This window comes from Rhinolophus sinicus, linkage group LG01 (genome assembly GCF_036562045.2).
Source record: "Rhinolophus sinicus isolate RSC01 linkage group LG01, ASM3656204v1, whole genome shotgun sequence".
Taxonomy (NCBI): Eukaryota; Metazoa; Chordata; class Mammalia; order Chiroptera; family Rhinolophidae; genus Rhinolophus; species Rhinolophus sinicus.
Window position 1 is genome coordinate 196,447,177 of NC_133751.1, and position 144,179 is coordinate 196,591,355.

General features: G+C 40.6%; 2 protein-coding genes across 4 annotated transcripts in view; both read left to right on the forward strand.

Moving 5' to 3' along the window:
- The first annotated feature begins 8,755 nt into the window (after positions 1-8,755).
- Positions 8,756-75,940, forward strand: ACSL3 (acyl-CoA synthetase long chain family member 3). Of its 3 annotated transcripts, XM_019753683.2 has the most exons (16): positions 8,780-9,011; positions 23,043-23,100; positions 43,676-44,093; positions 53,027-53,204; positions 54,463-54,572; positions 55,573-55,711; positions 57,683-57,833; positions 59,141-59,264; positions 59,516-59,587; positions 60,822-60,961; positions 62,240-62,412; positions 64,249-64,323; positions 65,917-66,108; positions 67,585-67,699; positions 69,041-69,198; positions 72,975-75,940. In XM_019753683.2, the coding sequence occupies exons 3-16, from the start codon at positions 43,716-43,718 to the stop codon at positions 73,130-73,132; spliced, it is 2,163 nt and encodes a 720-aa protein (XP_019609242.1). In that variant the 5' UTR covers positions 8,780-9,011; positions 23,043-23,100; positions 43,676-43,715; the 3' UTR covers positions 73,133-75,940. The 3 variants fall into 3 exon arrangements, with proteins under 3 accessions (XP_019609243.1, XP_019609242.1, XP_074170126.1); XM_019753684.2 differs by lacking the exon at positions 23,043-23,100 and having other exon boundaries at positions 8,756-9,011; XM_074314025.1 differs by lacking the exons at positions 8,780-9,011; positions 23,043-23,100; positions 43,676-44,093 and adding exons at positions 49,671-49,761; positions 51,871-51,931 and having other exon boundaries at positions 72,975-73,305.
- Positions 75,941-143,948: 68,008 nt separating this feature from the next.
- KCNE4 (potassium voltage-gated channel subfamily E regulatory subunit 4) overlaps positions 143,949-144,179 on the forward strand; it is a 3,498-nt gene continuing 3,267 nt past the window's right edge. The window contains exon 1 of the mRNA XM_019753673.2: positions 143,949-144,179. This exon is cut by the window's right edge and continues 212 nt beyond it. Coding sequence (XP_019609232.2) covers positions 144,016-144,179 — 164 coding nt within the window. The 5' untranslated portion in view covers positions 143,949-144,015.

The window sequence follows — 144,179 nt, forward strand, 5'->3', positions numbered from 1 at the left end:
GCATCAGACATCGACTTCGTGAAACCCTGGGATACAGTGGGGTAGTGAAACAGACATGGTCTGTTGTTTTCATGCATCCTACAGCCCAGAGGTGGGCTGATCAATACAGTAGCCACCAGCCATGTGTGGCTGTTGATCGCTTGAAAGGTGGCTAGTCCAAATTGAGATGACGTAAGTATAAAAGAAACACTAGCTTTAAAAAAGTATCCCAACAAAGTATCTCATTAATAATTTTTATATTGATTACAAGTTGAAATGATAATATTTGAGATATATTGAGTTTACATAAAATATATTACTAAAATATGACTAACTTGGCTTGCTTTCTTTGTACTTTTTTAATGTGGCTACCAGAAAATTAAAAAATACGTGTGGCTCCTGTTATATCGCCAATAGATGGCGCTAGTCTAGAGCAGGGGACCAGGAATTCTCAAATTTTAATGTGTCCATGAATCACCGGCAAAATCGTGTTAAAATGCAGATCTGGTTCAAGTAGTTCTGGGGTGGGGCCTGAGATTCTGCATTTCTTATAAGCTCCCAGGTGGTGCTGAGGCTGCTGTTCCAAGGAACACACTTTGAGTAGACTAGAAGGGTCTAGCAGACTTATGAAATAATAAATGTAGATAGATGTATATGAAAAAAAAAGGAATGAATTCATTGTAGAAATTATGTTATAATAAGATAAACTAAAGGTATCAAAGAAGAAATAACTGAAGTAAGTGTAGTTTGAGGTTTGTCTCTCAGTCAAACTTTTAAGAAACACTTTGATATCATGTGAGAGATTTAAATGCCCTGCAAGTCCCAACATTGGTGTATGCACCCCTCTAAACTTACGCATGCATGTACAGTGCTCAATGGTTGAATTCAACAAATGTGTCTTGAGCTGACTTGGTGCAGGCATTGCATCTACCAGCACATTGGGCAGACCCGAGGGAATAACAAGATGAAGACACGCTGCTTCTTTTCAAACTGCTCATCATGGAGTTAGAAAAGAAGATAACAACAACTGACTCGATACAGCACAGGACGAGCTAAGCACAGAGTGGTGCCATCCGGTGATTCAGTTTCATTTCACCTTTCCACTAATACCACGTTTCGCCAAAAATAAGCCCTAGCCGGACAATCAGCTCTAATGCGTCTTTTGGAACAAAAATTAATATGATACCGTCTTATTTTACTATAAGACTAGGTCTTTGTAATATAATAATAATATAATGTAATGTAATGTAATGTAATGTAATGTAATGTAATGTAATGTAATGTAATAATATAATATAATATAATATAATATAATACCGGATCTTATATTAATTTTTGCTCCAAAAGACTCATTAGAGCTGATTGTCCAGTTAGGTCTTATTTTGGGGGAAACACGGTAAATGCACTCTGATTTCCCTGTGGGAAATCTACACCTGCCTCCCCAACACATTTCCTCAGTGATTTTGGGGTGTGGACTGCTGAACTCTACCCTAGCATCCCAGGGTGGAGCCAGTGAGTCACGTCTGGATAGACAGAACATATGTAGTGTCCTGAGCACACAGATTGGGCAAAGAGAGACACTAAATGCCTCAAGAGAAAATGAGATTTCTGGTGAGACTCTGGGTTTCCATTGGGATTGGAGTCTGCAAGGGCCTCTAGCCATCTTGTTGCGCTGGAGGGAGGGTGGGGGGGTTTCAGGATGAAGCAAATCCTGACATCAAGAAAGCCGACCTATGCAAAGGAGAGTCAAACTGCTCTTTCTGGTCTGATCGAGCCTTTATCAAGCTATCCCTGAAGGCAGACATACTCCCTTTAATTCTGTAAGCCAGTAAATTCTGTTTGCTTAAGCAAGTTGAACTTGCATTTTCTATTCCTTGTAACCTAAAGAGACGTAACTAAAAAACCAATAGCATGAACAAACAGAGAATGGGACAAATAGTTCTTCATGAGAGCTTCTCAGAGCACTTGACATTTGAATGAAATGCCTTAAATGACAATGCGAGATCTAATGGTCCTTTAGATGATAGGACTGTGTTCCTCGTTATATTTATGGATTCTGCAAATTGGGCAGGATTCCTAAAAATGCCAGGTCAAGTCCACGTGATACAAGAATATGTTCCTAGTCTCTGGGAGAGGCTCTCTACAGCTGGAGGAGGATTTTCCTGCAAAAAGTATTAGCCAGTTCCTCATTAGGACTTAGATATCTGTCACCCCTCAGAGTTGTCTTTACTGACCTCCCTTGGCAAAAATTGTCTCTCTTCTTCCTTTCTTCCAATTATCCCATTTACATGCCTGAAAAGCACTTTTGACTCTGTATCTTGTTTACTATATTTATTGATTTATTGATCTCATAATGATCTTGTCTTTGAATATAAGCTCCTTGAGGGTCAGGATCTTTTTTGCCTTGGTAAGTGCAATTTTTGCAGCATCTAGGTAGCACAGTATTTATCATCTGGTGGCACGTAAATATTTGTGGAATTAATGCTCAATTGCTTAGAACATTGAATCCAGGCATGGCTTCCAAAATTTGTAATGATGTACAGAAACTACAAGTCCAGAGAAAAAGAAACAACAAAGATGAGAAAAAGAAACAACAAAGTTCAGTAAGGAACTCTGAAAGGAATTAAAAGATGGTTCTCTAGAAGAGAAGGCTCAGAGATGATTTATTTCACAATTATAATAAGGCTTTTTATCAGGAAAATGTGGAACGGTTGTTGTCTATTTGTCACAAACTTCTAAATCAATGGGATAAACAGACAGAAGCACTTTCATTGGTCCTAAGAACATGGGCATCATTACATTAAAGCCAAGAATTTCAGTGCCCAGTGCATTGTGGGTTCCATCAGCTGCCTCACCTTTATCGAGGGGGCAGAGACTGTTGGTTGTTTACCCAATAACTATTGCCGCCTTCGTGGTTAGTCACAGAACTGTGATTTTAGTTAACCTGGCAATGTGTGCTTCTAGGAAATTTCTGTCCCAACCTACGTCGTAAGTGATGACATTCCAGAGGACGAGATGTAAGGTGAGATGTAATGTGGAAAAAAACATTCCATAATTCTTTTTATTGCCTTAAAGGAATTACTGGGAGTTATATGCCTTATATTTTCTTCCTTCTGGATGCCTGGAATGTGGATGGGATGCACGAAGCTCTATCAGCTATTTTATGACCTTGAGTAAGGAAGTCATCCATGAAGAAGCCACACACCGAGAATGGCAGAGCAGAGAGAAGCATCTTGGGTCCCTGGTGGTTTCGTGGAGTTGCTGTACTATCCCTGAAGTGCCTAGTTCCATACTCATTTTATGTGGAATAAAAACCTTTGTATGTTTCAGCCACTACTATATTGCATTCTCGGTTCCATGCAGCCATATTTAATTCTGACACATTTAGGTTATCTCTTTTTAATGAAATATATCAAATCTCTATTCCAGAATATCTTTAAACAATAATAGAAAGCCAACTATTCTGAAGGGTTTGATATAACTGCCTGAATTCAGAGATCTTTACAGCTATAAGATGGAAAGGAGATTCATATGAATTAATAAATTACAGAGGTTTAATAAAGATAACATAAAAGGCTGTCTATGCTGAGACTCATACATAGACCACCAACCAAACAAGCCTAACAATGGATTTAAAGAGACATTTAGACATATAAGAATATGTCGTTAAAAAATGTTTTCTGACTTAACTGGAAATTATCATTAATCAAAATGAACCAGGAATGAAAAAGTATGTGTTGTTACTTTAAAAAACTAATTAATTTTAGGCTATTTTAATGTAATTCTGGTGGGTAAGGGCTGGGACTAAATTATTTCAATACATTTTATAATTGTCGGGTATTCTGTTTTGTCCTCCAAATGATGAAGAAGGGAGAAGAACAATGAACATGATTAAAGGGATAGAAAACAGGTCATTTGGAAAAGAGTTAAAAAATATATTTTGTAAGAGCATTTGAGATCTTGCTCCCCAGCATATGTCATCAGTTTGGCTCAGATAAACTCTTATAAAAATTCTAAAATATATATATATTGTCTAGCCTGGTAAAAAATAAGTAAAAAGGGACTTTGAAGTATTTCATGAATATGAAGGGTTATTAAAAGGAGGCTGGTAGGTTCTTAACCACTAAAGTGGAACAAAATCAAATTACTTTAAATTGAAGAAGGCACATAGTGATAGTGTTTATGCAATCCAGTGTCATTAGAGAGCTTGAGATCGAGGTTGTCGATCCCTAGAGGTCTTTATAAAGTCTAAAGAGGATGTGAGGGTACCCACTGTGATGCCTCACCCCACGATCTACCATGAGTTTCCTTCCTGAAGATAACACCTGTGTTGCAAAGGACTTTCTGCAAAGACAGGACCACGGGATTTGGCCACACAACCTTTTAAAATTCTCCTGATTCTTTCTTTGAAATTCAGTAACTGGAAAATTCCCTGAAATATACTCCAGTATTTTTTTCTTTAAACAAAAAGCTAAATGGCAGAGACTGTTGATTGCCCACCTGTATCAGATGCTGTTGGTGCCTTGTACATATCCCCTTGGCATTTAGGTGTCTAGTAGATGCTGATGGCACCTGTAAATCTGCATTTCAGGGCTATCTCTCTACCACTGTGCAGGGCAGTGATTTGTCCTTACCGGGGCTGATATGTAACTGGGTATGAGTTTGCCATTTTTGCCCATTGAGCCTTGCCAGCTCCACAATCCCAAGGCTCATAGAGTTGGATTTGCCATCATGGAATCTTGCATAAAACTGGTGTTCCACCAAGGGACCCATTTTATGGCAGAGGAGAAACAATGTGTATGTGACTATGGGATCCATGGGTCCTATCATATACTTCATCACAGATAAGTGCTGCCAGATGGAACTCCTAAAGGTCTCTTTAAAGGCCAGCAAAGGAGCCAGCTTGATGATCACTCTTTTGGGATGGGGTCCTGTCCTTCAAAATGTGGCATATACTTGGAACCAAAGGTGAAATGATGCTATGTTCCCAGTTGCTAGAATACTCAATCCCAGCCCTAGTAGATGATCTATAATTGAGCTAAGTTTATTAGGGTCATTTCCTTTGCTAGTGTTTGGTAGGGGAAGTGAGCTGAGTGCATCTTAGAAAGATGTAGCTCCTCAATAAATACATACTTACATGTAGGAGAAGCCATCTTTTCCTTGTGGCTTTGGATATATTGTGTAAAGATAATGCTTGCAGCAGTTGCAGCCATCTTGTAACCATGAAGGGAGAGAACATGAACACTGAGAATGGCAGAGTGAAGACATAGAAGAATCTGATTCCTTGATAACATCAGTGAGTCTTTGAAGCAACTCTGGAATTGCTTTCCTCTGGACATTTTAAGGGAGATAACAGATGGTTGTATTGTTTAAGCCACTTTTAGTCAGAGATGGGCACTTTTGGATGATATTCATGGCAGACACTGCTGATCAGGCCCTCCCACATTTATTCTTTTCCATGACTGTTTCTGTATTGATGGTGACTACTTTCCATTGGAGAAGCCCAAAATACTGAGCCTTTCTCCCTTGCAGTTAGGATATGAACATGTGGCCCAATTCTGTCCAGTGGGACTTGAGAAGCAGTCTGGTGTGAGCCTTCTGAGAAAAGGTTTCATCCTTAATAAGAAGTGGTGTTTAGGAAATATGCCCCAGTTCTTTGGCCAGATGCTGTTGTGTTTCCATGTGACACTTGAAGCTGTGGCTGCTCTCTGCGACTCTCAATTGCCTGAGGATGAAGACAAAGATGCTAATGTTAGTAGAAGTTAGAAAATGTAGGAGGAGGAGGAGGGGTGGGAAGGGGTCCATGGAGCCTACAGAAAAAGCTCATAAATAGCTTTGATTAACCTCCTCCAGCCACGAACCTGTTTTTACAACAACAGATGACCCAGAGGTGGTCTGGAGCAAGATCATGATCTGAGTCAACAGACCTCCACTCATCTTAGGAGGTCACATCCTCCCGTGGAAGAGCATGCACCCACTTTTCCCATCAAATCAACATGAAACTCCCTCACCCCACACAGCAAACTGTAAGTCCTTGGGTCTCTCTCTCTCTCTCTCTCTCTCTCTCTCTCTCTCACCTGGGCTGGGCCCGGTCTCTTTCCTGAGAATGCATCTCTAATACTGGGAGCCTATGCCTCTCTCTCCTACCGTGTTTCCCCGAAAATAAGACCAGGTCTTATATTAATTTTTGCTCCAAAAGATGCATTAGGGTTTATAGTCAGGGGATGTCATCCTGAAAAATGATGCTAGGGCTTATTTTCTGGTTAGGTCTTATTTTCGGGGAAACCTCCACTAGGTCCATTATTTTCCCTTAGAACGTATCACTAATAAACCCTGCTTGCATATTAATCAGCTTGCTCACCTTTGATTTTTTCAGTGTCAGCAAGAACTGACAGAATGAAAGACGCTAAAAGCTCAGGTCCTCAGTGACATGGCAGAGTCCCTAATCCATCTTGGACTTGCCCTGCTTCTTGTATTATCTTCATGTGAGGTCAATAAATGTCATAGTTTAAGTTGGTTTTTGTTGAAAGTTCTGCTCCTTGCAGCCAGAGCCATCTTAACTCAAACATAGTATCATTTGCCACCTTAGCTCTCTCTGCTTCCAACCCCCAGTCCACCAGAAATGAAAGAACAAAAAAGTTTCTGTTAAACTTTTAAATAACAGCTCCTCCTGGTTGTGTATTATAATGGTTATGGAAAATGCTAGCAGTAATTTGCTATACAGTAACAGACTATTTCTTCGACCCTTAACAGGAAACAGATCATTAGGTATTCATGAGAATTACAAAGGCACTTCGACTCAGTGCTTCTGAAATAACAAAACTATACAAGGAACTACTGGATATTTTCATTTAGTTGGCCATTACAGTTTCTGAATTGAATTTTTCTAAAAAGAAGGAAAATGTAGCCAGATTCCAGAACTCTCGAAAGCTCTAAGTAAAAATAAAAATACACTGAAACCCTTTCTAAAAGAAAAGCAACTATGCATGTGTTATTTTATTTAAAAAACAAAACATCTAGAATCTAAACATACTACATTTCTGTTTAGCCTAAGCAAACAAGATGAGAATTTAGAATTTTAATTCCAAGGAATATTTTCTTTAAAAAATGTCATATATATGTATATGTTTATGTGTATATATGTATTAATATATATACACCCACCATATTTTATACTATAGAAAAAGATAATGAAGAAAAAAGAAAGAAAGAATGAAAGATGATAAGATGTTGCTGGAATTCTACTTGTCTGCTTTATGCTTATTGATGGAAAAATAAGATTCAATAAGATTTTGTCCCTTGGTAATTACTTATTTTTCTAGAGGCTTTTCCTAGTTTTGGAATTACCACTTTTTTTTTTTTTTTTTGGAACTACCACTTTTAAAATATACTTCCCTCTGCAGGTAGAAAGGTAGTAGGCTGTGAAGATAAGAAATTCTGCATTCCATTTATCTTCAGGGTGTATCCTTTGATAGCGTTTAGATTAGCAAGCATCGCATTTTGTTGTGGAAGAACAGGTTGCCTAAGTCGGGTATCCATTCTTTTGCGAAGCTAAATTGGCTTGGGACCCAAGATGAGTGAGCTTGGTTTGCTCTGTGTATCATCACTCCACCTAGTTCAAGTTCAGGCGGCTTCCCTGACTGCGATTCTCCAGGAAAATGAGCCCCTGAAGCCTTAGGCTGGCTCATGACTGTCAACTTTCACCTACTTAACAAAGTTTGCATCTCAGCGAGAATTACTATTCAAGTAACTACTATTTCTAGCTCCTTCATTACGGTACCTACAACCAAAACCGAAACCCTCCAGATTTATTTTATTTCCTGTGGTATCAAACCTGATTTAATGTTATAACTTTATTCATAGGCCAACTAAATATGTTGAATTAAAAAAAAAAAAAAGCCCAATCCTACTACTACTACGATAATGAAGGTCTTTTTTTTCTTACAGTGCACTGTAATTGTCGTTTTAGTCTTTTGTGTTTTGGTTTCTGTTTTTATGCTTGTGGGGAGGCAATCTACCCGTCCTCGGTATCTTTTTTCCTTTCCATAGTGTCTAAAATGAGATCCAATGGCAAACTCTTTAAAATAAAGAAACACTTTTAGATTTATCAGAACGTCCCAAAACAATAATTTGGAGTAAACCTTATCCTTTGAACACAAGTGTCAATCTTGCATAAATAGTGAGTGAATTTGGGGAGGACGGGTTATTTGCTGGGTCAGGTGAAGACAAAAAAGGAGAAATAATAAAGGAATATGCTTTGAATTTTTGAGCCCCTCTCTCTCCTGGAATTTCCACAAATCATTTTGACAAAATGACAGAAATTTGTGCCAGAACGGAATAACGAATGCAGTTAAGAATGAAAATAATACATATTATTTTAGGATCTAGATTAAGACTTATACATTACAGCCATAACTGTGTTTGCAGTTCTTTTTTGGAGGGTTGATCTGTTTCCCCTGGAGAGACGGCCCTTCTTCAGACCCTGCTGGACCTGACTCCTCTGCCCACGAGCTGCCTCAGTGCCCGGCTCCCCTTCTCCTGCGGCCGCGGACCTGTCCCTCCCGGCGGAACCCGTCCCCGCCCCGCGCCGGCTGCGGCTAGGTCCCCTCCGCCGCGGCTGAGGCCGAATGACCCATAGTAACCCCGCTCCGCCCCCGGCCGCCTGCGCCGCGCTCCCCGGCTGGAATTCCATAGGCCCAGCCCCGCACGCGCCACCGCCCGCGGGCCAATGGGCGGCGTCCTCTCTGCATATGCAACGAGCGCCGGCCGGGGGAGCGAGTCCCGGGCGGTTCGGCTCAACAGACGCTGGTGTGCCGGCGCCGGGGAGGTGTGCTGTAGTTGTCGCCGCGGCCGGGGCTGGGACGAGGCGGCGGCGGCGGCGGCAGACGGGGCAGCAGACGGTGGACCCCTCGCACTGCGGCCGCGGCGGCTGCGTCAGAGTCTCCAGGAGGCGGCGCGGGTCGTGAATGCTCTGGGGTGCAGCCAGGCCTGCGTGGGCCCGAGGCCGCAGGAACCGGGGCCCCGGCGTCGCGGTGAGTGCGGCGCCCGTTGTGGGAGCGGCGGGGGCCGGTTGGCGGCGCGGCCTCCGCGTGCTGCCAGCCTGGGCCGGAGATGTGCTCCGGCTTGGGGGAGGGACGCGGCCGTCCTGGGAGCCCCGGGTCCCCGACGTGGCCACCGAGCCCGGCTCCGGGGGTGTGTGCGCAGGCGGCCGCGGGGTTTCGGGCCGGCCCCGCGGCATGGGGAGAACCTGCCAGGCAGGGTGGGAGGCGCCGCGGTGGGGTCCGGGAAGCGGGTGACGTGGGGCCTCGGCCGAACGGCCCACGTGAGCTGGGGGAACCGCAGCGGGAGACGCCGCGCTATCCGGGGGAGGAAGGATGCACGGGGTCTCCTGGCGCTTTGGGGGCGGGGTGGGGGCCTGGCAACTTCGATTAGATCGGCTCTGACACGATCCCTGCGAGGAAACAACCCTGCGATTTCGGAAAACCTTGCTGGAGTGGCCCGCGGGCGTGTCTTGATGCGGAGTTGAAGAAATAGGGTGTGTGAGAGGGGTCGACCTTGGTATTTATTTTAGCCACGACCTGTGGTGGTGGGACTGCGATTAAGGCTGAATTTTGGGGGTTGAGAGTTGAAGGTTCACTTTTCCCCAGGTGCGTTTAAATCATATACCAGTAATAGATTGTGCAGCACGGAGGGCGCGCTTACTGCCCGCAGTCCTGTGGGGTAGGTATTATCAGGCCCGTTTCATAGATGAGGAACCCGAGGGGCGGAGGCATTGAATTGGTTTGTCCAGTCTGGTTTTAAAACATGTGCCCTCAGCTACTAAATATATGGCCCTAAAAAATACAAAGGGTAGAACGACATCTTTAAAATGATATGGAAGCTAGAGAGGGAATAGGCCTCTTGAAAGTGATTACAGATGAATAAAGTGACAAATCGCTGACATTTATTGAGGCTTTAATACATGCCAGGCACTGTACTAAGAGCTTTATACATGGTATCTTTACACTGTTAACAAACCTCTAGGGCGGTGGTGGTTCCCATTTTACAGCTGGAGAAACTGCAGTCTGGAGAAACCTCAGGAAAAGCCTGGAGTCAGAGTGGCCTGTTTAAAAACCCGGAGCTCTCACCTCTAACCACTGTATTATGCTGCCTCTCCTTGGTGGCCGGCTGAATAGTTGCCACAGTGGATTTTTGTTTGGGTGGCCAGGAGAACTGTGGTTTGATGATACCATCTTTCATGATCAGTACAACCGTCTTTGTTTTCCCCAGTTTAGTTCCGAGAGTTGAAGGGTGCTGTTGAGCTGCTCCTGAAAGCATATTAGGTTATAACTGGGAAGAGGTGAGCCATGGGAGTCTGTTGCACAGACTTTATTCTTCTATTTTCTGTCATTTTCCTGTGCACTCCTCACCCTTAGGGATGAGTAAGCCTTCTGTAGTCACTCTGGCATTTTCTCTTTAGACTTTTCCTGGTTTCTCCCTTTTACGAAAAGGGTTGGTTCTGTAGAATGACAGTGTTGTTCAGTGTAGGGCTTGCATATTCCTGTAATGCTTAAATTTTCCCCTCAAAATGAACTGTTGGGAAGCAAAAATCTTTATGTGAGATTTGGACTTGAAGATGGGATTTGGATGTTTTCAGGAAAGCCAGGCCAAAAAAGGTGACAGGTTTTTCTAACTTTAGATAAGCAGCATGGTAATTATCTATAGTATCCAGTGTTGTTTACACTTTACAGAGTGATTTAAGATTTTCACTTCTTAGGAGATGAAAATGATGACATGATTTGGGAAATACAAACTGTTGAATAATAGGTGAATATTTCAGTTGAATATGTATTCAGCTGATACAGGAATTCATTGCAGTACATTTACGGAAGGCCACCTGCATTGAAAGCACTGTACTGGGTCTGCCATGTGGAATAAACAAAAAGATGAACTTGAGAAAGTCCTTACTTTGAAGATTTCAATTTAATGACTATCAGTACTCAGATTTAAGTGTTCCCCCCCCTTTTTTCAAAGTACTATCAATGTTAGCCCATATTATCCTCATAAGAACCTAATATCATGAGCAGAAAAATGGAGATTTAGAGGTACAATTGCCAGATATGGTGATTACTAGTAGATGGGATGGGAGGAGATGTTGAGTGATTACTAGTTTACCATTTTGGATTCCTCAATGTAGAGGTGATGGCTGAAACCATGGGCCTGGGTGAGATTGCTTATGGAGGGACTGGAGTAAGAACTGGAGGAAGCCTGGCATGGAGCAGGGGAGAGGAAGCTGAGCTTGCAAAGGAGATGGGAGGAGTGGCCAGGGAAGTGAGAGGACAACCAGCAGCAGGTGTCCTTGCAGCCAAGGGGGGAAGCGGTCAATACTGTGGAATGCTCCTATGAGAGGAAAATTGAGTACCATCCTTTGGATTTAGCGACTCAGAGGTCATGGGTGACCTTCCCGGAAGATTGATGTGGTGGTAGGGGTCGGGAGGGGAGCAGAAGTGAGCGGAAGGTAAGGAAAAATGGAAACAGAAAGCAAGGAAACTGCTTCCAAAAGTTTTGGTTTTAGCATGTTCAAATGCAGATGGGAAGGTGTGTGTTGAGAGGGAGTGGTTGAATACAGATGAGAGAAGTGTTACTTGTTAGTGCAAAGTTCCTGAGAGGATGGGAGGGAATGGGAGCCAAAGCACAAGCTGGAAGGAGGGACACTTCTTCTGCAGTAACAGAAGACAGCCCTGTAACTGACCTGATACGAATCAGTACCTTATTATTGAGCCCTGAACAATTTCCAAAAAATTGCCAAGAACTGTTAAATTTCTATAAAAATCAGCGCAATTTTATCTCCCTTATGACATAAGTCTTTTTTAGAACAATTCACCACAGAAGCATTTTTTCTCTTTTTCCTTCTTCCCCTCTCCTTTCTTTATCCTTTAATTGATATACAAAAATTGGCACATATTTAATGTATCCAATTTGATGAGTTTGGACATGCGTGCACCTGTGCAATCATCACCACAAGGTAATAGATATGGTCATCACCTCCAAGTTTCCTCGTCCCTCTCTTTTGTTTGTTTTGTTTTTCTCTGAACTTCACCAGTTTTTTTGGTAAGCAGTAACAAGGTATTCTGAATCTGGTGTGTGAGTGAACCCATTGTCTAAATAAAAGCATACATCACTTAAAGGGGACCAGGAAATATTAATTACTTAAGGGCAAAAGTATTCAGGCTGTATGAAGGTCTGCACCAGATGTGGTTAATGTGGAGTGAGCAATGCAGAGGACAGAGAGGCCATGTTTGGCCAGGAAAAGATCAGCTGAGCAAAATGAGACATAAGTTGGATTTGAGGGAAGAGTTGAGTTTGAAGAAGGTATTCAAGTGGGGAAGAGCAGAATTGACAGATAAAATTGAGGCATCGACTTTTTGGGGGCACTAGGGAAGCTGTGAGGATAAATCACATCGGGGGGGGGGGACAAAAGCAGACTTGGAGGACAAGTACAATTAAGACTTGGCATAAACTCATTTATTTATTGATTTCCTTCAACTTGGGAAGTAATTGTTGAATGAATGGAAGGTCCTAGGAATAGGAAGGGAGACTGAGCAGCCAGCAAGTGAAGACAACCACGTGGGCTCTGAGTTGTTATAAGAAGGACATCTGGGGTCTGGCCCAAGTTGTTTCTAATGCTGCTGCTGTGACTGTCAGCACGGCACTGCACACCACAGCCTGGCAGCGTGCCTCCATTTAGCCTTTCTGGAACTTAGTTTCCTTGTCTGTAATCCTTTCTTGCTTAACAAAGTTATGATCTGCTTCTCCATCAGTGCTCTTTTTCTTTTACCTCCCTCTTCACCTTTCTGTTTTACTTGGCTCAGGCTTTTTATTATCTATACCATATTTCTTATGTTTCTTTCAAACTTTATTAGTGACGTTGTGCATTTCCCCCTGGTGTATTTTATGTGTTTACTACTCGGAATTCACTGGGGTACTTGATGGGTGTTATAGATACTAATTACACAACTGCATAGATAGTCAACCTTTTTAATATTAGTTTAGTTCTGAATTGATTTTGTATTTATAACAGTTTGTTTCTCTGCATCGATGTTTCTGGTTTTTAAGATAATCAGTGTCATTTTGGCCAACATTATGAAAAGTTCCTACTTCAACCCCCAGAATTTCTTATTTTTACTTATTTTGCTTTTTTGGGGGTTGCAGTCATTCTCATTCTGGACATTGACTTTGGCTCTTTTACTGTAAGACTAAAACAACCAGAAATTCTTGTCTTCCCCTTCGAGACTGTTGCTCTCTGGACTTGATACCTCCTATTTGGGGGCAGGGTTGGGTAGTTGAGTTCTTTCTAAGATGAAGCAAGGAGTTAATTTAGTTCCATGGAATACCAGAACGAACCAGAATAAATTCATCTTAGAACTGTATTTGACATAATTTTAAGGTAAAGAGAATTGGCATTAATTGAAACTGTACCACGTGGACCATAATACATGGAGTCATTTTTTACGTATTCACAGTTGATATTTCCCTAACTCATTTTCCTTTTGTTTTGTAACTTTCCATATTGCTTATGTGTTAGAGTCTAAGAATTTGTGTTCATCATTTACTCTGGAACTCAGCTTGACTTGTAGACTGATGCCTATTTAGACAGCATAGCGCTCTCCTTAGAAACTAAAAAACGTTTACTTTGTATATCACTTACCGAGGCATAAAAAAGAATACTTGTTCTCTCCAACAGCATCTTGAAGTGGGAGCATTATGGGCCACAGTGGGTGGCTGGGAGTGAGGTGTGAGGCTTGAGGGAGCTTGTGGGACCCCAAGTATGAGGAAGGAGATTAGTGTGGTCTAGAGGAGTGACGAAGGGCTTGAGCTTTGTGACCACACTGTTGCTTGAGTCCCCAAATCTGGTTCTACCTCTTTCTAGTTTTGTGACCACCCACAGCAAATTACTTCACCTCTGAGCTTCAGTTTCTTAAGATAAAGATGATATTTGTCTTGAAGAGTACGTGTGTATGCTATCTCTGGGTGCTGGAAGAAAATGCTAGAAATTTTATTTCTTTTTAAAAGTTTCCATATTTTATGTACGAGTAGTCACAGTATGCTGGACAATATTAAAACTATATACAACGTTAAAGGTACACGTGTTTGGGATGCCAGCAGTTTACCAAAAGGGGCTTGTTGTGATCCTTAAAGTTTTGAGATGGTGAGCTAGTATATACAAGTGAGGCCCATGCTTGGAGACTTACTAGTTTGAGGGCAGCTTTAGAGATGAACTGAGTTTGGAATGGAGTTGAAGAGCTCGGGTTAGTTCGCTCTGGGAAATGAAGGAATTTGGATTTAGGGAGTATGTGTCTGTAAGTTCATCTGAAAAGTAGTGGATGTAGTAAAATGTAGTAATGATTTGAATTACTACTTTGTGAAAGTCTTAAACTGTATATTCTCACACTATATCATGTGTTAGAAGATCGCATGGTAGAAATTTGGGTAGGACATAACCCAGAAACATGAGTCAGTATTAGGGAATTGTTCTTGAAGTCTGGCTAGTTTGCCCCCAGATAACTGAGAGCCAACTGTAGGTATACATAAGTTAATAATGTTTATATTGCATGAGCCAGAGGGCAGGCATGTTAAGTATAGGTGATTAATTACAGTTTTGTGTTTCTTATTGTTAATTTCAAATTGCTGTATGAAATAATAAATGTATTTCTTTTTAGGTAAATCTAAAACATGTTTCTTTTGGGTTCCTTTAGGGAGAATAGTGTTTAATGTATCCCTCCACTGCAAAGGAAGCTCTGTGAGGAGAGCGATATTTGTGTTTCATTTACTGATGGACACTCAGAGCCCAGCATATAGAAGAGACTCATTTTTTGAAGGGATCAATCTTTGCATCTCTGCCATGTAGCACATGGACATGAAATGCTAAGTAAATGTTTGTGAAATTGAGTTGAAAGAGTTGAGCATAATACCAGAAAATTTTTGTAAGGCCAACATCGTGACATCAAAATGACGGTATACACTTTCTAGTGGGAGCTCAGGAAATGTCTTGACAGTAGACTCACTGTTGATAAGATATGCATGTGAGTAGCTAGCTGCTTGAGTAATACATATAGATATAATGTAAAAATTATGCGATCAAGAAGGCAAGAAAGTGTGATGAATTGCCTCAGGCCAGGCCAGCTGCTTGTACTTTAATGTCATACCACTTATCAACGTCTCTGTAGCTTCTGACACTCCTGACAATGTCCTCATTGACTCTCATATCTTTCTTTGGCTTCTAGGACATTGCTTTTGGCTTCTTTACCTTTCTAGCTGGCTTTTATAGTGTCTGTCCTTAATCCTTATATCTTATAAGTGAATATGCAGTCGATTCTTGAACAACTGTATAGGGGTGAAGGATTAGGGTCATTGACCCACCTGTACAGTTGAAAGTCCACGTATGACTTTTGAGTCCCCCAAAACTTAACTACTAATAGCCTACCATTGGTTGGAAGCCTTACTGATAACAAACAATCGATTAACACATATTTTTGTATGTTATATGTATTACACAACTGTATTTTAACAATAAAGTGAGCTAAAGAAAAAAATGCTGTTAAAATCATAAGGAAGAGAAAATACATTTACAATATTGTATGTATTTATTGAAAAAATCCCCATGCAGCTCACACCCTTCTGTTATTTTTGAGGGGTTCCATGCTTTCAACTGTAAGATGGATAGAGTCAGTGTTGACTCTAAAATCTACATCTTCAGCTGTATCTAGAGCCCCAGTCCTGTATTTCTGACAATATCCTGAATATCTCTGCTGGTCATTCCCACAAATCATAGCCAACCCTGTACCCATGCACTCTTAAATGTATCAGCTCTTTGTCCCGTATTGCTCATATCTGTCACAAGTCCCCCGTGTTCTAGAAATGGTAACGTTAATCTTCAGAGATTAATATTCACATTCCCCCTTTCCTACTGGTTTTACCTCAAGAAGTTTCTACAGTCGGTCCACTTCTTTTGTATCTACTGCCATAAACTCTGGACCTCTTCAGTTTTCACTTGGGCTCTTGTAATAACTACATACCTGGAATCCTTTCTGGTTTGTTTTCTGTGTTGATCCAAGTAGTCATTCTGCAAAAACCAATTCCTTGCCTAAAAACCTATCTTATTCTACCTGCAACACGTTTTGATATTCCATTTTCATTTTTTTTCTCCCCCCCCCCCCCCCCCCCAGTTCAAGCCGTTGTTTCTCAGTCTAGTTGTGTAGGACACAGCTCCCTGGCCCATGCTGGTATTATGAGCCTTGCACCCCTTCCCTCTCCGTATTAAGAGCCTTGCACTTCCCCCCTGCCCCAGGTTCTGGAGAGAATATTATTGGACCAATGCGTCTGCATTTCTGATACAGGTCTCACCCGTCAGAGGCTGCTGGGTCCTTGTGGTGCCCATGTTTGCCGTAGTTTGCTTGAGTAGAGATGGGAGCAAAGTGACATCACAGAGTTCAAACACAATCAGTGCTTCTCTCCCCAGCAGTAGTCAGCCAGGCAATGTGGGCTGTGCAGACCACTGTGATAGCCCAGGAGATGGTTTTGTAATCAGAAAAAAAGACTTGGGAACAAATCATTTTTGGGATGTGGAGCTGTGGACGAGAGGTATTGCTGGGCTGGTTGTTTGCTTCAGGGATCTGCTCTCATCTTTCTAGGACTTACATTCAGCCACTGGCTTACTTCTGATTTTTCTTGGATGCTGCTGAATTGATTGAATAATCAGCGTTTTACCCACTCATCTGAAATGCCACCATCGTCACATATAAAAGTCCCCTGACTGTTTCTGATTTTTAAATTCTGTACCAGAACAATTAGTGTTAGTTTTGACATTTAATAGAGCAAGTATGCACTAACTATTCTTGTTTTGAAATTTTATTAGCTAATCTTAAAATATTTTCTTCTAGATAAACTTTGGAATTAATATATCAAATAACCATACAAAACAAACAACAAAGTCCTAGTAGGATTTTGATTAGGATTGCATTTGGTTTGGTTGATTTTGGTGGAATTATATTTATTCTTTCTACCCAGGAACTAGCCTGTCTTTCCATATATACAGGTCTTTTAGTGTCTATCAGTAGCATTTTATACGTACATAAATACATATGTATGTTTAAGGTGCTGTGTACATTAAGTATGTTAAAGTTGCCTTCACTGCTGTGACTAAGATCTTTTCCCTTTGCATGTTCTAACTGGCTATTACTAGTATATAGGAACACTATCAATTTTTATTTACCTAATTTCCAGATATCTTAGTGAATTCTCCGTCTGGTTGAATAGTTTTCAGATGATTTTTTCGTCAGACAGCCAATTATCTGCAAACAGTAGTGATTCTGTGTCTCCTTTTCCAGTATTTCTGCTACCTATTTCTTTTGTCTTCGCGTTGGCTAGACTGCAGTGCTGTTCAGAAGAAATGCTATGAGGCACACATGTAAGCCATATATGTCATTTTAAATTTCTAGTGGGCATCAACAAGAAGTAAATTCTGAGATGTCCTAAATTAAATTGCAACAGGCCAGAGGGTGGAAGGAAGAGACAAGGGGTTAATTACTTAACAACTCCAAGGGAAAACCCAAAAAAGACTACTCACACTCCTGAGTGCATTTTGGAATTTTGGGTTAACTTCCAGGTGGCTATTTGCACAATCGTCTAAAAGGGAGATGGCTCCATGGAAGCACTGGAGGCCCGCTTCTTGTTTACACATGAGCTTTCAGGACTGCTGCCTGCAGTGAACCCAAAAGAGCCAATGCTTCCTCGTGGACTCCGGCGCCTATCCCAGAACTGGCCCCACTTCACTTCCCCATCCCCTTGTCTAGAGCTAATGTAAATTCTTTCAGAAGGGCTTGTATCTTTCTACCGGCTACTTGATGTTTAAAAATACTTGCCGACTCCAGGATGGCAGATGTGCTTGGCTTGTTCACTGAGCCATGTTGCTGGTAGCTTAGACTTCACGCTCCAGGACTTGGTTTTCTTTTTTCTTGCTAGCAATTGGCTTAGCAAACCCTACCTTTTGAAGGGACTTTCCACCGTGGAAGTTAAATTTTTAGTTTAGGAGCCTGTTAAATAAAGTAAAACAAAACAGGTAAGTTTAATATATTTTACTTAATATATCCAGAATATTGTTGCCGGAAAACGGGTTCTTGGAAAACGGGTTCTTGGTATCGTCACAGGAAAGAATTCAAGGATGCCCTGAGTAAGCCAGCCCAGTGGCATTTATTTCAGAAGGACAGTACACTCAAGAAGGGAGAGTGGGCAGGCCTGGAGAAGAGCGACTGCCCCTAAGAAGAAAGAGGTTTAGGAATTGATTCTAAAATGAGGGTGCAAAATATTCAAGACTTATAGGTATTCCTAGGCAGGTGGCTGACCACGCCTTCCCCTTGTGGGGAGGGATTTTTGTCCTTATTTTGCTCTTGTCAGAAGTGTCATGGCGGCTTAGAGGGGTGGAGATTTTTCCTGACCGCAGTACTAATATTAGAATCCATTGTAATTAGCTAAAGTTTACCTTGAGGGACAAGATGGGACCTGGATCTGCTCTCGGCCACCGAAATCTAATTCTGGCCCGTCTGGTTGTTGTACTTTTTCTTAAGGAATCTCATCTCCCTTCTTTGTTTTCCTGCACTTCCGGTCCCCTCTCTGCCCTTGGCCCTGTTCTTTCTGCCTATGGTAACATCATCATTTCAACATACAATCAACATAAAAACTGAGATGTTTTACATTATTTTTTTCGTACTATGTCTGCAATTCCATGTATATTTTTTCATTTAGAGCACATCTCAATTTGGACAAGCTACACTTCAAGTGTTCAGTAGCTACATGTGGCTAGTGGTTATAGGGCTGGAGTTTTCTTAAATAGCGTATACTAATTATGGTCATAACCGGCTTTTTTGTCTTGTTCCTGACTTTAATGGACATTACCTTTGAGTATGATGTTTGCTATTGGCTTCTGAGAAATACATATACTTTTGTTAAGTTAAAGGAGTTTACTTTTGTTAAGTTAAAGGATTTTTCTTTTGTTTCTGAGTAAGAAGTCCCCCCCCCCCTTTTTTTAAATTTTATTGGGGAATGTTGGGGAACTGTGTTTTTCCAGGGCCCAACAGCTTCAGGTCAAGTTGTCCTTCAATCCAGTTGTGAAGGGTGCAGCTCAGCTCCAAGTCCAGTTGCTGTTTTTAAGAATTAGTTGCAGGCGGTGCAGTCCACCGTCCTATGTGGGAATTGAACCGGCAACCTTGTTAAGAGCTCTGCGCTCTAACCAACTGAGCCTTTTAAAGTTCTTTTTAAAGTTAATAATTGATATTTACTTTCTTTAAATACTTTTTTAAAACATATACTGACATGATCACATCACACCTTTCCTTCCCACTTAATCTAGTAAAATATAGAGAATTATAATAATAGAGTCCTATGGTATGATACAAAAACATATTTGGTTACTGTCCCCATTTTTGGAACCGAGCTCCTAAAACCCTGAGTGATAGGAGTGTCTTTTGTTATTTATAAGAGCTCCTCTGGATCACACTGGAGTTTATGCTAATGAAGTGATTTAGGGTGGGGTCCTTGGTTCCTTGGTTAGCCTCAGGATAGGGCTGGTCACCTGAAAGACACTGAGATTAGAGGATTTGAGGAATTTTCAGCACAACCCACCCACCTATCAGGAGTGAGGGAGGCAGAGATTGAGCGATATAAAAACTCTTGAATGGTGAGATTCAGTAAGGTTGGTGAATACATTCAGGTGTGGGAGTGGTGCACCTGGAGGAGTTTGGAAGCTTGGCTTTGTGCCCTCTTCCCCCCATCCCTTGTCCTGTGCATCTCTTCCATTTGATTGTACCTGAGTTATATCCTTTATAGTGTTCCTGAGTTGTGTGAGCCATTCTAGCAAATTACTGAACCCGAGGAGGGGATTGTGGGAATCCCTGGTTTATAGCTGATGGGATTTGTGACCAGCAAATGGAGAACAGTCTTATGAGACTGAACTGGTAACCTGTGGGATCTAGCTCTTGTAAAATAGATTACAAAGCTTAGATCAAGTCTGTCTTTAAAGAAATTGTCTTTAAAACTTATCAAAGGGATACATATATGAGGTGTGATTAAACAGTATGGTGAACGTTTAAATACAAAAAAGTTATTACAGCAGAAGACACATTGCCATTAATCCCCCTAAAAATACGTATTTCCCCTCGCTTCAAACACACTTATCCCATGTTCTTACCACTTTCTGAAGCAGTTCTGGAAGTCCTCTTTCGTGAGTGTCTTTAGTTGCGCTGTCGTGGCTGCCTCAATATCCTGAATCATTTTGACTTAGTGGAAGAGCCAGAAGTTGCATGGTACCAGATCCGGTGAATAAGGCAGATTAGGACACACCGTAATGTTTTTATTTGACAGAAAATGCCATATACCAGAAGCGATGTGTGACATGGAGCATTGTCGTGACTGGGGATGATTTACAGCACACTTGCAAACACACCTTCTCTCAGTTGTAGCTCACACTCGACTGACTGCACCGAACAAGTTGAAACTTGTCACATGCTGTTACTAAGGTTCAACGCGCCACTTTCCATATTGAAGATCCCTGCCTTTCCGTTGGATAGCACTCAGCAGCAGCATTTACTGTATTTTGTGCTCATAATGGAAAGGCTCCGTGTCATACATCACTTCTGGCATAAGGCAATTTCTGTCAAATAAAAACATTACAGTTTGTCCTTATCCACCTTATTCACCAGATCTCGTACCGTGCGACTTCTGTCTCTTCCCCAAAGTCAAAATGACCATGAAAGGTAAATGTTTTGAATCGATTCAGGACATCGAGGCAGCCACGGCACCACAACTAATGACACTCATGAGAGAGGACTTCCAGAACTGCTTCAGAAAGTGGCAAGAACGTTGGGTAAGTGTGTTTGAAGTGAAGGGGCGTATTTTGAGGGGGATTATGGCAATGTGTCTTTTACTGTAACATTTTTTTTATTTAAACATTCATGGTATTGTTTGATCACACTTCGTACTTGTTAACAAGATTCAATGTTTATTGAGGGCCAATTAAGTACTAGAACCTGTCATGTTGGACCATTTAATTAACAAAACAAAACAGGGTGAAGTAAGTACACAGGTATGCCAAAGTTTCTCCAGGGCAGATTTCTCAGAAGGGATTTACTGGGTCATAGGAATTTACATTTTCAGCTTTTACTATTACAGATGTTGCCAAATCACTCTCCGAGGTGGCTGCACTTCCCCAGTAATGCCCAGAACTCACTTGTTTCCTATATCTTTGCCAATACTTGTGATTTTTTTTTCATTAAAAAAGCCTGTTGGGCAAAATGATATTTTAGTTTGCATTTCTTTGATAACTAGTGGGGTTGATCATTTTTTTCATAGTTAATCGACAGTTGGATATTTTGGTGCATATACATAGCCCATTTTTTTCTATTAAGTTATTTCTTTAAAAAATTCCACAAATATGGATATGGATTGTTCATATATGTTCTCATTTGCATAGGAAACTAACAAGTAAATTTATAAGATTTCCCCCCCTCCCAATGGATAGATAGATAGTTGGATGAATAAATGAATGAACTTGTCTAGAGTCACAGCTGCTAAGAAACAGCAGGGATGATTTTGGACCCAGATATATCTGGTTTTAAGGCCTGTCTTTTTTTTTTTTTTTTTAAGTACATCTGGCTGCCTTCCTGCGAATGAGGAAATTAATAATGAGGCAGTGGTGTGCTGAATTTTAATTCAAAATACTTAACTGTTAGTTCTGCTTGCCAGCTCTATGAATTTAGGCTGCTGTTAATATTAAAGTGATGGTGACAGCTAACTAGCTGCATCACAAGTGATTGAGAAAATCATTGAGATAATGTATAAAAGTGTTGTACATACAGTGAAGTAGTGTTTATAAAAGTACTTTTTGGCCCCATAATGAGTGAATAAACAATATACTTTTAAAGAAAGTTTTGGATGTGCCCCCTTTCTAAAAAAATAGACTATGTTTTAGAGCAGTTTCGGGTTTACAGCAAAATTGAGCAGAAGGTAAAGGTAGAGATTTCCCGGGTATCCCCTGCCCGCACATCTGCACAGCCTCTTCCATTATCGGCATCGCACGCCAGATGGTACATTTATTACAGTTGGTGCATCGACAGTGATGTGTCCTTATCACTCAGTGTCCTTAGTTTACGTTAGGGATCGCTCTTGATATTGTGCATTCCGTGGGCTTCACCAAATATGTAATGACATCCATCTACATCATCCTTATCATACGGAGTAGTTCCACTGCTTTAAAAATCCTCTGTGCTCTGCCTGTTCATTCCACCATCCTTCCAAACGCTTGGCAACCTTCTGTTGTCTCAGTATTTTCAATACTGTCTCAGTAGCTTTTTCCAGAATGTCATATAGTTGGAATCACACAGTTTATAGCCTTTTCAGATTGGCTTCTTACACGTAGTACCGTGCATTTAAGTTTCCTCCATGTCTTTTCATGGCTTGATAGCTCATTTCTTTTTAGCGCTGACTAATCTTCCGTCGTCTGAGTGGACCACAGTTTGTACATTCACTTACTGAAGGACATCTTGGTTACTTTTACGTTTTGGCAAATATGAATAAAGCTGCTGTAAATATGTGTGTGTATTTTTTTCCTGTAGACATAAATTTTCAACTCATTTGGGTAAATATCAAGGAGCTCGATTGCTGGATCATATGGTGAGAGTATGTTTAGTTTGTAAGACACCAAATTGTCTTCCAAAGTGGATGCACCTTTTTGCGTTCTCAGCAGCAGCTGCAGTCAGTGCAAATCCTTGTTGCTCTTGTTAGCATTTGGTGATGTTAATGTTTTGGATTTTGGCCACTCTAATAGGTGTGTAACGGTACATAATATGCTTTTTTTGGTGAAAGGTTACGTGATAAAATGTCACTTGCTAGTGTGATAGATGGTGTTTCCAGAAAAACACAACAGAAATTTTCCTGTGAGGTTTGGAAGTAGAAATACTTCCAGGGAAAGGTTGATATTTGCCTCTGGTTAACCATGAGTAGTAATGCCTATCTTTATGTTTTTCTTTTGTCAGGTATTGAAAGAAAGGCGCATATCTTGAAGGCACTAGCACCTCCTACCATTGTCATCTGGTAATATGTTTCATTTTTTGAATTACAGGATATTTCTGTTATTAGGCATAAAATGTATTAAAGTGTGGCTAAATGTCAAAGAAAACAAATGCTTTCCATTTTGTGATTCTAGAATTGTGAGTTACGAGAAGGTAGCTTTCTTACTAATTTTCATTCCATACAAACCCATTGGAACATGAAGCCATGTTATTCAGTATTATTTACCTTCCTTTCCTCAACTTGAATTTCATTAAGCATCTGTGAAAGAGTTTAAACTCAGTAGCCTCTTTATTTTGCGAAGCTTAGCACTAATTAGACTGGTATTGGTGGTTCAAAATGTGCTGGTCATTTTAAATTCGTGTGAGTTATTTTAAATTTCTAACAGAACATTTTAACAGAAGCAGGTTCAAGGACAGGAAAAGAGCAGTGTGCTTTTTGTTAACTTACAGCAAATTCTGCATGTTAATTACAGCTGTCATGGGGTAAAATACTTCATATATCACAGTTTTATTCTTTCCTTACTGTGGTTTCTGAAGTGAATTAGAGCTTGTGAAATTTTGGGGCAAGAATTTAAGGATTTAAGTGACCTGAAAGATTTTAGCGTTCTGAGACATTAAAGTAAAAGTGGGTGGAACTGTTACAAGGAATAATCCATGTTGGTAAAGTGCTTTGAGTCTATAAAAGCAATAAGCTTAATTTTATCTATTAGAATCATGGTTGTTGACATTTATCTTTAGTTTCAGAAAATCATTTCAAAATCTATGCTCACATCAGTTGAATTTATTAATCCTTATATTTTCTACTGATTTTAAGAAGTTATACAAGTAGTATGTTTATTATTAAAAATTGTAAACTGCATCGGAATGTGTAAGTAAAAGGGAACCTTCCCTGTCCCCTGAGTTTCTTCCTAGGGATTACCTCTTACCCACTTGGAGTGGGTCCTTCCAGACCTTTTATGTGCATATTCAAGGTCACCATCTTTTAATGAGATGGGTGTGATGAAAAAAGAAATGTACTTTGCCCATTGGTGTGCCTTCACTTTATTTTAGACATTTCTTTTCAAACTACATCTTCTTGAGTGATATACTTGGCCAAATGAAGATTGTGTTCAAGTGACTAAGTAAATACATTGGAACACAGTACTTTTCCCTCCAAATTTCTTTTACTGATTAGTGGGTATGGAAACCCCAAACTTTCAATTTCTAGCTAAGAATGGATCAACAGAGTTTAGATTTACAGTGAAATTGGTATCACAGGTGTCATTTACTGCACATTAAACAGTAGGTATGGCATTTATACAAATGACTGCAATTAATATTACCTTTATAGAGATAGAGGGTAAGCTAGATTGGGGTAGACAGAGAAGTGGTTTTGGAGTTTAGTACATCTGCCTAAGGGGCAGGGGGTGGGGCATGGGAATAAAGTGCTATGGCAAAGTGACATAGGTAACTTTGTCTCATAATTTTACCGAGACTTGAACAGGTCCCCAAAAAGGGAAAGGAAATCTGTCACTTTATAAAGGTTTACTATATTATGATGTAAAGGGAATTTCATGGACTATTTGGGGAACCCAGTGTCATGAATTCTAAAATTTAGAACCCCTTCTGTTCACATTTGGGAACTACCCATTTTCAGATATCTTACATTATTAAGAAATAATGTAAAAATTGAACTGATTCACACGTGTATGTGTCCATTGTGTAATTGTTAGATTGAAGCATTTTAAACAACTTAAAAAATCTGAATAAGCAGATTTTGATAGTTTTAATGCTGTTACTAGTCCATCAAAAAATGACATGTAGAATTTGAAAGAGAACATTAACAAACAGAATTGTGTATGAGTGAATAAATTTAGACTCATTATAATAGCGATTATATAGTGCCTTAAGTTTATGCTACAGATTCACAGCAAGTTCAATACTTACTTTTTTTCTTAATGTTCAGATGTATTGATAAAGTATATTCTGTTCGTGACTCTAGTAATTCATATTTAAATATTTTCTAAAGTAGACAAGCTTTGATAGCCTCAGGATTTAATCACTCATCTTGATGATCTAGTGTCCATATTCAGTAGCAGAAAGTGCTATCTCTGCATATGGCCATGCAATGGAGAGAAAGTATCCAGGTTATTTTCCTTTGTGTGTGAAAATGATCTAGATTAGAAGTTTGGAAGGAGAGGGGACAACAGCAGGTTTGCTACTCCCTTGGCTTATCAGGAAAGGGTTTCTTCGAGTCAGGCCAAGTATTTCTTATAACTTTGAAGGTGGATTCCTTATTTTTGGTGCCTTCTATTTTTAAAACACACTTTAGTTTTTGAACACTATGGAAAAGCTCCAGAAGCCAGAAAATTGGGCACACGGAGAATGAAGAGAAAAGGGAAGACAACTCTTTATCTTAATAGCTTTGATTTTTGAAACTTGTTTAAGAAAAGCTTTATTAGTGGTAAAATAATTGAGAATTTATGGGAAGAGGAAAATACTTTATGTAAAGAATTAAAAAAGGAAAAATTAACAAGATTATATGAATAAAATATAATAAAGACTATTGACTAAAGGAAGTAATTGCATGTTTAAACCTTATTCTTAACTATTTAACGTTCAGATAGTACAAATAATGAAGTTGATGCAGTGTTAGTTGTGATGCAGGTAATTTATCCTGTAGTTATATATATTTCCAGAATATACTTAAACTTCTAATTATATGTGTACTTACTTTTTCTCAAGTTTGATATGCCAAGATATAAATAAGGATTTTGGGGTGAGTGGCAAATGGAGGAAAAGATAAGAAAACATCTGAGGACTCTTACTAAACAATTTGTAAATCCTTGACATTGAAAGAAAAGCTATAGACTTAGATTGGATAGTCTCAGATAGACTTAGATTGCAAAATTATGCTAAGCTGTTGCAGCTTTTACTCATAGACTATTTTAAAATGATCTTGAAAATCTTAATTAGACACTTTAATCTTTTTATATCCTCAAAGGTTAAATTTACCTGGTTCATCTTTTCTCAAATATGAATACTTTGCTCTCAATATAATCACGTTTACTTTTGCAGACAATATTTTATATGTTTGGAACAATTATATTTAGCCTCTGACCTTTGAATTTTAATTTTATTTTTATTTTACTTTTGGAAAGGAAATAGATAAACTCGAAAGTGAAATTGTTAATCCAACTAAAACAAGCCTCACTTAAAATTACTCCGTCTGCTCCCTCTCCAGGTATAGGTTCATGTAATACTAAATATAGTACTTAGCTAGATTGAGTTGCAGTTATTAAGACTCCCAAGTATCATCTGGCCAGGCTGATACCAGTATGTATGTAATAGTTCATCTTCTGAAATGTTTGTATAGTTGGCTCCCATTGACCATTTTGAAGGTGATAGTTGGAATACATAGGAATAGTGCTAAAGGGGTAAGCAGTCCTATGCAGTATTGTCTTTACAGGCAAGGCGTTCAGCTCTTGGCTCGTTAGTCCACACTGATAAGTATGTCAAATAATTGTACTAAGGAGAGCTCCTGCCCTACCATTAGGATAATGTAGTGATGACTGAACTTGCCATTCCCCCGTCCCCGTCATTGAGTCAGTCTTGACCAAAGTTCTAATATAAAAAGCTCTACTTCTGTATAGAGAACTTCACATCACTTCTTTTGGATATAATAAAGAAAGAGGTGGGTATGTGGCTTGGGAAGGTAAGTAGAAAGCAGAGTAGGATTAGGTTTTCCCCATACGTGAGGAAGTAGAGGTGGAGGCAGTGTGACTCAGAACCCTGAACTGGGTGTGGGGTGTGTGTGTACACTCCGTGACAGTGAGATAGATGAATGGAATACAGAGCCACCTCTGAGGACTCCGCTGTGTGTGGCTGAGGTCTTGGCATGGGGTTGTTAAGGGTGGACCTGAGACTATAAATGCCTTGAGAGTTAGGAAGCATGTTGAAGACCATCTTTTTTAGATGTATGGAGGCTGCGTAAGTTGAAATGGTTAAACAGAGTTGGTTCTGAGTTATAGTCCACATGTATTCTCTACCTTTGGAATTGGAGTGGGATCCAAAAAGTAGGGTTCAACAGTTTCATAAAATTGAAGGACATTTAAAGTTTAGCATGGAATATTGAACACGAGAAAAAATATTCTTAGTGTATGAATTTCCTTAAACAGAAGTAAATTTGTCATTATCTAACTGAAGCTCCTGGAGACAAATCCCCCAAAGTGACTAGTTAACTAGGGATGTTAAATGGATCAGTACCAATTCTAGGTACAGGATGTGTTAAGTATCATTTACTTACTTTATAAGGGACTTCATGGATGGATATGTGTCAGCCTCTTCTAACCTCTGAAATTGTAAATGTATTAAACATGAATAGGAATAGCAGCTGAGATTTGAGTGCTTACTATAAGGCAGGCGTTATATGCTTTACATGTGTTAACTGTTTAATTTTCTTAATAATCTCATGATACAGATATTCTCATCATTTTATAAAGAAAGTGAAGCTTAGAAAGGTAATTTAGCTAAGGTGACATTTGGTAAATGGTAGAGCTAAGTGTCAAACCCAGTCTGTTTGGCTCCAGAGCCTGAGCTCTTAGTAAGAATAGTTGAATTGATTTCAGTGTCTTCAGAATCAGCGGGGTGTAAGAAATAAGACAGAAGAAAAATGTTGTCATATGTAGTTTTGTATAGACAACAAAATTTGAAATGCTATTAAAACATACATTGTATTTTGTAAGTTATTTAGAGTGCTTTCACCTACTTTCCTTATTTGTTCCTTAAAAGGAGTTTTGTGAGTTATTTACTATCATCACCCAGTTTTACAGTGAGCCTGAAGCTCAGGATGTTAAGGGACTTGTCCCATGTTACACAATGAATAAAGGGAGGGGGCGCAACATCAAACCCAGAGCTTACTGCTGTTATTCTGAAAAGAGAAGGTTTATTGAACACTTTTTATATGCGGTCAAACCAGTGTTGCCAGTAACAGTACCTTCATAAAACAATACCTGTCGGCTTTGAAACTGCCTGAAACAGCACTGGGTACCCGTAGCAGCTATACTAGTAACTAGCATTTATAATGCCTTTGCATTTCTCAGAAATCCTTTATGTCTGCTGCATTCCATTTTATCCTCACTGTAAATTTTTTCTATTAGATAAATGATGACATATGGGGAAGTAAGGTACAGGAACGTTATTTCAAAGAAAAAGATCAAACTTAACTAGCGGTAAGGCTCAGGCTATAGTTTGCTAGTTTGTTCTCTTACTCCATAAGATAACTAAGTGTAGGGTGACCAGCTTGGCCTGTTTGCTTGGAACTTTCTTGATTTCAGTACTGAAAGTTCTGTGTCCCTGGAAACCCCTCAGTCCCAGGCAAGCCAGAGGGGTTGGTCATGGTAATTACTTTTGTCACACTTTGTGGTGGACTGGGAATGGGAGTAGGGTCGCCATATAAAATACAAGACACCCAGTTAAATCTGCATTTCAGATAAACATCGAATAATTTTTTTTATTTTAAATTGAAGTTTATTGGGGTGACACAATGGTTAGTAAAGTTACATAGGTTTCAGGTGTACAATTCTGTAATACATCATATATATATCACGTTGTGTGTTCATCACCCAGAGTCAGTTCTCCTTCCATCACCATGTATTTGATCCCATTTACCCTCATCTACCACCATCCTCCCCCCTTACCCTCTGGTAACCACTAAACTATTGTCTGTGTCTATGAGTTTTTGTTTGTTTGTTTGTCTTGTTCCTTTATTGTTTTCAGTTGTATATCCCACATATCAATGGAATCATATGGTTCTCGACTATTTCTGACTTATTTTGCTTAGCATAATAATCTCAGGATCCATCCATGTTGTCAGAAGTGGCACTACTGAATAATTTTTTACGATATATCTCAAATACTACACGGGACATGTATACTTTAAAATGTTGATTGATTATTTGAAATTCAAATTTAAATGGGCATTTTGTATTTTTATTTGTTAAATCTGGCAGCCCTAATTAAGAGTGAAGGGACATTCTGGTGTGGGAAAGTCCACTTAGCTGCTTTTTGGGTGGACCTTACTCTTCACACATTAATCTGCTTAAGGAAGCACCATCTGGCAGTTTCCTTTTCTGAGGTATTTGACTCTTGTTCTTTAGTTGGGTGGACAGAGTTAGATGCAAGAGTCAGGATGAATATATGAAACCAGATTTTGTCTAGTGCATTAAAACGTGTGTGTGTGTTTGTGTGTGGGGGGGTGTATAGCAGTTCTCATTTACTTGTCAGGAAACAGCGCAGACCTGTACCCATTCCATCTTTGTTGGATCAGTTTGTCAGAGACCAGCACATTTTCACAGACTGCCCGTACTGTCTTCAGGCTATATGTTAAAAAGTATTTTTGTTGTTATTAAGATAATACATTGCCATGATTCAAAATGAAAAGGAAGTGAAGGCTTTACCCACCCCTTCTCACACCTATTATTCATTTGCTCATCATGGAGACCATCTGCTCTAATTGGAAAATGTTAGAATTTTTTAAGTGGACCTTAGAAGTCTTCTCAGTGAGTGTTTTTCTTAAACCAGGGGAACTCTTTCCGTACCCCTCCCCTCTGAAAACAGTATCTGTATGGGAAAATATCTTACCGTGTTTTCCCGAAAATAAGACCTAGCCGGACAATCAGCTCTAATGCATCTTTTGGAGCAAAAATTAACACGTTGCGTACGGCGGGGTTTAAATCCCTCGTGAAGATTCTCGTGATCCGTACGCAACGTGTTAATATAAGACCTGGTATTATATTATATGATATGATATGATATGATATTATATTATTATACTATATTATATTATATTATATTATATTATATTATATTATATTATACCTGGTCCTATAGTAAAATAAGACCTGGTATTATATATTATGTTATGTTATATTATATTATATTATTATACCAGGTCTTATATTAAAATAGACTGTGTCTTTTACTGATTTTTGCTCCAAAAGACGCATTAGAGCTGATTGTCTGTCTAGGTCTTGTTTTCAGGGAAACACGGTATACAGAAGACAGAAATGGGTTCTTCAGGTTCTTTGATGATTGTCAGTACTCCTGGATTGACCTGGGAGTCCTAGGCATCAGTAGATTATAGTCTAACCACATCTAGCTGAATTCTGTCATCATTAATGGTGAACCAATCAAGGTGTAGTGACTTGGACAAGGTCTCAGGTTAACTTAATGCCTAGTGTCTGCAAGTGTGTGTCATAATCCTTGTTCTGTATCAAGCTGAAAAAGGTATCAATTCCTTTGCCTAATTTCTCTTTTTCCTATTTGGTTTTATGCCAAGACCAACCATTTTTATTTTGTTTTAAGAATATTTGGTTTGGACTTTATCTAGAAAAGGAAGATAGAATAAAAGTAGATTTAAAAATGTGCCTTGATCAGGATTAGGGGAGCTTATTTGTGGATCAAGGCGAATACTCAAGAGTCCTGTTATTTCAACTATTACAATTAAAATACTAAAAATGTTTTAAAATCACAGTAGATAACTGAAGGTTATGTAAATTTAGTTGTCTGTTCAGCTGCTTCTCAGTTTTTAATTTAAATGTATTTACGGCAAAGACTTGCTAGTTTTCCTCCCTTACTTTCTTTCCCTCCTTTCCTCCCTCCCAACATAGGTCTTTATGGCCAAAATTTCATTTTTTGAGGTTAGAATAAATACATGCCTCGTTGTTTTCTTAAAAAAAAAAAAGAAAAAGAAAAGGCTGAACTATTATTTCCTCATCAAATTTCCTAGTTGTGAATTGAAAGTTCATCTAATCCAGATGGTAGTATGACTCAATCCTTAATGTTTTTAATCGACTTTCTGGCCCAGAATGTCTTGATCTTTTTATTTGTTGTATTAAGGAAGTACTTACATGGATTAATGATGTTGATTTTCAGCTGTACAGTCTAATTTCATTTATAGAGAAGTGACAGCTGTGGGGTCAGAATTGAAATCTTCAAAGTTGTTAAAGATTGTCTTAAGACAGGGTTTTAGAAAGGAAAAAGCCTTTGTCTTAAATAAAGGAGAGTGAGAACCACTATATTATGCAGTACTGAGTTCTTACTGAACTTCGGCAAATAACAGCATTGCCATGAAAATAAGAGTACTCACCGAGAGATTCCAAATTCTGGAGGGCTCAAGTAGGGAGAAAAAGGTAAGTTTCAGTTCTGCTTACAAAGATAATTTACCATATTGCTCTAAGTCATAGGGAGCTTAAGAGAAAAGGTTTCCTTATATCTAGTAAACAAAAGATTAAAGAACCAGTACTCTTTCAAATAAGAAGTCATAAAAATTATAACCATCCTCAAATTCATTCAGTCCCATGTTATTAATCCTTATTGGTCTTAATCTTTTAACAGTTTTATGAATCCAGTTTTTCTTAGAGTTCTGCAAATCCTCACCCAGTTCAAAAGTATGACCTGAAAGTTGATCAGAAACCCGTATTTTTAGAGTGTCAGAGTCATCTTCATGAATCTCTGAAGATGAAACATTTTTACAGAAAAGATGCAGAATACAATGGCTCTCTAAATGACAGACTGAAAATGGCATTGTTAACGATCTTTGATTATATTGCAGTTGTCAAAGTTGCTTTTCTCTGCAACACACATTTTCAGATAACTAGAATTGCAAATGGAAGTATTTTATCAGGACATTGTAGATTCGTAGAAATTTCATATAATTTCTGGAATATTTTAACAATATAGGCATACAAATACAGCATAATTATTTCTTATTTGACAGTGGTTCCCATGTAATTTTAGAATATCAAATATACTCAATTAGTTTTATTTTCGCCTTTTATGTAAGTGAGAGAAGAGAAGAGAGATCCTTTGAAATCTTTCAGGTATCGTTCTGAAAAATCTTAGTTTTTTTCAGGTTAAGAAAAAGACAATTTAATTTTGAATTTTTGGGAAGTTTGTCAAACATTGAAAGTTTTAAAACACTTGGTCAAATAGAATCATAGGTCACTATGAAACAGTGTTTAATTATCTACTTAATCATGGTGACAAACACTTCACAGGCAAATACAGAAAGTTAAATAGTTGTAAGCAAAATATAGCTCTTTAAATATTAAGAAGACTTGGTTTACCTAAGCAATCAAAGACCTAATGATACAAAGCACAGGAAATAATTTTAATAAAACACAAAATCTTTGCTTTGCCTTTACAATCCCTTATTAAGAGTATACCAGTAGTACAGGAAAACTGCCTTTTTAGCAAAAGAACCAAACTCCACAATTTTGCATCAGCTTACTTTTGATATTTAAACTCACTAATTAAATTCATTTTAATCTCATTTAGCTTGACCAGCCATAAATTTCCTTTCTCAAGATTCCTTTTCCACAAACCTTCTGCAACTTTCCTTGTTCCTTTTAGTTTGTCTCGTCTTATTCAGAAGAATTCAGCTATTTTTAGGACAAACTATGTTAATTCCCTCAATGCATTTCCATGCCTTATACCTTCTTTTACTGAAAACACATATCATTCCATATTAATTAGAATTCTTAACCCTTAGAAACCTTAATTTCTAATGACAACTAAGAATTAAGCAATCAGCATTCTTTAGATTGGCAAATTTATGAATACATTTCATAATCTCTAGAAACATAGGTTCTTTTACTGGCAGATATATTTCTTAATTTTTAGAAAATAAATGCTTCCTCAACAAGGCACAAAACATATTCGTTAAAAAGTCTAAATTTATCTTTTAATTTCTGTGTAATAAGAGGTCAAATATAGATAGACTTACTTGACTATTAATGTTTTAGTGTTTTTATCTTACTTGGAAATGATCTAGATATTCAGTGAATTCACTCATCATTTAACTTGGCAAAACTAGAAGTTACCAAAAGATTTTGGGAAACTATTTTTAAGTACATGTAGTATATAATTGCTAAAACTTTTACCTAAGAAAACCTTTTTATCTTACATATTTTTAGTTTATTCTTAATTATCTTTAGATTACCCATGAAAACTGCATGAGATATCAGACAGTGATAATAATTGCCTACTTATTATTCCAAGAATTTTTCCTGCTTGCAGATTTTGTAACAGATAATATGAACTTATTTTTGTAATCCCAGGTAAAATAAAAGTATTATGTTTAATTCTGATAATTCTAAAGACATGCCTTTTTTTTAACCAAACCAAACCCAAACCAGCTTTAATAGCGAGTATTTTCCTAGATCATGAGATCCTGAAAAGCATTTGGATTTTTTCCTATTGTACATATTTTTGAGAATTTTTTTACTACAAACACTTAATTCCTTTAAACCAATTAAACAGAATTCTTTACAATCCCATTTTAATAATGTCCTTGGGAGACAGACATAATACACACATATATAAACAAACACAACTGGAGACCTGATAGTTTTGTTTTAAAATTTCAGCCATAAGACAGGTACCATAAGGCAAAAACCGCACTAATTTATAACAGTTGGAATAAGTTAAGTTTATTCATTCAGATGGCTCAGGCCTTTTCTTACTAATATTTGTGGAGAAGACAATTAAGATTTGTATTTATTTTTGGCAAGGATTCTTGGAGTCAGAGCAGCAGTTTATGCTTTTCAAAAAAACCTTTGTTTCCTTTTTTTTTTTTTCCTTCCCTTTTGTCTGAGGAATTGAGTGTGGTAAAGCTAGTGAGGAATTGAACTGCTTCTACAGTTGGATTTTTGATTTCACAAAGATTTCCAACATGTAAGGACAGTTACTCTCAATTTCCCAGAGAATTAGGTTGTACTCGTCACTTAAGTGACATCATAGGTTGCTCTATGTGTCCAGTTACATCTTCCTAATTCACGACTATCCCTCTGGGAGTATAGTTGTATTTTAGCCTAGAGGAGGGGGCTTAAAAAGAAATTCCTATCAGGCTCTGAAATTTTAGCTTCCGAATTTCCCAAATTTCTGATAAAAAATTATTAAATCTTTTCAAATACCTGATCAGGTTTCAGGTGGGAGAAACAGTAAGAAATCTTAAAGGAGCTGCTCAGATGGCCAAGTTTCTTTTCGGATCCTGTTAGAGCAGTTTTAAAAGTCAGTTTGTCTTTTAGAACCTTCGGCATGTAGTCACAGAATGCATTCTATTGTCTGAGAGGTTTGGGATTCTCTTTAAGGGAGGGCCCGTGATGTCGGCTTAGTTTTTCCCTTAATGGCCATTAGAGTTTTAAATTATTTTGGCTAAGTTGGTCCATTTATTAAAAAGGCACAAAAGGAGGGACCAAATGTTTGTACATATAACCAGCTTGAGTTCCTAAGGAAGGAACTTTTGGGGGGCTTTTAGAAGGTGATGATCTCATGGTAAAGATAAATTCCCCTGAAAGCTGTCATGGTTTGACAAAAAGACAAAAGAGATGTTAAGGTTACTTTGAATCATTTAATTTTTTAGAGGCCTCTAAATACCAATTTAAAAATGTCTGCCATTCAGCTTGTTTAACATTTCTAAGATTCTGTAATTGTGCGTGTAAATATACTAATTTCAGTATCTCCCCAAATCCCCAGAGTAGCCACTGTAATTCCAAATTGTCCTTCTTATCAGAAGTCCATTGAGACAGATACTTAGCAGAATATGGTCCATAAATCCTGCTGGCGGTCTAGAATGGGGTTGTCCTTCCGTAACAGACTTAGAAAGAGGGATTCCTGTTACAAAAATTGGTAGCAGAGTACCCAAGAGTTCGTAGCTCTGAACCTTCACTGAAAGAAGGTTTGGAACTGAGAACTCACACCACTGGAATCCTGGAGCCGTTAAGGAGACACCAAGAGCTCAAAGGGCTCAAGCAGCTACCTTGCTTGAATCCAGTGGTGGCATTGAAGCAGAGTGTTCTTCGAATCTCAGGACACTGACATTATATAGTCAAACAAATTCAAATAGAGTCTGGAGGCTTTGGCTAGAAACAAATGATAAAAATTCAGGGGTCTTAAAGTTTATAAACCAGAAATGCAGCTAGGCAAAACCCAGAAGTGTTCCAAAGAAGAAAGAAAAGAGTTCTTATAGTAAAAGTACATTATTGAAAGTTAATCAGTCTGCAGTCTTAGCCCTCGGATTGGTCAGGATGGTTATCAGTCAGATGTTAGGAGGTCTGGTCACGTCCACTGGTCTGGGTAGTGGGTGTGGCGAATATCAGGTGGTCTGGATATGTGAGTCCTTCAGGCGTTAATCAGAGGGTCAGCTGAGGTCTGGTGTATGTCTAGATGTGTATCCAGACATTAACACAGGTCTGGAAAGTTCAGAAGATCCCAGGCTAGTGTGACCAAGAGTCTTTCCTCATGCTTCAGCCCTCATAATTAATGTTAATAATTTTAGCAGCTTAGTTGAAGTGACTCCATTTTTATATATTCCCTGTCTTCACTCTTTCCTTAAGTGTTTGCTAAATTGTCGTTGTATAAATAGTGATTGGTCATTTTCTTTTAATATTGTTTAACTTGACTTACCTTGTTATTTTAATTAGCAGTTCTCAAAGTAAAGGTGAAAGTTAATATTCTTCATGGTGGAAAATTAATGTGCTTTAAGCCATTACAGCTGCATTTAAATATTTAAAGATAACTACTGAAAATCCTTGACTTGTCCATACCTTTTACTGTAGTCAGACATAAAGCCATGCATACCTATCTACACATTTTTTGTGTGTTTTTAAATAAAGAATTAGTAAGGTTCATGGAAGTCCTCCAGGTGAGTTGCTTGTACGTTTAACTTAAAGGCTGCATAATCATCTATACGTGGGTGTGTAAGTTCTTCAGCCATTCTTTGATCGATTTAGATTGTTTTCTGTTTCAGTTGTTAAAATAAAATTTTCCACAGACAGTTTACTATCTAGTAGGATTTATTCAGTGATTCGTGAATCAGGAACCATCCAGTCTAGCAGATAAAAGGCGCTGCAAAGAGTTGTACAAGGCTAGAGAGTGTTGTGGATGGACGTGAGCAGGACTGAGACGGAGTCACTGGCGTTTGCTGATGTGTTATAGCAGGGTCACTCCTTCAGGGAGCGAGGGAGGTATTGGAGCTGGTTTGGGTAACTTGTGCCGAGCCGGCAAGCGCTTGGCTGATTTAGGCCTTCCTTTTCTGGAAGAGCCAAGCGTAGAAACTGAGTTATGTTTTGGTTTGCTGATGTGGGCTTAGCATGAGCACCTCTCTCTTGGGCCTAATCTGGTTACTTTAACACAGACGTTTTTGCCTCGGAAACAGTACTGCTGTCCTCCAAGGTTTGCCTTCAGACTGTACTGCTCACTCTTCCTTCTTGTTTGAACATCAGGCTTCCTGTGACTCGACTACCATCTTGTCATGATTCTTAGTGGTTTCACTACCTTTGTAGTTCTGTGGCCTTTCGGTTCCTTAACCTCCTGTCCTTAAATGATCTCGTACTCTAGGCTGCCTTTATCCATGAGTATAATCTAGACCACCCCAGGAAAAATCACTATACAGCCTCGCAGCCTCAGTTTCCAGCCCTCTACTCAGTCCATCACCTCCTGTGCTTCCAGTTTGCTCCCCTTTCGTTCCTCAATTCCAACAATCCTGTAACCCAACCCAGGATCAGATTTTATTGATCTCGTCTCCTTTTCACAAACCCCTCCTCCCCTCATGGCTTTCCTCAACTTAAAATTTCCTCACGAGTTATAACCACTCCCTTGGAGATGGTTCCCTGGTCTCTCCCCTCTCCTCACTTGGGAATGCATCTTACCCTCTCCTACCCAAGGATGTGACTCTTATCTGCATAATCCTTTTCTTTCCTCTACTGGGTTACAGGCCTGAGTATGCAGACAAGTTATATTATCTCTTACCTTTGAAACAAAAGAATCTGCTTTGTCCTGTCACCCATTTCCCTGTTTCTCTTTAGCACTTTCATCCAGTCTTTCTTGAACTCTCTCCAGCTGGGCTTGGATCCTCACCACAGCTCTTCTCAAGGTCAGTAGTCAACTTCACATTGTCAAATCCAGTGTCTAATTCTCAGTCTTCATCCTTTTTTTGATGTTTTTATTGCAGTAAGATATACACAACACAGTTCACCGTTGTAACCACCTTTAACAGTTCCGTACATTCACACTGTTGTGCAAGCATCGCCATCGTCCATCTCCAGAACTTGCCCATCATCCCAAACTCCGAACGCATTAAACACAATTCTCCATTTCCTGCCTCCTCTCAGCCCCCGGCAACCACCACTGATGATACTCTCGTGTCTTTGTGAATTTGCCTATTTTTGGGTATCTTATATAAGTGGAATCATACAATACTTGTCCTTTTGTGTCTGCCGTATTTCGCTTAGTATAGTATGTTCTCAAGGTCCGTGCATGTTGTAGCATGTATCAGAACTTCATTCCTTTGTAGGATTGAATAATGTGCCATTGTGTGGCTGCGCCACGTTTTGTTTACCCAGTCGCCTGTCAGTGGACATTTGGGTTGTGTCCACCTTCTGGCCGTTATGAATAATGCTGCTATGAACTTCGGAGTTCAAGTAAATAATCTGTTTGAGTCCCTGCTTTCATTTCTTTTGGAAATATACCCAGAAATGGAATGTTGTAGTAATCTGTGTTTAATTTTTTGAGGCCCCACCATCCTGTTTTCCATAGCAGCTGCGCCATTTTACATTCCCATCAGCTGTGCGTGAGGGTTCCAGTTCCTTCACCTCCACATCCTCATCAATACTTGTTACCATGCTTTTGGTTTTTAATAGGAGCTGCCCTAATGGGTGTGAAGTCTCATCTCATTGGGGCTTCCATTTCCATTGCAGGCCTTTGTCGACCTGTAGATAACAGGTAAAGCTGGTCAGTGCCCCCCTCCTGTGACTTCCACCGCCCTGCTTTTCCCCTGTCAACACTGACCCCATCTCTCAGGTTCCTTTGCTGACCCTCTCGGCCCAGCCCTCTAAAGGTTGACGTGCCCCAGCACCTGCTCTTTGGGCCTCTTCTCACTCCTAGGCTGCCGCAGCCAGTCTCGGCTCTAAACCATCAATATGCTGAGAACTCCCAAAGGAACCTTTCACAAAGCTGAATACTCTTCCCCCAACCTGTTCCTCCTGCGTCTTCCTTTTCTTAGTAAATGATAGCTCAGTTTTGTTTTTCAGTGTCTCAAGCTAAAAACCTTAGTCACTGTTGACTTCTCTTTTTTTCTCACTGTATGTAAGGCCTTCAAAATAAAGTGAGAATTGGTTCATTTCTCATTACTTCCCTCATCCTTATTCTGCTGTAAGTCACTGTCTTGTTACATCCAATCCCAGCAAAGGCTCCCAAATGGTCTCCTTGCTTCCTCAGCAGCCAGTCACCCTCTTTGTGGTAGGTCAGTGTGTGACTTCACTCGTGTCAGCACAGTTCTCCTGGTGGTCTGCCAGGCCCTTCAGGATCTGTCCGCATTCGCACTGTATCCTCTGACGTCATCTCCTTTCACGGTCCCCTTCCTCCCTGGGTTCAGCTGGGCTGCTCATCTTCCGGTTGTCCCTGTGGCTCCCTCTCTCATTGTCTGCTGTAACATCTGAGATGCCTTTGCTTAACCACTTAGAAAGCAAGCACCTCTCTCCTCCCCTGGCATTCATTTCCTCGTAGCCTGCTTTATTAGCTTCTGTTACCTCATGATATTTAGTTATTTGTTCATGGTCTGTTTACCTCGCATGCTTTGTTCCTCACTGTGACTCCACCATCCAGAAGAGGGCTTGTATGAAGTCTGTTCAATAAAAGTTTTGGAAATCAATGAGCAGTTGAATCCTTGTTCATATGTGCTTAATATACACTGACTTTTCCGTAGACCAGAGTTCTGAACGTGGGCTTGCAAAGGGTGTGTGTGTGTGTGTGTGTGTGTGTGTGTGCGCGCGTGTGTTCAGCACTGCCAGATTGCTTGAGTGGACTCTGGATCTTGCAGTCTTTTCCATATTTGTGATACTATTGGATGAAAATTGACACGGCTTCATTTTAAACTTGCTTGCGTGTTAAGGAGAACATACTGCCTATGTGTATTAGCCATTTGCATTTCCCCTGTTTCGGTGTCTCTGCACATAGTCTTTGCCCAGTTTTCCTTTGTGCTGCTTTAAAAAAAAAAATTATAGGAGCTCTATATTTTGTCAGGTGTTTGTTTTTTTCCTGAATCTTGTTTCCTTATTGATTTTTGAATTGTTTCACCACAGATATGTTAAACCTTTAAAATTTATATGGAAGAATAAATCTGTAAGAATTGATAAGAAAATTTTGAAAAATACGGATAGTGAAGGTCTTAGCAGATATTTAAAGCCATAGTTCTGAAGCATTAGTGCACATAAAAATCACATGGATGCTGTTTAAAAATGAGCCTGCCGTGAACACACAATGGGATTTATAGATGATGTAATACAGAATTGTACACCTGAAATCTATGTAATTTTACTAACAATTGTCACCTCAATAAACTGGAAAAAAAAAAAAAATGAGCCTGCCACTAGAGTTTTCAATTTATAGGTATTGGGGAGGTAAGGGAAGGGCAGATATGTCTGAGGAATCATTTTAAGTATTCTCTAAGGTAATTCTTATATGAGTGGTTCTGGGATCATAGTTGAGAAACTCTGCTGCAAATCTGCATTTGGAATAGTGTGGTATTGTCCAAGTGGTAGACAAATAGAGCCGAGAAACAGGTCCACATATGGGAACTTAGTATTGAAGGTGACATTTTGGTTAATTGATGAAAGGGTGGCTTACTTAATAAATGGTTCAAGGCAGTTCATTAGGAAGAAAAAGTTAGCTTTCTCCTTTACACAATATAGAAAAATAAACTACATACTTGATTAAAGATCTAAATGTAAAAATTATGCAAATACTAGAAAAAATACAGCTGACCATTAATTTAGCCCTGGGATGGAGGAAGCCTTCTTAAACTACGTTGGAAACCTAGAAGCTATGAAGGAGAGGATTAACAAATTTAATTGTCCAAGTTTACTTTCTGAAAGGTGATGACTGTTTCTAAGGTGTGGCAACATAATGAAGTACCTGTGACTGGGGTCCTCGTTCTCTAGATTTTTCCATTCCCACTTTAGCAAACAGGATGCAGTTGGCCAAAGGTATATTACTTTACCTAGTTTATCTAAAACATTTTAGAAAAAATAAGTGTCTTAATTGTATGTGCCTGGTGCATCTCGGCTGTATTTGACACTACTGAACCCTTACTCCTTGGCTCTCTCTTCCCTTGACTTGTGACACTGGCCTCTCCAAGGTCTCATGCTTCATTGTCTTGCAGTGGGATTTGTCTCCTTAGTCTTGGCAGTGGTTTCCCTTCAAAGTTTTCTATCTTTGAACTTGATCTTGGAGATTTCCTATGTGTTCTCTTTGGGCAGTCTCATCCTCCATCATTATCACTCCAAAACGTATGCTTCTAGCTCTGACCCCTCTTAGTTTCACAGTTTGTTTAGATGACTCAATGGCATCTTAAACCCTTTATTTTCAAGAGTTGTATTCATCTCCTTTCCACCAACCATCCAACTACTGACCAGCCCTTCTGTCTCAGTTGAAGGCATCAGTATTATTTTCCCTTTTTTCACTGCTGCTGTGTTAATTCATGATTTTGTTCTGTTGAGGATTCAGATACAGAAACCATCCTCACTATGTTAAGGAGAAAGGTTTCGGTTGTTGGGAAGGGCTGGAGTAACAGCTGCCACCGTTGCCCCCGTCTGGGCCACCAGGAGCTGGGACTCCCGGCTGCTTGGCTCAAGTTACACCCCACCCTGCCTCCTGATCTAGGAGGGAAGGATTATTTTAGCTACTTTCTAATCTAATTTCCTTGCCTCCAGTTTCTGCTGCCTTGAGGTTAGTTATCCTCTGCATACAGTTATTTTCTAAAACGGCACCTGTGTACGTTGGAATGCAAACTAAGTTCCTTTCCCGGCATCAGAGACCACAACAGTTTGACCCTTACAGTTTGGGAGTTTGGGACCTTAAACACCTGGCCCTCATCTCCTCATCCCCACCCTGCTCTACCCGAGGGGCTGATTCCTACACACCTCCTGCTTTGGTGCTTTTTCAGACTTGGGGTATCATCTGCTCAGAATCTCTTCCTCTCCTCTTCTTCTCAGCCTTTAAGATCATAATAAGCTGTCATTTGGTCAAGCAGACTTCTCAGAAAATGCCAGAGCCAGCCCCTTCCTTTCACTAGACTCTTCCTGAAGTACTGTTTACACTCAGTGATTAGTACTTAGTTTTATGATTAGTTTTAGCTCTTACACGATCCATTTTGAGTTAATTTTTTTGATAAGAAAGGGCTCTATCTGTTGAAAAGACTGTTCTTTCCCTCTCTTCCCACTTGTTGAAAATCGGTTGTCCATGATATAAGGGTTTGTTTCTGGACCTTCAGTTTTATTTCATTGATCAATGTCTATCCTTTTGCTAGTACCACACTGTCTCAATTACTGTTGCTTTTTAGTAACTTTTGAAATAAAGATGTTTGAACCCTACAACTTTGTTCTTTTTCAAAATTAAATGTTGGCTGTTTGGCTGGTAACTTTGAATTTCCATGTGAATTTTAAAATCAGCTTACAGATTTCTGTATAAAAGCCAGCGGAGATTTTGATAAGGATTGTGTTGAATATATACATTAATTTGGGGAATGTTGCCATTTTAACAATATTTAGTCTTACAATCCATATAGGGGATATTTTTCTATTTATTTAGGTCTTTAATATCTTTAAACAGTGTTTTGTGGTTTTCATAGTACAAATTTGCAGTTTCATAATTCTTCACCTCATTTTCTGATTATTCATTGCTAGTGTACAGAAACCCAGTTGACTTTTGTATATTCATCTAACATCCTGCAACCTTTGATGAACTCTTATTCTACTAGTTTGTTTTTTTTTAGTGGATTACTTATGATATGTACAATCATATCTGTGGATAAAGATAGTTCTTTAAATCACAGTATGATTTTTTAACTCAAAATACAAACATGCAAAATTAAATTTCGGTGAGAGTACTTAGTTAACCTTGTTCTCCTGAGTTATTAAGGTGCATCTATTCTTTACAGCTCAAATGTCCTGTTAGTTTTCGTTGTGCCATTTTCTGCTACAGAAACCTTCAGTGGCCCCCCACCATGCCTTTTATAGCAAAAATACAGAGTCTTCTGGACTCGTTTTCCAGAGCACTGCACAATGCATTGTCACAGAAAACAGCTTGGAGTGGTGGAGAACAGAGCCCGGGGATCAGTTTGGAGACTTGGCTTCTCACCAGCTGTGTGGGGGCAAATTTGGAGGTGTTCCTTGTCTTGTAAAATTGGGGAATTGTACTGTTAATTTTTTAAGCATGGTTTCTTTTAGTTCTTTGAACATATTTATAATAGCTGCTCTGCTGTGTGTTCTGCTCAGTCTGACATTTGGGCCCTCAGAAGGACGATTTCTGTTTCCTGCTTTCCCCCGATGTATTAATATGTATGCGCCATACTTTCCTATTTATTTGCAGGCCTTAATACCTTTCTGTTTTAAACTGGACATTTTGGTTGTTTTATAGCAATTCTGAATTCTGAGTCCCCTCCGCTTTCTCAGGGCTTCTTGTGGTGTCGTGCGCGTGTTCCTTTGTTCAGTGAAGCTTATCTTTTCTGCAGTGTGAGCCCTCTGATGCGGCTGTGCATCTAGCACGACCTCCTCTGTGCAGACGTGCAGTGTGTTTGCCCACCTCGCGTGTGTAGGTTTTATGAGAAAGGGACGTAGACCTTTGTTCAGTTACATTCCCTGTACTTAGAATGGTATCTGAAACATAATAGATTCTCAGTCAATTTGATGAGTGCACAGTATAAAATGATCAAAGTTTACTGCCTTGTTGCTTCACAGTTTAACTTGCCTACATTGAAAAATATCTAGAACCACTATGGGAAGTGAGTTTTATGTTGTTTGCCAACTCCAATTGCTTGCTGCTGCCTGGAGTGAGAGACTTGGGCTCACTGGGCAGGAATGCAGCGATCAGAAGTGGGTGCCTGGGCCCTAGAGAAGGGGCGATGTGCAAAGTTCTTGCCATTCTTAATTTAATGAGCCGCTGAATAACGGGAAGTGGGTGTGTTTGGTCTCCATTCTTTTGTAGGTCTTCTGCTTGCTCCCTTCTTGCCACCAGGAAGTGTTTGGGGATACTACTTGGGGTTAGGTTGGAAAAGCTACCTGTTAACAGATTGATGGTGGAAACTTTCTGTGGTAATTCCATTGTTAATAGATGTGGTACAAATGAGTCTCTTACAAGTATCGGGTGGACAGGACACTGCTGGGGCCAGTTACCACCACGTTTCCCCAAAAATAAGACCTAGCTGGACCATCAGCTTCAATGCATCTTTTGGAGCAAAACTTAATGTAAGACCCGGTATTATATTATACTGGGTATTATATAATATATTATATTATACTGGGTATTATATTACATTATATTATATAATACCCGGTCTTATATTAAAATAAGACCGGGCCTTATATTAATTTTGCTCCAAAAGACGCATTAGAGCTGATGGTCCGGCCAGGTCTTATTTTCAGGGAAACACAGTAGCTGCTGCTTGATGGCGAAAAACAAAAAATATTCATTTGCTTATCTAATGTGTAGAATTTTTCTTCAAAGTTATTTGTTATTTAAAAGTGATTTTGAATTAATATCTTTCTTTCTCTTCCTTGTAGATTCTTACGGAGATCTGTTAATTCTACTTTTTGAGCACTTATGAATAACCACGTATCTTCAAAACCAACAACCATGAAGCTAAAACAGACCATCAACCCCATTCTTTTATATTTCATACACTTTATAATATCACTTTATACTATTTTAACATACATTCCATATTATTTTTTTTCTGAGTCAAGACAAGAAAAATCAAACCAAATGAAAGCAAAGCCTGTGAATTCAAAACCCGAGTCTGCATACAGGTCTGTTAACAGTTTGGATGGCTTGGCCTCGGTATTGTACCCTGGATGTGATACACTAGATAAAGTTTTTATGTATGCGAAAAACAAATTTAAGGACAAAAGACTCTTGGGAACACGCGAAGTTTTAAATGAGGAAGATGAAGTGCAACCAAATGGAAAAATTTTTAAAAAGGTAAGGCGCTTTTTCCTTGCCTTTGAATTTCCTCTGCAGAACATGTACTCTTAGAAATGGTGGCAAGGGGCAAGGGACGTGCACGGGCCTACTTCTGTGGGGCTTTGCCCACAGGGCAGGAGGCACAGGGTAGGAAGGGACTGGTCTGCTCTAATCTCATGCCGCGCCCTCCGGCCCTCACTGGTCCTGAACTTTCACAAAGCCTGAGAAGCCCACGGGTGTGAGGTGCAGGGCGTGGGGCACAGCTGAACCCGAATGGTTTCCAGGGCCTGGAGTAGAATGTCTAGGGCAGTTTGGGGTCGGACACCCACAACTCCTGGTGGTTCCTGAGCACCTGTATGTGCTTGAGGTTGCTCTGGGTTTTGGGGTGGGACCTGCTGTTTTCTGATTCTAATGTCGCTTCCACTGGGCACTTAATGTCTTGGTCCTTTGGTTGTGGCATTTGCATTGTTTTGAAGAATTTCTTTTCACCAGTGGAGAAGAACCTGCCGTTGTTGATTTGAAACAGGCTGTAAGAGCCTGGACTTCAGATCCGGTCTACGGGTTTGAATCTTAGCCTTTCCACTTACTAGCTGTGTGACTTAGTTAAAGTTAGTTAACAGTCTGGCCTCACTTTCTTTATTGATAATATGGAGATATTGATCATTGCTGATATTAGCATTTCTTTGAGCCAGGCTGCTGTAAGAGCTTTACCTATGTCAACTTAAACTTAAGGCTTTTAATAGCCCCATGAGTTAGTGTTATCCTTACTTTACCGATAACAACACAGCGGCACAGGTAGGTTGGGCAACCTACCCACGGACATTGCAGCTAGCTAGTGCTGAAGCCAGAGCTAGAACCCAGGCCCTCTCGCTCCATACCCCTTAAACTAATCCCAGCTCACATGCACACCCAGGCACTATGCGTAGCACACTTTGGCATCTAGTGTACATGCTCTAGCTTCTGTTATTACTGGGATTTCAGTGGGAACAACTACAGTGACTACAGAGACAGATGATGGAATAGTGTGGCACTATGAAGGGTAGTAAATGTCGATGTAAGAATGTTCCAACCTGTAGAGAGTTTTTGTAAGACTTTATTTGAGCCAAACTGACGTCACATGCCGAGGAGCAAGAGCTCAAATGCTCCCGAGAATTACAGTTTTGCAGCTTCTTTTATGCATTTGAGATTGAGGAGGGGGACGTAAGGAAGATTAGAGAAATTGAGGCGGGGATTGGATTACAGGATAGTAACAAAATTATGTGCTCTTTTGAGGGTTAATGCTCCCTTCAGAGGTATTACTCCTGGTACTTCTGGTGGTAACCTAGATGGACAAGGAAAATGGACAGGCTGGCTTAAAACCTCTCACTGAGGAGGTTACGTGCCTGGGGTGTGACGGCCCACCATGACCTGCCCAGTTAGGAATTTATGGTCAGATCACCCTGTAAGGTGACTTTCTGTAAAATCCTCCCACCCCCCTTTTTTTTTAATCCCCACAAAGTTATAGAAATGACATGAAAAGACTGTTTTAGAATTTGGATACATGACTTTGTTAAAGCAGTTCTTGAATCCCCTGTAGGTAAAAACTGGAGATAAAACTTTTTAGAGGCCGTAAGATGGTCTGTAGTTGCTTGATAGCTTTGGCTGGGTTATGGGATTAATACCTGTGTAGGCAACCTTAATTTTCTCTTACCCTTTTTTCCAACTGCGTCCTGACTCCAGCTTCATTTTTCTATCAGTCATGAAGGAACTCTCAGATCTTGGAGGAAAGTCCAAGTAATCACAGTAGGGAATGAAATTCTCAGAGCTCCTCTGCACTGCAGAGCCAGGCCGTGTTGTTTAACCTACTTAATGGTCCTTTCGCTCTGGCGCTTAGCACACAAATTCCATGTTTTTTCTCCTACACATGAAGGAGATGGAAAGCAAGCTAATGTCAGTAAGTCCTAGAAATTACATTTTTTTAACTCTAGACAAGAATCTAAATGTTCCCCACCTTCAGAGAGATCTTTTATCTTGTTTTGCCTGGCACAGCCCTGATTTATATCTGTTGATCTGACCTTAATACGTCCCCCTTAGAGTCTCAGAACTGGTTTGGATGAATGATATGGTCACTGGACTTTTAAGGCATATTCCCTGTTTCTTTGGTTTTTTTCCCCCTACTAAATTAACTTAAGATCTAGCTGGAGGTAATAGCGTATTTCTAGAAATTGAAGTGATACAGTTAAGCATGTTTGATTATTTTGTAGCTTCTAGATTATAATTTACAAAACATTTTTTTCATAATGATGTCTGATTTTCGTTATGTTTTATTGGTACTTTTTATGGTATACCATCTTTGATTCTGTTTTTGAGAGATCTGGTAGTTATAAGAGGTACTGAAAACGCTGCATTTTTTCAGTTGCTAAAGTTTTCCACTCCTCTGCCTTCTTTTCTAGGCTAGTCATATTATTTAAAAAGCGTTTACTTTTATCTTTTGATCTGATGCTATTTGAATTCAAAGGCTGGGTTCTCTTATTCTGAATCTAAGCATATATAACAAGTCCTGTTTTAGCAGGAAGTATAACTCTTCTCCAGTACTTCACACATACTAGAGGCATTTTTATGGGGTAAGTACTATTTTTTAGTCATCATTCAGTACTCACAGCAGCGAATGAGGTCCCAAGTTTTTAAAAATATGGTGACTATGAAATACCTTCTTAATTTAGGTATCAGTATAATTAGGGCAAAGTAAAATCCCAGAACTATCATAGTTTTCCTTAAATGTGACCAGATAACACAGTGGGCATAAGGGCAGTTGTTTTCCGTGTGTGTGTGTACACACACGGCTTTTTCCTCCCTTTCCTGACCATGGTGCCTTTATGGTCATTGTTTATTCAACAAAGAAATATTTGAACTCAGAAAAGTTGGAAGGTGAGGAAAACTACTTTTTGTTAGTGACTTTTTCTGTCTATACTGCATTACCATCAGACGGTCTGTCTATCATAGGAATTTGTGATTCATCATACTTTTTTGGAAGTCTTTACATAAACTCTGGTATAGAAAACATGTTATATTTTTCTTGTGTGAAATTAGGCTCATTAGAAAATAAAATTAATTTTTAGGTTTTGTGTATAACAAATGAAGCGAATATTTTTGTTAGCCTTAAGAAGAAAGTGTGCTGTCCCACTGGTGATCTAAGACGAGTTTCTGTTGGTCTGCGTTGCAGCGGTAGCAGTGGCCTGCAGACTGGACTGTGGGGATCTCAGCTGTGTGTTAAACAAGCTAGGCCTTCTTTTTCCCTGTTGGTTTCTCGGTGTCTCGGTTTCTTTCATCCATTGTATTGCAGCAATAACAGCATCTGCTGTGGTAGGGCAGTGAAAAGGGGACCTTTCACAATTGGCGTGTAGACGTAAGGGTGGGGTTGCTTAGGCCTTGTGGCTTTTGCTCAGTGCTCACTCTCAGTGCAGCGCAGACATGTTCACAAGTGTGTCTTCATTTTATAATTTCTGTATTTGAAGACAGTCTTTAATTGGGAAAGAAAGGTAATGATGTAGCAATATCTAAAAGTTTCCTCCCTGTTTTGAGGCTTTGGGGATTAACCCTAGAATGTATCTGATATAACTGAAGCAAAGATACCCAACACTGGATTTCCAATTAATGAACTGGGAATGGAATGGATTGGAAATGGGATCTTTGTTTCCATCTTATTCTAAAAGTCTGTTTTGAGCTCCCAAGGGAAGAGAAGTGAAAGGGAAAAGGCAGTGGTGCTGATTCTGCATTAATTATGCCAAAGCAGGGTGGCCCTCAGCTTCATCTAGACAGGTCTTCCTGGGGGGCACAAATTGAAAAACAAAAGGCAAAGAAGCAGAGGCTGCGGTATTCTTGAGGCTTGGCAAGCTTCTGCAGCTCCGTTGCCCCTTCATGTAAAGTTTCCTTTCTATGGTTTTATAACACTGGAGCAGAGTTACGCACCTGGAGTGTGTGTCAGTGTCACCTGATTGCCACCTTCCCAGCAGCGTATCTTGTGAAATGAAGAGCAGTGAAATGATTGGTTTTCAGAGCATCTCTAGAATACATGTACCTGAAGTAGAACAGAGAATAAAATAATTTTATAGTGAAACAGAAAAGAACACAATGCTGGTTCAAACATTGTGATCTAACTACCAGAAACACTATTTTCTTTCCTTCTATTTTATGCACATTAGAGAGAAGAAAATAGAAGGAATTCTCTAATCATAGTGTTTACAAAGATAAGATTTCACTATGATGTTCCTTCTAAATTGATCCAAAAAGATAATAGAAATACTTCTGTTCTTGGGAGTCGACTTAGCTTTCTTTTCCTCTTCCTCAGCACCTACTTTTGTGTTCTTGCTGCAGTCACATTTGCATATGTGTATGCTGTTTGTTTTCTGACTTATTAGGACATTTACATCATAACTGAGTCATATAATGGTCAGTCACTTGGCCAGGATTTGTGGTTTGGTTATTGTATCACTCTACTCAACCAGGACTCTTGGTTTGCCTTTTCACACTTGTCCCTCTCCTTATCATCTCTGTTAGAGGCACCACCTGTACCAACAAATGACTCAAGGCAAAAAGACATGAGTGGTTCTTTTTTCCCCCTTCCACCCCCGCTTTTTAAAAACCAGATCTTCTGCTTCCGCTCTTGCCTCTGCTGTAACCCACTCACACCCGGCAGCTGAAACGATCCTTTAAGTTGTTATCAGGCCACCTTACGCACCTGTCCAGTAACAGCCCAGCTCCTTTCTGGAGTGCAATTGGCGATAGTGACTCAGTACTTCGATTCTGGAATGAGTTTGCCTGGTTCATATTCTAGTCCCGTCACTTAATAGCTATGCGATTTTGAGAAAGTTATGCTTTCTCTGTGCCTCAGTATTCTCATATGTAAAATATGAATAATAATGGTAACTGTCCCTTAGAGTTATTGTGAGAGTTTGATAAGCCAATGTTTGCAGCTCACTTAGCGCATACCATGTTTCCCCGAAAATAAGCCCTCGCTGGACCATCAGCTCTAATGCGTCTTTTGGAGCAAAAATTAATATAAGGCCCGGTCTTATATAATATAAAGGACCGGGTCTTATATAATATAAAGGACCAGGTCTTATATAATATAAAGGACTGGGTGTTATATTAGTTTTTGCTCCAAAAGACGCCTTAGAGCTGATGGTCCGGCTGGGGCTTATTTTCGGGGAAACACGGTAGTGCACATGGTAAAGGTTAGCTGCCCTATCATCATCATGATTATTACCAACCATCCAGATTCCTTGAATATTTTCACTTTCTCGGACTCCCTTACAATAATTTGTTTATAATGATCTTCGTTTGCAGAGAGAAAGGTTAAATGAAACCAGGTATACTTTGCTGAAGAAGGCAGGAAAGTGTGTAATTTTGAAATATTTCTATTTTAAATGGTTGAAGTAAGAACAAAACAAAACATGTCCTAGTGCTCACAGAGGATAAACTCGCAGCTACCCAAAAACTTGATCTTTGTTATATTAGACTGTCTCATTCTTCAGGGTCCTGAATGGTTAAGTATTTGTGTGCCTTTATTCTGTCGAATGTTCTATATATTATCTCCATTTTATTTTTATAGTTTTCTTTTGAGATCAGAGACCCTCATCATCAGCATTAGCAGACACCTAATCTCATGTTCTTGAACATGGTAAATGAAGTTCCTGTGTCCCAGGAGGTGAGAGTCTGACAACACTGATAGTTACACTTGTGTATGTCATATGTGTCATGGAATAAGAGTGTACAGCCAGCTAAATGTCAGAGGAAGGGGACGGTAGGGATCCTGGTGCTGCTCCCCTTAAATTTACAAACAAGGAAACCGCTCAGAGACTCCCCAATAACCATTCACACGGCCACACTAGGCATTCATTTTCCTGACTGGCTCGGGAAGATTAAACATTTATGTCTTATATGGCTCATGGGTCAGGACTTTTAGGAGGTGGAAGGCAAAGGACGTTTGCGATTGAATGGTGATCAGAACAAAAGTAGCTATGGGAGTTAAATGATTAGATGGATATGGATTTTTTTTCCCCTCAAAGCAATCATTTTAAAAATGCAGCTGCTGGAGGAGAGAGGTTAGAAAACTCCCTCAAAGCCCGGAGTGAACTGAAGTTTTGTTTGATTACACCACCCATTCCACACATTTGGCAAATAATTGCTGAGTGCCTACTGTGTGCCAGGTACTTCTGTAGGCACCAGGAGGACACTAATGAAGAAAACACAGGTTCTTCTTCTCATGAATCTGACGTTTGTATGGGAGGAAGACAGACAAATAATACGTGACCAGATTTAGTGACTACTGTGAGGAAATACAGCTGACTGGAGATCAGATATCGCCTTGCTGAGTAGGTTATGGCTACGTGGAGGACTGAAGAATGAGGAGGACCCACCTCTGAAGGTCTGGGTAACGAACCTTGTGTGCAGTGGGACAGGAGAGTGCGGTGGCTCTCCAACAGCAGTGAGCCCAGCTGGGCGAGGCACTTAGGGTGCATTCCAAGACCCTGAGGGAGAGCGCCTCCTGAAATGTGCCCCAGGCGTCTTTCCTGCCTCTTCCTAGTTCCTGCCTGGGCCCAACCTGTTTGAAGGACAGAAAGGACAAAGTTGTATTTACAGGAAGTGAGTCAGTGGAGGGGGCTTGAGATGAGCACAGACCCCTGCAACGGCCCTGTCCCTTCCGGCTTTGTAGGCCAGGGTAAGGTGTTGGGCTCCATTAACCCTGCATGGGGGAGACACTACGGAACAGCAAGCAGAGGAGTAAGCTGATTGATGTTTTTTAAAAACCACTCCCTGCTGTCGGGGAATGAGAATGGAAGCAAGTTGGCCAGTCAGCATTGGTGAGTTCAGGAGAGAGATGGAGCACAGAGTGGAGGTGGAAGGAAATGGCTGGATTTGAGGAATGTCTGTTAGACACTGTGGTTGACTAATCAAGTAAAAAGTAAGGGGTGGGGCGGTCAGGACTGGAGATGGAAATTTGGGCAGCTCTTTGAAGCCAAGTCCTTGTGAGTTTTTGGCTTTTGTCGGGGACACTCCAACCATTGTAATACCGCAAGGACTGCAAAGATAGGGGTACAGATTTGTGCAGGTCATTAAACTTGGTGGTAGGAAGATAGGGGAGTTTCTGTTTAATTTCTGATTTCTCAGTGAAGTATGAGACATTATCATCACCTGGAAGTGGAGAAGGGAGACAGAGGTTGGAGGATATTTGAAGGGAGAGAAGGTTTCAAATAGGCATTTCAGAGGGTGAGAAAATGAATATTCCAGGGAAGCATATAGGATTGCTGGGTGGTGAAATCTGTGATTCTGGATTTAGTAAGGTTGGCTGTTCTTCAGCTGTGTTCAATAGTGTAGCAGGGAGTAAGGAAATGAGTTTAATCTCATGTTGGGGTCACCATAAGGACAAAGTTAGGATTGGAAACTTTTTGCAGCACAAGTCAGGTAAAATTATGGGGTTCACTGAATGTAATATTTATAGGAACGATCACTGCTAGAAGATTCAGTGATTTATTAAAGAATTAAATGAAGCTCGGGTTTTGATTATATTTCAGTTAAACTCATGATCTGGTTTCTTTGCCGCATGGTGGCACCATCACATGGCTTTATGTATTTGGGTTGTATACCTAATGCCTTTTCAGAACTCGTGTGTCCTCTGAAACTCTTAAAGCTCATCATTTAGATTCTAGAATCAAGGCGGTAGCTCATGTGATCTTTGGAGTGTAAAATTCTTAACAGTTGTAATCCAGCTCCTGCACGTTCCGCCGAATTCTCATCTGTCTTCTCACCCCCACAGAGCTCCTTTTGAAGTCATTGGAGCTCCTCGTGCTGAGCATTTCGTGGGGGTGCAGAGCAAGGTGAGAGTTTCGGACACTGAAGTTAAATAAGTGTTTTAAGTACAGATAGTTGCCTTATCCATCACTATTATTTCTTAAGTCCTTTATGGAACAGGACACTAGAGGGCAGTATTTATCCTTTTTCCATTTTTATCTTCATCCAACCTCTTAATTTATGGAAGTCTCTTAAATGTTGTGAGCATTTTTGAAAGTGAATACAGTTTTAAGGCGTGTGAGACATATATTGATGACACAGCCCTGTTTGCGAACAGGCTGTATATTTGCAGTGAGAGGAGCTTTTTATCCATTCTGTATATAGTTGGGGATTTATAGTCCGATCTAAGTTGGAGAAAATTCCTAAAGACAACATATGTTAACCATCTTCACAACAAGATTGTTACCCATGTAGACTTGATGTTACCTACTTCTGGTAAGCACAGCTGGAATGTGGAAAGTCCAGCGGTGCTGGGGAGCATTTAAGGCTTCAGCAGAGGGACTTTGAATATACAACTAGTCCCCACCTGGTTGTGGAACTAGAGACTTGTTTACTTCGCTTATCCAGAGTTAGATACAGCAATTGAAATTGATCAGCTATAAATATTTCTATTAGCTTCGTTCTGGCCAATTTGTTTGTGAATCGTGTTTTTACCACCTAATACTGAAATTCAGGAATTCATAAGTAAAGGGAAAGTAAAATTTTGGTACCAGTAGTACTTGATACTAGGCTCAATTTTAAACTAATATCTAAATCATTTAAGTAAATAAAACCTGTAAATGAATTATTAGCATATGACCCTTGGGCCAGAAAGTTGATCTTTAAGATGCTGTCAAACCCTGAATATTTTTGAAAAAGAACCCCCCCTCCAAAAAAAAATTACAGTTGAAGATTTACCATAAAATTTGAATCGTCATAGAAGATACTGCAAAATAGCTAATTTTCAAAATAGATTTTTCACTAGAAACCCACTTTCCAGTTTTTTGTTAAAAACTAGTTTAATTACATGCAAGCATAACTTTCTGGCTTGTCAAAATTTGGAACACATCCTGGCTTTCTAGAAATTAGTATTTTGGTTTTATTGAAAGCTATTTGTATTTTGTTTTTGTTTTTTTCTTCAGGTTATTCTTGGACACTACAATTGGCTCTCCTATGAAGATGTCTTCGTTAGAGCTTTTAATTTTGGAAACGGCTTACAGATGTTGGGTCAGAGACCAAAGACCAACATTGCCATCTTCTGTGAAACCAGGGCCGAATGGATGATTGCTGCACAGGCGTGCTTTATGTATAATTTTCAGCGTATGTAGGTTTCTTATTTTCTGGAAGAGTGGATTTTTGTTACTGTGGGAGAGATGATAGTATTATTACAAGCATTTCACTCTTAAGAGTGTAAAATTCTGATGTTAATTTTTACCTTGTGTCCAGTCAGTGGAGAACTCTTTGTTAAAACTTAGAATTATTGGTCTGCTTTGGAAAGGGAATCAGTTGTAGAACAAATGGTAGGTACAGTTAATGGATGTAGTAAGGGGACTTGAGCCTATTCATAGGGGACTTTCTGGGTCTAGGGAACTGTGCCTGCCCTATGGGCTCTACTGTCACCTCTTTGGAATTCCCCTTTGGAATTGGTGTCATTTTGTTACACCACTTCTGTTAGCAGTAACAGTTGTCTTCTAAAACACTTCCAGTCCTGAAACCCAATGCTAGGTTAAATGATAGGGAATGTTTATATTGTTAACTATTTGAGTGGTAATCCTGATACCTTAGTCTGTGAGGCAGTCCTGGAAGCTTAGTTCTGAGGTCTTGGTGCCAAAATGTGATGTTAAGTATGGCCGTTGTCTTATCCTTAAGATGAAACAGAAAAGATACTTTTACCAGATTTCTCGCTGTAAATGTCTCCACTGTTTTTGTTTTTGTTCTAAACTGGCATACCTTTTTGTTTTCACAGGTTTGGGTTTACAAAATGTTTCTTTGAGACGCTTTAAAACCATTGTTATCTCTTAAAAAGTCACTTTAAGTCTAACTTTTTTGAGTTAGGCAGAAAGCAAATAAAAATCTACATTTAATTTTAATATTTTTAAGAATGGTTTTCTTTATATTTTTCTACTTTAGAATAAGCAGTGCTGATGCTTGTTCATGCTATTTTCTTAACATATAATACCTTAAATCTGACCTTCAACATGTTATTTTGTTGGTATATGTTCTTTTTCATATTTTGGTACCAAGTAGTTCGTTAATAACTAAGATTTAAACATTTTAGAAGTCAGACATAATTCCTTCCAGTATGACAGTCCCAGAGTAACATCTGTAGGTAAAACAAAAAGTAAGAGTTCTTTATTGTAAAATATTGGAAATCTTGGGGGAAATTAGGTAAAGGTGAGTAAGCATAATGTTGATTAGTATAATACAGTAATTTAGTTTGATCATAAACTGTGGCCCCAATGACTGAAGGTTCAGCATATGCTCCATTATGATCCATGTCCGCTTTCAGAGGCTTTGCTTATGTTTAGTGCTCCCATGAAATATTCAAGTATCTGACTTGCCCTTCTTTTCCCTGTAGTTGTTACCTTATATGCGACTCTAGGAGGTCCAGCAATTGTTCATGGATTAAATGAAACCGAGGTGACCAACATCATTACTAGTAAGGAACTCTTACAAACAAAGTTGAAGGTGAGGACTGGAGGTATTTTATAACTACTGTCTGATGCCTTCGAATTGCAGTGTCATGAGCTATAGTGATAGCTCTTTTATGATCATTAAAATCCTTAATGTCATTATAAACTTGTAGGGGTATCATCATTCTATTCCTTTAGAAAAGAAAAAGGACATTTCGTATATAATTATGTATAAGTGGTGTAGAGAGTTAAATTAATTTTTAATATGCCCATATCTAAGATGAAGGGATTACAAATTTATTGTGCTCATGTATTTTCTACTCTGTTTTCAATAAATTTGCAATTTTGGAGGTTTATTTTTAAGCTAGTAATTCATTTATCTTATTTCTGAAGCACTGAATCATGAGTTTTCCGAATTTTTTAATGGGATAAGAGAAACTATGGAACTACAGGAAAAAGGAGTTTCTGTAGTCTCGCAACAATTCCCCATGAAAATAATTTGATTTGTTCTTTTTTTCATATACAGAGGGTGCCAAAAAAATGTATACACATTTTAAGAAAGGAAAAAATGGCATTAAAATTGTAATATTCAATATATACCGATAACCAAAGATGAATACAAGTTACGTGTGTACATTTTTTGGCACTCCCAGTATATATACAAGTTTATAAGTGAATTCCCTCCCCTCCCCCCCTGTATCTTTATTAGCCTCTTTTAAACGTGGGGGGTTTCAGCTACCCTGTAGTTCAGGCAGCTTATATTTACATGCCCATTTTGTGAGGAAGTCACTTTGTTGTTAAGATTTTATCGAAGAACTGGGTACACCCAGTAAATCTAATGCTGTAAAACAGCAATTTAAATTTCAGTCCAATATTTTCCCACCTGAAAAAAGTGCTATTCATACCAATGTACCCTCCTCCTTGGTTTTTTTTTTTTGAGGCAAGAAATTAATAATTCACTGAATGTGGTTAATTACTTTTCTTGTGTCCTGGGCTGTTTGCTAAGCTGTTTCATGATGAATAATGAACGTGACGAGTGCTTGTGTTTTGTCCAGGATATCGTTTCTCTCGTCCCCCGCCTGCGGCACATCATCACCGTGGACGGTAAGCCACCAACGTGGTCTGAGTTCCCCAAGGGCGTCATCGTGCACACCATGGCCGCTGTGCAGGCCCTGGGGGCGAAGGCCAGCACAGGTGAGTCACAGCTCCGGTTCCTCATGTCATTTCTCTGGCCACGGTCCCCAGCGTCGTCCAAGTATGCGATCCCAAAGTTAGATCAAGTGACAAGTCAGTGTTCTAGACTATCGCTTCTAGGTGCACGTCTACCCTATAAAGGAAGGGTTAAGGAAAAATACAATTTATGAGTGTTTTAAAAGTGTATATATTTGAAATCAGTTTAAAACACATTTCGTTGTACATTATAGTTTTTCCGTTTCCTTTTTCTGACAGTTTTGAATGATACAAAGTTAGTTTTATAAATAATGACATTAAACTTGTCCTCTGTGAATTACCTGTAAGTACTAACAAATAGAGTGGCTAAACCAAGATCCCTCCTTTTACTCCCTGCTCCAACTCTACCTTTTGCAGAGGGCGCATCATTTTATCTTCCAGCTAGCGCCCCAAGGCATGGTGACTCGGGAAGTTCCTACCTTGAAATAAGTGTCCAAAAATGTTAGAGAGTGCACTCATGTTTAGGGGTGTCACAAAAAGCTGCGAGGGCGGTGGGGCCGTATTTCCTTTACAGTTGGAAACAGTGATGAATTAGAGGTAGACGTTGGCTCAGCTCCGGAATGGGTTAGGCTCACATTAATAATTTGGGGCATATTGAATTTTAGGTGCTGGGGGACATTCAGAGGTCGATATCTAATGAGCAGTGGCTTATGCAGGTCTAGTACTTGGGAGTTAAGTTTGGAGCTATGGGATTTGGAAGCTGGAAATACTTAGGTTTTAATTATAGCTGTGGAGTAGGTGAGGTCACCCACCGAGAAAGGCGCCTCCAGAGGCCAGCAAGCATTGGTCAGAGAGGAAGAAAGAAAAGTGTGGTTCGTGGGAGACAAGTGAAAGGAAAAGGGCGGTGAGACACAGGAATCGTGAGCAGGACCGAGGTGCAGTGGAGGAGTCGGGTGACACAGGGATTGCGAGAGGACCATCCGACGTAGCAGACGTCCCCTTAGAGAGCTGTGCTGGTGGAGGAGTGTGGTGCCCTGGGATGAAGGAGTGAATGGCAGGCGAGGAAGCAAGGACTGGAGTGGCAACAATGGTCAAGAAATATATCTGGGCAGGTAGGAGAGAAAGGGTTCACCTGGGAACGTGTTTAAGATCCCCCCGCCGCCCTCTCCACACACGGATTTAAGAAGTCCACATTTAGAGTGGTTCCAAGGTTAACTCAGGCAGATCAGCAGCGCCATCCATGACCCACTTCTGTGTACTGTGGGTCATGTGCAAATGGAGCACATTGTCAATCCTCATCCAGCCACCCGAGTTTTTAGTTGAACTGCTGGAGTAGCCTTTTGTCTCTATCTCCTTTCTGAAGTAGACACACAGCAGCCCGAACGGTCCTTACCACAGGTGATGCCAAGCCCCTGTTCAAAACAACAGCGCTCTCCACCCCACAGTGAAATCCAGAGTCCTTAGCGTGGCCTCTGAGGCTCTGCATGCACTGTTCCTGGCTTCCCCTTCATTTCCTGCTGCTTGCCCTCTTGCTCACTCCATGCCCCACCACGCTTCTTACTGGTCTTCACATGTGCCAAGCACATTCTTCCCTCAGGGCCTTTGCTTTTGCTTTTTTTCTGCTTGAAACAGTCTCCCAATTCCAGGGTGAATTTTCCTAGCTCCATTTTTCACTTTATTCAGGTCTTCACTAAAATATCAGCTCTACGGAAAGGTCTTTCCTGTCTCTTCCATCTGTATATTAATGGCTTCTACCTTCATCTCCTCACCTCGTCTTGCTTTGTTTTCTTCATAGCTCTATTATACTGTAGATTTATATGCTTGTCTGTCCCAACAGAATATATGACCCTTATGTGCAGGGACTTGATCTGTTTTGTTGACCTTTGTATGGTTACAATTAATAGATGTTGAATTGAGTTAACAAATGATTATGAAAAAAATTGGTGATGTGGCTAAATTTCTCAGAAATGTGTTGTTGTTTTTTCTCCAATACAGAAAACAAACCTCCTAGCAAACCAGCTCCCTTAGATATTGCAGTAATCATGTACACGAGTGGATCCACTGGGCTGCCCAAGGGGGTCATGATCTCGCACAGTAACATCATCGCTGGGATAACTGGGATGGCAGAGAGGATCCCACGGCTGGGGTAGGTCATGGGAGACAAGTGTGTGTTTGGGGGCTCCATTGTTTGTCTGTTGTGATGTTAAACATTTGTGTCATTTAGTAGGATGTGGTTCAATGAGTCCTTCAAAGTCTGTTCACAGTAGGCATGTCCTTCAAAAAAGGACATTAAAATTAGTTACAAAATAGTTATTGTTGTGAAGTTTAAAATACAGTTATAGGTATTATTGTTAATAATTACTTTTTACTTTAAAACTGCAAATTTTAACTGACTTAAATCCTTAATTTAAATTATTTTAATTGGTGGGTGTTGTTGCTTCTGTAGTCATTTCTATACCAAAGTATATTATAATTCAGGTGAACAAATAATATACCCAGTAAATGTTTATTGAGGGTCCGTGTTCAGTCTCTGATTTTGCTTTTTAAGACAGACTCCAGTAGTAGCAAGGGAGGGTGGGCATGTTGGCGTGGGAATGACGCTGGTGGAGGAGACAAGGTGGGATTTCGAGGGACTGGAAAGGAATCTTCCCAGAGATGGAATCAAAATGCTGATGTCTGACCTGGTCCAGTGGTTGCATATTTTTGATGCCCCTATGCATAGAAATCACACACACACACATAAACACACACACGTGCACACACACACATGCACACACAGGTCACTGTGGAATTGAATTTGGGGATGGAGAGATTTCTCATGTATGCTTAACATTCAGAAAAAAATTAAGAGCAACAGTTTCCTTCTGGGTTTGCCTCAGTTGCCCTTCCTAGTTTGGGAATGGGGACAGTTCTTGAAATATATATACATAGACATTTCCTTATATAAGGTATAATTTGTTATCATTTAATTTGCCTCTCAGAACAGGACTGTCTTCTGTAAGATTCCTGGCAGACAGTTGTGGATTCTATTTGAACTCTGTTTGGTAGCCCACTGGCTTTAAAGACCATTTCCTCCTGAGATGATTTCTACTGTCTTAAAGAACCTTTGTTGTTTTTTGTTTTTTTCCTCCAAACTCCTATTTCCTCTTCCTTAGCACTTTGCTTCCTTAGCACTCACGATTTATTAGTGAGTGCCTTCAAATAGGACTGGAAACAGAGCCACTCACTTAGACTGTCCACCTCCTCAGTTTTAGGTTGAGCTATAGATCTTTTCCCGAGACACCTAAGTGTCTATCTGTGTGTGTGTCTCTGTCTGTCCCTCTCTGCCAGGAGCAGGAAGCCAGACTGATGCCCTGAGGGCCGTTCCATGTGCCCTTTCAAGCTTGCTCCCATCGCGGTCGCTTCAGCAGAGACGCGCCTCACTGTGTTTCTTGTGTCTCCTTTTCCTTTCAGAGAGGAAGATGTTTACATTGGATATTTGCCTCTGGCCCATGTTTTAGAATTAAGTGCTGAGCTCGTTTGTCTTTCTCATGGGTGTCGCATTGGCTACTCTTCACCACAGACTTTAGCAGATCAGGTAAGTTAAATGTCTGGGACTTGAGATCCTAAAAAATCATAATTATTTTTAACTCATTTTCCCCCATCAGTTTGACAATGTATTGTAAAGATGACAGTTAATCATTTTAAAATAAGCACTTGCCTTTTAAGTGCTTTTCAAAAATATAAGTAATTAAAATGATGCATTTATAATATGCTTCTTGATCTAAGAATTCCATTGAATTTTTAAAATAAGGATCGCTTTATACAGACCACTTTTTCTCTCTGTAGTCTTCAAAAATAAAAAAAGGAAGCAAAGGGGATACGTCCATGTTGAAACCAACACTGATGGCAGCGGTTCCGGTAAGAACTGACCATTAATTTATTATTATCTGCTGCAGAGCATAAATGCTAGTGGAAATGATACTGTTGTCAAGGTAGTTTGTATAGGATTTATTTTTTATTATCTATATTGCTTTAAGCTCTACAGGATTTAGTCAGTCTTGTTTTAGCTTTTTTTATTTTCAGCTTTACATGATATTAGCTCCTTTCCATAAATAGCTTCTTGTTCACATCATTTTCATGAGATCTCTTTGCTATTGTAGAAACCTGAAGCCCAGGACATAGGAGAGAAGGTTTAAAATCACCTCTTTCTAAGCAAGTCTTAGAATACCCTGCCTCAGTCCTCAGGGAAAGTCTGGCCTAGGCCCCAAAAAAACTGACAGAAAAGAAGTTGGTGCAACTTTGAATGACCTGAGAAGCACTCTGCATCTTAATATAATACCAGGCATGGGGTGGGGTCTGAGAATAAGCTCAGTAAGACACAGTGATTTTTCTGTCTCCTTACTGTAAGTTTTATGTGGCTTTCTGATTTTGTTTGAAAGCGTTTGGGAATTATCAGATACCTGAGCACTCACATCTAAGCATAATTACATAGTTCTTCCAAAGTCAAATATAAATGGCCAGCAGTTTTGGAATTTCTGTAGGTAAATAGTTTCCTTAGTAGTAGTATCTTTAAATTTTCAGTTCATGTGAAAAATATAATTTAAAGTTGTAGAGGACAAACTATTTGAAGTCCTTAAAGTATACTTCGTAGTAATAGGCCCTGCAAGCAAAATGTAGTGCAGACAAGGAAAATTTCCTGGGTGCATCATTGAAAGACAACTAACCAAAATAACCCATGCTCCACTTATGAGCAAGAATGTGGTATTCTGTATAAGATAAAGTTATGAGAATTTGAAAAACCGTTTCATATTGTTGTTCATTTATTTAGTGAGTTTAAATTTTAGTTCAGAATAAATAAGATAAAAAAGAAAAACAATATAAAGAATCAATGATATATTACTGCCCTAAGGCTTTTCTTTTTTCACTACTCATATGAGCATCCAGATATATTTCTGTTACTAAAAATTATTTTTACAGAAACCTCATTTTTAATCCAACTGTATCTTTCTTTTAAAAGTTTGTTCCTGATAGAATGTCTATCTTTTGAAATGCCTCAATATTGACAGAAATAATAATCTGACGTTAAGATTTTAATATGTGTAAGGCAGCTGATAGCATTATTGACTGTATTAATTCATTTTTATCCATATAGGAAATCATGGATCGGATCTACAAAAACGTCATGAATAAAGTGAATGAAATGAGTAGTTTTCAACGTAATCTATTTATTCTGGCTTATAATTACAAAATGGAACAGATTTCAAAAGGGCGTAGTACTCCACTGTGTGACAGGTAAGTACAGGCTCTCCCTCTTCTTGATAATTTAGTCATTTTGTTCACATTAATTGCTTCACTAATTGAAGTAGTTATGAGAAATAAATTTATTTTAAAAAGTCAAAGAGACTCTTTAGAAATCCATCTTGCATATGAACAATAGAATATGAACAATAAAAGAAGACAATAAAAGAACAATAAAAGAATATGAACAATAAAAAATATTGTAACATTATTTGAAAAACATTTTCACTTACAATTTTGCTGTATTTAATAGTGTGCTTATATTTTATGTGGACACATGATTTTAATTATTTTGAGAAATTGTTTCTCTTTGCTTTTAAATTTATTTCAATATAAGTATAAAATACAAAATATGATTAAATGTTTTGCGTTTAAAGTGTTAAATGACCAATTTTACTATAAACCTGTTAAGTTTTTATTCTTGTAATGCTAATAGAGTGAGTAGATTTAATTACAGAATAGTTTAGAAATTTGAAAATATTACTTAAAGATTATTTTTATGGGAATATTAACATAGTTTTCAGATGCTTCACGATATTTAAAACTTTATTAAAGTTTTTTCCTGCCTTTTAATTATCTCTTTAGTGAGACATGTACCCAACTTTGTAAAGCTTGTTAACATTATTTTTCAAAAACAATTGCCACTTAGTTTTTGCCTTTCTCAAAGTTATTTAAAAAAAAAACCCTTCCTTTTGATCAAAGTAGTAAATAATCTTTTTTTATTAGCGTATATTCAGGAACATTTCAGTTAGATGTTTGAATTGGTTTAATTTACAAGATAGTTTTTAAACAATAAACACTTCAGAACTTGAATTAGTGAAATTTTTAAGAGTTAGATTGCTGTATAAAAATATGTACACATTTCTAATGAAGCAAGCTAAAGCAAAATTAATTTGCTTTTAATACTAAATTTTATAAAGACATAATAGGATTATTCAGTATTAACATAATATATATAATGATATAAAATGAATTGCTCTGTCCATTAGCAAGGGTTTTCCATTAGGATACAAAATTAAACCTGACAATTTTGAATTCAAGTATTACTTAAAAAGTTTTTAAGAGAAAATCGTATGTTCTTTACTTGGATGAACTTCTAAAAATTACGATTTAAGTAGTGCGTCAAGAGAATCTGTTGTATTAGCTTTGCAGCCTTGGATAAATCATTTAATCTAAAAATTTCATGCATCAAAATTGGGAGATTAATCTCAGTGATTTGGGAAATGCGATTCAGCTTTAAAATCGTGTGATTCTCTGATTAACTTTTCTTAGGTTCATTTTCCGGAAAGTTCGGAGCTTGCTAGGTGGAAATATACGGCTTTTATTGTGTGGAGGTGCTCCACTTTCTGCAACCACACAGCGATTCATGAATATCTGTTTTTGCTGCCCTGTTGGTCAGGGCTATGGACTCACTGAATCTGCGGGGGCTGGGACAATTACAGAAGGTTAGTGTCACCTACAAAGTGGGGCTTCTACCAGCCTGGATGGGTGCGACTCAATTTTTTTTTGGTAAGGGTTTTCTGTAGGTACATAGAAGAGTGGTTAAGGGATTTGTATAGTAGAATAACGGTCAATTCCAGGTTCTCTGATTATTGATGTAAGGTTTTACCGTGTTTACCCGAAAATAGGACCTAGCCGAACCTTCAGCTCTAATTCATCTTTTGGAGCAAAAATTAATATAAGACTCAGTATTATATTAATTATATTATATTCACGGTCTTAATATTAAAATAAGACCGGGTCTTATATTAATTTTTGCTCCAAAAGACGCATTAGAGCTGATTGTCCAGCTAGGTCTTATTTTCAGGTAAACACGGTAGAATATATTAGGTATATCTAATAGTAATTCACCTAGAAGTTTTCATTAAACTATGTAATATTAAAAACCACTTAGCATTCTGGAAAATAAGTTTTAGTAACAAGCATTGGCTGTGCTGTGTACATTTATTTTCTTACATCAGTGATTAAATTTTAGTTTTTGTAGAAAATTAATGTTTTTTTATTTAGTTTTTTAGTTATGTTTAATAAGTCTCAAATACAGAAATGTTTCTTGGCGGGGATGGTCTGTGCAGCTATAGAGAGAAAGTAGATTCAGGTCCAGAGAATGTTCAGAGTTTGTCATGATGATGTGGTTGAGGGAAGTGATCCAAGTGTCCCCACATGAGTCAATCCCATAGTGTCTCATGTGTCCCTTTTGTGGAAGAAAGTTACTTTGTTTCCCAGTACTAGAAAGAGCTATGTCTCTACTTTGTTTTTTCTAGATACTGAGAGGTACTAAACCCCTTAACTGATGATTTCCCCATTTATCTTGAGTACTTCTGTGTACTGTTCTTATGCCAGATTTATCTTCCATTGCTTCTGTATTTTCGTTTTTTTTTCAGTTATGTTCTCTGTATTGTATGTATTTTTGGAAGCTACTTGTAAGTCTTGTTTTGCAGGAAATAAATAAGCAATCTTAAATACATGTATGTATGATTCCTTCTGTGGATCCTTAATTTCTTCTGTTTTAAGATTAACATTGAATGTGTGATTAATCAGTCATAGTTTGTTGTAAATAAGACTGTAAAGTACTGAATATCAGCATTTCTGATATTTGAATGATCTTTGAGGAAGAAACACAGTGCAGTAGTAACTCATGATAGTGGTGGGTTCTTTTTTTAGCAATCTTACTCTCCTGCCTGGTCTTTGAAGCCTTTATTATATGAATTTACATAGGGTGTGATAGTATAACTGATGTGAGGGAGGCTTCCCAGGTCTCATGTTGAAACAATGATACACGGGAGAAGGCTGACGAGGTTATCTGTACTGCAGAGCTGCCACGTCTAATGGGAACGTGGGTAGGTGTAAACCTTTGTGCTCCATGTTCCTTACAGTAGGGGCCACACACTCATGAACCAGGCAGCTACTTACATGAGGAACTGGGCCCTGACGTAGGAATATGTAATGGGTAAGGACGCGGGGGATGGGAGCAGGCCTGCCCCATCTAATGAGGACACAGCTGGGCTGGACAGGTGGGCCCATTGTTCCCACCTGGAGAGTCCACACTCACATGTCAAAGTCTGGATTTTTAAATGTCAATAATCAATTCAAATTAAAAACAAAACAAAAAGAAAAACTCAGTGTTGGCCACACAGCCTGTGGTTCACCAGTTTGTGACTTCTGCTTCTCAGGATTCTCTGGGGGTATCTAAGCTTTGGGTTAAATCATCAGTTTTGGTAATTTAGAAAAATGAGTCAGTTTGTTCACTACCTTAATCAAGTATTTTTTCATTTGCATCTTAGTGTGGGACTACAATACTGGCAGAGTGGGAGCACCATTAGTTTGCTGTGAAATCAAATTAAAGAACTGGGAGGAAGGTAATAACCTATTTTAACCACAGAGCATGAATTTGTATAATATTAAGCTTTAAAATTAGAATTGTGCTTCATTTTCTTTTGTATTTTAGAATATAAAATTACAAGTGCTCATGTTTGTCCTTTATAATAGAAATATTTTATCTAGATCTATCCAAATGAATTTATTTTGCTTGTTTAATAGATGATTCTGAAGTTACCATTTTTGTTTTGCTTATTATTTTATTACATAAATGCAAGTAAGAATTATGCAGAACTTGAGAACTGTGCTAAATAACGTCAGTAAATTAGGTATGATCATAACTTCATTTTGTAGAAACAAAATCGTAAAATTGATGTTATGAAATTGACAATTTTTACATTTTTTCTTTTCTCTGAGTGCATCAACTAAGAATTATCATAAGAAAATTATCACTATAATTCCATAAAAATTTCTTGTTTATGGCATTTAAATACTATTTACCTTTTAAATTTTTATTTGATTCAGTTAACACATACATATTATCTGTTTGGATACTCTTTTATCCAAAGTAAAGATAAAAATTCTAAGGCTCATGTGATTCTTCAGCTCTTATCAGAATTAGTGAAAATGTTCAATAAATTTTTCCCCCCCTTCTTCTGCCTCCCCCACCCCTCCGATTCAAGCCATTGTTTCTCAGTCTGGTTGTGTAGGACACAGCTCTTTGGCCCATGCTGGTATTACGAGCTTGTGCCCACCTCTCCCCCCGGCTGAGGCAGTTGGTCGCCAGTCATTGGTCGGCCGCTCACAACACGGCAGCTCTCACCAGCTGCCGACCACTCATGCTGGAACACGCTAGCTAGCGGCAGCACTCAGCAGCCTGCGGCAGGACTCAGCAGCCTGCGGCAGCCCAGGGCAGCCCACACCAACCCACACCCACCTCCGACTGCTCACAGCAGCCCAGCTCCAGGGAGAGCCATTGTTCACAATCTTAGCTGTAGAGGGCACAGCTCACTGGCCCATGTGGGAATCCAACCAGCAACCTTGGCGTTAGGAGTGCGGCACTCCAACCACGGAGCCACCCGGCTGGCCCGAAAATGTTCAATAAATTTAAACTTGGAGTCATTCTGAAATTATCTGTAAGGAATCTAAATATATAGTAATTTGATTTTATACAGAGATTTATTGTTCTCTTATTAAATGCATGATTTAATATTTTTATTAGTTTATTAGTATGATATTTAAGAATCTACAGAATCCTTAAAGGAATTTACCTGTAGTGTATGTGATTATTTTATATTAGGTTGGTGCAAAAGTAATTACGGTTTAAAAGGTTAATAATTGCAAAAACCACAATTACTTTTGCACTAATCTAATGCAATAGATGTAAGATTTTTTTTAGTGTAAATTTTTTTTTCTTGGAATAGTAGTTTAAAGCATAAGTGCTTATGGTTAGGCAACTAAAATTTTGCACCTGGTTTTATATTGATGAATTTTATTTCTTCCTAGTATGTGCCTTATTTCCTTTGGGAAACTCATTGGATTAAAATCAGATGTCCCTGTTTAGAAACTTACAGTTTGAAATTTTCGCATTATGCATATATATTGAATTAGCTGCAAATGACTCTGTTTGTTAGGTGGATACTTCAATTCCGATAAACCACATCCCAGGGGTGAAATTCTTATTGGTGGCCAAAATGTGACAATGGGATACTACAAAAATGAAGCAAAAACAAAAACTGATTTCTTTGAAGATGAAAATGGACAGAGGTGGCTCTGTACTGGAGATATTGGAGAGTTCGACCCTGATGGTTGTTTAAAGATTATTGGTGAGCCATGCAATCATTATTGTTTTTGGAAAGTGGATGTTTCTGAAATGGTTTTTAAAAAGAGATGCTGTGTATAATATAAGAATATATCTTTATGTAATGTTGTTATGGTCTGTTGAGTCATCCCTGGAATATAAAAATTTACAGTAGGGACCGGGCGGAATTATAAAGCTTGACATATTTTGAGGTCCCCAAATCTGTTCAGCAGTGCTAGTTTTAGTTAGTACTAGATAACCCTTACAGAGTTAAGTTCCTCATAGGGAGCATTCACTTCTGTGAGATCTTTGATAACTAGAGGTTTTGGACAGGGCTCTGCCCTCCTGTCGGAACCATGTCCTTGCATTGCCTGTGAGAACCAAGGCAGGCCTGGCAGCTCAAGGGGTGCAAAACACCGCCCCCTGCTGCTCTTCTGAGGTCCTTTCTCAGTTACTGACTTTTCTAGCCCAGACTTGCTGACAGAGACCTGGGAGGCAGTGAGAGGCTCTCCGTCAGCTCCCCGTTACCTAACCCGTAGCCCACTGATTGACCGAATGAAAGGGGCCTCGAGGTCATTATCGTCTTACCACAGATCGTAGGTTAGGCCTTCTGTCACCCTATTGCAAGAAATGCCTCTCTTGCCTCGTTTGTCCCCTTAAAGCACCTTCTCAGTGCCACGGTGTGATGACTAAACACTGATCTATCTCCCTGGGCCATTTTCCTGCTGAAAACCTGATAGTGGCTTAGAGGCCCAGGCCACCTCTCCACCTTCACCTGCAGTTGCTTCTGCCTCCTCTGCTGTGGTGATTCGAGTTGCCCCCTCTGTTCTCTGCCAGTGCTGGTCCCCTGCCCCCCAGCCCCACTCCATCTTCCCTCAGGACTCAGCTCCGGCCTCAATTGCAGGAATTCTTTCCATAGCAGAGTCTTAACACTTAGCATACTTGATACCCTATTGTATTGAAGCCGTATGTTTTTGCGTCATACATCTGCAGGTAGAGTATGATCTTTCAGGTGGCACTGAGTGTATTCTTTACCTTCTGGTGTTAATGTATATCTGGACATACCTGTTCAGCAGAACATCCCTGAAGCCCTAATACTGGGTCCCTTAATCAGAAGCTAATGTTTTTATTAAATAAATTTTTATTGGGGAATATTGGGGAACAGTGTGTTTTTCCACGACCCATCAGCTCCAAGTCAAGTCATTGATTTCAATCTAGTTGTGGAGGTCGCAGCTCGCTGGCCCATGTGAGAATTGAACCGGCTACCTTGGTGTTATGAGCACTGTACTCTAGCCAACTGAGCCAAAGCGGCCTCCCAGAAGCTATTTTTTTTTTTAAGAATATGTTTAATAGTACAGAAATTAGGCCTTAACATTATGTGCTTTTAATTTTAGTGTAACTATTATAATGAACTTAATTGATAGCAAATTACTTAGGGAATGGCCAATATTTATTCATATTACCTTCCATGTTTTTCCCTCCTGGTCTTTATCTCGCACAGATCGCAAAAAGGACCTTGTAAAGCTACAGGCAGGAGAATATGTTTCTCTTGGGAAAGTAGAGGCAGCATTAAAGAACCTCCCGCTAATAGATAACATTTGTGCATATGCAAACAGGTAAGTAAGAAAGTAGAATTCATGCTACTTTGACTTCAGACATTTGGTCTGCTGTTGGCATTTCCTTCCTGTATGGCCTTCTTTGTAAAATTGTGCCACGAACTCTTCCTCCTTGTCTGTTGTCCCCTAAACGGCCTGTGCTACTCACAGCCAGGAGCTGACTTGTTGTGCCCCCCTCCTCATCTTCCGCTGTGTCCCTGTTTTCTGCTCCACGGCTCCTGCAGGCTCCTGTGTGTTTAGGAGGGGAGGACAGTAAAGCCCTCCCTCCTTCCTGCTGCCTTGGTGCCCAGCCACCTGTCCCTCTGCACGCGGAAGCTTCCAAAGCCAGTCCAGAGGAAAGGGGTGAAGGAGGAAGGTGGGGGCTGTTTTTCTTACTACCCTGCCCTCTGGGGACCCTGGCCAGGGCTGAGGGCTTCTGCCTTAAGCTCTGTCAAGCCCGTGATGATTTAGAGGCAGCCTAGAAGGAGAGTTTGAAGTTAAAATCCCAGAAATGCATTCTTGGGAAATGGGTTGGAATTTGCTTGCCATTCCCACGACATTTTTCTGTAACAGCTGCAGGTGGTAATTATTCTGTGGTGTTAATGACCAGGTATTTTGTGGCCAGCCTAGGTGCCTTGCTACAGCAGTGGACATAATTATTATTACGAAAAAAAAAGATCTGGTATCAGAAGAGTCAATTTAGAACCAGACTTTAAGGGATAGCCCCAGTTAAAGATTTATTACTTTGATTTATAAATGATTCGGCCTTTTAATGAAGTATTTTTATTAGTGATGCAGTAGTTCTGGGTTTTACTTGTGTGGCATTAACCAGAACTGTCCTCTTCCTGATGCTGCTGCCATGTCTTCAGGTTACTGCCTTCAGCTGCCACACTCAGTTCCTCTAGCAACAAAAATTCTCCCAAAAGAAGGAAATAAATATAGTCACATTACTTTGATTGGCTGCCAGATTTCTTTAGGTGCATTTTCTAATTTACATTAGCTTTTATTTTTGTTTAACCTGTTGATGTGAATTACTGATTTTTTTAAATATGAATTTTCTAATATTTATAATTTTCTTTTAAAAATGTGTACATAATAGTTATGCATAGTTGAAATTGATCATGAAATGTCAGATTGAGGTTTATTTAGCAGTGAACTCTGCCAGAGCATTGGAAGGTGTTATGAATCAGACATTAAAATTGGCTGTTATATGAACTAAGTATTCCATGTACCAAATATGCTTCATGTATTTTATTTAAAACAGTAAAGAGTTGGTTACTAAAATGCCAGTGTAATCAGTAACTGTAGTTAACATGGTATGCCGTTTAGTTCCTTAGCTAAGTTATGCTTTGTACATTTCAGTTATCATTCTTATGTCATTGGATTTGTTGTGCCAAATCAAAAAGAACTAACAGAACTAGCTCGAAAGAAAGGCCTTAAAGGGACTTGGGAGGAGCTGTGCAACAGCAGTGAAATGGAAAATGAGGTACTTAAAGTGCTTTCTGAAGCTGCTATTTCAGGTGAGTGATTGTTAAACTGATTCTAAGAACTGAGATGGGAGGAGAGTACTTAAATTTATTTATCCTGTTACGTTATAAGGCTTAGGTTACATCGTTTCCTGCTCAGAAACCAATTGTATTTTCCTGCCATTAGTAGATAGAAGAACATACTTATCAGCCCCCATTTCAAGCCCTGCTACAGGACACACAAACCATCCACTCCCTGGCCTGATGTACGTGTGTCAGAATGGTCTCATCTCTGAGGTTTCTGTTTTCTGGGCTGGCCCTTTTCTCTACTTTCCTCAGCTGTCTCCTGGCTCAGCTCTTAACGAATTATCCAAGACTCTTTTTTACACTTTCTACAGTTAGTGGACTGGTAGTTCGTTGTACTAATATGTCCTATACTGTGTGTGTGTCGGGGGGGTGAGTTGGGGGAACAATGAGACTAGTTTAATGTTGATTTAATAAAAACAGCTATATCTTCTGAGTCATCAGCATTTTGTACAAGTATGCACTTTTATTCTCTTAATATTCAAGTTTATGAAAAATGTAAATTGAATTTAACCAGGTGGAATCATTACTCTGACCCTTTATTTCAGCAGTAATTATGTTTTGTTATATGTCAGCTTGCAGATAGTTCCCCAAAATTTTCGGCAACTTGAAAGCTTGGATTGATGCTAAATTGAGTTAATAGACATTGATTAGAAACATACATAATTTCTAAGTAAGATAGCATACTGAAACATTTAAGCATAATTTTAAATGTATGTACTTTTTTGCTTATTTCTAAATTTTATTTATATTTTAACAGCTTTATTGAGATAAAATTCATATACCAAACAACTCACTTGTTTAATGTGTACAAGTAAACAGTTTTCGATATATTCATAGAACTTTCCAGTCATCACCACAATCAGACCAGTTTTAGAACATTTGTCATCACCCCATAAAGAAGTCACGTGTCCATTAGCAGTCACTTCCCATCATACCCCAAACCTCTTAGCCCTTGGCAACCACTAATCTACTTTGTTTCTATAGATGTGTCTATTCTGGAGATTTTGTATAAGTAGAATCATACAATACGTGTTTTTTTGAGACTTGTTTCTTTCACTTCACATAATGTTCATCCATGTTCGTTCATGTTTCCTTGTAGCATGTATTAATACTTCATTCCCTTTTATTGCCAAACAATATTCCATCACTTGGATATGTATCACACTTGGTTTATCCATTCATCGGTTGATAGACATTTGGGTTGTTTCCACTTTGGGCTGTTATTAAATAATGCTGCTATGAACATTCACATACAAGTTTCTGTGTGGACATGTTTACTTCTCTCGGGTAGATACCTAGGATTGGAATTGCTGAGCCTGTTAGCCTTACGTTGGGCCTTTTGAGGAACTACTGAATTTCCAGAATATTTTTTCCAAACTATTAAAGTGGTGGCACTCTTTTCATTCCCACGAGTGTCATGTGAGGGTTCCAGTTTCCCCACACCCTTGCCAACACTTGTTATTGTTCAGCCATTTGATTCTAGCCATCCTAGTTTAGTGGGTGTGAAGTGGTATCTTATCTCATTGTGGTTTTGATTTTTATTTTTCTGGTGGCTAATGTTGAGCATCTTTTCATGTGCTTATTGGCCATTGTATATCTTCTCTGGAGAAATGTCTGTTCAGATCCTTTGCCCATTTTTAAAATTTATTTGTCCTTTTATTATTGAATTGTGTGAATTCTTTATATGTCTATTCTAGATACAAGTCCATTATTAGGTATGTGATTTGTAAATATTTTCTCCCATTCTATGAATTGTTTTCACTTTCTTGATGATACCCTTTAAAGCACAACAGTTTTTGATAAGGTACAATTTACTTAATTTTTTTCTTTTGTTTGTGCTTTTGGTATCAACATCTGAGAAACCATTGCCTGCCTAATCCAGGCCACAAAGATATACCCCTGTGCTTTCTCGTTTTCTAGTTTTAGCTCTTACATATAGGTCCTTAATCCATTTTGAGTTAATTTTTATATGTGATGTGAGGAAGGGATTTGGTTTCATTCTTAAGTCATATCTCTATTACTCAGCTTTACTTACAGCACAGAAACAGAATTGGTAGTGTATGGAACTGGTATGCATGGCTATTGGGGGCTGGCTGGGCACAGCTGGCGATCCGTAGGGCAGACTGCTGAAAGGGTGGGCTGGCATCCTCAGTCTGGCACGAGCTGAGGCTCCTGCTGTCCACAGATGCCTCAGCTCTGCTTGGAAGGCCTGTGACTGACTGCAGCAGACCCACTAAGATCATCTAGGATAATTTTCCTGACGTAAAATGAAATGATTATAGACTGATCACATCTACAAAATACCTTCAAAGCAGTACCTAGATTCACCCTGCTGACACATAGTCACACTGACCATCACCCTGGTCAGCTTGGCACCCGTGTACATCTCCTCAAACCATAGTTATTTCCAAGTAAAGACAGCAATAAAGTCAGACCTGTGCCTAACATACATGGTCCAACTGTCCTGTGTACAGCGGAAAACACCTTTTTGCAGAAGAGGACGCGGACCGCTTACATGACTTTTACTCTCCTTTCATAGCCTGTAAGTTAAATACTGTGATACCACATTACTTATTAATACATGTTATGATAGCCAAGAATAAGGAGGAAGAAAACAAAAATACATATACAACAAAATAAGGAAGAGATACTCATAATTATTACAGTCTTCATTTCCCCAGTTGGTCATGTGGTCATAGCTGTGTTTATTTTCCTGAAACACTGGTTTAGATGATAGCGAGTCAGGTCATAGAGTGCAGTGCTGAGCAGTTTGAAATTTCAAAACTTGACTTGGTCTTCCAGTGCTTGCTTTTTTCTCTCCCCTATGTCTCAGTAACATCAGACTCTGTCCCTGAAGTCCTGTGGTCTGAGCCTTGCTGCTTCTGTGCATGGTGGTTTTTCCTCTTGGAAACCCCTCCTAGACTTCTTTTAATCTTTGCAGAATAAAACCTTGTTTGTTATCGCTATGTTTATTTTTACAAGTTAGAATTAATATCTCTTTGTTTCCAAGACACTTAGGCCTTACATTCCCTCCCTCTGACCCCTCCCCCCTCCACTGTTGAGAATCTACTGAGTGTCAGACCATGTGTTGGGGACACAGTAGTGAGTGAACATAGTGTCCTTCGTAGCTTTCACAGGGAGTATCCTGGTTCAGTGACAAAGAGCATCTTCTCTTTAAACCTTTATTACTTTTTAGTTTCTAAAGTGATTGTGCTTCTTATAATAAATTCAAAGAAAATAAATAGGTATAAAGTAAAAAGTGACATTCCCTCCTTAATCTGGGGTCCTAGGCACTAGAGGTATATACAGTTTAGAATTTGGTGTGTATTGGTCTTATGCTACACAATTAGATGCATATAAGTTTATCTAGGATTTAAAAAAACCTTTGCCTTTTTTAGCCTAATGATACATTGCAAAAATTTTATACGTCCATACCATACAGATCTAACTCATTGTTGATGACTGAATTGCATTCTGGTTTATGCCTGTATTGTAATTTATTTAACTCATTCTGTTGATGGACATGTATTTGAAAGTTTTTTGCCATTATAATTCTGATACCCATCTATATTTTTACTTATATTAGTATTTCTGAGGGAAAGATTGCTTAGAAGTGAATTCATGAGCAGCTGGTGAGCATTTGATGGGTGCTCAAGGACTGGGGAATTTACACTGTTTGCTGAGAATTGTAATTGTATATTTTTCATGACTTTGTATTTACTTTTGTTGTTCTACCATCTCAGCAAATCTGGAAAAGTTTGAAATTCCAGTGAAAATTCGTTTGAGCCCTGAACCGTGGACCCCTGAAACTGGTCTGGTGACAGATGCCTTCAAGCTGAAACGCAAAGAGCTTAAAACACATTACCAGGCGGACATTGAGCGAATGTACGGAAGAAAATGATTCTCTTTCGGCACCCGTTTGCTACAGGGAGCTCAGATCAAATAGGAAAATACTTGAAATGCATGTCTCAAACTATGAGGCAAACTCCATTCCTCACATTAAACCTAAACTGTTCTTTCTCATGACATCACCATTTTTAACTGACAGGATGAGTAAAATATTAAGACAGCAAACTTGTGTCTGTCTCTTCTTTCTTCCACCACCTTGTAATTTGCTCCACCACCTAGGACTGCCCTTGTCAGCATGAGGACTTTTCTGAATCGTACTGAGGAACAGTGATTTTAAAACCTCAAGTTTTTAAACATGATTTATATGTTCTGTATAATGTTCAGTTTGTAACTTTTTAAAGTTTGGATGTATAGAGGGATAAATAGGAAATATAAGAATTGGTTATTTGGGGGGCTTTTTTACTTACAGTATTTAAAAATGCAAGGGTATGGATGTGAAATTATGTAAATTTCAAATGCTTATGAATCAAATCATTGTTGAACAAAAGCTTTGTTGCTGTGTAATTATTGTCTTGTATGCATTGGAGAGAAATAAATATACCCATACTTATGTTTTAAGAAATTGAGACTTTGTGAATATATGCTTGGACAGCGTCCTTATATATTTATTTTTATTAGAAAAAAATGAAGTTTGGTTGGTGCTGCATGAAACGAAATAGCAGGAGAGGGTTATGGCTTAATAGTAAGGAAGAAAACACAGCCAGTGTAGCACCAGTGGATAATTAGCCTCTGGTAGCTTACCATCTAAATATTCAGTCTTCTAGCTAGCTGTTGAAATCAGGAAAATACCCAAACTTTTAGAATTGGAAGCAATTCATTCTAAAAGTTACACAGGGTAGAACTTAAAAAACAAAGGATAGAAAGTTCTTCTTCATTTCATTGACCATATGTAAATTGAGTTGTCTATATTTATGACACGTTAATAATGGAAATTTATCCTACTTTTAGTCTAGATGTTTAATCTATTTTACTTCAAAATTAGGATTCTGTTTTGATAGTTTGCACTGGTATGTGTGTGCGTGTGTTAGTGTCTGTTGGTAGCTTATTAAAAAGCACCTTACCCTTTCCACCATAACGTTTCTACACTAGAAAATGAAATAATTCAAAATGCTTCAAATAATACTATTCTTGCTAATTTACATGAGAACTTAATGAAGTGTGTTAAGATTCAAATTGTAGGGTTTTATGTCAATGTGCAAGTTACTTGTGATTCTAAAAACACTGCTTGTAAGATACATAGTGTTTTTTTATTGAAGCATTAGTAAGAGTAATATTGCACCAATTAAGATGCGTTCAAGTCAAAACTTAAATCATAGGTACCATGTTTTTTGTGTCATTAGTTATTTTCTTGATTTGTTGATTCTCATTTAGTTTCAGGCATCAAAAGGCAAAAGAAAACTAGGAGATGAACGGATCTGTGTAGGATGGTGGGAGTGTTGAGGCCCTGTATGTAGTTTGTGGTCAGATCACAAACATCGTACTTGGAGATACTGCAATATGGTGTTTTGTATTGAACATTACTTGTATTCTTGTATATTTATGTTATGTTTTGAATGTTTTTCTCCTCATCATAGTTTATCATAAAGTTGGGAAAAACGGCCAAGAGGTTAAAATAAGAAAGAAATTAAATGGAACCTCTCTATCAGGATGTTTTGATCTAAAAATTAAAATTGGGATGAGTGGAATTTGTTTCAGATGTTTTACCTTCAGAATAATTGTTTGCTTTCAAATGATTTTGAAAAGGTTGTGTTTAGAAAAAGAAGGTTCAATGCTCCAATGGAGAAATATCGCAAATTGTGACTTGAAATAGTGTCAGGTGAATATGTAGCTTATCACTGATTCAGAATAAAAGTTGTTTCTTTTCAGAAATACCTAATAAGACTGGATTAATCTATATCTAGTTCCATTTTTCTCATTTTTTATAATTCTTTCAGCCTTAAAAATATCAGATGTCTGGTGTCAGATGTCACAGCAGAGTAGGAAATTAAATAAGTAGAATCCCCTTTCAAACAACTCTCCTACGCAAACCACCTTTAGTGACTTGAAAAATAGTATGTTTTAATATTATCCTTTCAAAAAGGAAACGTTGGCTGATTAAAAAAACAACCCTAAACTATAACTATTCCAAGAAATACCGAGAAGATATAATGGGGGAACAAAACTTGGAATTTCAAAGTAAATTGCTAAATCTGCTACATCTGAATATAGAGCCTAAAAGAATGGTTCCTAAGACCTGTTTTCTGAAGAAGCTGAAGAATTCTTAAACCTTTCCTGTTACAGTAAGTTTCGTTTATAGCACATAGATGGGTGACTACCTCCACTCCCCCTGCTGGTATTTTGTAGTTTCAACTTCATTTTTTATCTATAACAAAGCTGAAGGTGTTACCTACTTTCTAAGGAGTACTTTGTTTTTAAGTAATGGATTTGGTACCCATAATGTTCTCTAAAGTTTGCAAGTTTTTCAGCAGTTTAAAAATGGGTTAACCTGGTATAACCTTCCTGCTAAAATTCACAAGATTTAGAATTTTTCAACAATTAGTCCCTGTGATCTTTTGTAAGAAAATTATGTACCTCTGTGACGTTTTAAAGGGGAGCCACTTTTAAACAATGTCATATTGGACCACACTGAAATGTAACGCCTCGTTTCTATACTTAACAGTTGGTTATTTACTGTGAGTTAATTTTCAATGTTTACTTGGTTATTGCTATTTTTCTGCCTGAAGTGTACATAAAGAAGCTACATGGTGTGGACTATTTGTAATTTGACATGAAGTTTGAATAATAAAGATATGTAAAAGCATTTCTGATATTAAAACTCAGTATTTTGTTTTTCAAAAACAAAACAAAACAAAAAACTTCCTCTATAATAAAGTCAAACTTGAATTGACCTTCCTGAAATACTTGCTGAAAAAGAAGTTTGGAGGAATTTTTATTTCTTGGCCTAACAATCCATTTGAAGGGAAAGTTTTTATTCTAGGAATTCTGTTCTTTCTTTTTTAGCATTCTTCTATTATCACTTCGCTCCCACCCTTTCTGAGTGCCTCCTTTCCATTCCTTCCTTTTGGTTTTGATTACACAGAAGCTATGCTGGCAACATTTTAAAGTCTGCTGATAAAATGTTCTATACGCTTATTCACAACATGAAGTCTTGAATGCAGATAATTGAGAAATTAATAATTTGCCATTAAAGTCTGAAGGTAGAAGCAATGTGGCATATTTTGTGCCAACCTTTGAATCTTGATTGTGAGAGGGAGAGTTCTACGTGATGTCTCAGCAACCAGGCCCTCCCAGCTTCCAACTACCAGTTAGTTTGTTCCTGAAAAAACTGGGTATGTGTACCTCTACCCTAACTTACACTTTTATCATAGGAGGTCTTTGTATATAATCCTCTAAAAAGACGTACTTAAGCATCTAGCAGCTTCAATGTGTTTTTTGTTTAATGTGTCTCACTTCTGTCATTAACTTTCCTCAGATTATTCTTTTAAACATTGGTACCTTAGTATTTACATCAAATCCACCTGTAATTTTAGGATAAGGCAGGGCTATATTGTGACATATGGAAAGAGTCTTCTCATTGTATCAAAACAGCAAGCTATGTACACGTAGAGCCTGATCTAAGGAATAAAATACCTTCAATCTGATCCTCCCTGAGGAAAGTTCTATCTCAGGGTCCTTCTACTCGGTCCACGTGCGGCAGGGTGGCCACAGGGCATAACCATTCGGAAACCCCTCCTGCCCCGTGGCTTAACATGGTGCTTGGTCCCCCGAGCAGGTGTTCAAGAACTTTTGAGTGAATTAAAATGTCAATGAAAACGACATGCATATGTGTGTCTGCATTTAATGTTACGCACGTTGTTCTAGTTCAGACTTTGCAGAATAGCAAACACCCATTGAAGGCCTTACTGATACCGTTCAACACTGTGGTGGGATTCATTCAGAAGCAACTCACCCCATCTGGTGACTCCTTGTTAGATTTCTCCTCAGTTCTTTGTGAAGAAAAGTTAGTCTCCTGCAAGTTCTGTTATTCAGTGAAACAATCTCAGATTGAAGTCAGTTCATGAGTTACTTTTATAGGAAAGGGTTTGTCCGGTACGAGTTCTGTGATGTGGAACGTTTTTCTCTTGGAGTCTTCTGTCATGTTGAGAGAAGGATGAGCTACAGCTTTTCTCAGTCTGGCTTCACAGGGTTTCTCTACAATTCCCAGTGTGGGTTCTTTCGTGTTTATCAAGGACAAGCTACGAGGGAAGGTTTTCCCACAATAACCACATCTGTGCAGTTCCTCTAGTATAAATTCTTCAATGTGGACTAAAGGATGCATTGCAGCTAAAGATGTCCCCATTTTCTTCACGTGTAGGTTTTTAATTTTTTAAAAACGTGTGTGAACTCTCACACGTTGAATAAGGGAAGGGCAGTCCCTGAAGATTTTACCAACGTTTTAGAGGATTTTATACCTGTATGATTCTTCATATATTGATTAAAGCAGTGGCTCTCACACTTTTTGGTTTCAGGACATGTTTCCAATCTGAAAGAAACTGACAAAATTTTAGAGGACGCTAGAAAGTTTTGGTGCATTTGGCTTACATCTACTGATATTTCTAAATGACAAACTTTTTCTAAAATGTTTATTCTTTTCCATGAAACATGTAGAATTTGAAAATCATTCACTTTGGTTTTCCTTAATGACCATAGTCATATTAAGATAAAAAGTTATGAGAGGGTAGAGAGGTTCCTCAGGATGGATGTACCTCTCCCACCCCTGACTCCCAACTTTCCATTGGGAAAAAAATGTAGCTTTTAGAGGAATACAACTGTGAAAGATTTGTCCTATGATATTGCAAAATCCCATATTCATCAAAATAGGAATGAAAAACCTATGTTGCCCAAATAATTTGATGCCTCAGCTTTCTAAGTTTTATTCATAAATGCCTGTCACACCTATGCCCTGCCCTGCCCAGCCATTAGGCTTTGTCCTATTCTGGACCTTGTCATCCTGCCAAAATACTCGATGTCGGAAATTGGGCAAGAGGATACTGAAGACTGAAGTTCTGAATGAGATCAGAGAATGGCTTTAAGGGGAGGCTTGGATGGGCAGGGGACTTGGGCTGGCTTGGAGAGGAGGGGAGGGGCGGGAAGGAGCTCGTGTGTGAAATCTGCAGCTCTAACGCCCAGCAGTTAGAATGCTGTCCTGGGAGTCCCTGTATCTGCTGCTGAGATGGACCTCGTGATTCCTCAGCTGCCCGCCCAGCCTTGCTGTGGGCTGCTACCTGCAAGCCAGCCCCCCAGGGCACTGCTGGGAGCTGGGCCTGCTATGCATGAGCCCCTGTGCAGCTTCCGTGCTGACATCATTGTCACACCAACCTCCTGGTTTGAATGCTTTCTGCCTCAAGAGGAATGTGGCAAGACTTGTGAGAATAAAAAGAAAAAGCCCCACGAATGGAAGGAAATATTGCTGTTCTAGAGCCATGGTCGCAAGAAGCCACCAGAATCTGTCTGAAACCTTTTCAAGTGATCAACTGCTCATCTTATTTTGGGAAGCAAGATGCATCAGAGGCCGAAAAAATGTTTATGTTTTGGGCACATGAATTCCATTTCTGGAAATCGAAGGAACTACCCAACAGATGGGGATTTAGAGTTTTTGCACAAAAACCTTCATTGTGAAGTTTACAGTAACGACCTACCTGCTGGAAGCAACCCAAGTGCCCGAGTATCTAAACAGCTAAACGCCCGCTTCATTGATTATATAGGCAACAAACGTGTTTACACAACTGTTTATAGCATGAGAGTGATTTCATATTATGAATTATTTGGGGAAAAGAAAGTAGGAATCAAAGTATAGTAGGTATTTTAGGTCACAAAGTTGTGTGCATGTGTGCAATGTGTTGCATGTATATTGCAGAGAGAAAAGTCTAGAAGGAAATGTGCTGATGTGGTGGTTATGGAATTGTGGCTGACTTATTTTTCCATTCATATTTTTCTTTATACATTGTTTTCTTGTAATGGCGTTACTGTTATCATGAAAATCTAAACTTAATGAGAATAGTTTAAAGTTTTTAAAATTTTTCTTATCCTGGCAAAATTAATAATTTTTAAGAAGAAATTTTCTTGAAATTGTCTCATGTTTGGTAAAGAAATAACCAGAAAACCCTTTGCTTTCTCTCTTCTCCTTCTGGTACCCCTATGATACGAATGTTGTTACGCTTGATGTTGTCCCACAGGTCTCTTAACCTGTCCTCATTTTTTTGGTTATTCCTTCTAGTGCATTCTTCATTTCAATTATTGTATGCTTCACTTCTGACTGGTTCTTTTTTTTTTTTTTATGGTTTCCATGTCCTTTTTTATGCTTGCTATCTCTTGGTTGAAATTCTCACTAAGTTCCTTGAGCATCCTTGTAACCAGTGTTTTGAACTCTGTATCTGGTAGGTTGCTGGCCTCCGTTTTGTTCTTTTTCTCGAGTTTTCTCCTGTTCTTTCATTTGGCAGGTATTTCTTTGTTTCCTCATTTTGGCTGTTTCTATGTATTAGGTAGATCTTCTATGTCTCCCAGTCTTGCTGGGTGGTCTTATGTATTAGGGGTCCTGTGGGGCCCTGGCACAGTCTCCCGACCACCTGAGCCAGGTGCTCCAGGAGTGTCCCTTGTGTGAATTGTGTGTGCCCGCCTGTTATAATTTAGCCTTGATTGCTATTGTCATGTCAGTGAGTGGTATTGACCCTCAGGCTGATTGGCTGTGGGGCTTGGCCACATCCATAGCTTATGGGCTGCTGTGTGTGTGTGTGGGGGGGCTTACTCCATGGAACGGGATTCACTCCAGTGGGCCTTGATGTCTGTTGAGACCACTCTTTGTGTGTACCACGTGAGGGGCTAATTGTTCAGTGCTCTGGCTTCAGTGGTCTGAAGCCAACCTTCAAGTGTATTGGTTCTGGGGCCTCTTGGGAGGGGCTCTGGTGCAGGCCTAGGTCACCCACTGCCTGTGACCAACCAGGGACTACCTGGTAGGAGCTACAAGGTGATCCACAGTTGGTTGCTGCCTGTGCTGTATCTGGAGGCCCATGAGAGAGACCACACTGCAAAATGAGTCCTGCTGCACCTGCTGGCTCCCTTCAGGTTCAGCAGCTGATAAAGCTTCCTGTGGTACACAAGTTGGTTGAGGCAGGGTCTCAGCGAGTCAGCAGGGTGGAGCAGTGGAGCTCACCAGGCCAATCAGATTCAGATTTGGCCTGTGGGGGCGGGCTCAACACAGGAAAGATGCCGCCTGCTTGCCGCCTGCATGGGAGAAGGGCTCCACACATGGAAAGTGGGGACTGTCCCTTCAGTCCTCACCCCATATATCTCTGACATCCCCAGAGTCACCGTCCTTCTGCTGGAACCCAGGGTGAGTGGCTGCGCGGGCCCTTTAAGAGGACGTCTGGGTTTTCCAAAGCCTTCCATCCTACCTAGAAGGTCGGAATCCCCATTGTTTTTCACAGCCAGAGTTGTGTGGGCTCCTCTTCCAGACACCAGTACTGTGGGCTGGGGAGCCTGGTATGGGGGGTTGGGGCCCCTTGCTTCTTTGTAGGGAATGTCTATGATTGAGATCTCTCTCCTGATTTTCAACTGCTGCAGGTGGGTGTGGGACCAGCTTGTTTTGTGTCTCCGCCCCTTCTACCAGTCTCGACCTGCCTTCTTTATATCCGTAGTTATAAAACTTCTGTTCAGCTAAACTTCAGATGGTTCTTCAGGTTGATTGTTCTGCAACTTAGTTGTAATTTTAATGTGTTCATGGAAGGACAGTGCTTATCTACTCTGCCATCTTGGGTCTCTCCCATAAAGTAAACTTTTTAATTGTCATGGACATAATATTCCATAGCATGGGTCTATTTCATGTATTTAATGATTCTTTCATTGCTGGGCATTTAGGTTACTCCAATTTCTACTGCTAGAATCCATGTGACAACAAACAGCCCTCACTAAGATTTTTGTGCGTAAGTGAAAACTCGAGTATCTGTAGGCTATTTCCCTAATGGTGGCCTGGCTAGATCACACCTGAAAGGTTTTGCAAGCTATCCAATTGGTAATTTGTTTTGAATGTGTATATCTTGACTCCTTGGGTAAATCTGAATTCCTGAGAATGTGGATGCTTTCGTGATTCTTTGTATCCCCTAAGTTTAGTGTAATATGTCTTTCTATTAAGAGATTCTGAATAAGTGTGTGCTACAATATGGTTTTGATCAATCATTTTAGCCTTTAATCCAAGCTAAAACATAGGGAATAAGGGTAAAGGTGGTGTACAATGTGACAGGCAGCCCTTATCCCTGGGAGCTTCTATGGATCCTCTGTTGGGTTAGGTTGTTTTGGTTTGGTTTTTTTGTCACGTATTTCCCCACCTACTTCCAGCCTCCCTCCCTCTTTTCCTCCTTTTATCTCTGATTATAAATAATAATTTCATATGCCTTTTGAGTCATTTGTGGGATTGTTTCGTTCTATCCTTTCCCAGTTACACACAAATCATGAGTAAAATAAAAATGAATATAGGACCATTAATCAGAGGCTTCTGCAGGCATTTGATGTAGAACCTGAAGGCGGTCTTGCCTTTGTGTATCTTTGTGTAGTCCCTCCCCCACAGCATTTACCAGAAGCAGCAGGGACTGTGTGGGGATAATTGATGTTGCTGTCTGCCACCGTCTGCCACCCATTCCCCTCCTGTGACTCACCAGCCCCGTGATGCTGACGGCCATGCATGCTGACATTCACCAGCCCTGTCTTCCCGGAGTGGCACAGACACAGAATGTTTCTCCTACAGAGTCATGAGGATCAGGTGTAACAGGAAACACTGTTTTTCTAGGTCGAGAGGATGACGGATGCAGACCCACCACAACGAGACACCCACGATCACTAATCACCTACATGCCCTTGGTGTTGAAACTGATGGTGGATCACGAAAAAAAGAGTGGTTTTGGGATTGCAGTATTGGTAATGAGAATTGCTTTGTGAATTTTACGATTGGTCTCTCCCTTTTTTTCCTCCACGTCCTTCCTGCTTTTTGATTTGCTTTAAAGATACAGAAAAAACGACTTCATTTTGTTGGAAAAAATCTCTTGAGTAGCCATGCTCTGTAAGACACTGGTAATTCTCATACTTGTGAGTTCTGGAATAATAATAATGAAAGCAGTTAGCATCGAGAATTTGCCAAGTACTTGATGTGTGTTACCGCCATGAAACCCATGACAGTGCCATGAAAATAGGTGTAGAATTCACCCTGCTTTATGGATGAGAAAGCTGACACTTACAGAGCTTAAATGAGTAGGTCAGAGCTGGGGAGGAACCCAGGCAGTTGAGCTACTTTGCAAACTAGTTTGGTGGACTCTGATCCCCCAGACTCCTGGCTCTCTTGGTTACTGCTGCCTGTCAGAGCCGTCCTGCTGGTCCTGACTTGTTGACTGGCTCTAAGAACTCCGAACCTCTCTTCCCGGCCGCACTGCCTGGCTGGCCCGTGATGCCAGCCGCGTGCTACCCAGCTAGCCTCCCGCCCTTGCTTCTCTGGGTCTTCCCCAGCATCCAAGCATGGCACCGACCACCTGTCCTGAATAGTCAATGACACGACACCACTCAGCTGATGGCTTACTGTGTGCCCAGCACTGTGCAAAGTGCTTTAAGTTTGATCAGGTATAAATAAACGCATCAGCTATGTGCAAACAGGAAGATTACTGTATTCTCAGAACAGAGTTTTGTTAACTTTGGCTTAGAGTAGCCAACCTACTTACCCCATTCCTGACACGTCAGTCATTCTGGCACTTTCTATTTTGGTTTGCATATGAAAACTATGGCCACATTTTCCATTTAAACTTTCCCTCCAATGGTTTCCCTTTTCTTTTCTTAAACAGCTTTATTAAGGTATAATTTATATACCATAAAATGCACCCTTTTCAAGTGTGTAATTCAATAATATTAATACTTAGTAAATTTATGGAGTTGGGCAACCATTACCACAACCCCGAACATTTCCCTGACCTCAGACAGATGCCTCCTGCCCATTTACAGGCACGCTGGGGTGTCTTTTCCTGCCCCCTGCCCTGGACTCTTTAGTACTTTCTCAGGGAGGGGACAGAATTTGCACTGTGGACCCTCTGGGCCTTGCTTGCCTATCAGCTCCAGCTGTGGTGTCCTGCACCAGTGCTCACAGCCTGGCTATTGGTTTTCTCAACCTGGTGGCTTCCCATTCTACTTCTTTAGGGGAACCCCAGACACCTGCAGCCTCTCTGGCGACTTCCCCCAGAGCCTCCTATATGGGACTCCTATGGGGACATGGACACCCTCTGTAGCTCCAGCAGGATTCCTCCCAGCTTTCTATTGGACCCTTTCACCTTGATGGGGAGATTATGGGGGAGGAACAGAGACCTGGCATGTCCTAAGCTGCCAAAGGCATCTTCTCTGGGCCCACGGTTAGCCCAGCATGCCTACCTCTGCTCAGGGAAATGGTGGTAGGGGGTGGGGTTGTGTGCGTGGTTTCTCCTGGCTCGAGAGGCTGTCGTCTTCCCACGGTTCTGCTTCAGGTTTTGGAGACACTGGAGTGGGTTGCCAGCGTTGCTGTTGAGCAGAATGCTGATGAGACATAAGCACGCCCCTTACCTCATCTCAGGAGACAGTCCAATGACAGCATGCCATGCTGCTAAGCTCCTAGACCTTTCTTTTCTGCCCCACTTATATTTTTGTTTGTTTGTTTGCAAAAGATGCTGAAGCAGATGTGCTTTCTATGACCTGGGGTGTGGCCTGAGATCCTCACAACAGGAATTGGGCTCCTGGAGCTGAGCTATGTAGGATACAGGGTCCTTGCTGTCATCGAGTGCTTTGTCTGCAGCAAGCCTTCACCTTTCATTTGGGCACTTCACACACCAGTGTTACATCTCCATGTATAGCCCCGAGGAGGAGGAAGATTGAGGCTCAGAGACATTAAGTAAACTGGACTGGACATGGTCACACAGCATAGATGTGCATATACTATGTCTGACCCCAGACTAGGTGGTAACGAGGTACAAGGAAGAAAGAAACCTGGTGTCCAACATCAGGGAAATAGATTCAAGTGGTGGTACAGGCCTATGATGGACTGTTCTTCAGCTACACGCAGACATTTCTGTTTCTTTCTACATCTATCTATCATCTATCTATCTATCTATCTATCTATCTATCATCTATCTATCTATCTATCTATCTATCTATCTATCTATCTATCTATCTATCTATCATCTATCTATCTATCTATCTATCTATCTATCTATCTATCTATCTATCTATCTATCAATCATCTATCTATACGTATCTATCAATCATCTATTCTTACTTGAATTTCCTCCCTCCTTCCTTCCCTCCCTCCTTCCCTCCCTCCTTCCTTTCTTCTTTTCTTCCTCTTTCTATCATCTCTCTCTGTCCTTTCTCTTCTCTCTCTCTTTCTCTCTCTCCCTACTCCCATCCATGCATTCATCCATCCATCTCTGACTGGTATTTTATTTTCCTGGAACATTTTAATCAATCAATTGCACTTGAATTCTTGTCCCAGCGTCTGCTTCTGGGGACCTAACTAACCCCAAACACCTAATCTTTATTTCCTCCCCTCTCATTCATTCTTAAATCCATGTCAATTCTGGGCCGTCACACCAATACATAGAGCCCCCCCCACCATAGCAGGGTCTTGCTAAACCCAATGCACACGACTGGCTCTCACCTTCCTGGACTTCACAATACCCTCTGATGCCACTGACTCATCTTTTTTTTTTTTTTTTAAACATGTATTTACTTGTGTTTTTCCAGGACCCATCAGCTCCAAGTCAAGTAGTTGTTTCAATGTAGTTGTGGAGGGCACAGTACACAGTGGACCATGAGGGGCTCGAACTGGCAACCTTGTTGTTAAGAGCACCGCGCTTTAACCAACCGAGCTAACCGGCCGCCCCATCACGGACTCATCTTGAGGCACGACTCCTCTCTGGCACCATCCCCCTGGCTTTCCCCTTACATTTCTAGCTCTTTGTTTGGCTTCCCCTGTATGGGCGTATCTTCCTCTAGCCACCCATTTATGCAGAGAGTTCCTCAGGCTTAGGCCCGAGACCCTTCTCCACTCCCCACCCCACTGCCCCCACCCCAAGCCCCACGCTGCATTGCCACGTGCTGGTTGGTAACCCATACATCACTGTCTCCAGCTCCGTCTTCTCTGGGTGCCAATCCAGTGTCTCTGTTTGCTGAACATCTCTGTCTGAACGTCTCAGAAGCCCCTCTGAGCTGCATCATAACCCTGTCCACAAAGCAGGCCCGGTCCTCCTTCAGTGCGCTCCGTCTGAGTGACTGCAGCCACCTGTCCACCTACCCATCACCTCGGCATCCTCCTGTGTTCCTGCCTCACCCTTATTCCCAGTAGCCAACTAGGCACCACCTCCAGCGTTATCCTGCTTCTAAACCTCTCGTACATGCTCCACGTTTCTCCATCTCCCCCGTGGCTGGTAGTCCAGTCTGGCACCAACGCCCACCTCAGCTGTGAAAACAGTCTCCTCACTGGTCCTTCTATGTTCACTTTTTTATACTCCTTTGATTTTTCCCACAGTACTACCAGAATGATCTTTCCAAAATATCAATCTAATCATGCTTTAAAAGAACAGTCTCATTGACACATAATTTACATACCATACAATTTATGCATTTAAAACGTAAAATTCATGCGTTTTAATAAGTCACAGAGTTGTGCAAACATTACTACAATTTAATTTTAAGAATATTTCCATCACCCCCCCCCCCAAACAAACCCCGTACCCATTAGTAGTCACCTCCCATTCCCCCATTCCCCCCAGCCCTAGGCAACCTTTAATCTACTTTCTGTTCCTGGATTTGCCTATTCTGGGCATTTCCTATAAATGTAATCATACAGTATGTGGTCTTTTGGGACTACCTTCTTTCACTTAGCATAATGTTTTCAAGATTCATCCATTTTGTAGCACATATCGGTACTTCTTTCTTTTTGGGGGGCTGAATAATATTCCATCGCATGGACGTGCCATTTTGTTTACCCGTTCATCATCACTTGAGGAACATTTGGGCTGTTTCCACTTTTTGACTTTTATGAGTAATGTTGCTATGACCATTTGTGATAAGTTTTTATGTGCACATGTTTTTTTATTTCTCTTGGGTGTCTACCTAGGAATAGAATTACGGATCTTATGGTTAATCATACCTCTTTTAGAGCTTTTCAGTGACATTCCATGGTGCTTAGTCCCTCTTTTCAGTCCCTCTTTTCTTGGTGCCCTAGTTCTCACAGAATGATCCCCACCTTGCCCACCGGTCTCTCTCTAAGCTCCAGGACTTGGCCACAGTGGACTTTTTTGGCTCCTTTTTTTCACTAAGCTGTAGGTCTGAAAAGCTCTTTGGGCCTCCATCCATCCTCCGTCACTTAGTTAACTTGACTCATCCTCCAAATCCCAGCTCAACTGTCACTTCCTCAGGGAAGCCTTCTCTGAGCTCCCCAATTAGATCCAACTTCCCCCTTTTTTTCCCACTGTAATCACACCGTGTAATTTCTCCTTTATAGCACTTGCCACAGTCAGTTTTAAATTTTATAATTTTAACCCAAGGCCCTTCTTGTCTAATGATTCCAGGATCTGGGGAGTGTCAATTTTTTGTCTCGCCTTTGTATCCAGCATCCGCACAGTACCCGGTACATAATAGGTGCTGTGTGAATTGTTACACGACTGGAAATGTCATCACCACCCAACTTCATGATTAAATCACAAGCATTAGCTAGTTGACTAAGGGCTTTTTGATCTTTATATCATGAAAACACTATGAATCAGTCCAATGGTTGTAAACGCTGCTCCAGCTAACATATAACACAAATATTAACCATGAAATGGCACAATCCTCTCAAAGACCACACCAGCAGCCAAACGGAATTTCACTGGTGGGAGGTGATTTCTCAACAGTGGATGAACTCAGGAGGTTTATTGGAAAATGAACTCATGAGGGGCGAGAGAATATTGTTTCCCACGGAGCAAGGAACCCAAAAACCCACTACTGAACTAAGTTACTCCAGGGTAAAAAGATGTTTATTTCTCAGGGTGAGAGCACGTAGCATGGTTTTTGAGACACATACTGTTGTTCACCGACTTTCTGTCTGATGCCCACATCGGCCTCAGAGGGATATAATTTAATTAGATCAGAATGTAAGCCGAGCTTCTCCTCTCCTCCAGTAAAGGCTTCCAGGTGATTTGAGTGAGTGCAGTGGGGCAGCTGTTTCTTGTACACATCTTCATTTCATGACCTCTGTCATTCCTGCTGTGTCTGAGTTCTGAACCTTGTCAAGATTTGGCAGAGTAGACAGGCTTTTTTCTGGAATATATTCCCTTCCACGCAGACTCTAGGCTGTGATTTCCTCTGAACTCCCTTTTCACATGCCGTCATCCATCCTCTATCTTCCAGACCCTTTTATTTTCTCTACTGTTGTGGATTTATGTCTCTTTACATTTTCTTGCTACAGTTTTAATGAGAACTCAGGAGGGGGAGGAGTTAAATACATATGTTAAATACATATGTATTTAACTACATAAAAATATTCACCCTTCCACCTAGAACTTTCTGTTCCACTCCTTTAATGAACTATTCAAATCAGGATAGTTTTCTGCTTATGGAACTAGATTTTTAAAAATGGACAACTAGATAATAATCTGGACAGGGGAAAGGGTCCTGTTTCATTCTTTACTTCTTGGAGCCCAATATCTTTTATGTGGTAGGTGCTCACTCAGTGCTTATCAACTGAGTTGGCTTTAACGTTTAAGCTCTACTACTTTTCTTCCTGTTTCACATTTTTATCTGTCCTCACAAGGCGATTTCTCACAGAATAGACTCACATCTGGAGAGCTGTTTTTGTGTCTTCATTTTATATTTTCAGTCTTGACCATGCATTTCTGTGAGATCTGAAAGAGGTGAGAAAACATGGTAAGTTCCCTATGTGGAGAGATTCATATTCTATAACTTGTGTTCAAAGTTATAGTTCTTTTGTGTTACTTTTCTTCCAGGTAAAAGCGTAACTTGGGCATTTTATTATCCTGTATCTCTTGCTTTTGTTGTTTTGGTTCACTAGGGAGAGTAGGTTATTTCCTCTTGAAAGTTCCAGAGTTCCCTGAGTAAGGGGGCACACTTCCCTCCTTCCCTGTGACCTTGAACATGTGGACGTGTGCATTTGCATGCACCCTGACCCCGCTAGTACACACTGGACATCATTCCCCTTAAAAGAAAACTAAATCAGTGGTTTTATTTCATCCAAATAAAAACCATCAAGTGGGGCAGTGTGACATGGTCCTTAAATCCCATAGGTCACATTTTTGGCTAATAGCTGTGTCCTGTAACTGTCATTCCCATGATGTGCAGCTTACTCATCATCTAATGCATGACATTTTCTTGGTCTTGGAATGTTCCATCTCAACTAAATTTGGAGGAAAAAAGTCATTCTTCTACATTGTAAATGGGAAAACAAGAACATCGCAGAGACTTTTCTCATCGAACTGTAAAAGAAGAGAAATTGCGTGCCCTGCTGGGGTCTCCCCAGGGAGATAGCTGGTCCAGGGTAGAATCAGCTCAGGAGGAAAGCTGGAAAATTCTTTTCTACTGTGTATTTTGTACTTGGAAAAATACGTTGTAATGGTTTTCTGTTTTTGTGTTTCAGTAACTGAGAAAACTACCCCCAATTAATTCACAACATCTATTCAACACTCATTTTGCATAGAGTAAAATTTAACAAAGCCACAACTTAACACATTTGGAATTAGACAATATAGTAGAAAGAACATTGATTTTAGGGCTAAGGAAGACATGATTATGAATAATAACTCATCACTCTTTTCTATTACCTCTCTATCATTTTGGCATATATATATGTATATGTACATATATATGTACATATATATATATAATATACTATTTTAACCATTTAAGTACAACTCAGCACACTCACAATATCGTACAACCATCACCACTATCCATTGACAGAATGTTTTCATCATCCCAAACTGAAGCTCTGTACCCTTTAACACTAACTCCCCATTCCTCCCTCCCCCCAGCTCCTAGTAGCCCCTATTTTACTTTTTGTCTTTGTGAATTGTATTTGCCTATTCTAGGTACATCATATAAGTCGAATTATGCAATATTTGTCCTTTTGTGTTTGTTTTCACTTAGCAGAATGCTTTCAAGTTCCATCCAGGCTGTAGCGTGTGTCAGAATTTCATTCCTTTTAAAGGCTGAATCCATTGTATGTATGTAACACCTGTTGTTTATTCATTCATCTGTTGATGGGTATTTGGGTTGTTTCTACCTTTTGGTTCTAGTGAATGATGCTGCTTTGAACTTTGGTGTACAAATATCTATTTGAGTTTCTGCTTTCACTTCTTTTGGGTCTATACCCAGAAGTGCAAGTTGCTGGGTCATACGATAATCCTATACTTAACTTTGTGAGGAACCATCAAACTGTTTTGCATCAGCATCTTTTCACAGATGAGGGAAATGAGGCTCAGAGAGGTTAAGCTACTATCCTGAGGTCACAGAGCTGGCCTCTAAAGAGAGTTATTAAATTTAGATAAATATCCTGTAATATGTCTAGGTATGCTTTCCATATAAAGACTGTTAATAAATGTTCACTCTCTTCTCTTCTCCTTCTGATGGCAATTCAGATATACTGGTTTAAATTTTAAATTGATTTAAGACTCCACACTCTTTCATTTTCTATATTGATATCACAAAAACAAACAATTCTGATGTAGGCTGAAGTGATTCAAGAACCTTCTCGTACCTCAGAAGTGCAAGCTCCTTTCAAACAATTCATGTTCTGATTACAAATCCTCATCTTTGTCTACAATCTTCCCAAATTTGTTGGCTGTAGTTAATATTGTTTGGGGTTGTTGAGAGTAATAGAACTGCTTTATAAATTATTTTAATGGAGAATTTTCACAACCTAAGATTGACCTGTTCCCTTTCTCCTCTCCAGTCCGAAATGCACAGTGGTGGTCGCAGATGAACTGTGGGCAGGTAGGCTGAACAGGAGGGAAACTGTAAGTGTGTCACGTTGCATTTGGGGGCCCTGTTGGTCTCTTCGTCAAGACCCTGGCCCTTAGTGTCCCCATTTAGACCTTCTTTCTAGGTGCCAAATGGCCTTTCTCCTCTGTCCTCACTCTTTAACACCTGCCTTAGGGTGGCTATGGGTCACTTAGGTTGGTAAGATTGGAAATCAAGCTGTTATCTCTTCCAGGAGTATTTACATCTAAAACCTAGTTCTGATAGTGGAATAAGAGGCGTTTAATAGAACTCCCACCAGACTGGTGGGTATTGAGTCTTGAGAACTGAGGATGGGACAGCCTCCCAAGGTGCCACTGAAGTCACGCTGTGTAGGAGAGCCACTTTAAATAGTAAAGACTGAGCTTGTCCACGGGGTCGCCTGACTTAGGGAGTTGAATTGGATGAACAGTTTGGGAGAAATCAAAACCTCAACATTTATATTTTTCCTGAAGAAGAGTGAGAATCACCAACCTAAAACTCTCCCAGCCGAGGAGGATTTGGGAAGTCCAGGACTGGCAGGAGAGAAGGTTGGCTTTGCTCTTGGGGTGGGGAGGAGACGTCGGTAAACCAAAGCATTTCACACTCGCTGGAACAGAGGAAGACCGCTTTCAGTAATGTAGTTCCCAGGATGTCCACACGATGGCGCAGAAACTCCGCTCACAGCCTGTCCTGAGGCGGGACTGGAGCCTCAGCCAGGCTCCTTTACAGATTGATAAACTGGATAGGAAGGCGTGATGAAGCCTTCGCTGTGGAGAAGATGCCTTTTGACATCTTAAGCACTGAGATTGAATATTCAATTAAAAATGGATCGAGTTTCTAATAAATTAAATGAAATTACTAAGGTGTACCAAAGCTCCCTACACAGCAACTGCCTATACAAGGGCTTAAAGACAGACAGGGAGGACAGATGCTTTGTGAGGTGATGCAACGCATCTCATGTGCCTAGAAAATCTTGAAGTCTAACCTGGGATTCGTTCATTCATCGCATTGGGCATTTACGATGGGCAGCGCTTATCTGGGCGCTGTGCAGACAGACAACAATGTACAAAGTTCTCAGCCTTTCAAGAGCTTGCATCCTATTAGGAGGACTAGACAACAAATTGGACAAGAAAAATAAGTAGAGTGCCAGGCCGTGACATGCCCTATGGCAAAAATATCAAAACGGACAAGTGGAACAGGAGGGCTACAAATCTAGTGGCTGTGGAAGGTCGCTCCGAGACAAGGTGACATGTCGGTAAGACCTGGAGGATTGATGGGACAAGCCATGGCATTTTCCGGGAAGATGATTCTAGGCAGAGCACAGCGGGGGCAGAGGTCCTGAGGTGGGAACGTGTCTGGCGGCCAGCGTGGATGCACAGTGATGCGAGCAAGAGTAGGACACGTGTCAGAGCTGCTTTGGGGTAGATTAGGGGCTTTTGAAGCAGAAGGACTGTACGAAACTCTGTAAGATATGATAAGAACTTTGGCTTTTACTACGGAATGAGAGGAACCATTGACGATTCTGAATAGAGAAGGGACATGGCCTGACTTACATTTTAAAAGGATCACTCTGACTCCTGTATGGAGAAGGGGAGAGAGGTAAAGCCTCAGACCAGTTAGGACACTACTGCAATGTTCTAGGTGACATGAGATGATGGCGGCTTGGGCCAGGGGGACCGCAGAGGAAGTGGAGAGAAGTGGTCAGATTTTGGACCTATTTTGAGTCAATAGGATTTGATGGTAGATTGAACGAGTGTTTGAGAGAAAGAGAGGGGTCGAGGATGATTGCAAAGTTATTTCCCTGAGCAACTGGGTGGATGGACTTGCCATTAACTGACTTGAGTTGGAGGAGCAGATTTTTTTGGGGAAGATCAGGATCTCAGTTTTGGATGTGCTGTTCGAGGAGCCCTGGAGATGCCCAAGGGGAGATGGTTAACATCTATGAACCTGGAATTCAGGGGAGGAGTCTGGGCTGAGATCTACACTCAGGGGAGGGGTCTGGTGGGTCAGTAAATACGTAAAGGCATAGACTGGAGTGAGAATAGGTAGAGAGATGAAGTCCAAGGACACAATCTGGGCTCACTCCAATGTTTAGAAGTTGGGGAGTTGTTCAGGGGCCAGCAGAGGAGACAAGAGGTTGGACCAGTGAGCTTGGAGGAAACTCAAAGAGTGTGGTGTGCTAGCAGCCAAGGAGGAAAAAGTCCAGGGAGGAGGGAGACATCAGCTGTGGCAGCTGCTGCAGTGCCAGCACGTAAATCACTCTCAAGCAGGATTTCTCAACCTTGGCGCTGCAGGTGTTTGGGGCTGATAATCCCTTGTTGTGAGTCGGTCCTGTGTGTTGTAGGATATGCAGCAGCATCCCTGGCCTCTACTAACTAGATGCCAGGGGCACCTTCCTCCCAGTTGTGACAACCAGAAACGTCTCCAGACGTTGCCACAAGTGCCCCAATGGACAAAAATCACCCTGATGGAGAACCACTACTTTAACCTAACCTAAGGTCTGAAGAGCTCACATTCAGAATGATGATTTCTTCTAACTGAGGGGAGACAAGGCTTCTGGAGAAGCTGACAAATTTGAAGTTGGCTTTACAAGTTGTGTAGACTATTGACGGAGAGTAACTGGGGCAGAGTGGATGGAGGCATCTCAGCCAGGGGAAAATTCCTGACATTTGATAAATGTTTGTGTAGAGACCGACATCGCCTTTTGGAGTCAGAGAAACAGTTGTATCAGTTTCACCATCTCTTGCTTTAGGCGCAAGCATGGTTTCCATGACATCTTTCTTTCCCACAAAGGAAGACTGGAAGTTAAAAGATATTTTTTCCTCTGAAATATGATTTATGAAGCCTTAGGCATGACAATACATGTTATTCCATTTAAAAACTGTGATTAAAAAAGAAAAACCTCCTCTTCTGCCCTCCTTACTTCTCCTGCCTCCCCACTCCTGGCATTTTCCCAAAGTGATAAAGGAGAAACTTGTCTGTCTTCTAGTTTCCAGCTACAAGGTCAGATTGTTTTCCTCCCATTGGAATACAATATTAATTTATTGCTTTGCTTAAATCTGACTCCAAATCTCTCCTCCCCTAACACACACACACACACACACACACGCACACACACACGCACGTGCGCACGTGCGCTGAGTTGAAATAAAACACTTTTTTTTTAAAGCAGATACTCACTCCATGGGCTCATTAGAAATTTTACTGAGTACCTATTGGAATGATTTTTCTGTGATTCCTTTTCTGGACATTTAGCCAATATGTTCAGAGGGCAAACTCATGTTGCATTTACAAGACTCAACAGAAAACATCTTCAGGGTGAGAAGGGGTGAATTGAATTCTGCTTTGAGAGGTGGACGATCAGATACGGCTCGAAGTAAAGGCCAATTTAAGTGGAAAGCGTTAGGACTTTGGAAGGAGGCACTTTTTACAGCAAGAAAACCCTGGGTAAGTAGACTTATCAGCGTCATGTGGACCTTCTTGGAACCTGCTGGGCAAGCATTCTGATGGGAGTTACAAGGAGGACTATGAATGAGGATGTGACGTTCAGGTGCAGACACTGAAAACCTGGGCATGGAAACGGCCTGTTCCAGGGCTTCCCAAAGGTCGTTGCCTGTCACCATCAGCAGGGGTTGTCATGGGTGCTTAGAACGATGGGGACCACCCCTGGAGATTCTAGGGCGGTCCATGTGAGGTGAGTTCACAGCCTCTGTCATGTGGAAATGTGCCCTGGTGATTCTGACCGGGTCTGGACTCCACATCGGCATTTGGGGGGATTATTTGACCAATTTTAACAGAAATGAAGGAGTTCTAGGTCTTAGACAAGGAAGAGGTTCTGTAATTTGAACCTGAGGTCCCCAACAAATTGGCGTCTAACTGAAGACAAGATCAGAGAAGATCCATAACTGAGAAAAGTGATCTTTTGACTTTTTGTTTTAAGGGGCCTTCTGTTGAGCATGTGGCAAAGGTTTTCCTTCCTCTTTTTTAAATTTTTGTATTTATTCTTCCACTTCTTCTTGGCCATGAACCCCAGCATCAAGCACTATTTGTGCTTTGGTCAAATGATGCTGGTGTCTAGGTCACTGAGACTCTGCTAGCCAAAGTAGTTTACATCAATGTGCCTTTGTCATTCCCCTGAAGTGATGGGACCTCATACCTTCTCTCTCTTGAGGTCGATCAGTCTCAGAGAAAAGCCCATCCCTCATATTGTCTCTTCAGAATATCCTTGGTAAACAAGGCTGGATAACTCTATTTAGCCAAGGGAAGAGAAAAGCCAAGATTTCCCAATGAATGGTCATGGCCCCTCCATTCCCTGTTCATTAATAATTACGCAAACTTCGTAAGTGCCACTGGCTTGCAGGCTATGCCTGATTCCCTTGTGTTGGCCATCCCCATTGTTACGGCAACATGCCAACACCAATTCAAGAGACCCTTCTCTACTAGCAGTAGAAGAAACAAGACTGGCAGAGGACTACTCTCCAAAGATCTTGGTTTACTTTGGAACCATAAACATACCTCCACAATGTACAATATTTACTGAGTGTCTCCTTAGTCAATAGGATCTTAAAGTCTCCTTGTGTGGTCCTAACGAGGCTTGATCAAGAGATGTCTTTTAAGCATCAAGGTAGAAATCTGTACACATGACCGCTTGTTTGTAATTTTCTCCATCAGTAGGGGTCCCTTCCTCTTTCCTTGGATGGAGTAATGATTACAAAGTGGTTCAGACTCTGTAAAAAAAAAAACCCAAAACGGTTAAATTATAAGACATTTTCGGAGAGTAATAAAAATAATAATAATATTTCTGTTGGCAGTTATCAGGAAGTAGACACCCCACTAAGCCTTTTATATGTCTTACCTCATTTAATTCTCAAAACAGTAATGAAGTAGTTCCATCATTATTGTCATTTGACAGAAGAGTAAAACCGAAGCTCAGAGGGGTTGAGAAGCTTGCTTGAGGTTGGTAAGGGGCAGAGCTAAGAACAAATCACATATGCTTGACTCTGAGTTCACGTTCTTGAAACATCTTTGCTACACTGCCTTTTATGAGCTTCTGACATGAACTCTGCAGGCTGGCTGGCCAATATGGATTCCTGCACATCTTCCCAAGAACATCCACCTGCATGTGAAGACTGCTGACCTCCACATGACCTCTGTCGGGTGTGTGTGGAGGGAGAATGCAAGAGGGTAAAATTCTTTATTCCTCTTGCTTGACTGCAGTTTTTTTTTTTTTTTTTTAGTTTCAGGTGCACAAAACAAAGTAATACTTAGATGTTTATCATTTATATCCCTCACACTGTGTCAACCCCCCTCCCCCCATCCACTATCCCTCTGACATTGCACAGAGCCATTACATTTCTACTGTCTCTATTCCTAATGCTGTGCTCCACTTCTTGTAAATATATATATATATATATATATATATATATATATATATATATATATGACTTGTAGGTGACATTCATTATTGTTCAGCTTCAGGTGTACAGTGCAGTGATCAGGCATCTACATCATCCCTGAGGTGGTCTCCCTAACGAGACAAGTGTCCATCGGATACCTTACAAAATCTTTACAGCATTATTGATTACATTTCCCAAATTAACTTTCGTAACCCCGTGGCAATCAGTTTTCGTATACCCATATCAAAGATCTATCACAGAGTAAGACGACCAGCCTTGCTGCTCACACCTCATCACCCCAGGAAACCAAGTTCAGGATCAAGTCCTGAATATACCAATATTATTAGTCATCACCATCGAGGGCTTTAGCCCATTAGGTAACATCAAATCCCCAATATGTCACGGATTTCTTTCACTTTTAAATTTATTGGGTTGACATTGGTTAATAACATTATGTAAGTTTCAGGTGTACAATTCTATATAAAATACATCATCTGTGTATTGCACTGGAGGCTCACCACCCAGAGTCCTGTCTCCCTCTTCCCCATAAGCCTGACTCCCTTTACTCTCTTCATCAGATTTCTTCATTAGCAGCAAAAGAAGGGAAGAAACCTCCACGACTCTGCTTTGCCAATTGAGTTGCTCTCTGAGGGCACGCTCTGTATATTTTTAAAATCTCACGTTGTCACCAGCAATTTCATGATCACCCAGGAAACTTTCAAACATTGTTAAAAGATGTTACTTTCTTGTAAGTGTTATTTGCACTAATGAGACTGAGGGCGAGGCGACCTTGTGTTTCTCCTTCAGCACTCCCTCTCCATTCTGGGCTGTCTGCTGTTTATATTGCCACAAGAGCTGCCTTCACCTGCTCTCTGTTCCTCTGAAATGCCTCCTTGAATTTTAAACAATTTATTTTTACTTCTCTCAGAGAAGCAGTCATGCCTCAGGCTCATGATGGTGTGATTCAGTCTAACTGGATGCCCGCAAGGTAGACTCACCCTTCAGGTTCCATTCCCACAATGCAGGTGCCGCTCAGGCATCCCACACCTGAGGCGTCTGAGGTCAGTGAGGACCAGGTGGGTGTAGCCACCGGGGAGCGAGTGGATACGAGATGAAAAGACCTGGCTTCTGTCTCAGGGTGTTGACAATCTAATATGGAGGGAAAGGAGAGTATACAAAGAAATACAAAATGAGGAAGAATCTAATGGATGTCTTGAGAAAGCCTTTCACCAAAGCGCTTTAGAAATCACGAGGAGGGAATGGTATTTGCCCACAAGCCCTGTCCTTCAGATGCATTGTAGAAAACCTCCTCTTTGCTAATTCGTCTCCAGCACAGTGCCAAATATGCTATAACCCTAAAATCAACCTCATTCTAACTCTTTCCTACAAATGATGCATTGAAAACTGAAGTCGTTTCACTTAACTGTAGGTGTTTATCAATATAACGTATCCTTCATTCAGATCCTCTCTTCTCTGCATTTGGCCAGGTGCCCCTGAAGGTCACCCCGTTGTCTGGATCAGGGGAAAACAGACCACTGGGGTCCATTTCTGAAGGGTCTGGAAGAATGGATCCCCAGTTTCCTCTGGATTCTGATGGTGGTGCCTGGATATGACTCCCATTTACCTTGAATGGAGACTTGATGCTTCTCCAGCAAGTTTTTAAATCACCCCAATAACTTCTAAACCTCGTAAGTCGTTATGGCCTTTCTCTGTATGTTGTGTCCACAGCTGAGGCTGGAGGGTCTTTCTCCCCCATCACCCTATTTCCATCCTTCCATATCTAAAGTCTGTAAGGACTGAGTCAGCTGGCCTCCATGTCCCTCGCTATACTGTTTTCTTCCTCCTTCTGTGTTCTTTGCTGGTTGCCTCATCCTTCCCAGCTCAGTCTTCAGGGCAGGACTCGCTCCTAGACTCTCCGCTCTGTCCTTCGGCAAACATGTCTCTTCCAGCTATTGCCCTGCACTCATCCCCCATTGCTTTCTCCTCATTTATAAATATTGAGGTAAAACTTAGGTGCATTAATGCGAGCACGTCTTAACTATGCAGTGTGATGAATTTTCAGTTATGTGTACGCCTGTGTGGCCACCACCTAGGTCAAGGGTAGAGCATTTCCAGTGCCCAGGAAAGCTCCTGCGTGATCCTCTCAGTCAGAACCCCGCAAGGGAGCCTCTATTCTGACCTCTATGCCATAAATTAGCTTTGCTTATTTTTGAAATTCATATGCGTGGAGTCATATAGCATGTACCCTTTTTTGTTCAATTTCTTTCATTTAACATTATGTCTGTGAAATTTATTCATGTGTGCTTTGGTAACTTACTCTTTTTCATCGTGCAGTATTCTATTATAATAATATTTCAAAATTGATTTATCCGTTCTACTGTGGATGGACATTTAGGGTGTTCTCCGTGTGGGCCTGTTCCAAAAAAGCTGCTATGAACATGTCTTTGGTGGACGTCAGAATTCTTGGGTACATGCCCAAAGGTGGGGCACAGGGTGTATGCGTGCGTGTGTTTAGCTTTTGTAGGTATCATCACACATTTTCCCAAAGTGATTGTACAAATGTACACACTCACCAGGAGTGTAAGAGTATTCCAGTTGGCTCTCATTCTCATCAGCGCTAAGTACTGTCACATTTTTAATTTTAGCCATTCTGGTGGATATGTAGTCACATTTCACTGTGCTTTAATCTGCATTTCTCAGGTAACTAATGATGTTGAACACTGTTTCATATATCTCTTGGCCATTTTGATATCCTTAGTGGCACACCTGTTCATGCCTTTGCCTGCTTTTTAATTGAGTTATCTGTTTCTTTTTGAGTTGTAGGAGTTTTTTTTTTCTTTCTTTAATATCATCTCAGATATGAGTTTCCTATTGCTTTTTAAGTGAAATCCCAAATCATCAAAATGCTTTTCAGGCACTGCCCGTGACTCCAGCCTGGTCTTCCAGCCATTCTCCCTTCTCTCTTTGCTTTCTGTTCCCTCTGCCCGTCCTCCCAGCCAACTCGTACTCACTCTCAAGGTCTCAGCTTAAACTTTGCTTCCTCCCAGACTAAGTCAAACCTTCCTGCTGGATATTCTCATCCCACCTGTACATAATCTTCATGTTACTTATTGCAAGTTTCAACCATCATTCATGAAACTCTTTAGTAAATGTGCCTTCCCTGTTCTACTGGACACTTCCAGAGGGGTAGGACTGAATTTGTTCTGTTCCCTATTGTATCTGTACCACTTAAAAGAGGGCTAGGCCTATAGAAATTGCTCAACAAATTGTTTTTTAAAAGGTGCAAGAACGGGAACATGAACAAAGCACTATTTAACCTCAGCTCTGTCTGGTTCTACACTTTGGGTTACTTATCTCTTTTACCAAGAAGCCTGCATTATTGCTGGAAACTGCACAGGTAGTAAAATTTCTAAAATTATGCGTGGATCAGAGCCTCTTTGGTCCTGAGTGTGAGAGCATGTATGTGGTGGTTATGGTGCTACCATCGGAGCTAGGGCGTGGGAGAACTGCACAAATGGGGGAATGGAAGTACGGAGGAGGTGTTGTGGTTGGCGTGGGAATGAGAGGGAAGTGGTCAGCGAGAGGAGAGGAGGAGGAAGAGGACAGAGAAGGAAAAAATTGTAGCTGTAATAGAATAGTGCAGGAGCCACTTCAGTTACTCTGCACTGATGGCAGGGTCTCATGAGCGTGAAGGCATACTCATGAGCAGTGGAGGGCAAGAGGGAAATTACAGAATGCACAGTTGCATTTAGGTAAAAATATAAATAGCACCAAATTTGTTGACTGTAATGGCTTGGGAATTCGAAGATATTTCTAGGATTTTTGAGACAATTTCAGGCAGTGATGGGTCTTTGGGGGTTAAAATACAGTGAGGATTGTTTCCAGCCAGATGGCCCTTTGAGTCCAATGGTACTTGAACATTGGGGGAGGTGGTTTTCCTGGGAAAGGGACAATGACCACAGGTCAGTGTCCAGTGCTCTGGTGCTTTGCTCTAATGTGGCTGAACCGGAAGCACACATTCTGAGCAGAGATGGGACCGTGTGGTCCCGGGAACTTTAAATTCCTGTGAGGAACCAGCAGATCAGTCTGTACACCAGGCATTAGACTCATGAATACGGCATCGTGCATATGAGGTCTGTCAATTAAGCTCGTGAAGTCATCCTAGAAAAAGTGCTACATACCCCTTTGCTGAATATCATCACGGTCACCTTCGAAGTGCTCCCCTTGGGAAGCTATGCACTGAAGCCAGTGCCTAGCTCACACTTCAAAGCAATTATGGAACTCTTTTTCTGTAATGACCATTAGAGCTGTCATAGTATTACCCTTGATGTCCTGAATGTCAGCAAAATGTCTTCCTTTCAATATTTCCTTTCTCTTCGGGTAAAAAAAGACATCATTGGGGGCTAGATCAGGGGAGTTGGGAGGTTGTTCCAATACAGTTATTTGTTTACTGGCTAAAAACTCCCTCACAGACAGTGCCATGTGAGCTGGTGCATTGTCGTGATGCAAGAGCCATGAATTGTTGGTGAAAAGTTCAGGTTGTCTAACTTTTTCACGCAGCATTTTCAGCACTTCCAAATAATAAACTTGGTTAATTAACTGTTTGTCCAGTTGGCATACATTCATAATGAATAATCCCTCTGATGTCAAAAAAGATAAGTGACATCGTAGCAAAAAGTTCGTGAACATAACTGTCAGACATTCCTATGTACATACTGCTACTTTTCTGATTTGTGCAGATGCTCTTCTAATTTGCATGTAATAGAGTATGACTGAATCCATTGCTTTCTGTCATTTAGATAGGTTTAAAAATGAGGCAATAAGAAAGGTGTGACAGCATTCCTGTGGGAGAGTTTTGGAAATTTTCTGGCACTAAGGTGTGGTCTTTCATACCAACCATCTCAGTTTGTTGAACCTGGAGAATGTTCAGGGCTCAAGAGGTGCCTGTGGGATGCTGAGCACATGAGGAGATGCTGCTTCTGGGAGAGCACATGACGAGGCTAAGGTCTGATTGCAGCTAGCGGAAAATGGTCCTGGATGCCCGGTCTCATGAGCCCAAGGGAGTCTGTTTTATCCCTAAGGTTCTTCATGGGTGGTGGTTCCTGGGGAAAAACCTCTACCCTGTTTATGTTTGGGTCTTTATAATTAGAGGCTCTCCTGTGGACACCAAATTCTCCAAAAAAAAAAAAAATCACTGAATGTTTTAGGCCTAAAATTGAAAACAAGATGATACCACTTTGTGATAGTGCAGAAGTTAAAATTTACGAGCAAATGAAAAGTTTTAAATCAGAGTGTGATTGCTTTTTAGTGATTTAAAATGTTTGGAAGGTGATTTGTGCACTGGCAGCTTAACCCGTAGCTGCCTAGAAGCTTTGTCTCCATCCAGTTCATGCTCTAAAAGGAGAAACCCACCGGCCCTCTCCTTGGGCAGCCTGACCCAGCAGAACTGCTTCCAGCCACTGCGAGTTCGTGTGTCCCAGCTGGAAGCTGCTGCTGCTCCTCCCTCCCTGACCCATTTAGCTCGTCCCATGAGACACAGTTAGTATTACTGGGGAGGATCTGATGTGGCTTCACAATGTTCAAAGGCTTCTGGGACAACCTCCAATACGGCGGTAGCTCCTTTGCCTGGCTCACCCTGAAGAACGTGCCAGGTCCCACCTGGCGTAGTGAGCAAGGTACCCACTCTCTCTCCTACGGCAAGACCATCCCCCCACCTCCCTGCATGCCTGAGGGTGCGGTGAGATAGCCTGAGGCTGCTCTCCCTCCTCCTTAAAAAAAAAAAAAAATTAGCTGTTTTTTTTAAAACCGCTTTATTGATACTCAAAAAATTGCAAAAATTGAACGTATGCAATTTTATGAGTTTGAACATAGGCATGCAAATGTATAAAACTCATTTTATAAAGGTAAATATAAAGACAGGTCAATAATACTGTACTAGTGTAATGGTTGGATGTTAACGACTCTTAATTTTAGTGTTAAAGTTAAAGGACAAAAAAATTAAGAATATCTATTACTTCAAAAATTGGCCAATGGATAGACAATATAAAAAGATGTAAATTATGACATCCGTCTCCCCCTCCTTTGTTACTCAAGTCTGTTAAGCCTCTGTTCACAGAGTGAGGACACACACTTGTCACAGGAAAAGAACCTTTTCAGCTTCATCTCCAGAATGGGGATGCTTTCGTCTTTTATGAAACAGATTACAAATAAAAGGGGCCTGATAAAAGATTCAGAAGTGGCGACCAACAAAACAAAACATGCAAAGGAAAACAAGTCATGATAAATACAAGACAGACCTATGATTGTTTCTTGAATGTGGCATGTTTTTATTTCTGGTCTTACGGCTCAAACATTAATTTAAGAGAGTTTTTTTTAAAAGCCTTAAAACAAATCTCTTTGTTGTAAGATTAAAGAGAATTTCCCATATAAAATAAAATGAAAATACTCAGATTAAAGAAACAACATTACCAGCTAGCTTTCTCCCATTGGCTGCACCACTGACATCTTTGAACCCCAGGATCTAAGATGGAACAGCTTCTGAAGATGCTCATCTTTTCAAGTCCTGTTTCGGCAGTGAGGCTGAGGGCACTTCTGCCTCTTGCACTGGGTGTAATCACTTTGATTGTTGCACATGAGCTGGCGGAACTGAGGACGCCCCGTGCCTTACACAAACAACTCCCATTTGCAACAGACCAACAGTGCTCTTCATCGCTTCCTGCTCTTGCTTTTATTTCTGATCCTCGAAAGTAGACTGGCCTGTTTGGAAACCTGACATCTGTGCTTTGAAGTCCGGGAGAGCGAAGGCATCTTGAAAGCAAGACACAGGGACTTTCAAGGGAATCAGATTGGATTTTGATTAAAATGAAAATGTTAAGACTTTTGAAACCTTGCTTACCGAGTAGGACTCTTGATTTTAAAAAAAGTCACAGTGAGTAGACAACTTCTGATCTCGAGAAGCACATATTGTAAGGTCTGTGTCACTCATCTCCCCACGGCACCCTCAGTTTTCCCAGAACCTTTGTTGCTCTTAGCAAGCTTTAATGAAAACCACTTCCTTTGGACGTCTGCCCCAGTCTCCTGCTTGTCACAATCTTCCCAGCTGCTCCCCTAGTCGTAATGTCCCCACTGCTTGCCTCTCTCCCTACCTGCTCCTGTAGCCTTGCCCAGTGTCCTCTTCAGGGAGAGGAGCAGAGGTGGAGAAATACTCACCTCAGTCAGTCATGCTTCTTTTGGGGGATCCCAGGAGCTCAGCGTGCTTTATTCAAAGGAGAACATCAGCTTTGATTTTCCCTCTCTCAGCAAAATGCTTTAAATAGCAGCTTTTCCACAGAGCTCTGGCTACCATGCATCACAGCCTGGGGGCCATTTCCCTGTGGCCAGGGAAAAACCCTGCCCACAGAGCGATGACTTTCTCTTTGAAGCCAATATGCGCCTCTGACTCTGCAACACTGAACTTTTGTGGTTGCCTTCTTCGGTTGGCGTTCTGCAGCTCAATTATCTGGATATGCATGTGTATAAAGGTTTTGTTCATGACCCCACAGCCCACCTTTACCCCACATAGGAGCAGTGATAATGATGTTGAGGAAAAGAGTGAGAGCTCTGGGGCTGGAGGGACTCGTGACTTTGAGCAAGTTAGTTAATGGCTCTGCAAAATGGGCGGAGCAGTGGAACGTAAGCATAGGTCATGAAAAGGGTTGTTTGAGATAGTACGCGGAGATCCTTAAATAGTCTGTGGCATAGAGTGGCCAAAAGTGTTAGCTAGTAGTCAAAACAGAAGTAGAGGGAGATTTAATTACCTTAAAGCAACCCCACTCGAGTCTGCAAACTCCCAGTCCGTCTGAGAGAGGCATGCTGTCATCCTCATCCAAATCTTGAGCTTGTTCTACCTGGAAAGCACCATCAGGGTCCACAGCTCTGTCCTGCTTTCCTTCATCCGCGAAGTGGACGTGTGAGTGCCTTTCTCCCTTTCCTTCCCCCCAGGTGCCAGTGGTAGGATAGGTAGCACATTCCACACCCGGACTTCTCAAACACTAACAGCACAGTAATCACTTGGAAGTCTTAGAAAAATACAGATTATGGTCAGGTAGGTCTGGGCGGGACCCGAGACTCTGCATTTCTCTCACAAGCTCCCAGGTGATACTGCTGTGTTCAGTCTGCAGACCACATTTTGAGTAGCAAGGGTCTATCCCATGATGCTATCTGGAGCAAGGAGGTTATTCTGGATCAATTTTGAGCGGAAAAGAATGCCAGGAGATCTGCTGCTCCGGCTTGGCATAGTGTTCCAGGCTCCTGCATTTTCATGCTCCAGAAATACAAACATGGACTCTTGCTAAAGGCCCTGAAATGGCTATTAAATACTCATGTAGCCAAGGCCATCATATTTTCATCTCAGTCTTTTTTTTTTTTAATTTTAAAGATACACACATACACACACACACACACACACAGAGGAGGTCTGACAATGAAGTTTGCCAACTTGTTGCAATAATGTTGCTAACCGTTTTTGATATTAGAGGGATTATTCATTATGAATTTGTACCAACTGGACAAACCGTTAACCAAGTTTACTATTTGGAACTGCTGAAAAGGCTGCATGAAAAAGTTAGACGACCTGAACTTTTCGCCAACAATTCATGGCTCTTGCATCACGACAATGCACCAGCTCACATGGCACTGTCTGTGAGGGAGTTTTTAGCCAGTAAACAAATAACTGTATTGGAACACCCTCCTTACTCACCTGACCTGGCCCCCAGTGACTTCTTTCTTTACCCAAAGATAAGGGAAATATTGAAAGGAAGACATTTTGGTGACATTCAAGACATCAAGGGTAATACGGTGACAGCTCTGATGGCCATTCCAGAGAAAGAGTTCCAAAATTACTTTGAAGGGTAGACTAGACACTGTCATCAGTGCATAGCTTCCCAAGGGAAGTACTTCAAAGGTGACCATAGTGATATTCAGCAAACAGGTATGTAGCACTTTTTCTAGGATGAGTGTGAGAACTTAATTGTCTGACCTCGTGTGTGTGTGTGTGTGTGTGTGTGTGTGTGTGTATGTAAACATCCGAAAAGGAACTCAAATATGCAGTTTGAAAGCAAAAGCAGTCCCAGTAGATGCAGGTTAAAATATGTTTATAAAAAAATAATTCAGATATGTAGTTAAAAAAAAAAGTCAGTATTTTTTCCGCAGTTTTTAGAAATACATGATATAAGGTTCTTTGACATCGGTGCTTACTTTCCTCACTATTTTCCCTTCTATGTATGTATGAACCACATATTATATCTATATTTCCTTTTGGCTAATATAGTAATTTGCTAGGGATTGTGATTCTTCACCGTTACTGTGAAAGAAATTTGAAGGTGGTGGACAAGGGAAGGGGTACGGAAGGAGCCCCTTCCTGATGAGCAGAAGCAAACTACAACTATATTAGGTCTTTAATATAATCCAGCAATGGGCAAGACTTTCTCATTTCGTAGTTCACAGCGTCAGCCCAGTGGTTTTCCAGAACATACCAGTAATTCTGATGTTTCTTGTCCTGTGTTTCCTCATGGTTCTTTGAGATTTAATTTTGATCAATGAGGATGCCTCAGGGCACACATTTTCGTATTCTAGGCTAATGTTACCACAGGGGAAAGAAAACTAGGGATTCCCTTCTAGATTTTTGAGGTATCTGTGATTTGTAGAAGAGTCAAGTTCATCTTTCTTTCATGAGATAAGGTCTGTGGTCCATGGGTCACTGGTTGACAGAGCACAGCTGATTTGGAAGGGAGACTCTATCCATGAAGGAGGCTGGGAGGATTTCACAGACCCAGTCTGTCTGGGTGCAGATGGTTCTTTCTTCAGACTTCATCTGTGCGGACCCATTCTACTGCTGGACTGGATATGCTGCTGCGGAGTTTGCGGTTGGCCTGGCATGGGCATTGTAACCCAGCAATGGCAGCGGTGCGTCTGGGTGTTGGGGGAAATAGCCGGGAAATAGTTCAGTCTTCCTTGGGATGAACCTTCCAGTCCTCGATCCTGCAGACCCCATGAGAACAAACGGAAGGACCTTGGCACTTGAGGCTCTGTTGCAATTTATATTCTTACTAGAAGAGCTGTGGGTCAGGAGGCTATCTGGCTTGTTGTTCGTGAACTTGAGGGTATGTGTTTATGTGTTAACTTTATTTATGTTGTAATGTCAACGATTCCTTGACTTTATGAGGGGAATGTTCCCTTAGTCCACTTATGTCCACGTTACCTAATTTTTCTGTCTGCTGGGAAAAGCTCATGGCTCCTACTAAGCTGATAAGCTTTTATGATACGTACACGTCTTTCCCCTTCTATGTTTAAATCTTTGAATGTGATGGGATCTTAAGAAATGTAACTTCTTAGATTTTAGAATTGTTGTAACCTTTTGTATTCTTGGGACCATACAACACTTACATCTTATTTTTAGGTAAAAATATCTAAAGTTATATCCTATTGGATTTTGATATTTTATGTGGCTTTGCCTGATACAAGGCCAGAACTCATTGAATCATTCTATTCCTATTGGATCATTCTATTCCTATTGGATCATTCTATTCCTATTACTACAAAACATTACCATTCTATTACTATTCTTCCTTGAGTTAAAAACTGCTACTTAAGTGATGTATTTATATTTAATATTTCTGTTCTTTGTTGATACATGTAATGAATCAGTTACATAAACATGATTGAATAACGAGACTCAACAGAAATCCGAGTACACTGGAGTATTTTACTTCTTTTAGAATTTTTTATGTTAACCCTTTCTTACTTTGTGTATAACAAGTATTCTTCTAATCACTTCTTCTCAGATCCCTTTGAGAATCTGATAAGCTATTGACCCTCTGTCCAGAAAAATACACATACATGTGCCATTTAGTCCTGGTTCTTAATTATTGGTCATTGCTGGATTATATTAGGTCTTTAATCTGTACTTCACCGTTGGTTATATCGCTGTCTTCCTATGATTATAGTTTCTCAGTAATTCGTTCGTTGTCTCAGTCAGTTTCTCTTTCTTTCAGTATCATGTCTAAGTATTGTAACACAGTGTAGAGCACAGTGCTGTGGGCTCCTGGAGTCCTAAGCAAGCAACTCCACTCTGGGATCGGAGAATGTTACAAAGAGGCAGTGACCTTGGAGCTAAAAATTGAGAGATGAGCTGAAGTTTCCCAGGCAGAGTGGATGGAGGAAAAGACTCCTAGTTAAATGGAACAACATGTACAAGGGTGAGAGTTGTGGAAAATTTGGTGAGAGTTCGGTGGCAAGAGGCAGGGTACTAGAGGAGCTTGGGGAGTGTGGTTGGAACAGCTAAAGAAGAGTAAATATCAATAAGAACGTAGATAAGGAGGCCTCTCATTCTAGATTTAAGTTTTAGAATCATTGTATCAGTGGATGTCTTTGTTCTTTGGTTTGGATATTCAGCAGTGCCTGGGGGGATCCTGGTTGAAGGCAAGAATGGCCTCAACTCATAATGGTAGTGTTATCTCTGAAGATACTAGGTTGGTGCAAAAGTAATTGCAGTTTGCAATTATTTGTAACTTTTTAAACTGTAATTACTTTTGCATCAACCTAATAATACAACTTCAAACTTTTTTGTGGGAATAATTGTTCAGTTGTAATTCAGAAGGATTTGAATTTTGATTTCATGTTCTACATGGTTTTTCATTGTCATCACCATCATCACTATCATCACCAACAATGACAATCCACCACCACCACCACCACCATCATCACTCGTTTTGTGTGGAAGAGCTTAGCTTAGGCTCAGGACAAGATAATTTTTTTAAACAAATATAAGCAAAGAAAATACACAGTCCTTGCCTTCAGATGCGGATATTCTCTTGTTTGATTCCACACCACAATATTAGAAAAAAAATGTTACCTTGGGAACTGAGTGACAAATAAAAGAAGACCTCTTCTTCAAACCCGTTGCCCTGCCTTACTTTAGACCCTCATAATCTCTGGCTTGGACTTCTCAGAATCTCCTCACTAGTTTCCTTGCCTCTGGCTTTGCCCTGACTACATTATCTCCAGCACCTTCGCAAGAGGGATCTTTTTAATATGCAAATTTGATCATGATGCTTTGTTTCTCTAATTTCCATGAGATAATGTCTAAACCTCTAAATACAGAGCATAAGACCCTCCTTGCTCTGGCTTCTACCTACTTTCATGGTCTCATCTCTAATATTGCTGTTAAATGCAGTCTCCTGAATTCATAAGTTATATTTCATCTTCTCATGTTCTAAGATGATTTTCCTTTAGCCTCATAAGCTCTTTCCTTTTTTGACTGCATAGAAAATTAGTATTCATCCCTTAAGAGCCAGCTCAAATATTGCCCCTTCTAAGAAGCTTTCCTCAATATCTCTGGGGACAATTAAAAGTTTATTCTACTGTACTCCCACAATGCCTTGCTCCTATTTGTATGAAAACCTTAAGGCACAGAAACAAATTATAATAGCACTGGGATTCCTAGGGTAGCAGATTTGCATTCTGTTCACCTTGATATCTTCTGTACAGGGCTGGGTACAGAGTTGGTGTTTAATAGTTATTGAATGAGTGAAAACAGATGTTGTTTAAGATACTCTCTGAGGGTAAACACCAAAAGTTTATTTTTGTGATGAGAAATTTATACTTTCCCCGCTGCCCCCCCAAGAATTCTTTTCCCATTTACTGTGATGAGAATGGGATGGAGGCCTAAGAGCAGAGCTATGAAGGAGAGAGAGAGGGATGAAATTAGAGGAGATTACAGTGTGGAGAGTAATATTTGAAACAGCAGGGAAGGGAAAGCAAGGCTGTACCTCTTTACATTACTACATCAGGTTCAGGACCAGAGAAAAAAATCCCCGTGGATTTTCAAAAACTGAGCTGGGGTTCCCAGTCTGGCCGTGTGGGCAGGACTGTCCATCTCTCCCTGCTTGTGAGGGAAGAGAGGAGAACATGTGAGGTCTCCCTGTACAAAGTTCAGGAGGAACTCAGGCATCCATACTCCAGCTGTCTCTCCATTCTGTTTATTTTCCTTTTCATACCCTTTCCAGAACTTCAGAACCTTCCCTTTCAGCCTGTTCAGCTAAAGTTTGCTGGAAAACATAACCTTGGCAACCCCAAAGGGCCTGTGGGGCCCATTCAGGCTTCCTTTACTCCCAATCCAAGAGCTAGATTTTAATCATCTTCCATGATGACTCATTTTGCCTAAGAACTAAGTGTCCAACGTTCTGGCATGCTCAGTCGCCATATGGGAATAGGCGGTCTTCTCCAGTGGGAGGAGTGGGTGGCCATCCATGTGGGTGAATGGGCAATAGCACTGCTGACCTGCAGAAACTGCAGAAGCAGGCTGAGGTGAAGATTCTTTCGTGCTGTTTTTTTTTTTTTTACCCTTTCTGTGTGGATACAGTCTGGAAAAGGGACTCTTGGAACATGCTCTGTCTGTAGAAGAGAAGGTCATGGTGGGGGCAAGAGCCCTGGAGCCTGGCTGCCCATATCACTGGCAATGATCTTCCCAGAAAGTTGTGCTGCTGCATTTAGCTCTGAAAGGAGATCTGGCCTCATTCATAGTATTAGGTTGGTGCAAAAGTAATTGCGGCTTTTGCAATTGTTTTTAACCTTTTAAACCACAATTACGTTTGCATCAACCTAATAGATTCTGCTTGGGAAAGGGCTAAAAGCTTACAGTGCTTCTTCTTTGTTCTGGAATATCCCAGACCAATTGTCCTCCTGTCAGGGCCAAAACTCCAAAGGGCCAGAGGTGAGGGAAGGGGCTCATCTCTCCCTTGAAATTGCCATATGGGCAGCAACTGCTTAATGAGAATATTCAGAGTAGGTGTGAGTAGTGGAGTGAGGGCATTGCTATCAGGAAGTCTAGCTGGTGGGAAGAAGCATTTCTGAGGGGAGGCACCAGAGAGGGATAACAAGTATCTTGAGCGCCTTACCAGGAGACAGTGGATGATGGAGGTGGTAGGATGCCTGCAGTTGCATTTTAGTTGTATTTCAACTGCCAGCTGACAGTTGCCTGCTGCCTTGGTTCCACTGGTGCCTGGGATTTTGCTCCCCAGAGTGTTTGTTGATCTAGGTGCAATTGTCCTCATTTGCCCTCTCCTAGGAATGGCTCCATTTCCTACCTGCAACGGGAGGATAAGAATGAAATATTAAAGCATTGAAATGTGTGGTTTAATCCATGGAATCACTAGACTCAAAACCTCTAATTAGTAGGACATTTTGACAGACCACATTCTCTGGTCATGGTCTAACTAGCTACACATGGACAAAAATCCTATTTTCCTCTGGATTTTAGTAATTCCAAACGTGGAATTCAATGAAAACACACACACACACACACACACACACACACACACACACGACGCACACCCCACAATGCACATATCAGCTTTATTTTATGATTAGGGTTGGTTATGGAGGAAAAGTAGGTAATGTCTCATTCATTCACTTGTTCCTTTATTCATTCATGTAATATTTTTGGAGCAACTTATGAGATTGTTTCTCTACTAGGAGCCCGTTTCTCCACCAGGAACCCATGTCTCTAGCAGGAGCCGGTTTTCCTACCAGGAAATATAAGCCAGAGGGTGTTTGCCCTCATGAGGTTCATAACTGATACAACATGAGGCAATAAATGACATCTCTATAATCTCTACAATACAATATTTCGGTTGACTTCTGGCTTTCCTCTCTTTTCTGTCACGGGAGTCCTGTAGTTCCTCGCAGCTCTGAGATCTAGAGCAGATGCGTGGAGGGCACTGTCAAGAGCATATGCCTCAGCATGGACTGATGTCTGCCAGGCAATTGGACAAGCCAATGGTTTCTTGGGGGCTTCCATTTCCACAAGCGTATTAAGAAAAAGCCGATACCCACCCTAGCCGTGAGGGCCATTCTGGTGACTTCCAGTGTTGTCGCTGTTCCAGGAAGCAGCTGCGGTGCATTTGCCCATTAATGTTTCATGCCGTCTGTCCAATGTTGCTGGCTGTGTAGTGAGGACCACCTGGTCAGAGGTGGCCTGCTCTGCCTCAGGATGGAATCCTGGCTTCTCTCTTTATTTATAAAGCTCTGTCTGCCTGGTCTCAGCTGAGAGAACACTGGGCAGCCCTGCTGGCTGCTCTGAGTCCAATCTGCAGAGAGTCCTGGTATTTTTCCTCTGTGAGAAAAGGGACTGGTTGCCAGCCTTCGCCTGTGACCCCTCTGCTGTCCCCTCCAATGTCAGCGATGAAAGAAGGGCTTTGGATTTCCTTTTGCGATATTGTCTCTGATGGAGCCACCAGGGAAATGAGGCTAGACACTTCCAGGCTATCCCAGGCAGCTGAGAAATATTGCAGAGACAAAAATATTAGGCTCACCAAATTCTAGGACCCGAATCACAATGATGTACTAATAGCGCCTACGAAGATGTTATGCAGATGTAGGTTTGTGGGTAGGTTTGTGCACGTGCGTTTTTCTCCCCCAAAGTTTCTATCAGATGGGAAAGCATAATACTCCTTTTGCATTATCTTTGTTTTTCTGGATGAAGAGTAAAAACACCATTCAGCTCTTGGCTAAAAAGTGTTTCTCTTCTGTACATTTTTAGGGCAGGGTTTTGTGGGAAATCTGGGCCTTTTAATCTTTTTTATATTTTTATATTCCAATTATCATGGCGGCCCTTCTTTTTGGAAAATGTAGTGGGTGTAAGATGTCTACACTTGTTGGTTGAGGCACTACCCCTCAACCCTCTAGTATATTTCACCACAGAAAGTGCGTGTGTGTGTTTATTTTTAACAATACAATCTAATCTTTTATAGGGAAAGCACATTATTTCTCTTATCATTAAGACTTTAATTCCTCCTCTTCTTGCTAAACACTGTAATAAAGTTAACAGTATTTCTCTAAGGAGATTTGATTCTTGTACCTAATTTACCTTTTAAGAAGCTCCCAGGAGCTGAGAATGGCTCTGTGTGAGCTGCCTGAAACCAGCGGGGTAGCCTTAAACAGATTATTTCTGATTCTCAGCTTTCTCCTTTGATAGAAGCAGGCATGGAGCTCAGTAAACGCTGCCAAGAATCTTTAAGTTGTGCACCCATTTACATGTAAAAGCAGTTTAAGTAATTTGTCAATTTTTTATCATTCATTTAAGTTAGTGAAATACACACTTAGATTGAGTCCCTCCCCAACTATTTTGAAATGTAACCAGCTATTTATGGGAAAAGATCGATTTGGTTGACTATCATATAGATCGGACAAGTCACATATTAACTATACTTTTCCTTTTTTGTCAGTGGCATTATATAGTCTAGGGTCATTCAACTGGTCAATTATTATGACATGGAATTTCTAAACTGTTTAAAAAACAAAGGTTGAAAAATTGCTTTTAAGAGTTATCAAGAGATCATTTTACCACAGTCTTTTGGGATCTAGAAGATAGAAACCCTGAGGAAGCCCTGTCACCTGAAGGAGTATAATGTCCCACTCTAATAATCAGCTAAGGTGCCATGTGGGATTATTTAGCTAAGTGATATGCAGTCATCTCTGTTCTGTGACACTCTAATGTCTGGAGCTGCAGTTGTTGTCATACCTTCCAGGTAACTATGGCAACAGACACTGTGCTGACAAGCTCTGTGTCTACCCTGATCAGAGATGCGACCGTCTTGTCAACTACAATTAATTGGGATTTTTTCCTCCTGGCTTTGTAAGGCAATTGACATCACCATTTCCATGGTGCAAATAAAGACATTTCGGATGTGGAAAAAGCCAGGCTTCATTTTAAAATCGTGGCATTTACCCTGAAAAGCAGCTCAGGGAAGTGAATGCAAATGCGGAAGCATCAGTCTGGTCTTCCTTTCTCTTTTCAAAAAAAGGGCACTGTCGAGGCTTCTGTGTGTGAAATTGGAGCCTATGGTACTAGACATACTCATGTGTGAAACCGCTCATTTTTTTCTTGCAATGTTGAGAGAGAAAACATCCCAGAGAAAATTTTCAATAGTGAGACAATATTTTGGATCGCCCTCAAAATGGCTTTTTCTCAGCTTTTCTAATGAGCTGTTTGCAGTTTTATTTCTCCAGGGTTTGTGGTGAAAAGTGGTCAGATTATTTTGACTTTCAAACTCTACTTAATGGTATTTTGATGTGTCAAAACTCCTTAGGCGAGGGAATAGGATTTCAGAAGAGCTCTGTGTTCTGGTATATTTTGTAGCATGGTAGGGTTACAGGAAAAGTTCATCTTGGGTGCCTGTTGTGGGAAGTTAAAAGGCCCCCAGAAAGAAATTTAAGCAGATTCCTAGCATTTATTGAGTACCCAAATGTGCCTTGAATAGAAATCTCACATTTATTTCCTCACTTAAGAATTTAGTATTTTATTAAGGTAAAAAGAACTCTTAAAATTACACTTGAATACACACGCACACACACATAACACACATATAAAAACATTATATATTTGTATAATTTATATATTTGTATAAATTATATAAATACATATGATATAATATAGTACTTTTGACCCAATAAGATAAGTAACAAAGGATAAAAAAGAAAATGACTTTATTTCATTGCCTCTGAATAGAATTTGATGCAGAAGAAAAAAATAGAAGCACAGTTAGCAGATGTTTATATGATCTGATTGGGCTGTTACATCTAAGAATTTATTTTTCTCTGCTAATGTGACAGGCTATTTCATCACCTCTTCAAGGTAGGAGTTTTTTCAAGATGTTTGTTAGGATTTGGTTGGATTTTACTCAGCTGGGTTTTTGTTCCAGGAAATTCCTGCTAGGCCAGTGACTAATTAAAATCTTGAAACCTCAGGCTGTATTTATCAAGTATAATCTGATTTCCCTGGAGCTTAGATCTGGAGTGAGAAGAAATCAGGCATTGGGCCTCATCATACCCAGACTGATAGATACTCAGAAATGTCATTTGTTTCCTACTATAGAAATTTCCAGAAAGTGACTTCTAGATTGGAAGCTGAAGAATGTTGGGTTTGAAGCTGGAAGACTTGGATTTGGACTTGGCCCTACCCCTCGCTCTCTGTGGAGTGGGACAGATTGTATCATCTCTTTCTCATTTTCTAATTTCATATTGAAAAATGTTGTAATCAGCTTAATTTAAGTGTAAAATGAGATCCAGTGGGTACAAGATTTCTGTAAATTTAAAATGCTTTTGGAAAGCTCAGTATTTTGTAAAACTCACAAACTCATTATTGGGAAGAACTAGAAAATAGGATCTTGGGGAGTCAAATGGTTGGTACTGGTGTAGATTTTATTTTGTTTTTTACAATGCATTCTTGTGCAAGATACATGCAATGGGGACAAAGCACCTATGAACCTTATTCCACGCTCCGCCAATAGTGGATTGTGGGAAGAGTCTGGGAAGAAGGATCCCTATAGTCAGGCAGGTTTAAGCACATTTTGATTATTTTGGTGTAACAACATCTTGGGTGGAGTGATGTAGCTTCATAGGTTGGGCAAAGGGAATGATAATGACACTGACATTTTTTGAGCATTTACTATGTGATATGCACAGTGCAAAATACTTTATAGACATTCTGTTGTTTGTAATAACAAATCTATGCAGATGAGCTCCTACTACCCTAGTCTACATATAAAAAGACTGGATATCAGCAGGTAACTACGTATTAACCCGTAACTAACTTGCTCCCGGGGTTCACCTGGAGAAAAATGGCAGAGCTAGCACATAAGCCCACCAGTTCCTCAAATAAACTATGAATCGAGTTGAATGGACTAAAATTATAACTTGATTTATATAAAATACATAAGGTACTCATTATTTATTCATTTACTAATAATTAATAATTTCTGCAAGTTTCTGTGCTAGGGCCTGGGGGTATATAAGGGAGCATCTTGGCCACCTGCAGCTTCTAGTCTACTGGAGAAGACTGATACATATGAAATAAATACTTAAATACAAATCGATTAATTTATTGATTAAATACAAGTGTACTAAGTGCTACACAGAGCGTACAGGGTGCTCTGAGAGTATGTACAGACGGTGGTAGGATAGCCAGAGGGATGGTCAGGCTTGTTTGAGGAAGTGACATTGAAGAGAATTCTTGGACCGGAATAGCCAGATGAACACACATACAGGTGACCCTTGAACAACACCGGTTTGAAATGTGTGGGTCCACTTGTACATGGATTTTTTTTGTCAATAAATATATAGTCGACCCTCTATATCCTAGGGTTTTATACACATGGATTCAACCAACTGTGGATCGAAACCAGTATTTTTGTTGGGAATCTGCAGATGTGGAGGGCCAACTGAATGCATTGTTCTATACTATTTTATATAAGGGATTTTGGCTTTTGTGGGGTGTCTTGGGACCAATCCCCTATGGATGCCAGGGGATAACTGTACATATAAGGAATCCCATCTCCCCATAGCCACATTTTATAAACTGTTCTTTAAAACTCAGCTGAAATGCTACCTCCTCACTGCTCTCCTGGCTGGACACAACTTCCTCCTCTGGAGTCCAATAACGATCCTATTAATAGTGAACATTAATTGTGTACCTACTATGTGCAGAATGTTCTAAGTGCTTTTAATGGATAATTCATTTAACCCTCCCAACAACTCCTAGGTAGTTACTATTATTGTCACCATTTTGCAGGTGAGAAAATTGATGGAGTTAAAATAACTTACCCTCAGCCACACAGAACAAGATTTAAACCCAGACAGTGCTGTGCAACCCCAGAGAGGATAGTCATAACCCCTCGTCTATGCAGGTTCTAGCTGTGCCTCTCTCATGGGACTTAGGCTTTCTAACTAGTATTAAATTAGTTTTTGGAGGTGTCATCTTCCTTATCGGACTGTAAGCTCTTTTTGATATATATAATTCACACACAACAAAGTGAACAAATTTTAAGCTGCACCGCCCCCTGCACAATTAAGCTATAAAACATTTTCACCACCTTCGAAAATTTCTTTGTGTCCCTTTGCAATCAATAGCCTCCACTCTCTATACCATTCCAGGGAACTACTCTTCAGATTTATATTATCATGGGTGTTTATTTTCTGATCTAGAACTTTGTATAAATGGAACCATACAGTATGTACCCTTTTTCATCTAGTTTCTTTCACTCAACACAACGTTTTTGAGATTCATCTACTTATTTTATTTTTGCTAGTAGTACTACATCTGTAAGTTCTTTAAGTGCAAGACATGCCCACCTTTGTATCCACCACTGTGCTTAAAAACAGAATATTAAAAGTATTTATCAACAGGGATGACACAGGTACCCATCAGAACAGACACTGGCCAGTGAGCTGCAACAGGGTCCTGTGCCGGAGGTTAACCCTTAGTCATTGGCTTGCAGGAAAGTTGGGGTGCTGGAGGAGTGACCAGAGGAATGGGGGGTGGCTGTGGTGGTGATGGGGTACTTGGGGGCTCAGGGCAGTGGCTATTTACCAGCCAGTGTGGGAGTTTTCACTGTTTTGAGAACAGATGCCAGTGTACCAGGGTATACTGCTGAATATATCAGCTCTGCTTAGCAAAGTGTCCTATACAGAAAAGATAGTCAATGATATTTGTTTCTTGAATGGATGAATAGCTACACATAAAATGTAAATTGAGGATCTCTGCTTGTATTACTTAGACTTGCTCTGTCTTGCAAGTATCTCTGAATATGTTGGTTTTGTCAGCAGTTGTGTGATATAGGTTCTAAAAACAATTCCAGAGACTATATATAGGTTGCAGCATTTGGTCCAAAGTTGATACCTATTATGGTATCAAGACTGATGGTGACCAATCAATGCTTTAAAGTCTTGAGTTCTTAAATATGAACAGTTACACCTAGAACATCATGGAGAGGAGAGCTACTGGAGAAGAACGGGGACTTAATAGTGTACCTGGCACATTGTATTATATGTGTTTAGAAGAGAAAGAGGTCATTGGGGATTGGAGTATCCAGCAGAGAGTTTTTGGAGAAAGGGGGTTGAAGATAGACCATGAGGGTGGGTAGGTTTTAGATGAGAAGGTAAGAACAGTGGATAGCATGAATAATGAAAGGGCATGGGTCCAATAGAGGACACCTGGTGCTCTTGCCTGCCCAGCATCCCTTCTTCCCTTTGGAAAACTCAACCACATTCTATCTGTTGCTTTCAGGCTTGTAGGAAATGCCAGTCAAGGAGCCCTGTCTTCCCAGGACAAAAAGTGGATGGGTGATCGAAGCAATGCTGGTAAGAAGCTCTCTTACTAGGATATCACGTGGAGTAATCAGAGGATTACGGTTGAAATGATGAATCTTGATGACCGTACCCTGAATAGACTGTCCCTTGGTTCCTGCTATGTAGATCTCCAGAACTTCCCTGATTTTTTAATTTTCTGAAATTTTGGCCACTCTGCTTTTCCTTCATTTCTGTGAGTTATTCTATAGCCTTCCCATACTTTTTTTTTTTAACTTAATGTAGCCAACGTCCATTTCTGTTGCTTGCAGCCATCAAGCCCTGCTCGATTTAGGTGGTTTCCAGCTTCTCAGCTCAGCCCCCACCGGTATTTTAGGGTGCTCTGGCTGTTCAGTAGCTGATTACAGAATACTTTTGAGTATTTATTTTAGAGAATGGAATTCCTTACACTTTCCTTACGAGAAGATCTGTGGTCTCACTACTTGAGTCATAGACCAAGATGTCTGGAAATTGAATGTTTCTCTTTATGACACAGTTTCAACTTTTGTTACACACAATCCCCTAAGAGATTGCACTCAGAAGGCTGCTGAGAAGATATGAAGATAATACCAATCATCCTGTAGACTCTTGAGACCAAGATAGTGTAACTTTTAAAAAATGAAGATTTTTAACTCTATAGCTGTAGCCAGTGGCTGGTGTGCGTGTGAGTGAGTGTGTGTGTGTGTGTGTGTGTGTGTGTGTGTGTGTTTTAGTTTTTTCTCACTTCATTTACTCATTTCTCTCCCAATGAAAGTAAATATTTCCCTTTCTCTTCCCAGTTCCCTTTATTGGGCTAAACTATTGCTGTGGTGTTGCCCTCCATTTTCTTTTCTTAACCTGCACTAACGTTTCCACTAGGTTTATTTCTTGCTACATACTTGGAACACTCCAGTATTTGCTTCTGATGAGTGCTAATTGAACTACACTCCTCATTTTTTCTCATGAATCCTGGGGAGAGTAACATTTTTCTCCTCAAGGGAAAATGAAAACATGACAGAAGACCGAAGTAGCTATTATGTAAACAAGAGAGGAACCATAGAACAGATTTCAGTGGCCTTTGTGCAAAAGGAAAGCAGATGGGAAAAGAGCAATTCAAATCCAAGGCTGGCCATGTGGACTAGTCTTTTTCAGTGATAGCACGGCATGAGAAAAAAGGAGGGCCTCTCTCAAGAGGAAGTGCTCCACGTGGGTGGCTGAGCAAGTAGCTGCTGTCACAGTCCTCAATGGACTCACAATAAATGGGGGAAAAGCCCTACAGAAATGAAATATAGTACAAATTCAAAAGAATCTGTCTGAAAATGAATATGATTCTCAACAATTTTATTCCCTCTCAATGGCTGATAATGAGAATAAGGGCGCTTAAGAAACTAAGCACAAACTTGGGGAGTGAAATCTGCCCTCTGACACCAAGGCAAGTGCTACATCCCTTGGTGCTTTGAAAATTATCCACCGTGTCTCACTCCTGTCTGCTCGTACCATCACTGATCTTATCTGAGCTCTCATTATTCCTGGCATGGTTTTCTAATGGTCTCTCTAATGATTTCTCCCTTCCTCAGCCTCTTCTCTCTGCTTCCAGAATAAGCAAGACCTAGTTATATCCATCAGCTGCTGAAAGACCTTTGATGATGCTCATTAGTCCACAGGATCAAGTTGGAGTCTTTACCGTGGCAACAAGATTCTACCCCGGTGGGTTTCCACATGCCTTCCCAGCGTCCTCTCTTGCTGCTCACTTCCCTTCTTCTCCTGCACTGGTCTACTTGCCATTCTATAGACTCATCAAGGACTTTAAAACCTCTGTGACTTTGCGCATGCTTCTTCCATTTGGTCTTCTCCTCAAACTTCCTCCAGAGAAATCTCTTAAAGGCCAACATTAAATGTCACAGTCTCTGCCCAGGAGAATCTATTATCTTTTCCTCTGTGCACAATGGTCTTTCTATACATACCACACCTATGGTACATACTTTGTATCAGTTCAGTCCAATAGAAACAGAACATGAACCAAATATATAATTAAAAATTTCCAGTAGCCACATTAAAAAGGTAAATAAACATGCAAAATTAACGTTAATAATATATTTTACTTAACCCAATATATATATATATATATATCCCATGTTGTGGGACAACATCTCTTCTTGCCATCTCTTCATTTCAATATGTAATCAGTATAAAACTTATTAATGAGATATAACACATTCTTTGAAATCTGATGTGTACTAAACACTTACAGCACAACTCAGTTTAGACATAGTACATTGCTAGTGCTCAACAGTGACATTTGGCCAGGGATCCTGTACTGGACAGTCAGCATTATGTTATAGGTCATTGTATATTTGTCTGTCCTCTGGTTCAGTGTTGCATTTCTTGAGGAGTATTCATTATTCATCTTTTGAAATCTGATATATAGTTTCATGCAGTGGACATGGCAGCTGAGTAAATGTGTGCTGATGGATGAATAATTTTTAAAGGTCTTGGAAAACTATGAATGCTGGGACCACAAATGAACTATTATATATATTTCCCCCTTTTTTGGGGGTAGTGTCAAATTCCTTTGGTGGTCTCAGGGCAGGTTATAAAATAATGTTCAACAATTCCCTTAAATCAATTGCCAAATAGTTAGTGGGGTAGTACATAACAGAAATGACCTAAAAGGAAGATTAGTTGCACTGTTCAAATTCAATTTGACTATTGTAAAACAATCATAATAGTTGGAATATACTATGCCTACAAATAATTACATTGTAACTGCACACCTTTTGGGTATTTTTCTCTTGAATTGACCTAGATGCATCAACCATGCACGCATGATATAATCAATCACAGAAGGCATCCCTGAATATGTTCAGAGAAGAAGGAAGTGAAAGGGAAAAGAATTTGGTTAAATCCAATGTTATTTGATTACTATGTTCTGTGAACTCCTACAGTGTTTATAACCCGTACCAGGTAGCATGTACATACTATGGGTATAGGATCACAGGAGAACCTGTGGGATCGCTGAGAGCAATGGTTACACACCACTGGCAAAGAGCCTGTTCTTTAATCCTACACTGTTACAGCCTCAGTATCACAGGGACAGAGTCTGTGGTGGGGACTCTTGGGACTTTGGGATGAAATTACACAATATGAAGTACTGTAACATGCATCTGATGTATTATAAACAACATCTCTTCTTGCCAGAATGAAGTCCTTGAGAACCATTCAATGACTCAAAATACAAACAATGATTGTGTCTAAAAACATCCAAAACACGTGGTTTTGCATGCCTTTTCTAAAACAAAATCCCTAGTTTCTGTCCACTAGAAGATAACATTCTGGTGAGATGAGACTCTTATCATGTCTGTCACCATATTCACCATTCCAGATCATTTTGACTTTTCAAGTATTCATGTGCTTTCAATCTGTCTTATCATCCATCCATTCATTCAAAAAATTTGTGTCAAACTATTAATGCCATCACTTGCATTATGATTCATATTGGCTATGGAAACTATGAAAACCATTGTAGCTAATATTTTGGAGGATGTCTTTTATTTTGCAACATATAGACATGGCCGTAAATAATTATACTTATGCTATAAAAGCATCGATAACTGTCATCAAAGTAAAATCAGTTAAAAAAAGTAAAAAGAGGCAACGACATTAAGACTTTAGCTCCCTTCTTTCTTCTCTCCATGGAAGAAACTCCTGGCTGCTGAGAGCATGCACAGAGAGAGTCTTGGTGGAGAGTATCTAGTCTTGTGGGACAGTCTTGCCTCCAGCTCTGTAAGAATATAATTCCCTTGGCATATCTCAAGACCCAACAGAGCAAACTCTTTCATAAGCTGGAGAAGGGACTAGCCAAACATAGAATAATAATATCAATTGTCAGACCCCTTTAAATCTAACCATTAAAGCAATAATGTAGTCAATATTTTAAAATTTAAAAGTTCAGGTTGAGCCCAATTATTTGAAGTATGTATGTTTTAGTATGTCTTTTTTCTCTAGACTTAGACATTGATAATGTGAATGGATTATGTCTAAATAAATCAAAATCTAAAGGTGATGGAGATGAGGTGCTTTAAGGGAGTGACACACATGTTCTACCTGCCAGGAAAACTCTCATGGTTTTTTGGAGAAATGCTGCACTTTCTATAGTGTGTGTCTGCTTTGTTGTTGTCCTTCTCCAGGACATTCCATCGACGTGGTGTTGAGTGGAGGTGGAGAGTAGGGCTCTGGTGTCAGACAGACCTGGGCTGGGGAAGTGGCTTCACCACTTGCTGACTCTGGGATTTGGGGGACAATAATACTGCTCGTTCAACAATAATGCCTTTTCTTTACATTGTTCTTTATCCTTTTTCAATTGTGTGTACACATACAAACTCAAATTCAAGGCAAACATTCAAACTTTGAAACATTTTTAGGAGATTTGATCAATGGCACATTTAGTTTAGTTATTTATTTAGTTTTTTCCCCAAGAGTGTAACAAGGGGGAAAATTCTACTACCTTATTGCATGCTTTCAGCTTTGAACTATTTATTAGACCAACTGGCAGAATTGTTGGTGTGGCTAATTTGGAACAGCATAAAACCAAAACAGTTTTTATTTGGGGTTCTCTTTGACTTGGGTAATTTCCAGTACGTCACCTCACCCTGCAGTCAAGGTCAAGGATTGAAGGAAATAATAGTGTGTCCCCAACTTTAGGAAAGCTAATAACAAAATCAAAACTTACTAAGCAAATGAAATGGGGGGCGGTGGTTTCTTCTGAAAACAGAAATATTTAGATTAAGATTTATTCTTTTGTTCCTTTAAATCCAGCATTCTCAGCAGAACCAGTTCTGCCCTCTAGGGAGCATATTGAGTGTCACAATAATTGAAGTATGTTACTGGCATTTGGCAGGGGGAAGCTGGTTGTGCCTGAACTGGCTCAAAGCCCAATAGACCTGCACAAATGAATTGTCTCTTGGCCTTCACAACTATCAAATGCCCAATGGGACATCTATGCAGGTGGAAAACCTGTTTTTAATAAACTGAGCCTAGAGTTTAACTCTATTTTACGTATAAACGTAATGTTGGTTTTGTTGGGGTGGGGCATGGTTTTAATAACATATAATACACTTTACGGGGAGGCATTACTTTGAAAATTGAGGGAGGATTATACTACTTCATTTTGTTTAGAAGCTTACCAAGTGTTGGTTGCTGTTATGGACTGAATTTGCATCCCCTCCTTCAACTCATATGTTGAACCCCAATCCCCAGTACTCAGAATGTGACTGTATTTGGAGTTGAGGCCTGTAAAGAGGTAACTAAGTGAAAATGGGGTCAACAGAGTGGGCCCTAGCCCAATAGGACTGGTGTCCTCATAAGAGGAGGAGATTAGGACACAGACACATGGAGGAAAGACACAAGGAGAAGATAGCCAAAGAGAGAGGCCTCAGAAGATCAAACCTGTTGACACTTTGATCTTGGCCTCTAGACTTTGATTTTGAGACTTTGGACTTTTAGTCTCTAAAGTTGCGAGAAAATGGCTTTCTGTTGTTTAAACCATCTCATCTGTGGTATTTTGTTATGGCAGCCCTAGCGAGCTAATACAGTTGCTTTATTTTTGAAAAATTACACCAGTGATGTTAAAGCTGCTTATTACGTTTGAGTCCCCAATACAACACATTCATGTCAATCTGCATTTGTGACTGTCATGTTCATGGTGATTCTACATATAGTGCAAGTATTTGACTACATTATACGTAATATTGTTGTGGATGAGCATTTTCTTAATGACATTCCTATTATTATATTATAAATTACCTTTATGTATTTTACCTTTAATGGAGTGAGATATTTTTGGAAATTATGTGTATAGGCAAATTATATTACCTATACATTTTAATGCAGAAAGTAAAGAAGACATTTAAAAATATTTATTATACGTGGCTGGGGGGGGTGGTCAAAATGGATGAAGTTGGTCAAAAGGTACAAAGTTCCACTTATAATATGACTAAGTCATGGGATGTAATGTATAGCATGGTCACTATGGTTAATAACTCTGTGTTGTATATATTTGGAAGTTGCTAAGAGATTACATCTTAAAAGTTCTTATCACAAGAAAAAAATGTAACTGTGTGCTGATGGATATTAACTAGACTTATTGTGATGATCATTTCACAATAATACAAATACCAAATCATTTTGTTGTACACCTGAAATGAATATAATGTTATATGTCAGTTCCATATCAATCAAAAATAAAATAAAAAATGTTTATGACCAAAAGCTGGCATTGTGTTTGCTGAGGTTGAGATGTGAGCATCACTTGAAGTAAGTTTTAAGTACATTTTACATTTTGCATGTCTAAAGCGGTGGTTCTTCAGCTTGGGTTTGTGTTGTCAAGAATTCGATGCTTTGGTTCCACTCTGAGAGATTCTTCTTTGGTTGAAGTGTTGCCTGGGCATCAGGAATTGCCGAAAGCTCCCTAGGTGATTCTAGTGTGTAAGCAGGGTTAAAAACCACTGTGGTGGGTTTAAAACAAGGTGGACCTAATTTCTCTTGAATGTGGGTCAGCTGGGTGACTGGCTTTGAACTGGCAGAATGCAGGAAGTATTGTCACACAACTGCTAAGGCTAGATGATTAAAGGTGACACAGCATCCACCTGGCACTCAGTCTCTCTCTGTGTTCCCCATCTCTCTCCCTTACCCCCATGCCTTTAGAGCCCTGAGCAGCCATTCAAGAAGAACACCTACCCTGAAGCCACCATGCGGAAGGGATCGTGTGGAGAGACCATCTAGGGGTAGAGAGAGCTGTCTGAGGAGTGCCAGCGATTCACCCCAGCTGTTTTGTTCTTCCCAGCTCAGACACCCATTGTGTGAGTAGGCAACTTCCAGATGAACTCTGAGTGCCATCTTGGAGAGACCTCAAGCAGAGGGCACCGCCTAGTGGAGCCCAGACAACTCTGCACTATGTGATGGTTATTGCATTAGGCCACTGTTTGGGATGGCTTGGTATGTAGTGATGGAAACATGGAACAAGCTTTGGTGGTATTTGCAAAATCTTTTTTGATGGAATTTGAGTTGCTCTGTGCCTTCGCCTTCTTTTCCAGTTCATGTTAGGATGGGAGACAGCCACTGTTTGTTCTGGCAAGACCCCTTGAGCCAGCTGGACTCATGCCCTCCCGTGGAGGTCTCACCTATTTCTAATTTGTAGGTGGGAGGAGAGGCAGCTGTCAGTCCAATACAGGAACATTCTGACCAACTCTGAAGGAATACACTGTAGGATTATCTGGATTAAAAGGACAACAGAGCAGAGAAACCTGTATTTGCTTTGCTGCATGATTAGTTTATGTCTTACGCTCTGCATTTCCAAGCGTTCTTTAAAAACTTTTATTTCTCCCACAAATGTCTGGGACATTAGGATGAATACCAGCTAGTCCGATTCTAGGCAGATACGGACCGGAGTTTTCTCTCCACTCCAAAGATCTTGCTGCAAGCTGCCCAGTGCTGACACAAGCAAAGGGTAATGGGCAGGCCATTGTTGTCCCCAACACAGTCAGAGGACAGTCCTGGTTCGCAAGCAGGCCCCGAGCGCCCTGGCTGAATCCTGTCAGAAGAAACGGGGCAATGCGCCAAATGTCGTAAGTATGTGGTCTTCCCTTGAGCAGTGAACCTAGAAGACAGGATGAACAAATACTATAATGATGGATGATGCACCTTGTCTTTTTTGAAAGCTCTTTTCTAGGCTGACTTTCATGTATTTCCTTTCCAAAGGTAGCTCTGTGCAATGATCTCTTCCTCACTCAGAATCTGGTTACAGCCATGCTGAGCAGGAGGTTGGGAGTTTGGGAGTTAATGGTTTTCTAAAACATGACGAGTCTTTTTGATTGAGTCCTTGGAAGTTGAGGACTCAGGTTCACTTACAACATTTCTGTGGTGTTTGGGCTTCACACGAGCCCACCCTAACTTGTGTTTTTCCTCACAGCGATGGCAAAGAATTGGGGTTACTCAGACTATGAGACTGCCTGGGTACAAGATTCCTGTCTTCCGAGGAGACATTTGCAGAGGGCCCTGGAAGAAGGTGATCATCTTTGTAAGGGTCTGAAATAGTCTTCTCTGGACTGAATATGAAGCAGGATATCTGCGAACCAAAACTTCACTAATAGGTGAAGGAAACCAATGATTTGTGGAGGATGGAAGCTGCAGGCGAGGGTAGGAACATTTGCCTGGGGTTTTGGAGGGGGAAGGAAGAGGGCTGCAATAACCTTTGCCTGAGACTCACTGTTGCTGAAACCTCTCAGGGTGGCCAGGTGTGGCTCTGAGCCGTGCCCAGTGACACGGATGGGCACTGAGACAAAATCTTCTTGGGGTCAGAAAGAGAGATGACCCCTCAGGTGGTGGGAGGGTTGGTGCTGGGGAGCGAGCAGGCTCTGGAACGAATCTGGTGAATTCCAGGACTCACACTGGGAGCTGGGGTGTGGAACTTGGTATTGAACTTCCTGCTAATGGCTGTCTGTGGGCGCTAGGCCCTTATTTGCAGTCTCCACAGAGAACCAGCACACTATTTCCTTGACATTTGTATAGGACTCGCAATTTACAAATTGATTTTAAGTCAATGTTTCCACTTGGGTCTCACAAAAATTTGTTGATGCTGGTAGAGCAAGTAGTATGTCGTGTTCCTGTTTACAGGTCAGAAAACCCATCAAGTTCAGCCAGGGAGAAAGCAGTTGTCTACTATTAATGGCTGACTCTTACTGAGTACTTACTATGTGCTAGGCACCATTGCAAGCGTTTTACCTTATTCATTCATGTTATCCCCCTTGCAATGCTACTGGTGCTATTATATCCCCTGTTTTACAGAGGCAGAAACGGAGGCACTGAGGAGTGTCACACAGGAGAGCCCCGATTTGACGCCCTTGTTGTGACACAAGAGGTCCTGCCCCGTATATTGAGAGGTGGTCTCTGCTGACTGCCCTTGAGAATCCTGCATCAGTGGCTGTTATTTACACAGAAATGTGACACTTGCATGATGTTCTGGGCATGATGCCTTCGGCTAGTGAGGGAAAACTAGGGTGAGATGAAGTCAGTGTCCATTTACTGCTGACTGTACCATTTTTCAAATATTTTTAACAAGAATTTGAATAAGGGAGGAATGCATCAGGCTCCAAGCCTGGGATTGATATCTCCTCTTTCCATTTTCATGCTGTGCTACGTGAATAGCCTGGTAATGTCACCGGAGGAAAAGATTTTGATTCCTTCCGTTTAGTCTCAATCTCTTTTGCCAGACAGAACACGCTGGGATCAGCATGACAAAAGAGGTTATAATGAGTATTTTCAGAGTTTCTAGACCAAAGAGCAAGAGCTTTAGGAAGGTGCTTCCTGCGATGAAATGATAGGATGGAAAAAAGGGACATTAGTTCTGGGGTTCAGCCCACTGACCTGCTGGGATGTCAGTGTGGCATAAGGCCAAAACAAGGGCTCCGAGCCGAAACGCCAGGGTTCAAATGATGGCAAGTTAGTGAGCCTCTATGAGAGCCTCAGTTTCTAATCTGTGTATTGGGACAATGATATCATATCCTGTGGGACTGGGGGAGGAGTAAATGAGAGAATGCCTGCCAAGCCCGAGGGCTTGACATATAGAAAGCTACTTTGTGGTCTTCATTACATCAGGGTTTCTCAGCCTCCACCCCACTGACATTTGGGCCGGGCTGAGTCTCTGTTGTTGGAGGCTGTCCCGTGCATTGCAGGATGCTCTATTTCATAGATGAGGAGACAGCCACAGTAATTCTGCCTGGTGGTGCCATTACTTTTGTATTTTCTATATAAGGAAGCTGATGTGTGGTTGACGGCGGAGGCAGGCTTACGGGGACTGCGTACCTTGCTGACTCCACGGAGTGGCTTTCTGTTCCTATGACCTTGGCCCACCTAGCCACTAAACGTGTCTCTATCACCACTCCCCAGATATGCACCATCTGTTCTTTTCAAGTGAGGCCTCTCCACTGGCGTTGGTTCTATTATGGACTGAACGTTTGTGTGTCTCCAAAATTCATAGGTTGAAAGCCTTTATCCCAATGTTATGGTATTAGGCGGTGGGCACTTTGGGATGTGATTAGGCCGTGAAAGAGGAACTGTCACGAATGGGGGACATTCATGAAGTGCCCTTCTATGAAGACACCTCAGAGAGCTCTCTCACCCCTTTTGCCACGTGAGGACACAGTAAGAAGACAGCTGTCTGCAGTCGGGAAGAGGGCCCTCACCCGACCAAGCTGGCACCCCGATTTCAGACTTCCAGCCTCCAGAACTGTGAGAAGTAGATTTCTGTTCTGTTGTTTGTACACCACCCAGTCTATTGTATCTCCTTGCTCAGCTGCCCCCCTTTCCTACTTTTCTGCAGATCCACAGCCCTCTGGTCACACGAGGGATGTGGACCCTAAACCCGCAGCATCTTTGCATGGTTATCTGTCCTGCCCGTGGCAATGATTATCTGTCTTGCTACTGTCAACAGGGACTCATTCCAGCTTCCACCTTAAATTCTGTCTTGACTGTGGATCCTTTCTCTCTAGCTGAGTTGTGAGCTGCCTCATACCTCTTGCAGGGTTTATAATAATAATCATAGTGGCTTACATTTGTCTAACAGGTTACTGTTTACAAGCATGCCTTATTATTAAATGGATGGTAGAGAAGATTCATTTTGCCAGTGTTGCCTCAGACTGATGAAGCTGAGCCAGGGTCTCACAACCTTGGGACACCCCCTGGCCTGCTGGGGGAAGCCGATGAGTGATGGACAGAGGGGACCGGTCAGCTGCCCTGATGCTCTCTGCAATGCTGCAATGGGGAGTTGTCCCAGAGCCCTGAACCAACTGACTTAAGGTATTTGGGAAGAGGCCAGACAATCCCTCTGGCAGGCATGGAGGCTTTTTTCTCTAGGTCAGTATTTTATTAGAAGTCTGCCCACCACTACATCCTGGAGCATTACAGTCCTGCCATGGGAGACATGGGAGGTTAAGCTGTGTGGTCCAACACACCACTTAGAAGATTGAAGAGCTAGGCTGTGAACACAAGTCCACTTATCATTACTGACTATGCTCTTTCTGCTGTACCAGTGCTATATGCAGAAGATACATCGGGGCTGGTGGGCAAAAATCTAGATTCATGCTCCATCTACGAAGCTACATTTTTACTAATCACCCCTAGTAATACCAGTATAGGTAATCCATCCATCACACTCCCTTTCAGAGACGGCTTTCTAGTCCAAGTTGCCTCACAGACATGACTGCGTAGATCTCTAAAGTACTTTCCAGTTTACAAAGTTCCAGGACATAAATGTCCTCATCTGTGCAATGAGGCCGTTGGTACAGAATGGAGATGGTCTCCAGGAACCCTTCCATCTCTGTACACCATGACCCTGGGTGTTTACAGTGGAGGCGGCTGCACAAATTGACCTCAGAGCCAGAAGATAAGTGTCTGTGGATATGCTCCCAATGTAGGCAGCAAAGTCTGAGACAGAGCTTGCATAAACACATCTAGAGAAGAAGCACTGTGAGCAACAGCCCATTGCCTGGAAAGAGCAGTGGCCTGGGAGTCTGGAGACAATTTCCAGTCCTAGCCCAATGGAGATAGGCATGCGACTGTGCCTCAGTTTCTTTCTTGGTAATGGAAATGTATTGACCAGATAAATTGTTTTCGTATGATCTTTGAAACCCAAGGGTTTGGCAGAGGAGCTCTAGGGGGCACCAGAGAGAAAGGGAGCAGTGGTGGAGGAGCTCTGGGACCCCCAACCCTGTTTCAATTGCAGCAGCTCAGAATTTGCCTACTTGCTTTATTTGGGTTCTCTGTAAGCTCTCTTTAGAAATATGGGTTCCAGTGTTTAAAAAAATGTTTGAAAATCACTGGGCTTTGCTACAAGGCAGACTGAAGCTTCATGTCTCTAAGGCTAGTGTCTCTGAACACCCGGAACAAACTTTTGGTGATTCATCTGAATTTAAATGCAAATAAACACATCATAAGCATTTAATTCATTGGTCCTAATTCTCTGCAACTAAGAACCCCTAGTTCAGGTGAGCAGATGGGGGTTGAATAGTAAATATTGGCCCTAGTTAGGGCCCATATTTAATTTAAATAAACACAGCTGATCAAACAGAGGGCTTTAAGCTAGGGCTGTATTTATGTAGCCATTTCCTCAGTGGGTTATGTGCCAAATGAATTCAATGGCTTTTTGACTTTTTTCCTTCTGATCTTAATTGTGACCTGTTTGACGAAGTCAATGGAACCAAATGAAAAGTGCAGACATGAAATTCTGGGGAACCTTTTTTGTAAAGGGCATTTCTAGCTAAGTTTTTCATTATTTTGTGAGGGTAAAACAGAGGGTTTAAGGGACTTCCAGAAATTTAAAACAGAATGACTTGTGTATCTAAAATTTCCACATTCTTTATCCCACTTAAGAAAGGGTGGAAATCGTTTTGGGGTTGTTATGGAGACAGTCTGGGTGCTGTATGTTGGGCAAGTCAGCAGAATCGTCCCTGGTGGTTATTGTGGGTTTTTCCTGGGGCTGATCTGACTTGGGTCATTGCTGTTTTTTAGGAAGGCACTGATGTCACAACCTTGGGAACTGCAATCTCATCATTTAAGTAACAAACAGAACATGCAGACAGGGTCTCCATGCAATTTACTGGCTTGGGATATAGTTTTATGTTTTTGAGATGCTTCTCATTTGATCCATGTGTTAGTGATCACGCAAGCTGCTGTAACAGCGGAACTCCTAAACCTCAGCGTCTTAACACGATAGAAGTTATTGCTCACTCCTATAAAGTTTAAAGTGGGTTTGATGAGAACTGCCCCTCCTAAGTGTAGAATAGACTGGCGACATTGTCCTGGATTGGCAGCCACTTCCCAACGAAAATGATACAATGGAAAGAAAGCACAAGTTTTGGTGGACAGCTAGTTATCTTTGCCACAACTAGCGACAATAAACTAAGGATTGTTGGATAATCGTCAACTAAGCATGTCATTTGACCTCTTCAATCCCAAAGAGTCAAGTTGTGGCAGTATTGACCTTAGGTAAAGCAGGAGGAGAAAAATGCCTAAGGTAATGGTACATTCCGAGGCTTGTAAAAATTTCCCATCCTGGTACTACCGTGGACAAAAACTCGTCTGTGTGAGCTGTGTAAAGAGTATTCCCAAGCAGAGGTCAATGTCTTCCCTGGAGGTCCAATGAATTCCTTCCTTTATTTGTGCCTCAGAGATTTTTTTGTAGAAAGACATTATTGGATTAGATCATCTCTAATACCTATATTCTGGCAACATAAGTTTCTTAGATTCTTGAAATCATTGAAATGAATATGTGTGGGTTTGGTGTGATTAATCATTGTTCTCCCATAATGGCATAGACAAAAGTGGTCTAAAAATTAGTCAGAGGAAATAAGGAGCTAAATGTTTGCTTTTCTTAATGAGTCTTGCCCGTGTTTCCAAATATTTAAATATAAAATATGTATCATTTAACCACAACTTCAATGCTAAAAGCAAACACAAAGCAGATGGTTAGATGGTTAGATGGATCTTACCGTTTTAATCCCAAACAACCTACACATGCAATTTTCAAATAAGAATAAGCCTATTAAGTTTCCACAAATATGAATTTTTCTCCCCTTCTTCCGCTCCCCCCCACCACTCCATTTCAAGCCATTGTTTGTCAGTCTAGTCGTGTAGGACACAGTTCCCCGGCCCAGGCTGGTATTATGAGCCTTGTGCTCCCCCCAGCTGAGGCAGTTGGTTGCCAGTTGTCGGTAAGCCGCTCACAGCAACTCATGGCAGCTCTTGCTGGCTGCCTGACACTCAAGATGACTGCCAGCCACTCACGCTGGCCACTGGCCACTCATGCGGCACACGGTAGCTCGCAGCATCACTCAGCAGTCTGCGGCAGCTCACGCCAACCTCTGGCTGCTCACGGCAGCCCAGCTTCAAGGAGAGCCGTTGTTCACAGTCTTAGCTGTAGAGGGTGCAGCTCACTGGCCCATGAGGGATTCGAACAGGCGACTTTGGCATTAGGAGCATGGCGCTCTAACCACCTGAGCCACCGGCCCAGCCCCAAATATGAATTTTAAGAATTATTGTTTGATCAGCTTCAAATTTTTCTAAGGATGGATTTTCTCTCCCACTACTTCATGTCCTTGTTGGTTTTTAAAAAGACACATAGTTGCAAAGGTGCAGATTTGGTGAGGTTCCCTCTTGAGTCACTGTCCATAATGGCATTTGATACTGATCTGTTGGACCAATGCAGTTAGTTATTTACTCTAGCACCAGGAAAGCAGCTTTTCATCAAAAAAGACCTTCCCAGCTTGCTTCATCACTGTTCACAGGACTGCGGGTTTGTAAATGCAGAAAAGCATCTACGTTTTGGTGCTGAAGTGTCAACTAATGTGAGTTAAAACAGAAGGGAAGATTTAAAATGGCCAACTGTTGACAAATACTATGATGCTCTCTGCAGTTATTTGTGCGTCTCTTTCATGAGACAGTGAGAAGGGCCATACCTCACTCAGCGGCAGGCAGAAATCAGGATGACAGGGGGTGGATCCTGGGAGACAGTGTTCCTGTCTACCCTGAGAACAACTGGTTTTGTTCCTACAATTTATCTTTATTTACGTGTTGTTTTATTTCTCAAGCTCCCCACACTCTGGATTTCTAAAGGAAGGACTTCTAAAGGAAATCCTCCTTATTTCAAATGGCATTACGATGCAGGAATTCAGCAGAGTATTGGGCTCAGGGTCACCAGGGCTTGATTTGGGGGTTTGCTACCTGATAGCTCTGAGAACATAGGTTCTTTGTGTCTTAGTTGTCTCATTTGTAAGATGGGTCATTGTAAGGATTAAATAAGATAGTTATGAAAAGCACTTGACACTTGATATTAAGTTGGTGCAAAAGTAACTGCGGTTTAAAAGGTTAAAAATAATTGCAAAAACCACAATTACTTTTGCACCAACCCAATAATAATCCTATGTATCTGTATCTCTCTCTCTCTCTCTCTCTCTCTCTCTCTCTCTCTCACATAGATCTATCATCTGTCTATCTAATCTACCTTTTTATCCTCCCCCTCCCATATATATATATTTTATATTATATATAATATATATTTTACATATATGTAAAATATGGGTCATATATAGATCAATATATACTGAGAAGACAGAAGAGAGATGGAGAGGGAGAAAGAGGCAGTGCAAGAAGTGTTTCAGTTCTTTTGTGGTAACTTTGACTTAGTTATTTTTGGTTATAAACTATTTCAGGTATACAAAAGCGTATAATAATAATGTAGCAAACACATATATATTCACCGTCCAGCTTAAGAAACAAAACCATAGAAAGTCAATTGAAGCTACCTTCATCTCTTCTTCTAGTCTGTTCCTTTCTTTCCTCCCCCTTCCCTTCTCCCCAGAAGTAGGCACCAGCGTGTTTAGGTGATCAATACCTGTGTGCAAGTGTTTATACTTTTTCTATTATGTCTGTGTCCACTAACAACTTATAGGATTGTTTTTCATGCTTTTAAACTTTAGATAAATGCTATCATACTGTATGTATATTTCTGCAATTTGCTTTCAATGTCTAATATTACATTTTTGAGATCTGTGTATTGAAATGTGCATCTCTCACACACTCATTTTAACTACTGTGGACTATTCCACGTATTTTCCTTTTTTTTCCTGGTCAAGTGTCTTTTGCCAGCCTTCCTTCCTCCTGCCCTGTTTTGTTCCGTTTGTTCTTCTCTTCAATTTCTCCCCCCGTGTTCCACCCAATGAGATCTACATTGGCAAAAGAGGACCGAAAAAACCATCCTTGGTTTATGGCTGGCCTATGAGAACTCTTTGTTCTGATCTCTGTGATGGAGAGGCGGCATTCTGATATGGCTTAAAAAAATGCATTATTAACATATCAGGCATAAAAACATTCCACCAAGTAACATATGCAAAAGATCTCCTCACCCTCGGGTAGAGATCCGATGGCTATTGTGTACATTGTATGACAACAATAAAGCAATCCTTGAACAGCTTTCTCGAAATGCCCTTCTTTGCTAGAATAAACTCTTCTAACAGTTCTCAGGGTGCTTTTTCTCCTGTCTCCTCCTCTCCTCTTTGCTTGAAGGAAAGAAGGTAGATAGAACTCAATCACATGTTGTTTCCTTTATAATCTTTAAAAAGTATTACATTTGATGCATATTAAAATGATGATGTACATATATGTTATAAAGAAAATAACATAATTAACATTCATGAAACTATTTGTCAACCTGAGATCTAGAATATCACAACAACTTGCATCAACCCATAGGCTCCATGGTGTGACATCCTGCAGTTGAAGATATCATTTAAAGCATTTCTTAGCTCTAGTCTTGAGCATCTGTACTTTGAAAGTGTTAGGAAGTATTTGAACGAGGAACCATTCTGTTTTTGTCTGAAATTGTAATTGCAGGCGACTGGACACGAGCCCAGTTAATGACAATACATTTAGGTGTCTGTTTAATTCATTTCCTCTCTTTGAGTCTTAGTTGTCTTGTGTGTAAATGGAAAGAACTGCATTGCATGATCTCTGAGGTCCCTTCTGTCTGTTGAGTAAGACACATGCTTCTGTTAGGTCTCCATAGTTCCACTAAGGTAGTACTGGTCTGCAGAAAATTTGCACTCAATTGCTGCGGGGATGAAAGCATTACCGAGCTACTGTGTCCACTTCCAGAATTCCCTTCCTTGGTGCCCTTGGAGGGGGTGGCTGAATTTCACTGTTTTCCCTGAGCATTCCAAGGAATTGTGTCTTTCTTCCCTGAGAATGAATCATGGAATCGTCCCTCTGGATGTCATCCAAACCTCAGACCAACCCAAGTCATTCATTGTATTTGAACTCAGATTTCCTCTCCCATCACTGCCCCACCCCCATGTCTAGTTACTGAGTCAAAATTAGGGCCCCTTTCAGACTATGAGTATGCTGAAAAAGAGGGAGATGAGCTTTAGTGGGGGGTAGACGGCGGGTGAATGCTGACTTCAAATATTGGTGGCTGTCATGTTGCACATGGAAGAAAATATTCTACGATAGTCACAAGAGGGAAGCTATGACTAAAGGTCAGGGGCTACAGGGACACAGTTTTAGGCTGATACAAGAACTTTCTGACAATTCCAGCCATCTTGTGAGGAAGATCTTTGTCCTTTGTCTTGTGAGAAAGGTGTCAAACACTGAGTCATTGACTAGGTCAGTAAATATATAATATGAGTCTACTTGGGCTCTGGATTGGTTCTGTGGGGGGAAACAAACATGAACAAGATTGTGCCCCCACAGTCAGGAGCTTACAGCCTGGTGGACACGTACCACATTCTGCTTCACTGAGTAGTTAGATGCCCATCTTTGGAGCCATCAGTCAGCCATACGCAAAGCATTTTGGAGAGTGGAGTGTGGGGGTGTCTCCTCAGGTTGAGGGAAGGGAAGTGGTTTTGGGGGAGGCATGTGGTCCTGGCACTAGAATTAAGCCTTGAAGGTAGAGAGCAGGTGAAGATGTGGGTGGGAGGAGACAGTGCTCCAGAGTGGACAGTTTGGGGACCAGACCAACGGCAGCTCAGAGGAACATTATTATTGAAGAACTTTCTGCACAATATGGGGCAGGTTACGTGAATAGGCCGTTGGGCACTTGCATCCAAAGGAAACACATCATTTCTCTTCCAAGCGAGCGTATCCTTCCAACTTCACTCTTCATGCAGGACAGCAAACTTTATCCTTTGATCTTCTTCTTGTCTTCCCACATCTCTTGGGATGCTCTAGTGTCCCCCAGTCCTGCCTCCGGGTGGATGGATCGGATTCTTCCTACACCTACACCACACCACCCAGCTCCAGGTATACAGTGGGGGAGGGAGGTAGCTTGTGGAGGCCTCACTGACTGGCTGAGTGGTTTAGAAATAAGTTCTCGAGGTGCAGATGGCAATTACCCCTCTCACCAGAAGGCCTGCAAGGTGCTAGTGAGGTCTAAATGCATATGCTCCACCTCTAGCAAAGGGCAGCCTATGTCTGAGCTCCTATGGTGTTGGATTGACCCTCAGTGCCCCTCAGCTCCTCCACTTGGCACCATGTGTCAGAATGCCCTTCAGTGCTTCTCACAGGGGCTTGGTCCTCCGCCCAGATGTTTTCTATGGCACTGGCCATGGCCCGAGTGCTGGAAAGGGTGACTAGGAGCCCAGACATCCAGACCCTGGTTCCTCAGTTTCCTTCTCTCTAAGCCCAGATGATGCAGGACACATTTGTCCTCTCCCATATTTCAGAGTGCTTCCCTTCCATGCCCTAAAGATGATGATCTCATACCACACACTTACCCATTTTAAGGGGAGAGTGGTGGGTAGGAAATGACTGTCATTACCCTGAAGATGATTTCAGAGAAAGAAAAAACCAAGTGCAGTGTGAGCTGCCTGTGCCACAGCCCACAGTGTCTTTCACATCCAGTGCCTCTTTCTCTTCGCACTGATGACACTCCAGCTGTCTTCCCAGAAGTAGAGCAATAACCTTCCAGCCTATTTCTGTTTTCCATTCCTTGCTGGTCTGGGCCACGCTTCCTGCCTGTGACTGAATATTGGGAGAATCCAGCTCTTGCCAGCTCCAGAATGAGCCCTGGACCATTCCCACTAGGTTTTCTAGCTGACCATGCTCTAAAGGCATGTTGACACATGATGGGTGAGGCGCTAAGAATGTCTGAATGTGGGTGACCTATCCAATCCAGCCCTCACCCCTGTGCTACACTCTGGACAAGCCACCACTCTCAGCTCTTCCTGCCCTGTTAACAAACCTAGATCCCACACCTTTTCCAAATTTACCCACACTTGTATTGTGCCCACATTGTTTGGTCTGATGTGAGAGCTCTCCCTCCCACGGCTTTCACTTTCCTAGTGCTCACTGGCATGTACCCAGCTTGTCCCGGAACATACTCTGTGTTCTCTGTTTCCCCGAGGCTGGTTCAGCCGCCAGGGCATACTCCTACCACCTGCTAAACTCCCACTCAGCTCCTACCATTTATTCAGGCCCGTGCCACCCCCCCCCATCTACCCAGGCTGAAGAAGCACTTCCTTCAGAACCTTCTAGATCCATGGTCTCTATCTCATTGTGGCCCTTGGAGCTAATGGCTCTCCATTTGCTTGAGCCCCTGCTTTATTTTCATACTCAACTCTTGGCTTCTTGAAGATGGTGATTGTTCCTTATCTTTGAACTCCCCTCTACCAATGAAGAATGCCTCTAAGGGTCATGGTGTTTTTTGCCCCCCACGGAGGATGCTCTCAGTATTTGTTAAGTGGAGCTGCCTAGGGCATGTGCCAGGAGAGGTCAAAGGTTGGGAGTTGGCCTGTAAGGGTTTTACACCTCCTAGTGGGGTGTTTATTGAGGCAAGGAGAGAAGTTTGGAGTGGCTGACCATGTCTCCTGGATGCCACCAGATTGTAGAAACCAGGTAATGTAAATATAAATGGGAACTGATGAAACAATCTTTTCCCTCTCAATGGTAAGGATGAAATCAATGTGGAGAAAATAAGCTCACTGATTTTTACTTCATTGAGCCCTTTCTCCATTTGCACTTTCCCCTTTGTCAGCTTATTTTACCTTTGGAACATATTTTGCCACCTGTGTGCATCACCTGTCACTCTTCCTTCCCTGTTGGGTGTACTGAGAAGAGGGAAGGACAATGGGAGCTCCAGTCTTCAGGGGATTACAGTGTTAACAGGCTCAAAACTCAGTCTGCGTCTCTGCCTCTGGGCCCTGACTTCTCTTATGGCTGGTCAGTGGCCTATGAAGGCATACACTTGAGGGGCGCTTTGCATCTTGCTGTGTAGCGTCATAGCCAGGACTACGAGCTAGGTGACCCTTGGCATTGTTGCAGGACACATGAACAATGTATACAATTAATTGTATTTCTATGCACTAGCAATAAACAATCTGAAAATAAAATGAAAAAAGCAATTTCATTTATTGTAGCATCAACAGTAATAAAATACTTAGTTATAAATTGACCAAATGAAGTATAAGGCTTGCACACTGAAACCTTGGGAGCATTGTTGTAAGAAATCAAAGACCTAAATAAATGGAAAGTCATTCTGTATTTATGGCTTGGAAAACTTGATATAACGGAGATGGCAATACTTACTAAATTGATCTACAGATTCAGTACAATCCTTACCACAATTCCAATTCTTTTTTTTTTTTTTCCAGAAATAGACAAGCTCATTCTAAATTTATATGAAATTACAAGGGACCCAGACTAGCCAAAATAATATTAAAAACATTTCATCCCATTCCGTGAGTTGCTTTTTCATGTTCTTGTTAGTATCCTTTGATGCACAAATGTTTTTAATGTTGATGAAGTCCAATTAATCTCTTTTTCCTTTTGTTCCCTATTCTTTGGGTGTCATATCTAATAAATTATTGCCTAGTTCAAGGTCACAAAGATTTACATCTATGTTTCTTTCCAAAATGTTATAGTTTTTGCTCTTACATGTAATTCCTTGATACATTTTGAGTTGATTTTTGTATATGGTGTGAGGCAGAGGTCCAAATTCATTATTTTGCATGTGGATATTCAGTTGTCCGAACACTATTTGTTGAAAAGACTATTTCTTTCCCTGTTGAATGGGCTTGGTATCTTTGTGGAAAATCAATTGATCATAGGTGTATGGGTTTATTTTGAGGCTCTTAATTCTATTCTGTTGGTCTATATGTCTAGTTTTATGCCAGCATCACAATGTTTTGAATTTGGTACCTTTGTGGTAAGTTTTGAAATCAGGAAATGTGAGTTCTCCAACTGTTACTCTTTTTTAAAGATTGTTATACATGTATATTGTAGAAGGATTGCCGAGAGCAAGAGAATGAACACATCCCTCACCTCACATAGTTAACCTAGTGAACTTTTTTTTTTTTGGTAATGAGAATGCTTACGTTTTGCTCTCAGCAAGTATACGAGAACGTATTATTAACCATAGTATATCTCTTAGTTATTGGGTTCTGTATTATAATCTGGAATGTAGAAGGTTTAAGAAAATCTTTAAAGGTTTTCAACGCTTTTTATTTTTATTTATTTATTTATTTTTTAGAAAGAGAATTACTTTGCCCGCCTCAGCTGGAATCCCCGAAGCCCTTCATTAGCACCCTTTTCCTATGGTGATCTGAAGCTGGCCATAACCCCCGATTAGCTGGAGCCAGAGGAAGTGACCCAAAACAATTGAGCAGTGTGCGTCCCAGGAATGGAGTACGTGTCTGGCATGGTTTCAATAGGAGGCAGGATGGTCCAGTGCAGGTCAGTTATGTCCTGCTGTGTGAGCAGAACAAGTTACTGACCTTTTCAGGCTCTAGTCTTCACATTTATAAAATTCTGCTCATAATAGCCCTTATTTAACTCTTTTGAAATTTACATAAAATCTGTGAAGAACACTGAGCACATTCTTTCTATATTCATTTAACAGGTATTTCTTGAAGGTCTACTGTGGGCCAGGTACCATTTTATGTGCTGGGAATAAAACAGTGCCCAGTCACTATGGTTCTTTAACTTAAATTTAAGATAGATAATGCCACAGAGCTCCCCAAATGTTGTCTTTTTGCATTTTTCTAGCATTGTTTAATATTTATGATAAATGAACACTTGCTAATTCTGGGCACTGTTCCAAGCATTTTGCACACATAATCTTATGATAAGCAAGCAGCACTTGCAGGATGTCATCATAAAGCAAACCTTTATAATGAGTCCCACGATTTCTTCAGACTCATGTGCTAACGCCAGTTCCTCCCCAGCCCAAGGGTAGAGGTCTGGAGACAGATCCCACGACTTTTCTGGTCATTCTTAGGTAAAAAATATCCCTGGCTGCTCTAGTCTCCTCAAACAGCCTCAGTTCAGTAATTAACATGTCCATTCCCACAGGATTGTCAAACCTTCTCCTGTTCATTTATAGTTAAACTTTTTCTGCCACACCTCTTCTCCCCCTTCATTTGCCTCCACCTCCCTCGGGTCTTGGGCAGACTGGAAGCCACTGGTGGGAAGGGCTATGACTTCCGACCCCATTCCAGGCACTTCCTTTGGACGTGGGGAAAATATCAGCTCCTCAGCCCCTGGCTGCCATCTTGGGTGGGAACTAGTCTGTATCCCAGGTCTGTGTGATCCCTTCTGTGTGGCCTACATCTGGTCTATTGGAAACACTCCAATGTCAAGAGTAGGATGATAAATAATAAACTTTCTCCTGACAAACTCTGGGAGCATGAGCTTCTCTAACTCAGCAACCTCTCTCCAGGGCTGGGGCTGCACACAGTCTCCTACCCTTCATATTTTTCCAGGTGTGGGTATGACCCTAGTCGTCTGAGTCCAGCAGGTTGCAGGCTGCAGTGGACACTTAAGACTCTCTCTCTCTCTCTCTCTCTCTCTCTCTCTCTCTCTCTCTCCTTGCACCTATTATAGTTCCAGTGCAGAATGCTATGCTTGAAACACTCAGTAACTAGAAGAGACCACACAATGTACTGGTTAGAGCCAAAGGCTCTGGGTTCAAAATCTCAGATCTGGGTTCCAATGCCAGCTCGGCCATGTACTGGTTGTGTGATCTAAGGCAGGTACTCTAACTACTCTGTGCCCCAGTTTCCTTATCTGCATAATAGGGATGATAATAGAGCCTACCTCATAGGATTTCTAGGAAGATTAAAAAATATAAAATTTATAAAATACTTGGAGGCAGCATGCAAGTATCTGTTAAATATCAAGTGAAAAAACTGTTTGAATAATAACAAAGGTGAGTTAATGGCAATTTTGCCCGGCACTTTTCAATTTCAGGAGTTCTGGGTTCTTCCTTCCTAATCAGTTTTTGATGATGTCCAAGCAGAATTTGCCTGCAGCCACCTCCCTGTGAAATACCCTTGGTGTCATAGGAGGGTCTGGAGGTATTATTAAGCGCTAGAAAATACTCAGTCATGTTTTATTTGAAGTGCCAGGAATGCTGAAATGTATGTGCCTCTGGAGGGTGACTCAGGGTATTAGAAAGGATGACTACAGCAAGAGTTCCCAGACACAACTTTTCAGAAAAGGTTTCTGGGAAAAACAAATTCCAGGGTAGGCACTAAGGGTTTCATTTCCCAATACACCGCCAGCCCTGCAGCCAGGCTATGCCACTTCTTGTTTTGCCCTGTTCTTTACTATCTACGCACGAGAGGGATATCCTCATGGATTATGGGACATTGGGAATATCTTGAGACAATTATTTATTCTACGCTCGACATGCCTAAGGGGCTAAAACTGAAACACAGGGAAATTATGCAACTTAGCCAGTCACGTAGCATGGATGAGGTTAAGGAGGGTCAGATCTCCAGACTCCAGACTTACGTTTACTCTGATGAGATTCACCGCCGTGCTGGTATCCCAGCACGGACTTTGTTTAGTCACAGAAGCTACTAACTTAATTTCAGAGATGTGTGGCCAGGGAATCCTGGGTCATCTGGTGAAAATGACATTACCAGGAAATTAAAACACTTAAACTTCTGCAGAAAGTTGTGTGTCAGGATCAAGTAGGGAAAAATCAAAATCAAAACAAGGCCAGAAGTTAGCTGTATATATAAACAAAAGGGAAATTGTTTTACTATGAAAAATACGGATAAAAGCTGAAAGTATTACTACTTTACAGATACCTTCTAGAACATACTAAGGTTGCTGCAACCTCTAGTATTTAAGATAGCATGAATTAGAAAGAAACAAGTTGTAACTGAAAGTTTGCATTTATGTTTGACTATCTGGCCATCTAGGAATTCACTTTTTTTAAAAAAAAACTTTTTCATTTATTCATAAAGACACGTGTGCTCCAATGTTCATTGCAGCTTTGTTTACGGTGGCCAAGACATGGAAACAACCAAAATGTCCTTCGATAGATGAATAGATAAAGAAGTTGTGGTATATATACACAATGGAATACTTTTCGGCGGTAAGAAAAGATGATATAGGAACATTTGTGACAACATGGATGGATCTTGAGAGTGTAATGCTGAGCGAAATAAGTCAGACAGAAAAAGCAGAGAACCATGTGATTTCACTGATATGTGGTATATAAACCAAAAACAACAAAAGAACAAGACAAACAAATGAGAAACAGAAACTCATAGACAGAGACGATAGTTTAGTGGTTACCAGAGGGTAAGGGGGGTGGGGGGTGGGAGATGAGGGTAAGGGGGATCAAATATATGGTGATGGAAGGAGAACTGACTCTGGGTGGTGAACACACAATGGGATTTATAGATGATGTAATACAGAATTGTACACCTGAAATCTATGTAATTGTACTAACAATTGTCACCCCAATAAATTAAAAAAAAAAAAAAAAGTTTTTGAAGATTCAAATGAAGTTGGAAAAATACCCATATTTTATTTCTTACTCTTTCCCAGTTTGCTGGTCCCACTGAGTGGGACAAAGGGTAGTGGAAAGTGAATGGGATGTGGAATTGTACAGACTTGGGTTCAAATTCTTGCTCTCCTACTAATAGCATGGCCTTGAGCAATTTGCTGAGCCTCTCTGACCTTCAGTTTCTTTATCTGTGGAGTGGATGTGATAGCACTGACCTGACAAGATTGAAGTAGGCAGAGCCTCTACCAAATGCCTGGTACATAATAGACACTCAGCCCGGTCTGGACTGCAGCATATCTTAGACTCATTTAAAATGTCAGTTCAAAACAGATTTATCAAAAGCGTGACATTGATGCCAGGGTAGACAGATAGATCAAAAGAACAGAATAAAGAGCTCAGAAATAGACCTGCATGTATATGGTTAATTGATTTTGACAAAAGCTCCAAGATAATTCAATGGGAAAAGGACAGTCTTTTCAACAAATGGTGCTGGAACAATTGGACGTCCACATGAGACAAGTAAATGAACCTTGACCCATCCCTTGCATCATATAAAAAAGATAGCTTGAAATGGATCAGAGATCTAAATGTAAGAACTGGAGCTACAAAACTTCTAAGAGAAAAATAGGACAAAATCATTGTGACCTTCGGTTAGACAAAAATTTCTTGGGATACAAAAAGTACAAACCATAAAACTTTTTGATAAACTGGACTTCATCAATATTAAGAAACATTTGCTCTTCAAAAGAAAATGAAGAAGCAAGTCACAGACTAGGAGAAAATATTTGTAAAGTAAATTTATTTATTTAACATTACTGTCTCCTGAATCTGTGGCATAGATATAATTAATACTTTTTGAGTGCCCCCATCTTCTCCCTTATAAAATATACCTCCTAGATGTTTTCCTTCCTCCTTCACTATTTATGCAATTGTTCACTACCATAATTCTCATAATACTCTAATGGGAGAGAAGATTGAGCTATGTGTTATGACATTGTAAGCCCCACATCTTAAATTCCATTCTTGGCAGGAGAGAAAATAGCAACAATTAAAATCTGGAGATAGGCACACGCCCATCAGAATGCAATCTGAAGCTTTTGGTAGCAACAGGGCGCTCTCAACAATGACAACAAAAAGCAGAGATTGAACATACACATTCTGCCAGACATGGCATTAAATGCTGTACTTGCATCATTTCATTTAACTGCAGGAGAAACATCCCTGCACGAAGTTAGCACCGAGTCCCAGAGGAAGTAGGGACACCAAATAGGCATCCAGCAGAGTTTCATTCGGGCTGTTCCCTCCCTTATGCCTGCCTGCAATGGATTTTGTTCTTCCTATGCCTCTGCATTGCTTTGTCCTTGGACTGCATTCTAGATTCATCATGTCTTTTTTTGGTTTTACTGTCTTGGAACTGTCGGCTTACTTTAAGGGATTTATCTTGTTTGAAACTTCAGCCTCGTTGGCTCCTGGCACTAGGCTTTGTACTTCCTTGCTCCTTAACTCTGGCGACCCCTTCCCCCACCTCCTCTTTGCTTCCTTAAAGCTTCCATTTATAGCGTTTGATCATCCCTGGGTGACTACAACTCTCATATGTCCCAAGGTACATAATCAACAGTATTGGCATCGACAATCAACAGGCATCTCTTTTCTAGTGTCTTCCACAAACCACTGTAGGCATAGCTGAAGATGGAAGTCTTCAGGTATTTATGATGAATACAGGTTGAGAAAGCCAAGTCTACCTTAACCAAGGTAGCTGTGGAGCTTTTTAAGTATAGCTGTTACTGTGAGGGTGTCTTTATGGATGAGCAAAGTTCCAGTGTATGGATTATCTGGGTGTTGGACTGTTAGCAGTTGATACCTCTGAGCCAACTGGGGACTTATGGTGAGGACAACCTAAACCATAGGGTGAATAAACCGGAGGGGAACACAGCAGCAGTTGCTCACTATCCCGCTCTTTCCACAGGTATCCTAGAAGAACTAAGACCAGGCATTAAGCCAGATGGGTTCACGTAGCAGCACTGAAAGTATCAGTCCAGGGCCATATATGTTCCAGATGGTGCAGGGGGACGCCACCATGCTTCCCCTCAGCTTCAATTTAACAACAGTTGAACCACAAGAGATGTTTTCTCTAGAGTTAATTTCCTGAGAGTCTGGCTGCAATTTATGAGCCACAGACAGCTGGGGGCAGAGCATTCTTCCCAGTTGACTTTCACGTCGAATGAGAGCTGAGAGCCGTTCAGAATAAACATCCCGGGAAGCAGATGGACTGACATCAAAGTCTTCAGTTCCTTTTCCAATTTTGATCACAGCAACCCTTTTCACACAAGGTCTACTTAGGTTTTAAAAGCTTGCACTGTGCTCAGTTGCTCACCAGAAGAATCCCTCCTCCTCCCGTGACCTGGCAGAGGCAGCAAAGAGATGTGTGGATGGTCTCTGCATGATGCTGTGAAGAGCAGCTGTGCCCACAGAGCTGGAGAAAAACCTGCCGCAGTGTCTGGCACCGTAACCCATTTCCATTTCGTGTAGACTATTGAAAAGAATCTAAAAGACATATTTTTAAATTATAAACAATACATCAATGAGCTTGATGCAGAAGACAGGTAGAATCCCTCTGTATTTTAAAGGGCTACCCTGCACCAGCGGGCCTTAAATCTCAGAATGATTAAACTAACAGGGGCTCAAAAAGTCACATAGTTCTCATAATCCTAAGTGTTGAAGCCTTCCAGGTCCAACAATTTTGCAAACCAGGAATCTGAAGCGCAGAAAGGTTCAGTGGAGATTTTTAAAATTTGCATCGTTAGTGGAAGAACTGAAACCTAAGCTCTTGGATTCTTGACAGTAAATCCTGCACTTGCTTCCAACTGTCTTTTATCCAGAGTATGGTACTTTGTACTGTCTCTGAAAACCTGCAGACGGTACCATGGTTATTCCCTAACAGGGAGATGAAACGTGAGCTAATTTTCAATGAGAGTGGACGCTGGGGTAGCAGCTCTACCTGGCCACTTTCTTTTCTTCTCTCATTCATTTTTATGGCCCCCTGAAAACTCGGGCTGGGTGCTGGGGAGTGAGCAGCGTGGCTGCTTCGTTCCCAGTCTGTTTCTTTTCACAGCTGCAGAGTTCAGTGAGTT

Bases quoted from the DNA above. Each gene is read 5' to 3' on its own strand.
- ACSL3 (XM_019753684.2), top strand. From the start codon at position 43,716: ATGAATAACCACGTATCTTCAAAACCAACAACCATGAAGCTAAAACAG. The intron at 53,205-54,462 runs GTATGTAGGTTT...TTTTCCCTGTAG, and splicing joins CTTTATGTATAATTTTCAGC to TTGTTACCTTATATGCGACT. The intron at 59,265-59,515 runs GTAAGTTAAATG...TTCTCTCTGTAG, and splicing joins CACAGACTTTAGCAGATCAG to TCTTCAAAAATAAAAAAAGG.